The sequence below is a fragment of the Anomalospiza imberbis genome, chromosome 3 (genome assembly GCF_031753505.1).
Source record: "Anomalospiza imberbis isolate Cuckoo-Finch-1a 21T00152 chromosome 3, ASM3175350v1, whole genome shotgun sequence".
Classification (NCBI taxonomy): domain Eukaryota; kingdom Metazoa; phylum Chordata; class Aves; order Passeriformes; family Viduidae; genus Anomalospiza; species Anomalospiza imberbis.
In genome coordinates this window covers 772,680-909,565 of record NC_089683.1, presented here as the reverse complement: position 1 = coordinate 909,565, position 136,886 = coordinate 772,680, and the positions used below count along the sequence as shown (strand labels likewise).

At 56.3% G+C, this 136,886-nt stretch overlaps 5 protein-coding genes and 1 long non-coding RNA gene across 6 annotated transcripts in view; 2 read left to right on the top strand and 4 right to left on the bottom strand.

Moving 5' to 3' along the window:
• The window catches only part of HADHB (hydroxyacyl-CoA dehydrogenase trifunctional multienzyme complex subunit beta), a 16,890-nt gene extending 3,499 nt beyond the window's left edge, over positions 1–13,391 (bottom strand). The window contains exons 1-9 of the mRNA XM_068183107.1: positions 13,147–13,391; positions 12,751–12,792; positions 11,114–11,210; positions 10,049–10,093; positions 9,016–9,115; positions 7,735–7,822; positions 5,799–5,986; positions 3,304–3,484; positions 1,383–1,504 (exon numbers count right to left, since the gene is read on the bottom strand). Coding sequence (XP_068039208.1) covers positions 1,383–1,504; positions 3,304–3,484; positions 5,799–5,986; positions 7,735–7,822; positions 9,016–9,115; positions 10,049–10,093; positions 11,114–11,210; positions 12,751–12,792; positions 13,147–13,213 — 930 coding nt within the window. The 5' untranslated portion in view covers positions 13,214–13,391. The remainder of the gene's footprint in view (positions 1–1,382; positions 1,505–3,303; positions 3,485–5,798; positions 5,987–7,734; positions 7,823–9,015; positions 9,116–10,048; positions 10,094–11,113; positions 11,211–12,750; positions 12,793–13,146) is intronic.
• Positions 13,392–15,827: 2,436 nt separating this feature from the next.
• HADHA (hydroxyacyl-CoA dehydrogenase trifunctional multienzyme complex subunit alpha) lies at positions 15,828–43,237 on the top strand. The gene is made up of 20 exons (XM_068183106.1): positions 15,828–15,957; positions 21,094–21,135; positions 21,221–21,291; positions 22,358–22,491; positions 23,618–23,756; positions 24,682–24,801; positions 24,881–24,983; positions 29,052–29,174; positions 29,791–29,909; positions 30,732–30,788; positions 33,430–33,539; positions 33,795–33,929; positions 34,465–34,636; positions 36,608–36,694; positions 38,203–38,343; positions 39,395–39,463; positions 39,683–39,878; positions 40,245–40,359; positions 41,598–41,743; positions 42,716–43,237. The coding sequence occupies exons 1-20, from the start codon at positions 15,870–15,872 to the stop codon at positions 42,859–42,861; spliced, it is 2,313 nt and encodes a 770-aa protein (XP_068039207.1). The 5' UTR covers positions 15,828–15,869; the 3' UTR covers positions 42,862–43,237.
• Positions 43,238–43,861: 624 nt separating this feature from the next.
• GAREM2 (GRB2 associated regulator of MAPK1 subtype 2) lies at positions 43,862–52,685 on the bottom strand. Its single transcript, XM_068183129.1, is given in 7 exon segments — positions 43,862–44,970; positions 45,074–45,237; positions 45,774–46,862; positions 47,794–47,924; positions 49,613–49,715; positions 49,717–49,750; positions 52,477–52,685. Coding segments are annotated over 7 exon segments (2,490 nt in total). The 5' UTR covers positions 52,593–52,685; the 3' UTR covers positions 43,862–44,117.
• Positions 52,686–59,316: 6,631 nt separating this feature from the next.
• RAB10 (RAB10, member RAS oncogene family) lies at positions 59,317–107,119 on the bottom strand. The gene is made up of 6 exons (XM_068183127.1): positions 106,719–107,119; positions 78,223–78,283; positions 67,712–67,850; positions 63,536–63,625; positions 62,283–62,384; positions 59,317–59,745 (listed from the first exon to the last, which is right to left on the bottom strand). The coding sequence occupies exons 1-6, from the start codon at positions 106,843–106,845 to the stop codon at positions 59,662–59,664; spliced, it is 603 nt and encodes a 200-aa protein (XP_068039228.1). The 5' UTR covers positions 106,846–107,119; the 3' UTR covers positions 59,317–59,661.
• On the bottom strand, positions 59,939–60,972 carry LOC137470103 (uncharacterized). The gene is made up of 2 exons (XR_010996875.1): positions 60,218–60,972; positions 59,939–60,177 (listed from the first exon to the last, which is right to left on the bottom strand). It is a non-coding gene; the product is annotated as an uncharacterized lncRNA (long non-coding RNA).
• A 17,935-nt stretch (positions 107,120–125,054) lies between the features above and the next one.
• The window catches only part of KIF3C (kinesin family member 3C), a 22,226-nt gene continuing 10,394 nt past the window's right edge, over positions 125,055–136,886 (top strand). The window contains exon 1 of the mRNA XM_068183102.1: positions 125,055–126,584. Within this exon, the coding sequence (XP_068039203.1) occupies positions 125,172–126,584 (1,413 nt within the window). The 5' untranslated portion in view covers positions 125,055–125,171. The remainder of the gene's footprint in view (positions 126,585–136,886) is intronic.

Below are 136,886 nucleotides of genomic sequence, written 5' to 3'. Positions count from 1 at the left end.
GCCTGGGACAAGCTGGTCATCCCAAACGCTCAGCTGTCCTCCCAGTCCCATCCCAAAACTCAGGATAATTCTGGGATGACACAAGCCCCAGGCTCACCACATGACAGAAATGTGGGATATTATTAAACCCACTTTTTGTGGGTCTGGCACATCAAATCATGGAATGGTTTGGGTTGGAAGGGACCTTAAATCACATCCAGTTCTGCCCCCTGCCATGGGCAGGGACACCTCCTACTACCCCAGGTTGCTCCAAGTGCTCAGAGTTTTTAACTTTTATGTATTCTTCATGTATTTGTAGCTTTGTAGACAGTTAAATGCTTAGGTATAACCTCCAGTACTTTTCCAGCAGTGAACAAACTCTTACTGATGCATTCCTAAAATATTGTTTAGTCTTGCCCATTACTCCTCCAAGGACTTTTTACTTTGCACCATGCAATCACAGACATGCTAAAGGTAGGGTAGGAGATGGGGAGGAGAGCTCCCATGGGGCAGGAGGGAATTACTTAACCAACCGCTCCTCTAATTGGACAATATTGGCTGGATATTGTAATTGCCCCACCTTGTACTAAATGGTACAAATCTAATTCAGGATGTGGATTTTTGCCACATTCTGCACCTGAAGGCTTTCAAGGAAAGGTTTGCTTTTATATTCTCATTCTAACGTTGCCTGGAAAAGTTTCTGTTCTATTTCCAGGCATCACAAGCCCCAGTGTCCAGCCTGGCCTTGGGCACTGCCAGGGATCCAGGGGCAGCCCCAGCTGCTCTGGGCACCCTGTGCCAGGGCCTGCCCACTCTGCCAGGGAACAATTCCTAATTCCCAGTATCCCATCCAGCCCTGCCCTCTGGCACTGGGAGCCATTCCCTGGCTCCTGTCCCTCCAGAGCTGTGGCTGCCCCTGGATCCCTGGCAGTGTCCAAGGCCAGGTTGGATGGGGCTTGGAGCACCCTGGGACAGTGGAAGGTGTCCCTGCCTATGGCAGGGGGTGGCACTGGATGGGCTTTAAGGTCCTTTCCAACCCAAACCATTCCGTGATTCTGTGAAGTTCAGACTAAACCTACTGACTTCAGCCGTAGAACGTGACCAATGCCATCCTGGGACAGAATCCCTACAAGGGCTTTTCAAGGATTCACCCTCATGAAGCAGCTACAGAGAAGCAAACAGGTCAGACGTCCCAGAACTTGAGGGGTTTTGTTACGGATTTTGAAATGAAACTACCCCATGCCCAAATCCACCAGACTACAACAAGGTTCCAAGTTACACCTGGAAAATCTGGGAAAAGTCAGTATTAAACGGCTCGTTCCCAGATGACACCAGCTAAGGCAGGCAGAGGGTCAGGTGCACAGTCCTCCCCTCTGGCTGGCAGTGCTGGGAACAGGAATTACCAGGAAGGAGGAGTTGGCTGCTGTGACTGTTCCATAGGGCTTGACAAACGCTGGCTTCAGTTTTCCCATCTGCTCCAGGGAGGACGGGCGGATCCCGTTGTCTTTGGTAACTGTGTCTTTGCCTGGCCAAGGAAAAAAACGTACATTTCAACTACAAAAATCAGAAATGCGCGAGGATTTCATCATCAGGACTCCAGCAGGGGAAAAAAATCAGAAAATTGTGGGGTTTAGGACAAGTGTGAGGAGGGAGAGAAGGAAAATCTGTTTGTGGCATCAGGATACTTAACATGGTAAAAAATAGCACTTAAAAATTGAAGCTACCTCGTTTTCCCTCAGAAGACAGCAAAAACAAAGCACTGCCATCTGTTTACTGAAGGAAAAAATACCACACGGGAAACCCAGTTGAGAAAAGAATTTAAATTTAGGTTAAAAAGCCTAAATGGAGAACTGGCCTTAAATCAGTTTACATTTACGTGCTGAGTTTGAGCAATAAAGAGCACTGGGAAAACCCAAATATATCCAACTGCTAAAAAAGCCTGTTAAGAAAAAATACCAATTGTACCATGAAGACCACATGGAACCATGGATCTGCAAGGAAAATTCCTCCAGGACACCAATTAGAGCTCCCAAATGAACAGGTGCTGCAGCCAAGTGTGTCCCCTGGCTCCTGGGGGGTGAGGGGGACACCAGCACAGGCCAGGGGAAGGGCAGCTTGAAGGCTCTCCCCAGACTGTTTCACCTCCCAGCACGGAGTGTGAGGCTTGGTGAACTGGAACCTGCCACATTCCAGCTCTTCCCATCCAGCAGCTGAGTTACCAGGCTGGGATTCTGTTGGGCTCGTGTCTGTTGTTGATATTCTGGGGTATAAGGGTGGTTTCTCTTGCCTGGAGGAAGAGCAGAGGGATTCCATGTCCAACCATCCTGATTTTCCCGCATTAGCACAGATGTGGGGTTGGCAAGAAAAGAAATTTATATATGTAAAGATAAGACAGGGGGCAGGGTTAGATGGGGATTTTTTAATGAGTTTTGAATGAGTTAGAAACAGGATCTCTGAGCTTTTTAGAGGATGTGGTTTATTTTTCTTATCTTCTACACAGGCAGGAAGGGTGAGTTCTGCTCACATCTTTACTGCATGGCTCAGAAGGTCACAAGACCCCTAGTTACAAGACTTTTTAAGGAGTTATTGACCAATAAAACACTGCCAACAAGTATATTTATGGTTTTGACCCAATACTTAAATATTTCACCTTAAGGACTCATGCTGCAGTGTAAGCTTTCTTAGCCAATCATGTTATGACACACAAACCTACAGTACTGCATTCTAAACTCCTTGTTTACCTTTCTAACTACTTTATTTTTTCTATATCTTGAACTCTAAAACTCTAAACTTTTCTTTACTTAGCTTAACCTGTCTCTGCTTTAAATTATAAATCCACATTCTTGCTTTTAGCACTTAAGTTCTGAAGCTTTTTCTAAGGTTTCAGATTAAATCCCGTGTTTAATTCTAAGCTTTGGCTTACAGGCCCAAAGTTCTGAGAATCCCTTGCATTTCAGGTTCCAACAGGGTTAGATGGGATTGGGAAGGAGCTCTTCCCTGGGAGGGTGGGGAGGGGCCGGGATGGAATTCCCAGAGCAGCTGGATCCCTGGCAGTGTCCAAGGCCAGGCTGGATGGGGCTTGGAGCACCCTGGGACAGTGGAAGGTGCCAGGGCTGGAACTGGGTGATGTTCAATGTCCCTTCCCACCCAAACCATCCCATGGTTCCGTGTTTACACCTTCACCCATCCCGTTTGCAAACACCTCCCCACGCCAGCAGTTTTCCAGGGACAAAGAGATCCTGACAAAACCCACCCAGACCCCCCAGCACTCCCTGGAGCCGCCCCCAGCAGCGAGGGCAGGCCGTGGCACACGGGCACTGTCACCTGGCACTTTGAAGGGCACCACGTCCTGCAGCAGCCCCTCGTCCTGGGCTTTCTTGGCCAGCGTGTGGGAGCGCAGCGCGTACTCGTCCTGCTCCAGGCGGGAGATGCCGAAGGCGGCGGCCAGGCGGTCGGCAGAGTGCCCCATGGTCTCGCTGGTGGAGAACTCTGCCACAGCTGGGAGCTGCCACCAGGGAGGGAGAGTCAGCACAGGTGGGAAAAGAAACCCTCCTGGGAGCACGCAGAGCTGAGCCCCACGGTGAGAGGGAGGCCCTTCCCTTCGTTATCGGAGCTGCGCAATTAGCACGTGGCAATCAGACTACAACAGACTCAGAAATGTGTCAGAGAAAGCAGCACTTTCCAAGATTTTGGAAAGAAAAACAAGTTCCAGGCTGCTGCTTACTGCAGGGGTTCCAGAACTGTGCTGAGAGCAGCTGCCTGTACATTTAACAGGGAGTCTTAGGTTGGAAATGGGGGTGTGTATTCTATTCCTATCTGTGGGGCAGTTCTCTTCTGTTCATTTTCTTTATCTCCTCCACAACCCATCCTCCCTCCAGGAGATCTCTTCTGTTCATGGGCCACTAATTATTAATTATCTTCTGTTCATGGGCCACTGAGTGTCCCTGCATGGCTGATAAAATTCCATCATCCCACTGGGAGAGGCGCCACCCAGGGGGAGGAGGAGCCAAGCATTCCTACCTGGATACAATCTGAGATTTTGGGAGCACCACAGCAGCCTTTGCCCACTGCATTCCCAGAGGAGCAGCTTTCTTCCCCCCGGCATTCCCAGAGGAGCAGCTTTCTTCCCCCCAGCATTCCCAGAGGAGCAGCTTTCTTCCCCCCAGCATTCCCAGAGGAGCAGCTTTCTTCCCCACTGCATTCCCAGAGGAGCAGCTTTCTTCCCCACGGCATTCCCAGAGGAGCAGCTTTCTTCCCCACGGCATTCCCAGAGGAGCAGCTTTCTTCCCCACTGCATTCCCAGAGGAGCAGCTTTCTTCCCCACGGCATTCCCAGAGGAGCAGCTTTCTTCCCCACTGCATTCCCAGAGGAGCAGCTTTCTTCCCCACTGCATTCCCAGAGGAGCAGCTTTCTGCCCCACTGCATTCCCAGAGGAGCAGCTTTCTTCCCCACTGCATTCCCAGAGGAGCAGCTTTCTTCCCCACGGCATTCCCAGAGGAGCAGCTTTCTTCCCCACTGCATTCCCAGAGGAAGCCCAGGCCCATCCCCACCAGCCCTGGAGCTTCAGAGGAAAACTCCAGCCTTCTCCAGGATCCTGCTCCAGCAGAGCCACAGCTGGCACTGCAGGAGGGCTGAGCCACCATGGGATGGGACTGCTGCCACCCCCCTGACCCACACGCTGCCAGGGCTGCTCTGACCCTGGCAGGGTTGGTTTTGTCTGTTTGTACTACTGCATTTGTATTTTTAATTTTCCCAATAAAGAACTGTTATTCCTGCTCCCTTATCTTTGCCTGAGAGCCCCTTAATTTCAAAAATATAATAATTCGGAGGGAGGGGGTTTGCATTTTCCATTTCAGGGGAGGCTCCTGCCTTCCTTAACAGACACCTGGCTTTTCAACCCAAGACACAGGAAATCCATGAGAAAGGCTGACCCGACCTTTTGGGTTTAGCTCAAACACCACATCCTGGGACCTCAAAACTCCTTGTCAGACACCTCCTCATCCAAAAGTAGAGCCCAGAGGTGATCTTGGCTCAGTTTTAGTTCTTCCAGCAGCACTCAAGAAATCCCTGCACGTATTCAAGTCTGAAATTTTCCTATCTTATGTGGATTTGGGATGTCAGCCCTGCCACACTTAACCTGGGCCTCGCTGCACTCACACTAAAGGGAATGACATGGATGCAGTTTCCTTGTGGAGAGCTCATGGGGGGAAGGAGGGAAGTGCTGCCCCTCTCCATCCTCACTGTGTTGTAATTCACCCCCCAGTGGCCCCCAGGACAGAGCAGTGGCTCACTCTGCTCCTGACATGGCCCCGTGGATGCTCTTCAGGGGAGCTGAACACATCCAGCCCCTGGCAGGATTTGGCCAGGAACAGGAATCATAAGGCATATTTAAGATGCATTAATCAAATCAATATACTGAGGATATTCCTGTCTAATACTAAGGGGGTTACTTCTATTATCTAGTAAAATTCCTCTGACCCTCGAATTCTTCTGACACTTCAGAATAACCTTTATATTTATGGAAAAAAAAGCCCCTTCTAGTTCTGTCATCTGCAACACAGTTTGTCCAGGAGTTGCAGAAGGAGGTTTTGCACTAACCTGGGTTTACTGAAGATGAACATGTGGGAAGAAAAAGCAGAGGCCCAAATGCTGTGAGATGCATTAATCAGTGTTTTAACCCAAAGCAGAGGACAGAGACTGATCGTGATGAACCCCAGGAGCCACCTAACCCATCTTAAATCCTCTCCATCAAGGCCTGTTCACACCCTCTAAACCAGTTCACTAAACATCTAAATGCCTGAAAACCAAAAAAAGAATACCTCGGGAGCAAAGTAGTCAGGGCGAATTTTGGAAATGAGGGAGAGCTTCTGGCCCAGGGTCTTGGCTCTGTTCAGGGTCAGCATGGTCTTCCTCATCTTCCTGCTGTGGCGGATGGGGACGTCGGACATGAGCTCCACGCCGCCGGCCACCACCACGTCACACTGGCCGGCCGCGATCATCCCCACGCCTGCAAGGACAGGACACTGCCAGGGCAGGGCCACTCAGCCCAGCGCTGGAGTTCTGGCTGCTGGGAACTTCACCCTTTCTGTGCTGACAGACTCTGACCTGTTGCTTTGATTTCTATAAGCGTTTACTCTTATAGTTCTTTTGAGAGTTTTAAAGGTCTCACAAAACTTTGTTAGCCTTCTGATAATGTTTGCATATTTCTACTGGAGTTCCCATGCGCTGCTCATGTAAACAATGATTGTTTTGAATTCTTCTTTGTGGGAGGAGGGAATTGATGGACTGTTGGTTTGACCAGTGTGGTTAGAGAGGTGGCAATCCCATCCTCCAATCCACTGTCGCTTTTGGAATTCTATATATTGCGAGGTCAGAAATAAAATTTTTTTCTTTCTTGAACTCACCAGGCTTCTGTGTACTCATTTCGAGTCCAATAGCAACACTGATCCCCAGGAGAGCACTGCATTTGACCTGAGGCCCTGGAGAAGGCTTCCAAAATTGAGTGAGAGCACTGGGATTACGGGTGTGGAATTGGTTAGAAGTGTATGATGTCACAGGGTGGAAAACTGAGAGTTTGGGGTTTTAGAATGCAGTAATAAATATGGAGCAAGATGGAGATTTTAGGGTGGAGGCTGCTCCTTCTTCTTCACCTTCTCCTCCACGGGTTTGGGTGGTATTTTGTAATTGGACAAAAAAGACTTTGAGGGATCAGTTATTGGGTTAAAAGTGAAAATAATTCAGGTGTCATTTCTTAACTGGATAGTTTAGCCTTAAAAGACCCTGTACCAAGAGCCAGTTGGCCATTTTGTGCCTTGGTAGTGAAGAACTGCAGAACTCACTGCTGTGAGACTGTAACACAGGTAAGGAACAATAAACACCTGAGTCTGAATGTGAACTGTCCTCTGGAGTGCCCTCAATCCTGACCTCGACAGGGAAAAAGGGAAGCTGAAAACAGGCACCCCGACAGAGCCCTGGCCACTCCTGCACTCCTCCTGCAGCCCCTGGCCATGGCGGGGTTACACATGAGCTGCTGTCACTTGTCCTTGTCACACAGAGCAGGGAGGGGACAACCCCAGTAGCTTGAGCTGTGTCTCCATTTTTTAGCCCTGGTTAGGCTAAGCCAAAGATAAAAGGAGCAACTTTCTCACCATGGTCAGTCTTTACCTCCCAAATAAACATGGACCCTGGGCAGAGATGCTGCTGCAGGCCTACAGCAGACCCTCAGTTCATGTTGTATTTTGTTGGTTAAAAAAACTTCCACCGAACCACTGAGGCAGGAAAAGACCTCCCAGACCATCAAACCCAGCCTGTGACTGATCTCCACCTTGTCACCAGCCCAGAGCATTGAGCATCATTTCCCCGAATTCCTTGGACACTTCCAGGGATGGGGACTCCACCCTTCCGTGGGCAGCTCCTTCCAGTGCCTGACCACTCTTTCCAGGGAAAAAATCCTCCTGATGTCCATCCTGACCCTAGCACAGCTTGAGGCTGTTCCCTCTCCTCCTGTCCCTGTTCCCTGGGAGCAGAACCCAACCCCCCCTGGCTGTCCCCTCCTGTCAGGGAGTTGTGCAGAGCCACAAGGTCCCCCCTGAGCCTCCCCTCCTCCAGGCTAAATCCCATTTTTCCTTCAATTCCAGCATTTCCTCAGATGTTTTTTTTTTTTTACATTCACAAGCAGTGCAAGTTGAATAAGGGCTGTGAAAGAATTCCCAAGCTCCCTCTCAACCCCACAGCTTGTTGTTGCAGCCCACATACCTGTGGTCATGGCCTGGTTTGAGGAAATGCATGCCATGGTGACGGTGTGGGCCGGAGTTTTGTCAGAGAACCCTGCTCCCAAGGCAGCCTACAACAACAAGAGTGGCTGTTAAACCTACAGCTTCTGCTCCCAGGCCAGAGCTGCCCCTGCCCAGCACACCTTGGCAGGTGGAGCTGAAGACAAAAGACGTGGAGTTTTCATCCAGTTAATTATGGCAGCAGTTCTTCCCCTCCCCAGACTCTGGAGCAGGAGCTGAGGCCGCTGCCAAGGCTCTCGGCCGCACTGAGAACAGTCACCGCCCCTCCACATTTTTAAATAAAGAGACAAACTAATCACACCCCACATTAAAAAAAAAAAAAAAAACCACATCAAAAGAGCCTCCAGCTTCTCCACATCACCTTTGTTTCACCTTACTGGCAACGGCAACACGTGAAAAGGGTGATTTAGACCGCTCAGCACAAGGCTGAGCGGCTCCACAGAGAGCAGCAAGCTGCAGAGCAGTGACTCATCTGAGCAGCCCAGAGACCTTCCCTACTTGGGATGTGGCCAACTCGTTGAAAGTTCAGCAGTTGCTCCCAAGTTAAAATTACCCTGCAGCCCCATCTGACTGGCAGGTGACTGAAGCCAGGCCTTGCATTCACGAGGCTGAGGCTGCACAGGGAGCCCAGGTTACACCATGGATTTATCCAGGTGCAGAGGCTCCAGGCTGGCAAAGATCAGGCTGCCTGGCACATGACTCCAGAGCATCAGCTGCTCTGGGGATAATACAGAAATTGTGCTTTCTGGCTGGTGGAACAAAGGGTAGCAAAGCTGCTCCACTTCAAATCCTGAGGATGCTGTGTCTGAGCAGGCAGCTCAGATAAATAAATAAATACCACAAGAAAGCAAACCCTCACAGCACACTCTGCTCCTCCAAAGATAATGGGAAAGGCAGCACTCAATCCAACTGGTGTTTAGGAGCTGAGGGATCAGCAATCCTCAACAAAACCTTCCCTTGCAGGGAAGAGTCGTGCAGAGGCTTCAAAGCATTGAAATAGGAAAATCTGATAAAAAATTATGCTAAATGAAATCTGTAGCAGATTTCAATAGGAGGCAGAGGATCCCAAAATCATTTTCCTTTCCAGGTACTCATTTAACAGACAATACTACAAAACTACTTCATACTCTCAAAACATGTATAAACAAACAATAAAACTGGGAATTCATTTTTAGCAAGGATTTGTCATTTCCAGAGGAGCTACAGAAATCAGACTCCCAGGGGAATGCTGCACAGAACCCACCTCTCTGGCAACATTACTGGTTTTCACCTCCTGGATAACTGTGCCATAAACAATGTAATCAACAACATCCCTCGGGACACTGGTCCGGGTCAGCAGGCCCCTAAGGAGAGGATCAAAACAAAGGGAATTTGCATCACATAAATAAAAACCTCTCCGACATCCTCTTCCTGACAGCTTGGCTGCAGAACAAGGGTTTCTCAACAACGGAGCCACAGCTTCTGTCCCCCCCTCAGAAGAAATCTCATGTGCATGTGGGCCCGTGGGAAGTGTAGCTGATTATGGGCTGCAAACAATCATGGTGATAATGCCACTATAAATCATTACAGAACTTCATTAAAGCAATTACTTCATAGCCCTTACACCTCTCCTTCCACAAAATGGCTCACAGAACCATCAAATCCCAGAGTGGTTTGGGTGGGATGGGACCTCAAATCCCATCCAGTGCCACCCCCTGCCATGGGCAGGGACACTTCCAGTGTCCCAGGGTGCTCCCAGCCATGGGCAGGGACACTTCCCGTGTCCCAGGGTGCTCCCAGCCCCATCCAGCCTGGCCTTGGACACTTCCAGGGATCCAGGGGCAGCCACCTCCAGGCTTCTCCAAGCCTTCTCTCTTCTCCAGAGCACTTTGTTCTGCCTCTCAACGAAACAAACCCACTGCTAACGACCCTCAGAGCAGGAGGGTTACAGAATTAGCTCAATATCCTTGTTGTCACTTCATTTCCTCTGTGTTGCCCAGGTTGTTTTTCCCACCTTAACAGCAGCTCTGATGTCTGTGTCTGGAAAACTACAGCTGGGAATCAAATTCACTAAAATTTGTCACCACCAGCATCTCTTTGCATCAACACCAACCTACTGTAAACCCCAACAACAACAAAAACCCCACTGCTTAAGCCAACCACTACTGTGGAGTGAGGCCAGGAGAAATAAAGCACCTGAGCTGTGCAGAGCCAAGCCCAGAGCCTTGGCTCTGCAACCCTGAAACCTCAGCAGTTTAACAAGAACTCTGAGCCCTCCCAGTGCTCCATTTACTTACTGCAGTGCTGCTCTGGCTAAGTCATGTGGCATCAGATCGGCATACCTGGAAGGTGAAGAGCAGAGGAAGAAACTCAGAGGTGTGAGAAATCAGTGCAGAATTCTCAGCACAGAAATCAGGACAGAATTCTCCTGGGAGCAGCAAGAATTGGGGATGGACCAGAAATGCTCCACTGAGCCTCTGAGCAAACATTTCAAGGAATCACAGATTGGTTTGGGTTGGAAGAGACACTAAATCTCATCCAGTGCCACCCCTGCCCATGGCAGGGACACCTGCCACTGTCCCAGGAGCTCCCAGCCCCAGTGTCCAGCCTGGCCTTGGGCACTGCCAGGGATCCAGGGCAGCCACAGCTGCTCTGGGAATTCCATCCCAGCCCTTCCCCACCCTGCCAGGGAACAATTCCCAATTCCCAATTCCCATCCAGCCCTGTCCTCTGGCAGTGGGAGCCATTCCCTGGGTCCTGTCCCTCCAGGCCTTGTCCCCAGTCCCTCTGCAGCTCTCCTGGAGCCCCTCCAGGCCCTGCCAGGGGCTCTGAGCTCTCCCTGGATCCTTCTCCTCTCCAGGTGAGCAGCCCCAGCTCTCCCAGCCTGGCTCCAGAGCAGAGGGGCTGCAATCACTGCACCAAACCCACAGAAAAGCAGCAGGGAGCACATAAAGAAATCCCTTCTCCATCCTAACAGTCAGGTGTGCCTTTAGTTCAGCTGTGGATTTGATGGCACAGCAATCCAGGAAGAAGAGCCTACAGCAGATTCTTGGCCCCTGTCCTGCCAGTTCTGTCAAACTTGTTGCTTCATCTGCTATAAATTCTCCAACTGCTTCCTCTAGACATGCTCCATAAATCCTTACCCTTCCCAGGACTCATACACACTCACAACCTTCTTCAAACCACATTCCTGCACTAAATGCAGTGGAATAACAGCAGCAGCCCAACTCAGGGCACCTCCTGAGCCTCTAGGCCCAAGAATAGCTACATTCAAATGAGCAAGTGAGACTTTTCACAGAAAGAGTTGAGTTTTGACCAAATCAGGGGGTGCTTTCTGGGTTTCACTCCTCTCTGATACTCACGTGGTGCCAGACTGCAGAAAGGGAATGCGGACACCCTCCACCACCACCACATTCTTCACCCCAGATTTACCCAAGGTCTTCTTAGTCTTTGGCTGGACTGGGAAGAGAGAAGTGATGGTGACAAGAATATCAGCAATTTTCATATAGACCCTGCAAAGACTTCCAGAAAACAAAGGGCACTGTCCTTCCTTGGTGTGTAAGTGAAAGGCAGGGAAGGTAGGACACCTGAGTTGGAATCTTGGACTCATGGAATGGTTTGGGTAGGAAGGGACCTCGAAGCTCATCCAGTGTCACCCCTGCCATGGACAGGGACACCTTCTGCTATCCCAGGTTGCTCCAAGCTCCATCCAACTGGGCCTGGAACCCTTCCAGGGATGGGGCCTGTGCCTCATCATCCTCACAGCCAAGAGTTTCTTCCTAATGGGAAGAAAGTTCTTCTTAATGGGAAGAAATTCTCTCCCCAGTGGGAGAGGTTCAAGACAAGGTTCAAGATGTCATGACCCAGCACCATTCCACAGGCCAGTGCCAGGACAAAACTCCAGCACTGTCTAGTGATTCCTTCAGGCTCTTCCCAAAGCCCAGGGCATGATGGGGAGCTGCTGTCCAGGCCTGTTCCCAAAATCCCAAAGCATGAGTCACCTAAGCAACCCCCACAGTGAATCCAGAGCACGGATCACCCCCACCACTCACTGCGGACTGTGACTGAAAACTGGGAAGGGCTGCTGGGAGCCAGGGGCAGACGGGGAAGGAAGGGCTGCTGGGAGCCAGGGGCAGACGGGGAAGGAAGGGCTGCTGGGAGCCAGGGGCAGACTGGGAAGGAAGGGCTGCTGGGAGCCAGGGGCAGACTGGGAAGGAAGGGCTGCTGGGAGCCAGGGGCAGACTGGGAAAGGCTGCTGGGAGCCAGGGGCAGACTGGGAAAGGCTGCTGGGAGCCAGGGGCAGACTGGGAAAGGCTGCTGGGAGCCAGAGGCAGACTGGGAAGGGCTGCTGGGAGCCAGGGGCAGACTGGGAAAGGCTGCTGGGAGCCAGGGGCAGACGGGGAACGAAAAGGCTGCTGGGAGCCAGGGGCAGACTGGGAAGGAAGGGCTGCTGGGAGCCAGGGGCAGACTGGGAAAGGCTGCTGGGAGCCAGGGGCAGACGGGGAAAGGCTGCTGGGAGCCAGGGGCAGACGGGGAAGGAAGGGCTGCTGGGAGCCAGGGGCAGACGGGGAGGGAAAGGCTGCTGGGAGCCGGGGGAGACTGGGAGGGAAGGGCTGCTGGGAGCCGGGGGCAGACTGGGAGGGAAAGGCTGCTGGGAGCCGGGGGCAGACTGGGAAGGAAGGGCTGCTGGGAGCCAGGGGCAGACTGGGAAGGGCTGCTGGGAGCCAGGGGCAGACGGGGAAGGGCTGCTGGGAGCCAGGGGCAGACTGGGAAGGGCTGCTGGGAGCCAGGGCACTCAGAGGATGAGAGGACTCTGCTGCAAACACTGGTTTGCCTGAAGTTTTCCTTGCTTGCAGCTTTTCAGGAACACCTGAACCACTCTCTGCATTCTGCACCATTTCTAAGACTTAAGTGGAACAAGACTGTGGGAAAGAGAGGCAGCTTCCAAAACAGACCTGTCTAGCACAGACCCACTGAGATCCTGGTGTTTTCTCCTTACCTGCAGCTTGGAACTGCGAAGAGCAGCTGAGTGATCGAGCAACTGGAAAACAAGAAAGGGGAAAAAATGCCAGAAAAAAATGTCAGAAACAGTTCTAGTCTCTGCAAGGAGGGTTAGAAAAGCAGATAACGTCACTTTAAGACAGCTGACCACCTGTGGGGTGTTGGGTGGTTTACTCTGTCCAGAAACCTGATACACTTTCTGTTAACTCAAGACTCCACCCCATATGATGCAGGAAGGGACAAACAAGGCAACAATGTAATTGGGATAAAAAAATAAACACTGTCAGCCTTTTAAAGGCGAGAACAGGGAGAGATTCAGACCCCAGCACCCATTCCAAACCCAACACTTCAACCAGAGGGTTTATGGCCACCAATAAAAGCTAAAGATACTCACAGGCCCCAGCAGCCCAGGCTGAGGACACGGGGAGGTTCCGCAGGGCAGAGCTCAGCATGGAACTCATTTTGGGATCTAGGGAAAGGCTGGGCTCAGTCCAAGCTGCTCTGTCCAGAACAATCCCAAGGGAAGAGTCCTGCCTGCCTCACACAGAGCCAGCAAGGTGAGGGGCACACACTGCAAGGGCACCAGCAGCACAGGGAATCACCTCCCACCACGCTTGTGCCTGTGAATAAATACTGCCCAGTGAGCTTCTCAATTCCCTCCCAGGAGCTGCTCCTCCACTTCCCACTGGAAAATTGTCCCAGTGCCCAGGCATCCCTGCTGCCAGCAGCACCTCCTGACACCAGCAGTGTCCTTGGCACCCCTGCCCTTCGCGAGCCCCTGGTGCCAGCCTGAGGAGCTCCTGCTGTGCATCCCCGTGGCAAACACAGCAAGTTCACCCCCAAAAACCCCTCGGCAGCTTTCCCAAATCGGGTTTCCCTATAAACAAACCCTCATCTGCAGCTTTTATTGCCCAGGGATGGCCCTCACAGCTCCAGGACTTTGCTCGATCCATGCCAACGTTCATCTCCCTCTGTCACACTTTGTGGGTTCAAATCCCGGCACTTTCTCTCCCAAGCACAAAGTTTTTCCATGGAGGGGCACAGGAACACCCACAGTCCCAAACCCAGCCCTCTGCAGCTCCCCATAACTCAGCACAAGCTGCCAGTCACCACCTTTGACACCTCCCAGCTGCAGCTCCGCACCTGGACCGTGCCCCTTCCCAGCCCCAGGCTCCTCCTGCCAAGAAAGATCCCAAAACCAGACCTTTCCAAGGCATCCTGCTCCTCCTCCACCTCTGCCAACCTCCCTCCCCACACCTGATTGAGGTTTTCCCCTAAATTTCCCCTGCCCAGCTGACAGAAGTTTCTCCCAGGTGTAATCTCCTCCTCCCTCCCACACTGCACAGCCATCTCCTCCCGGTGCACCCCCGTTCCTGCCCCCCTCAAAATGCCCCAAACCCCCTCATTTTCGGCAGCCAGTGCTCCCCTGGCACGCCAAGGGCTCAGCCCTGCCCGCACAAATCACCAGGGCAAAGCTCCTTGCAGAGCCAGGATTTGCCTGGATTCCACAGCCGAGCTGTGCTCCGTGACCCTCACGGATCCCTTCCAACTCAGGATAATCCACAATTCCATGAACAGCCCCTGCTCCCTTCCCGTCACTTTCACCGCGCAGCACTGCCAGCCCCAGCCCGGGGCTCCCACCCCAAACACACCCGTGCTGCTCTCAGCCGCCCCCAATCCCCCTCGTCCACCCAGGGCCGACTCCCGACCCCTCCCGTCCGCCCAGGACCAGCCCCTCGGTCCCCTCATCCATCCGGGACCTGCAGGGAGCGCTGGGACCGACCCCCGGACCCTCCTCACCCTTTCCCAGCCACCCTACCCCCATCCATGCGGAACGACCCCCCCGACTTGCCTCACTGCTCCCCGTCCATCCACAACGAACCCACTCACTGCCCTCACTTCCATCCAGAACGAACCCCCTTGAGTCCCCTCACTTCCATCTGGAACGAACCCCCTGACTCCCCTCACTTCCATCTGGAACGAACACCCCGACTCCCCTCACTCCCAATCCGGAACGAACCCCCTTGAGTCCCCTCACTTCCATCTGGAACGAACCCCCTGACTCCCCTCACTCCCACCCAGAACGAACCCCCTGACTCCCCTCACTCCCATCTGGAACGAACCCCCTGACTCCCCTCACTCCCATCCGGAACGAACCCCCTGACTCCCCTCACTCCCATCCGGAACGAACCCCCTGACTCCCCTCACTCCCATCTGGAACGAACCCCCTGACTCCCCTCACTCCCATCCAGAACGAACCCCCTGACTCCCCTCACTTCCATCTGGAACGAACCCCCTGACTCCCCTCACTCCCATCTGGAACGAATCCCCCGACTCCCCTCACTCCCATGCAGAACGAACCCCCTGACTCCCCTCACTCCCATCCAGAACGAACCCCCCGACTCCCCTGACTCCCCTCACTCCCACCCAGAACGAACCCCCTCACTCCCCTGACTCCCCTCACTCCTATCTAGAGCGAACACCCCGACTCCCCTCACTCCCATCCGGAACGAACCCCCTCACTCCCCTCACGTCCCCCCGTCCATCTGGCACCGCCCCCCGGCCTCCCTTCATCCTTCCCCCGCCCACTGAGGACCGACCCCCGACCCTCTGCTCCAGCCCGGACCGAGCCGCACACCCCTAACCCCCACCCCTTTCCCCAGGACCGACTCCCGACTCCTCTCACCCTTCCCGCACTCCCGTCCGTCCAGGACGGAGCCCTCGACCGCCCCGTCCCTTTCCGTCCCCTCCCGTCCCCGTCCGCTCCCGCCGCTCACCTCGGCCCTCACCCCGCTCTGCCGCCGCCGCGCCGCCACTCAGCAAGGGCCCCGCGCCCCCCCCACCACCCTCCGGGCTGCCCGCGCCCGCCTGACCCACACCGCTCCCTCCGCCGCCGCTCCGCGGCGCCTCCCCGGCCTCTCCCGCAATCCGCTCCGGCTCGGCGCGGGTTGAAAACACCCGGGACACCGCGGAGGGCGGAGGAGAAGGAGGCAGCGGTGTGCTGGCGGCGGTGAAGCGCGCGGGCAGCGCGGCGGTCGGGCGCGGGCGCGGCGGCGCGGGGCGGGGCGGGCGCGGCCAGGCCCCCGGCGGCCTCTCCCTCATTCGACCTCGGCGAAGATGGCGGCGGCGGTGCGAGCCATCGGCAGCCTCGGCCGCCTCCCGGCCGCCGCCAGGGCCGGCCCCACGCGGCACACCCCGCCCCGCGGTGAGCGAGGGGACGGCGGGGAGCGGGAGCGGCGGGAGTGCGGTGTCCCCCCGCGTGAGGGGAGCCCCGGCGGGGTGGGGGCGCTGGGGGCAGTGAGGGGTAAGGGACGGGAGCTGCTGGAGGGGCGCTGAGGGGACATCGAGGGAAGGGGAGCGCTGACGGGCAGGGGGACAGCGAGGGGGCAGTGAAGGCTCGGGGGGCACTGAGGGAGCGAGGACTGGCGCTGAGGAGTAAGTTTTGGGGGGACGCTGAGGGAGCGAGGGGCAGGGGGGCGCTGAGAGCCGGGGAAGCAGGGCGGTAAGTGGGCGAGGGCTGGGCTGGCGTTGAGGGGATGAGGAACAAAGTGTCCCAGAGGGATTTCTTGGTGCTCGGGCAAGGGTTGTGGGGGGTGTCCGGGGGTCCCAGAGAGGATTTCCTGGTGCTGGGGCAGGGGCTGGGGGCGTCCCGAAGGGTTCTTCAGGTGGTGCGACCGTGAGGGCTGTGAGGAGTTCCCAGGGAAGGGTCTGCGAGGACCGGCACTGGGACAGCTGTGGGGTGGCAGGTGTCCCCACGTGTGCCCCATGTGAGGGGTTCGTCCCCGTGCTCTGGGAGTCACCCAAGGGGATCCCTGGCAGGTCCCCAACATCCCCCCCGAGGCCTGTCCCCCCGTTGTCCTGTGGTCTCCGGGGGTTGTGTGCCCCCGTGGGGGACATCCTGCTGTGCCAGGCCTCGCACAGGGACACGCTGTGGGAACCTCTGAGCAGTTCTGGGGGGGTTCCTGTGACCTGGCTCGGAGGGGGGGGACACACACCCTCCAGTCAGGATGGTCCCTGCACATGAGCTGAGCCACAGGGAGACAGTGTCCTTGTGCCCTGACACATGTGCCTGTCCCCAGTGCCCCGAGTGGCTGCTTGGAAAGGACAGGGCGTCCCCATGTCCTTGGCAGCCTGGGTCCTGTGGCTGCCCTCCAGGCAGGCAGGTGTATCCGTGGGAAGGGGGATCCCTGTAGTGCCTGTGACCCCGTAATCCCACTTGCCTGGGGGGAGGGAGTCTCCAGGTGCTCCATGATCTCTCAGCTGAGAGAGTTGGGGCTGTTCAGCCCGGGGAAGAGAATCCTCTGGCAAAAACTCAGAGCCCCTTGCAGGGCCTGAGGGGGCTCCAGGAGAGCTGCAGAGGGACTGGGGACAAGGCCTGGAGGGACAGGACCCAGGGAATGGCTCCCAGTGCCAGAGGGCAGGGCTGGGTGGGAGATTGGGAATTGGGAATTGTTCCCTGGCAGGGTGGGCAGGCCCTGGCACAGGGTGCCCAGAGCAGCTGGGGCTGCCCCTGCATCCCTGCCCAAGGCCAGGCTGGACAGGGTTTGGAGCCACCTGGGACAGTGGGAGGTGTCCCTACCCATGGCAGGGGTGGCACTGGGTGAGCTTTAATGTTCCTTCCCACCCAAACCATCGTGGGATTCAGTGATTCCGTGATTTTTTGGGGGGCATCTCCCTTTGCCAGCTCGGGCAGGGCTGTGGCTCTCTCCTGCCTCTTCACAGATCTGGCTTGGTGCTTCCTGGCAACCAAGGCAGGGAGTCCCCAGGAGCCCTGGGAAGGCCAAAGGGCCTGGCTGGGAAGCTCTGGAAACCTCATGTTTGAGCACTTTGAAGGGCCTCGGGGTCTGGTGTTGATGTTGACCCAAACTTCAGCTGCGTTTCATTTAAACCCAAACCTGGGCTCAGCAGTGCTGGGTTCAGAGCTGGACTCGGTGCTCTGAGAGCTCTTATCCAACAGTTCCGTGGTTCTGGGATCATGGTGAGCAATTCCATGGTTCTGGGATCACAGCTGTGTTACGTGCAGCCTTGGAGCAGGTTTGTACGTGACAGGGTGCTGCAATCACTGAGGAGGAGTCTTGAGGCAACTCCAGGGAGTTCTCAGGCTGCTGCTGGCTGGAATTCTTGTTCTAACTGGTAAAGCTCTTCACAACAAACAGCCCTGGAGCTGCTGTGAGGACGCTGTCACTGTTCATAATGAACGAATACCCTCGTTCTGCCTCGCAAAGCGTTTGGGAAGTGGATGCAAAGCTCTCGGGGGCAGCCCAAAGGCAGGGAGCAGTCAGGAGCCAGGTGAGCTCCAGGGCTGGCTGTACCTGCTGGGCCACATCCGTGTGCCACCAGGTTCCCAGGGTGGGTTGGGAAGCTCAGTCTGCCAGGAGTTTCCCATCTCACGGGTCACAGCTCCGTGCTCAGCTCGCAGGGACAGCTCAGGTGGCCTGAGCTTCATCCTGTCTGTCCTGCTGGGGCTCGGGGTGCTCCAGGACTGGAGAAAGGCTTTTCCCTGAGCCATGGAGGTGGTTCCCAGTTCAAGCCGTGTGCCACGTCCCGGTGAGTGGAAGGGTGGGAAGTGCTGGGCAGGGAGGCAGCAGAGGTAGGAACAGGGAAAAGAGAAAGTGGGAAGGAGCAGGCTGGGCTGTGGGGTGGGGGTTGTCCATTCTCTGGTGCATCCAAAGTCCTGAGGACACCTGGAGTGTTGGTGTCCTGGTGCTGGACAGTCTTTGAGCCGGAGTGAGACTGGAACTGATTTTCAGGGCATTAACTCTGGAATGAGAGATGGGACACAGTGGAAGTCTGAAGCTGGGCTTCTGCTTCCTGCACCATTTTAGAGGAATTTTCTGGCTCCGGTCTTGGCACGTTCCCATGGCAGTGCTGAAGGGATCAACACCTAAAGCAGATGTGCAGGGACCAGGACAAGGAGCTGCTTTTGCTTCCTCACGAGAGATATTTTCCACAAATATGCTGGACTTTAAATAAACCACTGTCAGGCTACAGAAACCTCACTCCAGTGTCAATCAGCTGGTACATTGCTGACAGCCCCTCTCCCAAAAGAATTTATATTCAAGTGGAGTGCGGTTTGTGCAGTCATGCCCTTGATTTATTTTTTTTTCCTACTTCATCTCTTCTGTTTTCTGAGACTGGAAAGGGAGAGTGGAATTGAAGGCTGAAGGTTTTCATGGGAGGAATCTGTTTGGGAACTGGTATGGAAAAGGAAAGCCATGTAAAGAACAAAAAACCTGGAATCCCAGACTGGTTTGTCTGGGAAGGATCTTAAAGCTCATCTTGTTCCACACCCCGGCCGTGGGCAGGGACACCTTCCACTATCCCAGCTTGCTGCAGGGATTGAATGAATGAATTCAGGGAGACAGTTCAGCCCTTGCTTTCTCTTTAAAGAAGTTGCATGGCTTTTATTGGGTTAAAATACTGCTGTTAAAGGTGCGTGGTGTTCTGCTGGGCAGCATCTCTCACCCGAGGAATTGTTGTCAGCCCACACTTGGTTTGTGGGAATTGAATGTTTGTGCTTGTTTTCAGGAGTACACAACAAAGAGTTTAGGGAAGTTATTGTTGCATGGGGCTATCACACGTGGGTATTAAATATTGCTGAGGAGCTTTGGAGTGGGAACTGGTTCACTCTTTGTTTATAAAATGCTGCTGTGGGCACATGACACACACATGCACCCCAGAGCTGTTTGCTGGGACAGCCTGATACTGAATTTCCATCCCCACGGCATCACACTGCATATCCTGGGCTCAGGAATGGGAGCAAAGGTCAGTCCCTACTGCCAGCACCCCAGACAAGGTGGAAAGGAGGCCAAAGTGCAGCCCTGAGCCCGTGTCACGGGGCTGTGGCTGGGGGAGACACCTGTTGGGGAGGCACAGTTTGCAGTTTATTCTCCTGGTCTTGGGTTGTCCTCCCTGCTTGCTGCTGGGAATGGGAATGTTTCATTCCTGAAGGCTTTATCAGTGCTGAGCAGAGCCCTCCCCTGCCTAATTGGCTGTGTGCTGGCTGGCAGATAGATACATGTGGAGCTAACACTTTTACTGGAATTCAGGCTTAAAGCAGCTTTGGCAGGGATTCAGCCTGGACCTGAGTTGGGGGATCCTCAGGGTCAAGATCAAGGTTGCTTGAATGAAGCTGGGTTTAATTCATGTGCTGAGAGATCGTGGGGCCAAACAGAATTTCTGAGCAGAAAAAGAGTCAGAAACTTGCGGGCAGAACTTGTTCATCTCGTGGTCTCAAGTTTCTGAGGGCTCTGGAAGAAGACATGTTTGTGAGCTTTGTGTGTCATTAGTGGAGCTGGATCCAAGAGCTGGAGAGGGACCCTGGACAAGGGCCTGGAAGGATAGGGCAAGGGAGAACGGCTCCCCACCTGCAGAGCTGCCCCAGCCCTGGGGATTCCATCAGCACAAGGACCTGGAGCTGCTGGAGAGAGCCCAGAGGAGGCACCAGAGCTGCTCCGGGGCTGGAGCCAGGCTGGGAGAGCTGGGGCTGCTCACCTGGAGAGGAGAAGGATCCAGGGAGAGCTCAGAGCCCCTGGCAGGGCCTGGAGGGGCTCCAGGAGAGCTGCAGAGGGACTGGGGACAAGGCCTGCAGGGACAGGAGCCAGGGAATGGCTCCCACTGCCAGAGGGCAGGGCTGGATGGGAGATTGGGAATTGGGAATTGTTCCCTGGGAGGGTGGTGAGGCCCTGGCACAGGGTGCCCAGAGCAGCTGGGGCTGCCCCTGGATCCCTGGCAGTGCCCAGGGCCAGGCTGGATGGGACTGGGAACCACCTGGGACAGTGGAAGTGTCCCTGCCATGGCAGGGGTGGCACTAGATGGGCTTTAGGGTCCCTCCCACCCAAACCAGCCTGTGATTCTGAGTATTTTGTTGATAGATGGAGGCAAGAATAAATATTTTGAGGGCCCGTTGTGGCCCCTGAGATCTGTGTGGTCACACTTGGACTGGCCCAGTTTTTACAGAAATACCTTGGGCAGTTGTGTTTGCTTTGCAGGGAATTCACCTTGAAGCTCCCCAAAGTGCAGGAATTCCCTGGTTTAGCACGTGAAGAGGTTGGAATGAGGATGATAAAGGCCAAACTCCCTGTGCCCCCTGCTCCATCCCTTGTCAGCTGCTTGGGAAGAGGGATTTCATCTTTGGGCGCTGCTGGCACTGCAGTGTGGGGTCTGTGCTGGAAGGTCACTGCTGTGACTGCTGCACTCTGGTGGGGCACGGGTCAGGCCCTGAGAGGAGGGACTGGCTCGTGCCCAGGGTTTCCAAAAGCTGTCCTTGGCAGGCCAGGGGAGCTGGGAGAGACTGAGGCTGCTGAGAATTCCTTTAACACCTGTGACACCTTTTCCTTAGGTTATGCCTGCCGTAACATCTCCACCTCCAGTGCCCTCCAGAGTAAGTGTGAAGCTTTTCTATGAATCCATTTCTTCCTTAAAATCCCTGGAGCAGGAGCTGAGCCCACCCCTGTGTTCGTTTGCAGACAGAACCCACGTCAGCTGTGATATCAAAGGGGATGTCGCTGTCGTGCGCTTCAACACACCAAATTCCAAGGTATTGAAAATTCCCATTTAAGGCTAAGAACTTCCCTAACCTGCAGCCTTACAGAGTTGGGAGCAAAGGAGAAGTAGGAAAAGAAGATTTGGGGGTTTTGATGAGACATCTGGAGATGCCTCTTGGAGTACTTTGTGTGTGCTAAGCTAATTTGTCTCTCTCCCAGGGACAAGGTCTTGTTGAGTTCCAAATCTTAAAGAAAACTTAAAAAAAAAAAATAATTCTTGCTTAGTTCTTGTATTCAAGTCAGTTAAAATGTGTCCATACTTAGTAATTTGGAACCCATAAATGCTTTTGATTCTATTATCATGAATATGATATAAATAGAACCTAATTCTCATTTTTTAGGTCAACACAGCTGCAATTGTTCAGTTATCAGGAGGCAGGAACTCTGTAAATGACATCTAAGGAATACATCTAAAAATGCATTTTGGAGCCTCATAACCAGTAGTGAATTTCAGATGTCATCTCACAGATGGAAATGCTCTTTATGAACAGTGATGGAGCTTGCAATAAAAACCTGGTTTTTAAAGCAAAGCAGCTGAGCTGCTCTGATATTATACAAGATATAAAGATTGAACGGTTATGGCTATGAAAAATCGTGTATTAACTGTAGCAGAGCAGAAGAAGGTTTTTTATATACTTCTTTCCTTTGAGGAGCAGCAGCAGTCTCAGGTTTGAAATATTCTATTTTATGTGAGGATTTGATGGTACCTAAAGAACCCAGGCTGGATTTGTCCTGCTTGTTGCAGCCTTTCAGTAAAGCTGGAGGGATATTGTCAACCTGGTCTGGGGAAGGTGTCCCTGCTCATTGCAGGGGGTTGGATGAGATGACCTTGAAAGGTCCCTTCCATCCCAAACCATTCTGTGATTCTATGATTATATGAAAAAAAAAAAAAAACAGTTTACAAGTTCATAGAATCAACGTTTTAATCTTCCTAATTAAAGAAGACCTGCTGCAGGGTTTTATCCAGGGGTGGGTTTTGTGCTAGGGCAGGGCTGAAGTAACTTGCAGCAGGTGTGGGCTCCAGGTGAGCTCCTGCTGAGGGTGCTGCTCTGCTCCCAGGTGAACACCCTGTCCAAGCAGCTGAGTGCAGAGTTCACCGACGTCATGAACGAGATCTGGGCCAACGAGGCTGTGAAGAGCGCCGTGCTCATCTCCTCCAAGCCAGGCTCTTTCATTGCTGGAGCGGATCTCAAGTAAGCACAGGCAGCTGATGGAGCTGTCCCTGAAAGCCAGCAGTTTGTCCCTGACACCTCCCCGGGGTGAGGCACAGGCTGGCGGTGAAATCCCCATGCTCAGGATTTCAGAGCTGCTGGAATTGAAGCGAGGATCTCGGCAAAGAGGGACGTGGCGAGTCCCTAAACCCCTCCTGGCTGTGACACCGGGTCACTCCTTCCTGCAGCCAAGGAAACCCATCCTGGCTCTGGGGTGGGCATTGTCCTTGGGCCTGGGGGACAACAAAAGTGGATAATTCACATGCAGGACTTGTTTAAGCTGGGTTGGAGTGCCTGGCAGCCTTCCAGCCTGGCCCCTTGTTTGGGGAGGGTTTGGCACTCTGCCCTGTGCTGAGCAGCCTCCCAGGCTCCCTGGGTAACTTTTCCAGGGTGTGGGATGATCCTGTGGGTGCCCACTGGGACGCCATTGGCTCTTACTGCTGATGCTGACAGGACAGAATAATTGCTTAAAGACATTAAAAGCCAGAATGCTCTGAGGAAAGAAAGTAAATTAAAAACAGACCCTCCAAAACCGTGTTACATTTTTAGCTGGCTTTGTCCAGGGACAGAGCCTCACTCCCTGTTCAGGAGGGAAGGAGGTGAGCAGAGCAAAGGCCAGGCTGTGGTTAAGAGGTGTCTCCTGGCCTCAGCACCTCCAGCATCCCTAATTACTCCTGCCTGGCAAAGGCTGCGAGCCTCCAGGAGAATAATTGGCACAGGGAGTCTCTAATTGGCAGTGTGGCATCAGAGCACTGGCCATCCCCTCTTCTAAAGAGTGATTCTGGGCTCTTTCCTCCACCCTTCCTGGCAAGTGCTTTGAGGCTTCCTATGACCCTTCCTCCTCTCCCAAAGGCTTCCAGAGCCCTGGCACAAGGGATCCCATCAGTGCCTCAGGAAAAGCCTGTGTCAGTGTGCAGGGCCTGACCCTGCTGGGTTTAGTTAGTCTCCCTGTGTTGCCTGAGCCAAAACTGAGGCCTAAACAGCTCTTGCCTGAATGTCAGGCACTGGAGATTGTAGGAAAACAGGGACAAACTTGTCAAAACCTCTCATTTTCCTGCTGTTTTGTCAGTGCTTTTCCCATCCTCATCCATTTCTCTCCTCCCCTCAGCATGCTTGAAGCCTGCAAGACTGCTCAGGAAGTGACTCGACTCTCTCAGGATGGACAGAAGATGCTGGAAAAGATTGAGCACTCTCCAAAGCCTGTCGTTGCTGCCATCAGTGGCAGCTGCCTGGGAGGAGGGCTGGAGGTACTGGACAATCCTGGGGCTCACGGCAGGAGTGGGAGCTGGCTATGCTGCTTCTCTGGTTCCCCAGATGATGCCGGCAGGACTGGTACTGTGAGATGAATTTGGGAGCTGATGAGGGCTCACTGCATCATGTAAATGAGTTTGTGGCAAGTTAATGACTTGCTTGTGCTTCAGGGCTCTGCCATGTGAGTTCTGCTGCTGCTGTGGAAAGAGAGCAAATCAAATCTGAACCTGTGTGGGCCAGGCTAATATTTAGATGAGTGTCCAAGGGAAAGCCGGCTGTTTCCAGCAGGCATTGGATCTGCATCAATGCTGCTGGCAGAGTTCAGCCTGGAAATTGCTGCTTTTCCGATGAAGTGAGCCTTGTATCCCAGCAACTTCCATTCTTTGTGGGGCTGCTGTGAGAGGGTTGAGTGTGGGGACCCAGCCAGGCTCCACCCTGCCTGCAGCTCCACTCCAGCGCCTTGGCTGGATCTTCTGCCTTGTAATCTCCAGCCAGGGTTTTGTAAACCACAGGGCTCTGCTAATTCCTGGAGCAGAGTTGTTACTAAAACAGTGTAATCTTGGAAAGGAGTCTCTTCAGTTTGTACTGATTTCTCAAGTTTTTTACACTCAAGTTTTTTGAGTGTGTTGGCTCATCACGGCTGATCCGTAGATGGGACTGTGCTCTTGGTGCAGTGAATTAATTAAGCCCTTGATGGTCCAAAATCAGCTTGGGAGTTTGATGTTCATCTCACACCTGCTTGCTGTCATCTCAGGAGAAGCCATCAGTGAGCACAGAGGGAATTTGGGCAGTTGGATGAAGGAATTGGGGCAGGGTGATGAGGAAAGCTGAGGCAGAGTGTGGGAGAGAGCTGTGTGATGGGTGCCTGGTTCTTCTGTTGTCTTTCACAGGGAAACCTTTCCTTGTCTCTTCCATTTTAAGGTTGCCATTGCCTGTCACTACAGAGTAGCAACAAAGGACAGGAAAACAGTCTTGGGAACACCTGAAGTGTTGCTGGGTCTCCTGCCCGGAGCAGGGGGTACTCAAAGGCTGCCAAAGATGGTGAGTAAGAGGAAAACTTGACCCCATAGCCCCTTCTGCCTGGCAAGCTCCCACTGGAATCCTCTTTCTGCCCTTCTAGGTGGGACTTCCTGCTGCCTTTGACATGATGCTGACTGGCAGGAACATCCGTGCAGACCGAGCCAAGAAGATGGGGCTTGTTGACCAGCTGGTGGAACCACTAGGTCAGACACAGTGTCCCTCAGTTCCTTGATGTGCTGCTGCCTGTCAGGGAACCTGTCCCCTCACCAAAACGCCTGGAGAGGTCTTGTCCTGCTCTGCAGGGGAGCAGGAATCCCTGCTCAGCACAGGGACCTTGAAATGTGAGGCTGCTGCAGAAGCTGAGTGAACAGGAGAGGTCAGCATGGAGGGCAGGCCTGCTGGCTCTCCTCCTTAAGCTAATTATCCAGATAAGAGCCCACGCTGCTCATTTATCATGTCAGAGGACAGATTGCAGCCCCTAATGGAAGGACAATAGATGGCTGATGTCTGTGTTTCTGCAGCCTGCAGATGGTAATCCCTGACAGGAGCTGCAGCAGGCAGCCCCCGTGGCTTCGGCACTCAGAACTGCCGGCTGGCTGTCAGCTGGGTGGAGAAATTCCCTGCAAACCGCAGGATTCCAAGTGCTGAGCAGGCTGCTGAATCACGTCTTGCTCCCAAAGTTCTTTCACTAGGGCAGCTTTCTTGGAAGGTGACTAAATGGAGGAGTTTGAGGACTAAACCCTCCAGAGCCTCCCAAGAGGAGTCATCAGCCCCAGTCAGGAGTTAGAATGGAAGCCACTGCTCCAGCTGGCGCTGCCATGGAGTTGGAGGGTGCTGAGCATGGCTTCCCCAGGCAGAGCACAGCCAGAGCACACTGGTGGTGCTGAAGAAAATAAAATCAATAAAAAGCTGCTGCTGCCCACCCTGAGGAGTGCCAGGGAAGCCCCAGTGACATGCTGTCCCACAGGTCAGTGTTCATCACAGGATGGCCTAGGTTGGAAGGGACCTTAAAGCTCATCCAGTCCTGCCCATGGCAGGAGCAGGGACACCTCCTGCTGTCCCAGGAGCTCCCAGCCCCAGTGTCCAGCCTGGCCTTGGGCACTGCCAGGGATCCAGGGGCAGCCCCAGCTGCTCTGGGCATCCTGTGCCAGGGCCTGCCCACCCTGCCAGGGAACAATTCCCGATTCCCAATCTCCCATCCAGCCCTGCCCTCTGGCACTGGGAGCCATTCCCTGGGTCCTGTCCCTCCAGGCCTTGTCCCCAGTCCCTCTGCAGCTCTCCTGGAGCCCCTCCAGGTGCTGTGGGGCTGTAGTTGGATCACCCCAGAGCTTTCTCTTCTCCAGGCTGAACAATCCCAATTCTCCCAGCCTTTCTTACAGCAGAGCCGCCCCATCCCTCTGGTCACCTTGGTGCCCCCTCTGCACTCTCTCCAGCAGCTCCAGGTCCTTGTGCTGATGGAATCCCCAGGGCTGGGGCAGCTCTGCAGGTGAGGTCTCACCTGAGCACAGGGGTCACAGGGACAGAATCCCCTCTTTCCTGCTGCCCACACTGGGGTGATCAGCCCAGGATACCCAGATATCCTTAGCTTATCTTTAGCTGTATTAATTCCTCTAAAACAGATCCGTGGTTCTCAGGCTGGAGTTAAAATTGCCTGGATAAACTTTCCCACTTGATACTTGCTTAGAAGTGAATTGTTTTTTAAGAGCTAGCAAATGTGGCTGTTTATAGCCACAGTTAGCCCAGTTTGCTGAAAGGAAACGTGAGCTTTCTGAGGAGCTGCTGGGAATCCTGGCTCAGCCCGGAGAAGCACGTAGGAGGAACACAGAAATACAAATTACATGCAAACATTGGATGTGTTCCTTGTTATCCAAACAGCAGCCAGCACCGGGAGGGCTGGGCTCCTGTTCACTCTGTGGCTGGGGAAAGCAGCTCTACCTGGGGTGATGCTTTAAGTGATGACAGAAAGCTTGGAAGGAGACAGACACCATCAATCAGGAGGCAATTCCAGGCCATGCAATCAGTTCTCCTTCAGCAGGGAGCTCTGCAGCACTCCCTGGATCCAATTCTGGCATGTGCCATTTATAAAAGAAAGCAGATGGGAGTGCACAGCTCAGAGCTCCTGGGTTAGGACACAGCAAAACACTGGGAATTAACTGCAGGTAAAGCAAACCCACATATGTGGGGTCAGCCACTCGGTGTGAATGGTTCTCACGGCTCAGACTTTGAAACAAACAGCAATTTTCTTCAGCTGGAGTATCAGAATCCAGCTCTTGTTAATGTATCCAAGCTACTGGGAGTCAGGGATTGACATCTTGTAGCACACTGAGTTATAAAGCTGAAGGTCTCAGCCTGGAATGGTGAAAATAGAATTTGGAAGCTGCTGAAGTCTGAGTTCTGAACTCGCAAATACTCTTGGGTTTCCAGTGAATTCTCTAAAACCCCCTGGGCATTGCTGAAATGTAGATTATGCAGCAGCTCTGAGTCTGCTGCCTGTAAAATCAACTGTGTTTTATTTGGCCTGTTTTTCCTTGGTCTGGCCCTGACATTCTGCCAGGACAGGAGGGAAACTTCCACAGGAGCTTTCCCTGAGGTGTCAGTGTGTTTGTGCTGCTTTATCTCCTTGCTGAGAGGCTCCCTGAGCAGGGGGCAGCTTCTGGGGTCTGCTGGGTGAAAACCCTCAAGCTGTTACACAGAGAGGTGAAGCAAAGGGGCCACAGAGATGCTCCAAGGGCTGGAGCCCCTCTGCCAGGGAGCCAGGCTGGGAGAGCTGGGGCTGCTCACCTGGAGAGGAGAAGGATCCAGGGAGAGCTCAGAGCCCCTGGCAGGGCCTGGAGGGGCTCCAGGAGAGCTGCAGAGGGACTGGGGACAAGGGATGGAGGGACAGGGAATGGCTCCCACTGCCAGAGGGCAGGGCTGGATGGGAATTGGGAATTAGGAATTGTTCCCTGGCAGGGTGGGCAGGCCCTGGCACAGGGTGCCCAGAGCAGCTGTGGCTGCCCCTGGATCCCAAGGCCAGGTTGGACACTGGGGCTGGGGGTACCTGGGACAGTGGAAGGTGTCCCTGCCATGGCAGGGGGAGGATTATATGACCTTTAACATCCCCTTCCCAAACAAACACTTCTGAGTTTCTGGGATTAAAACCTTACATCTGAGGACCTCAGCCTTTTGTGGAGGAGGAGAATAGTGGGAGATGAAAGAGGAGGGAATTTCTGATTTTGGATTGTACCTGTCTCCTCTGTTGGGGTGTCTGTGGGGTGTTTCCTTAGCTCTGAGGGCTCTGGGGTGTGTTTGGAGCATGAAGGTGAATGGCCCTGCCCAGCTGCAGGGTTGTAATCTCCCCAGGTTTGTTCAGTCCAAAGTTGCACATTTAGCTCCGGGGTCTACTTGGTGACCCTGTGCAGATTCACCAGGCACTGCTCTGTCATCAGTGACTCAGGGTTTGCCTCTGGCAGCATCTCACAGCTGCCTGATCAGCCCTGCGCCGTGCCCTCCTGTCCTGATGATACAATTGTCTGGAAATGAGGATTCCTGTGCTTGGAAATTGTGCAACCCACACTCAGAGGCTGCTAAAACTGGTTTTGTGGTGGCTTGCTTCACTGTGGGACAGCTTTAAGTTGGGCCAGGTGTTGCAGTAGCTAAAGCAAGGGAGAGGTTTCCTGCACTGAGTTCAAAGGTTGGGGTTGGGCGGACATTGGTTCCAGTCCAGGGATTTCCAGGGATTCAGCACTCCCAGAATGCTGGCTGTGTGTTCATCAGCTCAGTGTTGGCACAGTCTGGTGCTTCCACAGAGGAGAGGAGAGGAGAGCTGCAGCACGAGGGAGGGGAGGCAGAGCACCTCAGCTCCCTCAGGATTCTGGGTGCCTGCAGTTATGTCCAGTGGAAGGTTTGAGGAATAAGGGGCATAGGTGGCAAAAAGATGGTCAGGAGCTGAAGACACCTGCGGAGAGGTCGTGGAACCTCTGTCCTTGGAGAGGTCCAGAAGGTCCCTGAGCAGCCTGATCCAATTGCAGAGTTGGATGTAACTTGGCCCTGCCCCCACGGGGAGCTGGCATTCCAGCATTTCTGCACAATGCCCTCTGCATAAATCCCTTGGGGCCTTTCTGTGGTCCCTGCTGAGCCTTCCCACTGTTGGTCATAACCCAGAAAAGCCAAACAAGAACGGGGACTGGAGTGGGAGCAGCTCAGAGGCCCATCACATTGTGTCTGCTCCTGGTTTCCCTGCGTCCTCATCCCTCAGGGATAACTTGTGCTGTGTTCTCTGCTCTCCCCAGGGCCAGGAGTGAAGACTCCTGAAGCAAGAACAATCGAGTACCTGGAGGAGGTGGCCATTGGCTTTGCCAGGGGACTGGCCAACAAGACTGTGTCTGCCAAGAGATCCAGAGGGCTCATGCAGAGTAAGTCAGCATGGAGAAATCCCAAGGGACAGCAGTGAGTGTAATCCAGCTTGGCTTCTCCAGGATGTGTTTGTGCTCCTGCTTAATTCCATTTCAAAAGCAAGTTATTTCACATTGGAATCATCTCTTGAGCGATGTGGGGTGGTAGAGAAAACATTGCCCTGCAGATCTGGGCTGTGGCAGAGCTGGACGTGGTGGCTCCTGAGGTTGCTGGAAGGGAGGAAGGCCCTAAGGAGTGAGAGGGAGCAGGTGCCTCCACGGACTGTCCATCTGCAAAGTTTTGGTGGCAAGTTCTGTCCCAAGCTTGTGAACCCAAGTGTGAAGAGGTACACGGGGCTGCTCCATGCTGATCCTCGACAGCACAGCCCAGAAATGGGGGCATCTGTGGGAATTCTGCTTCCCAGGGCTCAGTGTGTTAGGAGGACACTTCAAGGAGACTTGTCCATGGAATAATCCATGGAAAACCCCTGAGCAGCCCCTGCTGCCTGTGCCTGGGTTTCAGGTGCACGTTTCTAGTGCAGATACTCACATTTGTGTTCCCTTACCTCTGCAGTCCACCCTGGCAGGCTGGCTGTGCACAGCTCTGTGCTGACCTCTGTTCTGTCCCACCTTGCAGGGCTAACAGACTATGCCATGGCTCTTCCCTTCGTCAGGCAGCAAGTTTACAAGACAGTGGAGAGCAAAGTTCAAAAGCAAACCAAAGGGCTCTACCCTGCTCCTCTGAAGATCATCGAGGTAACACCCCTGCGAGGGGGGAGGAGCTGCAGGGCAGGTGGATCTGTGGGAGAGTGTGGGACAGGCAGAGGGCAGGTGATCCTTCCTCCGAGTCAGGCCAGCATCCTGATCCTCAGAGAGATCAGTCCTGAGGAGTGCTGGCTGTGGGGTAGAATTCCGAATCACTGCCCAAACTATGACCACCAGTTCATGGGTACTGGTACCAGTGAGGGGTAGAGCAGGAATCCCAACTGAGGGAAGGCTTAGCTGCAATATTTCGTCCATGAGACTTCCAGCTGCGGTTTTCCCAGGTTTCCTCTACAGTCTCTGAAGAGTTCAGGACACCTGTTTGACACCATAAAAATAGAAATTGCTATAATTTTCACGGCATTAACTACATATTAGTACGCATAAAGTATTAAATTTAATACTTCCGGTTTTTATAATTAATACTTTATTGCATAAAGTATTAATTTTATTCGTCCCCTCTGTTACACAGACATCCTGTTACACTCTGTGAATGAATCCTTACTGTAAAATGACTTTTCACTACTGAAGTTGTTGCCCAGACTCCTCTAAAACCCGTGAAGGATTTGGAGAGCAGTGACATTACAGCATCACAGTTCCTAAAACCACAGGGAATGGCTAAAAATGAGCCTGGTGGTTAAATCCTCACCTGTCCTGTGCTAGAAGGACAGGGTGACACAGCTCTGCTAAGAGCAGCAGGGACAGGACTCGGGGAGTCTGAAATGTGCCTTGAATGGTGGGGAGCAGAAAATCCTGTTAAATTGTGTGTTTGCAGCATGACTGAACTGTGGCGTGTCTTTACTGCTTTTGGATTAGGTCGTAAAAACTGGTCTGGATCAGGGGAATGATGCTGGATACCTCATTGAAGCCCAGGTAAGGAGAGGAGATCCTGGCAGGGATCAGGTCCTGCTGTGATGCCTTAAGGAGCTGGAACAGAGGCTAGACAGAGTTAAGAGGAATGAAGCGGGTATTTATTGAAGTGCCTTCAGAGGCCACACCCTGGCAGCACCTGGATGGCTTCAAGATGAAAGCAAAAGAGGGTTTGGCCAGGAGGTCTCACATTTTTATAAGTTTTAGTCCATTTGCATATAGGAGTTAACTGTCCAATTAATAGCTTCAAATGATGAAGTTTCATCCTCCTTGCTTGCTTGCCTGGCCTCCTCTTCCCGCATTGTTTATGCTTTGGGCCTGAAGTTTGAAGAGATTGTCCTTGAGTCTCCAGCTGGAATAGGATTGTTTTGTCTTCACCACCCTGTGAAAAGATCCCAGTGACACTTTATATAAAGCTAAAAGCTGCACACCAAAACAGAACAGAAAAACTTAAACCCCAAGGTATCAGCTGTGGTCAGGGGATCTGGGTTTACCCCACCAAGGGTTCATCACAGCCTGCTGCTTATCCCATCCCACTCCCTGCCATGGGCAGGACACCTTCCCCTACCCCAGGCACCTTCCCCAAGCCCCATCCAACCTGGCTTTGGGCACTTGCAGGCATGGGGAGCCTCAACACAAAGCACTCGCAGCATGGGCCACTGTGGGTGGGTGATGCTGCTCCTCCTGGATGAGCAGAGCTGAGGTTCCACACCCCCCTCTAGGAGCTGGCTGTAGATGTTTCATCTCTCACTCACCTGACCTCGCTGGCACGTGGGCTTCATGTCCTAAACACCATCCAGACCTGCTTGAGCTTTGCTGGCACACGGGAAAATCTGGAACAGAGTTTAATTGAGGGTGTAGGACAGACCGTGGTGGGCAGGTCCAGGGCTGGAGCAGACAACTGTCCACTCCAGAAGCTTGTGTGAGACCCATTTATCCCACACACTCAAAAAGTCTTTGTTTTCCTCAACCATCCTCATCCCTCCATTTCTCTGCCATAATAAACAACCTATCCCTAATTATTTTTTCCTCACCGGTCCTGGTTTTGCCACACTTGTGCTCAAATTTGTTATTTGTGGTGCCACAGAGGCAATTCTGGCTGTGCACAGACTCACAGGTGGGGTTAGCTGGGCACTGCCAGCTCTGCAAGATTAAATCCCCAGCAGCCCCACATTTCCATCTGATTATCTCTGTATTTGGGTCATCCCCAAGGTCATTGCCCCTTAAATGCTGGTGAAGGCCATCCACCTCCCACTTCCCTGATGTGCTTTGTAACTCCTTTTGTTCCCTTCTGGTGCCAAGGCCTGGTCTGAGCTGTAGCTGTCACCTTGGCAGTGCCCTCCTGGCTGTGCCCCATCCCTGCTGGTTGCGCATTCCACCCACGTTTGGTCTGGTGCTGAATAAAAGCCTTGGGATACTCTGTTCCTTACAGCAAAGAATGAATGGGGTTTTTTTTTCCCCAGAACAGCAGCAGGATGGAGATCTTCCCAGAACCCCTGAAGAATAATAAGTGTCAGTGTTGTGGCTTTTTTACTGCCTCCCTCTCTCCCCCAGGACAGGAGTTTGCAGATTCTCTTCTAGGCTTTGTTTTGGGTATTTTAACTGGCAGGGCAGTGCTGAAGGAAGGTGCAGCCTGCTCCAAACCTCATTCCCTGCTTTTCCTTGGCAGACTCGGCTCTGACAACCTTTGTTTTGTGTGTGCTTGTTCTTTGTGTCCCTTAGAACATTTGTGCTGAGTGCTGGGAGGTTATGCAGGCCCGACATTTTGTTGCCTGTGATCCTCTGAAAATAGGATCAGGCTGCTGCTGTCAGAGAGAACTGACCTGTTTGTAAGGATTTTTCACAAAGCCTGAGGACAGGGTGCTTCCCCCTGGATCTGTGGGGACAGTGGCCCCAGTTAATGTGGGATGCATGTGGGGGAGGAAAGGTCTCAGGGAAGCCCAGTCCTGTCACTGAGGAACTGGAATTGTCAAATCCCAGAATGATTTGGGTGGGAAGGGACCTCAGAGCCCATCCAGTTCCACCCCCTGCCATGGGCAGGGACACTTCCACGGTCCCAGGTGGCTCCCAGTCCCATCCAGCCTGGCCTTGGGCACTGCCAGGGATCCAGGGGCAGCCCCAGCTGCTCTGGGCACCCTGTGCCAGGGCCTGCCCGCCCTGCCCGGGAACAATTCCCAATTCCCAATCTCCCATCCAGCCCTGCCCTCTGGCACTGGGAGCCATTCCCTGGGTCCTGTCCCTCCAGGCCTTGTCCCCAGTCCCTCTGCAGCTCTCCTGGAGCCCCTTCAGGCCCTGCAAGGAGCTCTGAGCTCTCCCTGGATCCTTCTCCTCTCCAGGTGAGCAGCCCCAGCTCTCCCAGCCTGGCTCCAGCCCTGGAGCAGCTCTGGTGCCTCCTCTGGGCTCTCTCCAGCAGCTCCAGGTCCTTGTGCTGTTGGGGAGGAGGAGGTGGTGCAGGGTGGGCTGTGCTGAGCCCAGAAGGTGCCTCTCCTCAGAGCTGACCTTGGCCCTTGTCCCTTTTCTATCCAGGTTGCTCACCTGTGCAGTCACGCAGTGCCTGTCTCCCCCCTTGCCATGTTTTTGTCTGCTGGCACTGAGAGAGCTGTTTAATGCCAACCCCTCTGCTTCCCTCTTCCCTTTCTTCCAGAGCTTTGGCCAACTTGCAGTGACCAAGGAATCCAAGGCACTGATGGGGCTCTACCACGGGCAGGTGCACTGCAAGAAGAACAAGTTTGGGACACCTCAGAAAGAGGTCAAGTAAGTGGCAGTGTGGGATGCCTGAAGGAGCAGTCGGAGGACCTCTGAAAGGCTCCTGAGTGGGCTGGAGAGCTGTGATCAGAGCAGAGGTTTCCAGCCTCCAGAGGCTGACCCACTGCAGTTTGGAGGCCTCACTGCTGTGTGGCCTCACTCAAGTGGTGCCTGGCTGGATGACAGAAGCTGTGTGAGTCTGCCAGCAGTGATGGGAGTTCACCATGTCCATGCTGAATGTGTCCCCTTGGTCCTTCCCTGCAGGACTCTGGCTGTGCTGGGAGCAGGGCTCATGGGAGCCGGGATCGCCCAGGTTTCCGTGGATAAGGGCATCAAGACCATTCTGAAGGACACGACACAGAAGGGTCTGGACAGAGGCCAGCAGCAGGTCTACAAGGGGTATGTGAGTTCAGGGGGTTTGCTCTGGTGGCACTGGGCTGGCTGTAGTCACTGCCACTGCTGTTCTGCTGGAGGAGCCACTGGATGTCGCAGAAAAGGTTATTTTAATGTTGTCCCCTGCAGTGTGCTGGGTCTGCTGTGAGATAGGCCCAGCCTTAGCTCCTTAGGTAGGCAGAGACCTAAGAGTCTGCAGTAACTTCTAGAGCTAAGGAAAGAGTGATTCTGGCTGCCTAAAGGCCCATGGCAGGGGAGGCATCCCGGGGTTTTCTTCCTGGGTTTCTTTCCCTCTTCTCCTGGCTCTGCAGTAATAGTACTCGGCTGTGTGTCATCAGGAATGTCAGTGACTGACCTTCAGCTGAGCTGTGGGAGCAGGACTCTCCTGTTGCCACGTGGAAGGAGGGGTCAGAACACAGAGTGACAGTCCTGCAGGGTTGGAGATGGAGATTTGGGGGAAGACAGGAGAGATTCCCGTGGTGCACCTCCAGCAGCCTGCTTAGTCCACTCAGGAGCTGTGACAGAGCTTGTCCCTCCCTAGGCTGAACAGCAAGGTGAAGAAGAGGAGCCTGACATCATTTGAGAGGGACTCCATCCTCAGCAACCTGATGGGCCAGCTGGACTACAAGGGCTTTGAGAAGGCAGACATGGTCATCGAGGCCGTGTTCGAGGACATCAACGTCAAACACAAAGTGCTGAAGGAGGTGGAGGCTGTGAGTATCAGTCCTGAGCGGCCCCTGGCTGGTGGAGGGTCCTGGGCTGTGCTGCTGGGTTTGTCCCCTCCCCTTTGTGCTGCAGTTGGGTTCTGGGTGTACAAATCAGTTACACTAGGACATGGATGAGCATCCAGGGCAGCCGTTCTGTTCACTGGGGACACTCCCTGCTCAATTAAGGAATTGGTAGCTGAATGGGACAAAAAGAAAAAAAAAAGTGCTCAAAAAAAAGCTTCCATTTGTCTGAGGACATTGATGTGACAGTGATGTCCTCTGGTATCTCCACACCTTGCAGTCCTTCACCTGCTGCCCCTCTGTTCTATTCAAGAGCAAACTGGGGGAAAGGGGTGTTCCCATGGCTGCAGAGGCCTGCCAGAAACATGGGAGCTCTGGGGCTGATATTGCAGACCTGGGGAGAGTTCAGGGCAAGTCAGAGCTGGCTGACTTGAACTGCTGCTTTCCAATTAGTTTCTAATGAGCAAACCCAGTTTGCCTCGTTAGCCAGGGTTCCCTGATCTCCCAGGGCTCTGCACAGATCCAACTGCAGATCCTGTGTGCTGACAAAGCCCCTTCCACCCCTCCCAGGTGATCCCTGCTTGTCCCTTGTCCCCCAGGGTGATCCCTGCTCACTGTCTCTTGTCCCTTGTCCCCTCCCAGGTGATCCCTGCTCACTGTCTCTTGTCCCTTGTCCCCTCCCAGGTGATCCCTGCTCACTGTCTCTTGTCCCTTGTCCCCTCCCAGGTGATCCCTGCTCACTGTCTCTTGTCCCTTGTCCCCTCCCAGGTGATCCCTGCTCACTGTCTTGTGTTCCTTGTCCCCCAAGGTGATCCCTGCTCACTGTCTCTTGTCCCTTGTCCCCTCCCAGGTGATCCCTGCTCACTGTCTCATGTCCCTTGTCCCCTCCCAGGTGATCCCTGCTCACTGTCTCTTGTCCCCTCCCAGGTGATCCCTGCTCACTGTCTCTTGTCCCTTGTCCCCTCCCAGGTGATCCCTGCTCACTGTCTCTTGTCTCTTGTCCCCCAAGGTGATCCCTGCTCACTGACTCTTGTCCCTTGTCCCCTCCCAGGTGATCCCTGCTCACTGTCCCTTGTCCCCTCCCAGGTGATCCCTGCTCACTGTCTCTTGTCCTTTGTCCCCTCCCAGGTGATCCCTGCTCACTGTTTCTTGTCCCTTGTCCCCCAAGGTGATCCCTGCTCACTGTCTCATGTCCCTTGTCCCCTCCCAGGTGATCCCTGCTCACTGTCTCTTGTCCCTTGTCCCCTCCCAGGTGATCCCTGCTCACTGTCTCTTGTCCCTTGTCCCCTCCCAGGTGATCCCTGCTCACTGTCTCTTGTCCCTTGTCCCCTCCCAGGTGATCCCTGCTCACTGTCTCTTGTCCCTTGTCCCCTCCCAGGTGATCCCTGCTCACTGTCTCTTGTCCCTTGTCCCCCAAGGTGATCCCTGCTCTCTGTCTCTTGTCCCTTGTCCCCCAAGGTGATCCCTGCTCACTGTCTCTTGTCCCCTCCCAGGTGATCCCTACTCACTGACTCTTGTCCCCCAAGGTGATCCCTGCTCACTGTCTCTTGTCCCTTGTCCCCCAAGGTGATCCCTGCTCACTGTCTCTTGTCCCCTCCCAGGTGATCCCTGCTCACTGTCTCTTGTCCCCTCCCAGGTGATCCCTGCTCACTGTCTCATGTCCCTTGTCCCCTCCCAGGTGATCCCTGCTCACTGTCTCTTGTCCCCTCCCAGGTGATCCCTGCTCACTGTCTCTTGTCCCCTCCCAGGTGATCCCTGCTCACTGTCTCTTGTCCCTTGTCCCCTCCCAGGTGATCCCTGCTCACTGTTTCTTGTCCCTTGTCCCCCAAGGTGATCCCTGCTCACTGTCTCTTGTCCTTTGTCCCCTCCCAGGTGATCCCTGCTCACTGTCTCTTGTCCTTTGTCCCCTCCCAGGTGATCCCTGCTCACTGTCTCTTGTCCTTTGTCCCCTCCCAGGTGATCCCTGCTCACTGTATCTTCGCCAGTAACACCTCTGCCCTCCCCATCAGCCAGATCGCTGCTGTCAGCAAGAGGCCAGAGAAGGTGAGTCCCCAGGGCCACGTGCCCTGCACAGAGCTGTCCATGGCAAGGTGGCTTTGCTTTAGAGACCTTCTGCTCCCTCCTCAGGACATGGCACAGCTCATCCTCTGCTCCCAGTGCAAGCTTTGAGCAAAGAGCTCATGATCTGGGGGCAGGTGGGAAGGAGGAGAAGGTGGATTCACTCGTGATCAGGGGACACGGGGGAAGGAGGAGAAGGTGGATACACCCCAAGGGTGATGTTGGTGGGGCAGGTCAGCACACATCAGAAAGTGTTGGGGGCAGAGAAGCTGTGGAAGGTTGGAGCCAAGGGGGGCTTGGGCTCTGCTCCCAGGGAACAGGGACAGGATGAGAAGAAATGGCCTCAGGCTGGGCCAGGGCAGGTTCAGCTTGGATATCAGGAGGAATTTGTTCCTCCTGAAGAAAAGAAAGAGTAGTCAAGCATTGGAAGGGGCTGCTCAGGTAGGTTTGGAGTCCCCATCCCTGAAGGTGTCCAGGGAATTCCTGGATGTGGCACTCAGTGCTCTGGGCTGGTGACAAGGTGGGGATTGGGCACAGCTGGGACCCGATGATCTTGCAGGGCTTTTCCAGCCTCAGTCCATCTGAGCAGGAGCACGGATTCCTACAGCCCCGAGGCAGCAGGGGACTGCCCTGCCAGGGGTACCTGTGGTGCCTGTGAGTGTGAGGTGACCTGCTGGAGGTTCCTGTCACCCTGCTGAGCCTCTTCCTCATTTGCTGTGGGACCTCTCCTGCATCCAAATTGCCAACTGAGCCTCATTTGTTCATCCTTGCAAATAACATCCTCTTGCTGTTTAAATTGCCTGTGCAATGGCTCTTAGGGGGAAACTCATAGGAAATCAGTTAACTAATTAGCGCATTTTCTTTAATTAGTTTTGCAGCCTGCAACTCAGCAAGGTGCCTCTGACTTACACAGGGCTTGGTGCCAAGCGTGGCTGCCAGGAGGCATGAAGGTGACACGCTGATGGCACGGTCACATTCCCCACAGTGAGGCACACAGCCGGATAATCTGCACTTAAACGCTGTTCCCGGGGGAAGGCTGCACTTCCCTCTGGAATGAGTTCCTGGATAGAAGCCTCCTCATCCTTAAATTCACTTCCTCACCAAAGACATTCACAGGCAGCACGCAGGGGCTCCCTGAGTGCTGCTCCAGTCTGAGCCCAGCAGACACGGCAGCTGGCTGGGGCTGCCCTGCCAGCTCAGGTGCCCCTCCAGGTCACACCATTTCCCTGGGGGTGAGCTCAGGGAATCCCCAGGCAGGTTTGGCTGCCAGACTATAAAGTGGTCCTGGAAAAATTGTACCCTAATCCTTGAAGGCAGGAGCTCCTGGGCATGTGCTGTGTCCTTGGGAAAGCCAAGGAGAGAAGGGAATTGGAGAGCTCTCCTGTCATAGAGGGATACAGAGTGTGCTCAGGGCCTTCCCCCTGCACTCAGCTTGCCCAGCTGGTTCCTCTGGGAGCCAGAATCCATCTGAACCCAGCTCTTCTGTCTGCCAGGTGATTGGGATGCACTACTTCTCCCCTGTTGACAAGATGCAGCTGCTGGAAATCATCACCACAGACAAAACCTCCCAGGACACAGCTGCTTCTGCTGTTGCTGTTGGCCTCAAACAGGGCAAAGTGGTCATCGTGGTGAAGGTGAGGGGACTGGGTAATAAATAAAAGGGTTTGTGCACTGGGGGGAGGGTGAAATATGTCTGTGGACACATTGGCTACTCCTCTGAGAAGTGAAAAGGGAGGTCAGAAAGGGGCAAGTGCCCAGGTGATCCTCACATGTCCCTCAGAGCAGGCATGGAAAGCCACCAGGCACACGTGCAGGCGCAGCACGAGCAGCTGGCACTCGTGCCCCACACAGCTTCCAGGGCATCCCAGACAGAGCAGTCTGCACAGGACTGTCACCACCTCAGCTCCCTGGCAGGCTGCAAGGACAGAGGGTCAGTGAGCAGAAACCCTCCTCTGCCTGGCTTAAATCTTGAAGGAGATGGGCAGGAATGCTTGGAAAAATGGATTTAGATTGGATATTAGGGAGAAATTCTTCCCTGCGAGGATGGGGAGGCCCTGGCACGGGTTGCCCAGAGGATCCATGACTGCCCCATTCCTGGAACTGTCCAAGGCCAGGTTGGACGGGGCTTGGAGCAATCTGGGACAGAGGAAGGTGTCCCTGTCTTTTCCCTGATTCCTGAGGTTGCCAGAACGCTGAGCACGTCTCTCCTGTAGTGCTGGGAAAACTGGTTTGTCAGAAAGTGCTCTGGACATCTCCAAACACCAGTGGGGACACAGTGCTGCTTCCCTGAGCCTCAGCCCCACCTCAGCTGCCTCCCTGAAGGGCAGTGTGCAGCTCATCTGTTGCTTCCCGACTTTGTGGGGAGCAGCAGAGGTGGAACAACTGGTTTCCTTTGTGCTGAGCACCCTTTCCCTCACCAGCCTGTTGGGCTTGGTGAAGCAGCTGCTCTGGACCTGCAGGCACTAGTTCAAATAAAAACACTGGGGTAGGAACTTGCAGGGAGGAAGTTCATGGAAGCCTGCAAACACTGCTGAGCTCTACAGGGGGAAAAAAACCCCAAAGCTATTGTAGCAGTCAGTGCCACAGTGTAGGAGATGGGGTTTGGGGTGTCTGAACTGCAGCCTGCGCTGTGAACCACAGTTCTGGTGCTGCCAAGAACTCACCTGCTGCACTGCTTTTCCCCAGGATGGGCCTGGATTCTACACCACCAGGTGCCTGGGGCCGATGCTGTCTGAGGTGGTCCGAGTTCTCCAGGTGAGCATCCCCCAAAAAGTCATGGAAATTGCTTCTGCTTTGGCCAGGGCTGGGGTGGGGTCAGCCTGGGTGTGGGCAGAGGAGGATGTGGTTCACCAGCCCTGGGTCTTGTGGCTGTCCCCAGCCTGCTTTTGGCTCCTGTTTGCAGTCAGTTAATGGGGCTGGGCTCTCTGCCCCACCTCATCCCGAGATCCCATGGCTTCCCCCCCTGACCTGCAGGAGGGCGTTGACCCGAAGAAAGTGGATGCCATCTCCACGGCCTTCGGCTTCCCGGTGGGAGCGGCCACGCTGATTGACGAGGTTGGCGTGGACGTGGCCACACACGTGGCCGAGGACCTGGGCAAGGCCTTTGGCCCTCGCTTCGGAGGGGGCAGCATCGATCTCTTCAAGCTCATGGTGCAGAAAGGCTTCTTAGGTGAGCTGCTGAGGTGTTCTCAGCTAAAGGGTGTCCCCTCTGCTCCGGGGAAAGACCAGCATCCATCAGGCTGTCCTGCCCCAGGCAGCAGCAGTGGGAGAACAGCCCTGGGAATGGGGCAGGAATCCCTCCCAGAATTAGTGGTGCCGTTGGTCCTTTGGACCTGGAGAAAGGGCCTGGCAGCGTGGCAGCATCTTGCCGAGGTGGAGCTGGGTGCCTTCCCTGTGCCCCTGCTGAGACAGCAGACCTGTGCTCTGAGGTGCAGAGTGCTGGGAGCAGGGACAGCAGGCACAGAACAAGATCCAGGGTGTCAGGAGGAAACGGGACACGTGTCGGGAGCTGACTCATTGGCTTTGATCCCTGCAGGTCGAAAGGCAGGGAAAGGCTTCTACGTGTACCAGGAGGGAGTGAAGAACAGGAGCGTGAATTCCGGCATGGATGAGATCTTGGCAAAGTTCAGGGTGCCAGCAAATCCTGATGTGTGAGTACCTGTGTGTGAGGGAAGGTTGGGGCTGGCTCCTGCCCTGCCCAGCTCCTTGTGCTCTGGGCAGCAGCACGAGCTGCATCAGATGGCACTGAGGGACGTGGTGCTCCAGGGCTGGAGCTCCTCTGCTCTGGAGCCAGGCTGGGAGAGCTGGGGATGTCCAGCCTGGAGAGGAGAAGGATCCAGGGAGAGCTCAGAGCCCCTTGCAGGGTCCAAAGGGGCTCCAGGAGAGCTGCAGAGGGATTTGGAATAGGAGATGGAGGGACAGGACCCAGGGAATGGCTCCCAGTGCCAGAGGGCAGGGCTGGATGGGATACTGGGAATTAGGAATTGTTCCCTGGCAGGGTGGGCAGGCCCTGGCACAGGGTGCCCAGAGCAGCTGTGGCTGCCGCTGGAAGATCCCTGGGTCTTGGAGCAACCTGAGATAGTGGAAGGTGTCCTTGTCCATGGCAGGGAGTGGCACTGGCTGGGCTTTAAGGTCCCTTCCAGCCCAAACCATTCTGTGATTCCATGACATTGCTGAACACAGAGGCTGCTCAACCCCTTACTTTTATTCCAAATCCGTTTGGGCACAATCCTGAGTGCCATGCTCCAGGAAACCCTGCTTGGGCACGGAGGTTGGACTAGAAGAGCCCCAGTGCTCCCTTCCAATCTCAGCCATTCCCTGGTTCTTAGTGCCTGCTTCAGGACACTCACAGAGCTTAGCCCTGATCCTCACGTGGACTGGGACACTCTCAGGGAGGCCATTCCCACCCCTGGGCTGGCTCTGTGTCCCACCTGTGCTGGCCTGAGGTGCTGTCCCTGCCCAGCCCTCACAGCCTCTGTCCTGTCGAAGCAGTGCGACAGGAATAGCGCGCTCTGACTCCATGTTGCAGAAGGCTGAATAAATTCCTTTTATTAAGCTAAATTATATTACATTAATACTATACTAGAACTATGACATACTAAAAAGATACTAAAGAACAACCCGTGGCTGTCTCCAGACAGTCACAACGCAGCTTTGACCCAACTGGGCAATCAATCCAAACAACCATCACCGGTGTCCAATTAACAAATCACCCTTCAGTAAACGATCTCCATAACGCATTCCACATGTGCCAAACAACAGGTGCAGCAAGGAGAGATAAGAATTGCTTTCTTCTCTCACTGCGTCTCACAACTTCCCAGGAACAATCCTGGGAGAGAGAATCATGTCTCTCTCTGTTCAGAGAATGTGAATGCGGTCTGTCCCACAGCTGCTCCGACGAGGACATCCAGATGCGCCTGGTGACGCGGTTTGTCAACGAGGCAGCCATGTGCCTGCAGGAGGGCATCCTCAGCAACCCCGTGGAGGGGGACATCGGGGCTGTGTTCGGCCTGGGCTTCCCACCCTGCCTGGGAGGTGAGTGCTCTGCGCTGGCCTTTGGGCTCCAAAGCTCCCCATGGGCTGAAGCCGTGTGGCAAGGCCAGGATTGAGCTGCAGCCTGAGGAAATGGCCTCAGGCTGCATCAGGGAAGAGTGTAGGTTGGATTTTGGGAATAATTCCAGGCTGTCCAGCCCTGGCACAGCTGTGCAGAGCAGTGGTGGACTCTCCATGCCTGGAGGGATTTAAAAGCCCTGTGCATGTGGCACTTGGGGACATGGGTTAGTGGTAGTCTCAGCACTGCTGGGGAATGTTTGGACTCAATAGTCTCAAAGGGCTTTGCCACCCTAAATAATTCCATGTCTCTGCTGCTGTCTCTGCTGCTGGAGCTCACCAAGGGCTCTTGGACCCGAGGTGGTGCTTCTTTGCTTCCTTGAGCCGTGCTCAGACGGAGGGAACAGCCCCAAGGGACTTCTTACAAACGCCTGGAGGGACAGGACACAGGGAATGGCTTCCCATGGTTGGACAGGATATTGGGAAGGAATTGTTCCCTGGGAGGGTAGGGAGGCCCTGGCAGAGGGGGCCCAGAGCAGCTGTGGCTGCCCCTGGATCCCTGGAAGTGTCCAAGGCCAAGTTGGACAGGGCTTGGAGCACCCTGGGATAGTGGGAGGTGGTGAGACTTGGCAGAGGTGGCACTGGATGGGCTTTGAGGTCCCATCCCACTAAAACCATCCACGATTCCATGATTATCCATGTCCCAGCTTGTCCCCAGCCCTCAGGTGCCTCTGCCCAGCTCAGGTGAGCAGGGTCCCTGATGAGAGACTGGGGGGTCTCTTGTGGAGAAGGATGAATGGGATAAAGCCGTTGCTTCCAGGTGCTGGGACCCTTCCAGGCACCTTGGTGCTTCTTCTTCCCCGTCCCCGCCGTGTCCCCGTCCCCGCCGTGTCCCTGTCACAGTCGTGACCCTGTCCCCACCATGTCCCTGTCACAGCCGTGTCCCTGTCCCCACAGGTCCCTTCAGGTTCGCGGACTCCTACGGCGCCCGGCAGCTCGTGGACAAACTGCGCAAGTACGAGGCCGTGTACGGCAGCCAGTTCACACCGTGCCAGCTCCTGCTGGACCACGCCAACAGCCCCAGCAAGAAATTCCACCAGTGAGGTGGCCTGGTGACACCCCAACGGCTCCTCCAGCCGGGCCCCGGCTCCCCGCAACACCCCATTCTCCATAGGTTAATCTCCAAAGCCCCCAGGGGAGGAAGGGAAGGAAAGAAGGAAGGAAGGAGGGGGGCAGCAGGTTGCCTCATGGCTTGTAGTCATTTCAAGTGCCTTACCAGCCACTGTGTGTTGGGTACACCCGTCCCATGCCAGCCTGGGCCTGGGGGCTCCGTGCTGGGGGAGGGAATTCCTGCTGCCTTTGCCTCCAGAGCCGTGGCCTCCAGAGCTCCCAGTCTGGCCAGTAGCATCCAGCTTGTGGCTGGAGCCGAGGCCTTGCCTTTCCATCATCATCCACCAAAATAAAGCCCCATCTCCTGGGTTTGGACTCCTGCTTCTCCTCCCATCTCCCTGAGGGAACAGCTTGGGTGGGGATTGACTGGTCCAGGCAGTGCCCTGGGGTCCTGCCCATGGCATACTGGGTCCCATGGAGGGGCACGATGGCAGCAGTGCAGGACAAAGCAGCGTCACCTCTGCCATCACTCGGGGGCTGTGAGGAGCCTCCAGCTCTCTCTGCCACGGGGTGATCCTGGCAGATGGACCTGCCTGTAATTGCAGATCGAGCAGCCAAAGGCCAGAAGGGCCCCACCGTGGGGAGAGATCAAGTTAAACTAAAAGGCTTTAAATCTCTGGGCACCTGTCACTGGCCTGGCCCCCCCTCCCTGGCTTCCTTTCCAGCTTCCAGCCATTTTCCTGCTCCCTGGCAGGCCTTGGGCCATGGCTGAACCCTGCTGCTCTTCATGTCACCTCTCCCTGTCTTTCAAAGCTGCCAGACCAAAATTGGGCCAAGACATCATCTGATCTGCCTCTGCCGAGTGCTGGGGGAGGCACGGGGCTGGTAATCCCTCCCCAAGAGATGGGAAGGGTCTGCAAGGGGGGGAGAGACCCCTCAGAGGATCAATCCTCCCCCCTTCCCCTCTCCACGAGCAAGCGCCTTCTCTGGGGGCTCATTACTCTCCCGTACATTTATTATGCTAATCCACAAGGATTAAGTTAAACCAGTCGACGCAAAATCCAGTGTTTTCCAGCCCGCTGGGGCCAAAATTACTGTCCAGTGTTAAAAGGGGAAGGGGAGGAGAGGGCTGGGCAATGGGGGAGGAGAAACTGCAGCATCAGAGGGGGACGGAGCGGGGCCACCCAGAGCCGTGGTCCAGGTGACTTGGGGACCCCCCACCCACGTGCAGGGGGCCCCCGGCGTGGCACTAGATCTTGGGGCGCCAGCCCTTGATGAACTGCATGATCTTCTTCACCTGGAGCTTGGTGAGGCGGAAGTCGTCGGCCAGGATCTCCTCGCTGAGCTGCACGAAGATGCTGCCGTCGATCCTCTCGCGGGCGAAGAAGCTCACGACGTCCTCGGAGAGGCCGATGAAGCGCAGGCACTTGGACACCTCCTCCAGCGACAGCGCCGACAGGTCGGCGGGGGGCAGCCAGGCCGGGCTGTCCCCGCCGGGCCGGGGGGCGGCCGGCGGGGCTGCCCCATCGCCCCGCGCCGCCGGCGGCACCTCGATGACCCCCTGGGCCAGGTACAGGCGGGTGACGCCCTCGGCCCCGCGCAGGACGGCGGGGGACAGCGGGGCCGCCCCCCGGATGACGATGCCGTCCCCGTCCAAGCCCTTGGGGGGCCGAGGGGGAGCCGCCGGCTCCTCGGCGGGGGCGAAGGGCTCCGGCGAGGAGGAGGAGGAGGGGGCGGCCGGGGCCGAAGGCGCTTTGGACCACTCGGTGCTCTCCGGCCACTCTGCGGCGCCGGCGAAGGGGTTGAGCGCCCCGAAGGGGGCAAAGCGCTTTTGGGGGTGCGGGGGCTTGAGGCGGGGGCAGCTGCGGAAGGGCTTCAGGGGGGGCTCGGCCCCCAGCAGCGGCGTGGAGCAGCCGCTGCCCGCCCCGGCGCCCGGCTCGGGGAACGCCCAGGGGTCGGACCAGGAGCTGGGCGCGGGCTGGGCCGGGGGCAGCGGCCGCCCGGGGGGCTCGGCGGCCTTGCAGTCGGCCCAGGTGCAGGGGTAGCAGTACAGCGAGTAGGCGTCGGGCGAGGGCGAGGCGCTGCCGCTCCGCGGGGCCGACCTGCCGGGGCGAGGGCAGTGTCACCATCACCCCGGCGCGGTGTCCCCATCCCCGGGCTCCAGGAGCCCCACCCACCCACCCCGGTGCCCCCGGAGCCACTCACCCGTCGTGGAGCCCCGAGGAGTAGTAGGAGAGGCTGGGGCTGGGCGAAGGCGCTGGCGCCAGCTTCGGGCAGCGCAGGGGGGCCGGGGGGCTGCAGGGCGCCGGGGGGCGGCTGCCCCGGGGCGGCACCGGGGGCGCGTTCAGCAGCCGGCACTCCTCCTTCACCTGGAACGGGGCGGCGCCGTCAGGGCCCCAGGCGGAGCTGGGGATCCCCGCGGCTGGAGGGGGTGATGGGGCCTCGGGGACAGCCGGTCCTGCCCAGCCACGAAGCTCTGGGTGCAAGTGGGGACACGTGGGGCCCGCCTACCCCGTGATGCGAGGAGACCAAAATATTGGGGTACGCCGTGGTGAAAGGGAGCCTGAAATTTTGGGTACCCCGTTGTGTAGGGAAGCCCAGAGGATCGGGATACCCCACGGTTCCGGGCAGCCCAAGAGCTTGAGGTACTGGATGGTGCAGAGAGCCCTGGGGAAGCGCGGGTACCGCGGTACGAGGGTGTCCCTGAGGGTCTGGTGATGGGCAGCCCTGGGGAGCCGAGGTCTGAAGATTTGGGTGACCAAGCAGAGCTGGGCAGGGACCCCAGGGCCAGGGGACAGGGAGGGGGGTCGGGCTGCCCTGCCGTGCGGCTGGCCTTGCCACGGAGTGGCTGACAGGCCCTCGGCGATGCCATTCCCCATCCCTGGGGACAGGAGCGGGCTCTTACCGCCTCCGATTTGGGTGGCACAGGGGGCGGGTTGTCCCCGCGGGGCTCGTCCCCGGGGCGCTGCGGGGAGCCCAGCGGGGTGACAGCCCCGAAGGCCACGAGGTCGGGCCGGCCGCCGCTGCTGCCCAGCTCGCAGCAGCCCTCCGGGCTGGGATTGCTCCACAGCTCCTCGTAGGGAATCTCCAGCGGCTCCTGAGTCCTGAACTCGGGCTCGGCCCAGTCGGGCGTCATGTACTCCCGCTCGGGGTCGGGGAAGTCGGGCAGCGGCGGGCGGCCCCGCGGTCCCTGGCAGCGGGCGGGGGGCTCCCGGGGACCCCCGGAGCCGCAGGCACAGAGCGAGAGGCGCTGCAGGGGCTGGCTGAGCTCCTCGCGGGCGCAGGCGGGCAGGCAGAGCCGCAGGCGCCGCGGGCTCGCACATTCCTCCAGGAAGTCCGGCTTGGCCTCTCGCACGGCCCGCGAGTACTCGTCGGGGTTGAAGCGGTCGTGGCAATACGCGGCGCTGTCCCGCAGCAGCTTCTCCAGCTGCGGGTCTCCGGCCAGCAGCCCCTCGGGCAGCTGGAAGCGGGGCATGTCGGTCAGCAGCAGGAAGTGGAAGGGCACCAGCTCCTCCCGGCGCAGGATGCAGCACAGCACCACCGTCTTGGAGATGATGCTGACCAGCTTGTAGCAGTGGCCCTCGCGGATGGCGTGCAGGTCGTAGGGGTTGCGGGCGGGCCGGCTGGGCACGGCCACGTTGACGGGCAGCCGCACCTTCTCGATGATGCTGCGGATGGTGTGCTCGCCCTCCTGCAGCCGCAGCTCCAGCGGGCTGCGCGTGCTGAAGCGGCCCTTGCACTGGAAGGGCAGGCTCAGGCTCTCGTTGGTGCGGTGGTTCATGCAGATCAGACACGGCATCTTGCCCTTCACCTGCCGCGCCCCCGCCGCCGGCGCCGCCTTGCCCAGCTTGCGCAGGAGGGTGTTGAAACGCGACTTCTCCTTCACCGTCTTGGCGCACAGGATCTCCGCTTGCCCCATCAGCGTCAGCTCGTCCCCCGCGTTCAGTGTGAAGTTGTAAACCTCGCTGTCCTCGCTGAACTCCCCCGACACCACCTGCCCGCGACAGCCCCAACGTGGCACCCGCTGCCCTGCCCTGGGCCCCCGACACCCCAACAGTGCCTCTGATGTCCCACCGCCACCCCCTGATGTCCCACCACCATCCCTGACACCCTACCACGACCCCCCGATGTCCCACCACCATCCCTGACACCCCACCACCACCCCCTGATGTTCCACCACCATCCCTGACACCCCACCACGACCTCCTGATGTTCCACCACCATCCCTGACGCCCCACCACCACCCCCTGATGTTCCACCACCATCCCCTGACATCATCCCACCATTATTCCTGATACTCCACCATCCCTGACACCTCACCACCCCCCTCCTGATGTCCCACCACCGTCACTAACACCCCACCACCACCCCCTGCTATCCCACCACCATCCCCGAAATTCCACCACTACCCCTGATGTCCCACCACCATCCCTGACATCATCCCACCATGATTCCTGATGCTCCACCACCATCCCTGACGTCCCACCAGCATTCCTGAAATTCCGCCACTATCCCTTGACATCGTCCCACCGTAATCCCTGATGTCCCACCATCACCCCCTGGTGTCCCACCACTATCCCTGATGCTCCACCACCACTCCCTGCTGTCCCACTGTCCTCTCCTGATGTCCCAGCACCGTCCCCTTCTTTCCCACGCTCCCCTCTTTATTCCCACCGCCCTGCAGTGCTGTCCTACCAATATCCCAATATCCCACCATGGTGTCCCACCGCCAAACTCTGCTGTCCCACCGTCCTCTCCTCATGTCCCACCAACCCCCAAAGTCCCTGTCGCCTCACCCCCAGTCCCCAGTACTCCCCTCGTGCCCCACCACTGTCCTCGGTGTCCCCTGACATCCCACCACCACTCCCTGCTGTCCCACCAGGGTCCCCCGCTGCCCCAGCCCCGTCCCCTGCTGTCCCCAGGACCTTCACGCTGAAGGTGATGGCCTCCATGACGAAGATGCGGTCTGGGAAGATGCTGGCCACCTCCTCCACGCTGTTGAAGTACTGCACGGGCTCGCGCAGGTCCCGGTCCTGGTCCAGCAGCTTGAACTTCCCTGCGGGGACCCCCGAGCCCGCCGAGGTGAGAGGGGCCCGACTCCTCACAGGGACCTGCTGTCACCCACCCCCCGGGGGCCAGCACAGCCCTGCACGGGGCCAGCCACCCCTGAGGCAGCCGGGGGTCCCCAGCACATCCTTGGGGACACTCCTGTGGGCTTTGCCGGTGTCTAAGTGCTGCAAGGGGACCCCAGAGCGTCCCCCGGCCCCCGAGCAGCCCCTGGGGGGTTTCTGGGTGGGACAAGGCACAGGGTGGCACGGGGTGTCCCAGCAACGCCACCGGCACCCCCCGAGCTGCAGGGACCCCCCAAAAGCGTTCCCGTGAGTGGGAGAACATGCCCAGAGCAGCCCAAATTGCCAGGGGTGCCCGTTACCCCCCAAAATCCCGTCCCAGCCCTGCCAGGGCACAGTGACCCCACGGCTCTGGTGGGAGAGACACCGGGAAGGGAACCGGGCAGGAATGGGGAAAGGCAGGAACGGGAGCGGGGAAAGGCAGGAACGGGAATGGGGAGAGGCAGGAACGGGAGCGGGGAAAGGCAGGAACGGGAGCGGGGAAAGGCAGGAACGGGAATGGGGAGAGGCAGGAACGGAGCGGGGAGAGGCAGGAACGGGAACGGGGCGAGGCAGGAACGGAGCGGGGAAGGGCAGAAACGGGGAAAAGCAGGAATGGGGAAGGGCAGGAACGGGGAAAGGCGGGAATGGGGAAGGGCAGGAATGGGGAAGGGCAGGAACGGGAGCGGGGAGCTGCAGCCCCAGGGAAACCGCCGCCCCCGGCATCGGCCGCCGGGCACGGACCTGAGGGGAATATTAATCCCTCGCCGCGCCCGGCCGGCGGAGCTGGGCCACCAGAGCTCCTCGCTTGGCTCTGGGGGCACCCGAGGCTGGAGCCGGCTCAGCCCCACAGCCCGGGGCAGCGCTGGGCACGGCCCGACGACCCCCGACGCTGTTAACACACTGCCCAGCCCCCGTGCATCCCCCGCGGGACGGTGATTAACCCCTCCCCCGCTCCATTTCCCATTATTTATTTATTAGCAGGACTCATTACCGCCATGGAGCACTTAGAGGGGTCATTAAGGCTCTGGCGGCTGCCGGCAGAGGCAGCTCAGCACCTTCGTCTGCACTGCCGGCCCCAACCCGGCCCCATCCTCATCCCTCATCCAGCGCAGCTCCTCCTCAGCTCAGCCCATCCCATCCTCATCACTCTCCCTGTCCCATCCCTTCCTCATCCCATCCCATCCCAGCTCATCCCTGTCCCTTTTCCCCATCCCATCCTTGTCTCTCTCCCATTCCCAGCTCCATCCCATCCCGTCCCGTCCCATCCCAGCTCATCCCTGTCCCTTTTCCACATCCCATCCTTGTCTCTCTCCCATTCCCAGCTCCATCCCATCCCATCCCATTATCCATCCCATCCCATCCATCTCATCCCATCCCATCCATTCCCATCCCATCCCATCCCATTATCCCATCTCATCCCATCCCATTATCCATCCCATCCCATCCCATCCCCATCCCATCCCATCCCCTGCCAGCTCTGCGGGGGGTGGGGGCAGCCCCCAAACCAGAGCATCTCCTGCCCCGGCTGGACCTTACTGGAGCAGCCCCCGCGGGCAGGGGGAGGGGCCAGCTCCGGCTCTGCTGGCCCAGGGACGCCACTCCCGTTGTCGCCGTTGTCCCCAGCCCCGCCCACCTGGGTACTGGAGCGGGATGTCGATTTTGGGCCCGATGACGTAGTGTCCCTCCTCCAGGCTGTGGGCTGTCACCGTCGTCCACTGCCGGCACGAGTGGACCAGGAAGCACGTCCTGGGCTGTCACCCCCTCCCACGCGCTCACCTGCGAGGGGACAGGGTTGTCACCACCCGCCAGCCCCCCCCATCCCGCCCCGCCCCGCCCCCCGGCGCCGCTGGACGGACGGACGGACGGACGGAGCGAGGGATGAGCAGGTGCCGCTGCCAAGAGCCGCCAGTTGCCCAGGAAACAATTTCTTTGTCCCCCCTGAAAAGCTGCAGCCGCCGCAAACAAGAAGTTTAAACAAGAAGTTTATTGAGTCGGGGCCGGCGCAGGCCCCCCCGGGAGCCTTCCAGAACCGCGGCACCCCGACACCCCCCAGGGCCCCCGGCACCCCCTGCAGCCGGGATGGGCCCTGCTCCGCGGGGGACACGGCCAGGAGGGGGTCCCCTGCACCCCCGGCTCCCCTCACCCCCACAGCCCCTGCTCTGCACACCCCCATGCCCTGATCCCCTCACCCCCCATCCCCTGCTCCCCACAGCCCCCATCCCCTGCACCCCCTGCTCCCCTCACCCCCCATCCCCTGCTCCCCTCACCCCCACAGCCCTGCTCTGCACACCCCCATGCCCTGATCCCCTCACCCCCCATCCCCTGCTCCCCTCACCCCTCATCCCCTGCTCCCCTCACCCCCGATCCCCTGCTCCCCTCACCCCTCATCCCCTGCTCCCCTCACCCCCCATCCCCTATTCCCCTCACCCCCCCATCCCCTGCTCCCCACACGCCCCATCCCCTGCTCCCCTCACCCCCCATCCCCTGCTCCCCTCACCCCTCATCCCCTGCTCCCCACACCCCTCATCCCCTGCTCCCCTCACCCCCCATCCCCTGCTCCCCTCACCCCCGATCCCCTGCTCCCCTCACCCCTCATCCCCTGCTCCCCTCACCCCCCCATCCCCTGCTCCCCACACCGCCGATCCCCTGCTCCCCTCACCCCCGATCCCCTGCTCCCCTCACCCCCCATCCCCTGCTCCCCACACCCCCATCCCCTACTCCCCTCATCCCCCATCCCCTGCTCCCCTCACCCCCCATCCCCTGCTCCCCTCACCCCCCATCCCCTGCTCCCCTCACCCCCGATCCCCTGCTCCCCTCACCCCTCATCCCCTGCTCCCCTCACCCCCCCATCCCCTGCTCCCCACACCGCCGATCCCCTGCTCCCCTCACCCCCGATCCCCTGCTCCCCTCACCCCCCATCCCCTGCTCCCCACACCCCCATCCCCTACTCCCCTCATCCCCCATCCCCTGCTCCCCCTCACCCCCCATCCCCTGCTCCCCTCACCCCCGATCCCCTGTTCCCCTCACCCCCCATCCCCTGCTCCCCTCACCCCTCATCCCCTGCTCCCCACACCCCCCATCCCCTGCTCCCCACACCCCCCATCCCCTGTTCCCCTCACCCCCCATCCCCTGCTCCCCACACCCCCATCCCCTACTCCCCTCATCCCTCATCCCCTGTTCCCCTCACCCCCCATCCCCTGCTCCTCTCACCCCCCATCCCCTGCTCCCCTCACCCCCCATCCCCTGCTCCCCTCACCCCTCATCCCCTGCTCCCCACACCCCCGATCCCCTGTTCCCCACACCCCCATCCCCTGCTCCCCTCACCCCCGATCCCCTCCTCCCCACACCCCCATCCCCTGCTCCCCTCACCCCCATCCCCTGCTCCCCTCACCCCCCATCCCCTGCTCCCCACACCCTCATCCCCTGCTCCCCACACCCCCATCCCCTGCTCCTCTCACCCCTCATCCCCCGCTCCCCACTCAGCCTGGGCGGGGGCGGGGGGTGTCGCAGCCAGGGCCCCCCCCAGCCAGGCCGTGTCCCAGGGAGGGTGGGGAGGGGACACGGTGGCTCCCAGCCCCTGCCAGCCTGGTGCCAGCACCTCCAGTGTCACCCGGGGAGGGTGACAGTGGGGAAAGTGCTGGGCCACGGCTGGGGGGAGTGGGAGCAGCCTGGGCCCCACGACTTCCCCCCCTCGCATCCCCGCAGGGCAGGAGCCCAGGGACCCCCCCTGCCCCAGCCCCCCCACCCGGAGGGATCCGACCAGAGCAGCCCTGGAGCCGGGACAGCAGCTTGGTCTCACCTGGCCCCAGCCTTCCTCCTTCCCTCCCTCCCTCCTCCTCCTCAGCACTCCAGGCTCCTTTCTCCTGGTCCCTCCAGTCCTTCTCCTCCTCACCCCTTCAGCCTCTTCCAGCCTACTCTGCGCCCCTCCAGCCCGCCTCTCTCCCTCCACCTCCTCCTCACTTCTCCAGTCACCGTTCCTTCTCCTCACCTCTCCCTCTTTCCCGTCTTCCTCTTCATCCCTCAACTCTCCATCCCTTCCTCCAAGCTTTCCTCCCTTCCTCCTCCTCACTCTCAAGCCTTCATCACTTCCCCATCCCTCTACCCTCCATTGCTCCCTGCTCCTCATCACTCCAGTCTCCCTCCCTCCTCTTCGTCCCCCCAGACTTAGTCCCTTTTCCTGGTCCCTTCGTCCTTCGTCTCTCCCTCATCACTCCAACCTCCCTCCCTCCTCGTCCTCACTCTCCAGCCTTCCTCCCTCCCTCCCTCCCCATCCCTCCGCCTTCCACCCCTCCCTCCTCCTCATCACTCCATTCTTTCTCCCTCCTCCTCATCACTCCAGCCTCACTCTCTGTCCCTCCATCCTCCCTCCCTCCCCTGGTCCCTCCAGCCTTCCTCCCACCCTCCTCCTCCTCCTCCCCAGCGCTCCAACCTCCCTCCCTCCTCCTCCTTCTCGTCCCTCCAGACTTCATCCCCCGCCCGTGTGCTCCCCCGCCGGGCTCACCCTGCCCGAGGCAGACGAGGGTGGGCAGGCGGCACTGGCTGACGATGGCGTCGAGGGGCAGCGCCGCGGGGCTCCAGCGGAGCCGGGCCAGCCCCGCCGCGAGCTTCTCCATCGCATCGCGGCTCAGGCCGGCCCCGGGCCGGGCTCCATCGCCGCCGCCGCCGGGCCGGGGCCGGGGCGGGGGGCGGGGGGCGGCGGGAGCGGGGCAGGAGGAGCCGCCCCCCGCCCGCCCCCGGCCCCTCCTGCCCGCCCGCCCCGGCAGGCGGAACCCCCCCGGCGGGGGCGGGGGAGGCGGCGGCGGGCGGGGACCCCCGTGCGGGACATCCCCTCGGGACCGGGCATCCCCCCCCAGGGCCGGGCATCCCCCCCAGGGCCGGGCAGCCCCCGGCGGGGCCGCTCCGGGGGTGTCCCGGGGGGGAACGCGCTGCCCGCGGGGTCCGGGGGGCTCAGCCCCGGCTCGCCCCGGGGTCCCGGGGGTTCGGCTCTCTCTGACCGCCGAGGGAACGGGGCGGGGGGCGCCGCGGGGACCCTTCCCCATCCCGTCCCGCTGCTGCAGGCGCGGAGTCGCCGGGAGCTGCCGGGCGGTCCCAAGCGAGGGCTGCGGGGAGCACAAGGGACCAGTGGGGGACCGGGGGGCCCCGATGCCGCCCCACACCCCGATGTCCCGGCCGGGACCCCCCGGCCCGGCGCTGCCGCACGGGCGGGGAGCACAAAAGACACCGGGAGAGGGGGCCAGGGAGATCGCAGTCAGCGGGGACCCTCGGCAGCGACATCACCGTCACCCCGAGCGGGGACTCCGCACCCTGGCGACTCCCGGCCACCCTGAGCGGGGGACACCGGAGCCGGTGGGTCCCCGCACCCTCGGTCACTCACAGCCCGGGGGGCGGGGAAGCCCCGGTCCCGCTCTGAAGCGTCTCGTCCGGGCCCCCCACCCCCGGTCCTTTGCTGGTTGCATCCCCACTCCGCTGGAGACTGGCTGAGGAGGATGAAGGAGTGGAGGAAGCCCCAAGTGCCTGCAGGGCCAGTGGTCGGCCCTGGGGACGTGTCACCCCCCAGTCACTGTCCCCCAGGCCAAGCACAAGGGGAAGCTGCTGGACAGGGCGGAGCAGGGAGTGGATGGAACAGAGGTGGAACAGCGAAAAGGGTGAAGCAGGAGCAGGGAAGGAGCAGGGATGGGGAAGGAACAGGGAAAACGACAGAGCAGGTATAGGGAAGGAGCAGGGAAAGGGAGGGAACGGCTGTAGGAAAGGAGAGGGGACAGGGAAGGGCACGTATGGAACAGAGCCGGGATAAGGATGGAGGCAGGATGGGGATGGAGCCGGGATGAGGATGGAGGCAGGATGGGGATGGAAGCAGGATGGGGATGGAGCTGGGATGAGGATGGAGAAAAGATGGAGATGGAGCCGGGACGGGGATGGAGGCAGGATGGAGATGAAGCCGGGACGGGGATGGAGGCAGGATGGGGATGGAGCCGGGATGAGGATGGAAGCAGGATGGGGATGGAGGCGGGACGGGGATGGAGGCAGGATGGAGATGGAGCCGGGACGGGGATGGAGGCAGGATGGAGATGGAGCCGGGACGGGGATGGAGGCAGGATGGGGTTGGAGCCGGGATGAGGATGGAGCTGGGTTAGGGACAGAAAAGAGGATGCAGCAGCAGCAGCAGGAGGAGGAGGATGGGGAAAGACCCAAGCCGCACTGCCGGGGGTGACACGGGCAAGCGGGACACTGGGAGCTGCTGGATGGCGTCCGTGTGGGGAAGGTCCCTGCCACGTCCTCCCTCCCTGAGGCTCCCTGGGAATTCCCTCCCAAAATCCCCCAGCCATGGATGGCTCCCACACCGTGAGCCCCCGGGGGGACGGGGAGGATTTGGGATCACTGAGCTGCTCCCCACGGCCTCGCCCCCTGCCAGGGACTGCCGGGGACCGTGGCCATGACACACTCCCGGCTTTATTCCCTCCAGCGGCACAAAACCAGCCTCTCCCGGATACCGGCGCCATGGGAACGGGGACACCGCGGCGTGGGGACACTGTGGCAGCAGGGACACCACGGTAGTGGGGACACTGTGGCAGCAGGGACACCGCGGCGTGGGGACACTGTGGGAACAGGGACACCGTGGCAGTGGGGACACTGTGGGAACAGGGACACCACGGTAGTGGGGACACTGTGACAGAAGGGACACCGCGGCGTGGGGACACTGTGAGAACAGGGACACTGTGGGAACAGGGACACCGTGGCAGTGGGGACACTGTGGCAGCAGGGACACCGCAGCGTGGGGACACTGTGACAGCAGGGACACTGTGGGAACAGGGACACCACGGCAGTGGGGACACTGTGACAGCAGGGACACCGTGGCAGTGGGGACACTGTGGGAATAGGGACACTGTGGGAACAAGGACACCGTGGCAGTGGGGACACTGTGGGAACAGGGACACTGTGGCAGCAGGGACACCGTGGCAGTGGGGACACTGTGAGAACAGGGACACCACGGTAGTGGGGACACTGTGGGAACAGGGACACCACGGTAGTGGGGACACTGTGGGAACAGGGACACTGTGGGAACAAGGACACCGTGGCAGTGGGGACACTGTGGGAACAGGGACACTGTGGCAGCAGGGACACCGTGGCAGTGGGGACACTGTGGGAACAGGGACACAGTGGCAGCAGGGACACCGTGGGAGTGGGGACACTGTGACAGCAGGGACACCACGGCGTGGGGACACTGTGGGAACAGGGACACCGCAGCGTGGGGACACTGTGACAGCAGGGACACTGTAGGAACAGGGACACCACGGCAGTGGGGACACTGTGGGAACAGGGACACTGCGGCGTGGGGACACTGTGACAGCAGGGACACCGTGGCAGTGGGGACACTGTGGGAACAGGAACACTGTGGGAACAAGGACACCGTGGCAGTGGGGACACTGTGGGAACAGGGACACTGTGGCAGCAGGGACCGCGGCGTGGGGACACTGTGAGAACAGGGACACAGTGGCAGTGGGGACACTGTGGGAACAGGGACACCGTGGCAGTGGGGACACTGTAGGAACAGGGACACCACGGCAGTGGGGACACTGTGGGAACAGGGACACCGTGGCAGCAGGGACACTGTGGCAGCAGGGACACCGCGGCAGTGGGGACACTGTGGGAACAGGGACACAGTGGCAGTGGGGACACAGTGGCAGCAGGGACACCGCGGCGTGGGGACACTGTGAGAACAGGGACACCACGGTAGTGGGGACACCGTGGGAACAGGGACACTGTGGGAACAAGGACACCGTGGCAGTGGGGACACTGTAGCAGCAGGGACACCGTGGCAGTGGGGACACTGTAGGAACAGGGACACTGTGGGAACAGGGACACCATGGCAGCAGGGACACTGTGGCAGCAGGGACACCTCAGCATGGGGACACAGTGGCAGCAGGGACACCGTGGCAGCAGGGACACTGTGGCAGCAATGGCTCCTCTGCTGCCCCCGCCATGGTCCCTCCCTGGGCTTTGCTGGAGGGGACATCCCCGGCCCCCAGAGGCCGGGAACACCCAGCTCCGGGCGCTGGACAGCTGGCAGAGGGGACAGGGTGGGGAAGGGCAGTGGCACAGCAGGGAGGGGCTCTTGGAGAGCTCGAACAGCCACCCCCGATTCCCACCCGAGGCAGGGGGTGCAGAACGTGGGCTGGAACAGCTGCTTCCCAAAAAACGCCCACAGGCCCTCTCCAAGCAGGGGCCCCAGAGGAGACCTCACACCCCCAAGCTGGTGTTCCCCCCCCAAGGGGGCTCCACGTCGGGATGGGGCAGCCTCGGACCTTCCGCTGCCCTTCCCACCATCCTGCCCTCGGGAAACGCCACGGGCAGCTCTGGAAAAGGCAGCAGGAACAGCTCCACCCCCAGCCAAACCAGTCCTGAAAGTCCGGGGGGACTCATCCCACCTCCTCCAGGGGCAGCCAGGGCTGGGCTCACTCCCACCGGAGCCAGAGGGAATTCAAGGGGCCCAGGAAGTCACCGCTGCAAGTTTATAAAAGCTTTTATTTGCTCTTGGTACGACCAAGAATGGGACAGTGATCTTTTATACAATTTGATACAGTAAGTGGTACAAAAGAATGTGTTTTAAATAAAAAGCCAGAGTGGAGTAGCAAAAATATTAAAAGATTAAGTAAAAAATTGTCGGCATGGGAATTAATCCAAGACCTTGATGCTGTTTTTTTTTTTTCCACCATCCAAGTCCGAGGGCACGAAGCGCCGCGGCGACCCCGGCGTGTGACGAGGCCGAGGGACAGAGCCAAGCTCAGGTTTGGTTTAGCAGGGCCAATTTCATAGTTTTAACAATTTTTGGTGACAAAAGGGCAGCGCTGAGCTCCCTCCGCGGGCGGGGCCGGGGACACGGAGGGGCTGCTGACACCTCCCGCTGCCCTTCTCTACTCCACAGGGCTGGGCTGGGGTTCCACGCAGAGGTTTCACAAGCAGTTAGTTCGGAACTAGCAGGGAGCTGAGATACCAGCAGACATCAAGTTACCGCAAACTCCTCCGACATGATCATTATTATTAATATTATTATTATTTTTAGGGGGTTTTTATCTGTTTCAGCATCGGCACCGACTCGTGCTGCTCCCTCCTCCCGGCCCCGCGCCGCCTGAGCCCGCGGGTGCAGCTCGAGCTTGGACAGGAACAGAAATAGACCCGATAGAAACAGCTCAGTTTTATTGACGGGGAGGGACGAGGGGGCGGCGGCGGCAGCGAGCGGCACCAGCGAGCGGCCTGGGCTCCACCTGTGCCTGCACCGGGCACAGCGTCTACAAAGGGGGCCCACGCAGGGAGCCGAGCCCCTGCGAGCAAATAAAAAGTCACGTTTAAAACAAGGATTATACAAAAAAAACCCCTTGATGTAGATTTCGCCTTTTTTTTTTTTTTTTTCCCTTTTCGATCACGTTAGAAAGTGCAGATTTAGCCGAAAGTGGCCGGACTCTGTACAACGCTGAGCCCGACCTCACCAGCCACTCGCCTGGGAAGGGTTAACACACACAGGGACAAAATGCCGAATACAGAGGGACAGGGAGACACCTCGGTGAGTCCCCACCCGGGAAGGAGCCGCTCCGGAGCAGGAGTTCCATGTTAAAACACCGTCATTTCATTAAAATTCACTCAGCGTTAGCGACTGCGGCGAGGGCGGAACGGAGCCCGGTGCCAACGCCGCGGCCGCAGCGAGGCACAGGCTGGGCCCGGGAGCGGAGCGGGGCCCGGGGCGGCCGCGGTGTGTCCTCCCCGCCGGGACCGGGCTCGGGGCCGGGATTCACCGCCGGGGATCCGCAGCCAGGCATCCACGCGGGGCAGCGGCCGCGCAGACGCTCCCGCGGGGCGAGCGCTCGGCAGCGGCGGAGGCGGTGGCGGTGGCGGGCCCCTCCTGCGGCAGGACAGGGCCAGCACGGCCGGGTGACAGCGGCAGGAGCGGCAGGACAGGGCCAGCACGGCCGGGTGACAGCGGCAGGACAGGGCCAGCACGGCCGGGTGACAGCGGCAGGACAGGGCCAGCACGGCCGGGTGACAGCGGCAGGAGCGGCAGGACAGGGCCAGCACGGCCGGGTGACAGCGGCAGGAGCGGCAGGACAGGGCCAGCACGGCCGGGTGACAGCGCAGGAGCGGCAGGACAGGGCCAGCACGGCCGGGGTGACAGCGGCAGGACAGGGCCAGCACGGCCGGGTGACAGCGGCAGGACAGGGCCAGCACGGCCGGGTGACAGCGGCAGGAGCGGCAGGACAGGGCCAGCACGGCCGGGTGACAGCGGCAGGACAGGGCCAGCACGGTCAGCGGCAGGAGCGGCAGGGAGCGCTGGAACGGCCGCTCCATCCCGGGGGGAACGGCCCGGCCGGGATCCGGGGCACGGCTGGCCCAGCACGGCCGGCGCGGCTGCGGACACCGGAAAGCGGAAAGTTTCCAGGGAGGTAATAAATTAAACTGCCCGCTGGCTGGTTTGTTTCCTTTCCTTTCCTTCTCTTTCCATCCAGTTCCGCTCAGGCTCGGCCCGGCCCCGCAGCGCTCGGAGCAGCCGGCGGGGACAGAAGCACGGAGCTCGTGTTAATGAACTGCTGTCAGTTTGGGAATCCAGGTTATATTCATACACAGAAAGTAGACAACCACATCACCCTCCATAGAAACTAGTGCATGCAAGTAACTCTTCCATATGGGGGGAAAGGCCGGGGCTACGCGGGAGGAGGGGACCACTAGTGACGGACAGGCCTAGGGGGGTTAGTAGGAATCTCAACATTTTTACCTCGGAAGCTAAAATCAGTGCTTTGTATTAAATTTTTGGCAAACACACTGCGTTGCCATCCTTTCCATTAACACATCACACCATGGAGAAATGCAAATCAAAGCAGCATGCAGGCAAAAAAAAAAAACAAAAACCAAACCAATAAAACAAAAAAAAAAAAAAAAACAAGGAGAGAAAGGAAAGAGCGGCAAAGTGAGGGAAAAAATGGCTGCAGGAAGAGTTGGGAACGGCGGGATTGGCAAGAGGAGACACAGCAGGTTACATGGAGTTTGCTTTTGTTTTGCACCACCCTTTGTCCTCGATGCATGACACCAACGTTACAGAAAGCAACCACTACAGAGGTCAGGACTCAATGGCACGGGGGGATGGGATGTCTCCTGCACATGCTTCCACCAGAAAAGAGAAAACAAAGTGAAAATAAAAGTTCCTTTTTCCACATAAGGCACAGGACAAAGAAACCCCACTGACGGACTCAAGGCGAAAATGAGTTTTTCCTGGCTCTTGCCTGATGCATCTAGAGAATATGGTGACTCAAGCACATGATCCATGACAGAAAATTCCACTGTTGTACAAAATCAATTGTTAATTCTAACCTTTATTCTTATACAATTTGCAGAAGAGAGTTGAGTATGATCGCTCTGGGGTTTAATGGCAGGAGGGACGGGACTATAATACAACCCAAACGTAGTGGTGAGTTGAGCAGGGACATGGAAATGAAGTCACGGAGATGAATTTCCTATACATGTGTTGAGAAAACTGGAGTAGGCAAAGCTGTCCTAGCCGGAAAACCAAGGGGAGGCAGGAGCTCGTTAAGATGAGGAACAAAAACATTGGTTTCAGGTTAAAAAACGGGCAGAGTGGTTTGTTTTGCAGCGAGAAAAAAGGGGCGGTGGATGGCGATTGGTGAGAGAGGAGAAGGTTCAGCAGCACTTGCTCTTCCAGCCCGTCACCCCACCGCCACTGCTGATATCTACATTTTCACTGTTGGGCTCTTTTACAGGGGTCTGCAAGGAAACAAGTGAACACAGTTAGATGGCTCTGGAGATCCCCAGGAAAACACCCAGAGCTGGGGACCGACATCACCCGAGGGAACTGGGATCCACTGTGCACAAAGAGCTCCTCAGAAATGCAGGGAGTCCTCCCCCCACTGCAGCACAAACGTGCAAATCCAGTTTAAGGGTGTTTTTTTTGTTGTTGTTGTTGTTTGGTTTGTTTTAAATAAACAAGAGGAAAGCTGGGGAAAAAGCCCAGTGCTTCAACTGGGACCACCCCAAAGTCAACTGGAACTATTTTAGGTCCTGCACGCAGAGCCAGCGCTGGGTTTGGCGGAGTAAGGAAATCCCAGCCTACAAACACCACAAGCTGAACTTGGATGATGCGAACTAATGACCTCCAAAACCCACAGTTTTCATGGATACTGGGCTCGTTCCCAGCCTCTGCTCCCTGCTCCTGGGACAGCAGCTCCCGGGGAAGGACACACAGGCTCCTCCTTGTCACAGGATGGAACTTGGTGACTCCAAAGCCAAAACCCCGCTCCAGTGGGTTTGATCCAACTTCCAGCTGGTTGGAAAGGAACCTAAACCCTCACCACACTTCACTCTCCACATTCCCTTTTTAAACTCTCTTTGTCACAGCCTTGCAAAAGAACCCCTGGGAGAGTGACAGAGGCCAAAAATGAAGATTTAAGGCTCAAAGGTTGGTATGGTTTGTAGCCTGAGCTCCTGTTCACCAAAGGCCAGGGGTTTTCACCCCGTTTATCACACAAAGCTTGTCATAAACTGAATAAGAAACGACTGAGGCAGTGACAACTGGGTGACATTATCCACAGCATTCCCACGGGACAGGGAGGAAGGCAGGGCTGAGATAGGCTCAGGACGGGGTTCATTTGTGTAGGAACAGGAACAGGAGTGCCAGGGCTGGCCAACCCATGTGTCTGGAGCCCCACAGAGTTCCCATAACCTGCTCCTAGACTGGAATGTTCCAGCACAGGGGTTTCTCTGTACACTGAGCCCTTGGCCATGGGAGTACATCCCACAGAAACAGCCCCAGAGCCACACAGGGATCCAGCCCAGCTCAGTCCTGGAAAACCTCAGTGGCACCTGCAGGAAGCTGATGGATTTTGTACTCCGGACAGAGTCACGGCCACAGGTACAGCAGCACAGCAGCTCCGGGCACACAGGGATCTGCTACAGGCCATGGAGACAACCCTGGGTGGCAGCAGGGCCAGGGCAGTGCCCGTCCCCCTCCTGCCAGGAGAGACCTGGAGGGGCTGGAGCGTGTCCAGGGAAGGGAATGGAGCCCCAGGAGGGGCTGAGGGAGCTGGGAAGGGAATGGAGCCCCAGGAGGGGCTGAGGGAGCTGGGAAGGGAATGGAGCCCCAGGAGGGGCTGAGGGAGCTGGGAAGGGAATGGAGCCCCAGGAGGGGCTGGGGGAGCTGGGAAGGGAATGGAGCCCCAGGAGGGGCTGGGGGAGCTGGGAAGGGAATGGAGCCCCAGGAGGGGCTGAGGGAGCTGGGAAGGGAATGGAGCCCCAGGAGGGGCTGGGGGAGCTGGGAAGGGAATGGAGCCCCAGGAGGGGCTGGGGGAGCTGGGAAGGGAATGGAGCCCCAGGAGGGGCTGAGGGAGCTGGGAAGGGAATGGAGCCCCAGGAGGGGCTGGGGGAGCTGGGAAGGGAATGGAGCCCCAGGAGGGGCTGGGGGAGCTGGGAAGGGGCTCAGCCTGGAGAAAAGGAGGCTCAGGGGGACCTTGTGGCTCTGCACAACTCCTGACAGGAGGGGACAGCCTGGGGGGGTCGGGCTCTGCTGCCAGGGATCAGGGACAGGACAAGGGGAAATGGCCTCAGGCTGGGCCAGGAGGGTTTAGATTGGATATAGGGAACAATTTCTTGCTGGAAAGGTTGTCCAGCTCTGGCACAGCTGCCATCCCTGGAGGGATTTGAAAGCCCTGTGGATGTGGCATTCGGGGACATGGATCAGTGGTGGGGGATGATTCAAGCTGGTGCTCTCAGAGAGCTTTTCCAGCCTCACTGATTCCATGGTTCCATGGTACACTGCATCTCTCAGGAAGGGGAGCCAACCACCAGATGATCTGGGGCAACAGAACCCCCAAGGAAATGCCATTCCTGGGAGCTGATTCCTGGGAGCACAGCTGGGAGTGGCTGAGCTCCCAGCCTCCACACCTGAACTCTTCCCAACAGCCCCTGACGAGCTGGCAGTGCACTGACAGAGACAGTGGCAGGAAAGGACAATTCTCCCCACGCCAATGGAAACGCTTTAACTCCAGCACAGGAACAACAACCGCGAGTGTAAGGGCCAAACTAACAGGAATTTCAGCTCCTTGGCTCTGATGGATGTCACTCCATGTTAGGCAGGCCCCCTACAACAACGAAACATCAAACATGCTTCAGAAGTTCAGCCCTGCTCCTTCAGGGACTCCTTTGCCTCAGCACAGCAAAGTCAAACTGCAACAACGCAGGTGAACATCACAACAGTGAGAGCTGGAATTTCAGGATATTTGTTCCAAAGGAATGCTCTGAGCACCTACCTTTCGAAGAATGTCTTCTGCTAATGTGAGGAATGCCTTCTCAATGTTTATATTTGCTTTTGCACTAGTTTCAAAAAACCTAATACCGTGCTCCCTGGCAATCTGCAGAAACAGAGAGAGGGAGGTTAGAGATGCTGGGGACATTCCAGCACCACTTTGGGATCAGCAGCATTTATAAAGCAGGGAATACTGGACTGGACATGAGCCCAGGGGTGCCCAGGTGGGCAAGAGGCCACTGGCCCCGGGGCTGTGCCAGCTCTGGGGTGGCAGCAGGGCCAGGGCAGTGCCCGTCCCCTGGGCTGGCACTGCTGGGGCACCTCCAGTGCTGGGGGCAGCTCTGGGCCCCTCCTGCCAGGAGAGACCTGGAGGGGCTGGAGCGTGTCCAGGGAAGGGAACGGAGCCCCAGGAGGGGCTGAGGGAGCTGGGAAGGGAATGGAGCCCCAGGAGGGGCTGGGGGAGCTGGGAAGGGAATGGAGCCCCAGGAGGGGCTGGGGGAGCTGGGAAGGGGCTCAGCCTGGAGAAAAGGAGGCTCAGGGGGACCTTGTGGCTCTGCACAACTCCTGACAGGAGGGGACAGCCAGGGGGGGTCGGGCTCTGCTGCCAGGGAACAGGGACAGGACAAGGGGAAATGGCCTCAGGCTGGGCAGGGCAGGCTCAGGGTGGACAGCAGCAGGAATTTCTCCCTGGAAAGGGTGCTCAGGCCTTGGCAGGGGCTGCCCAGGGAGGTTTGCAGTGCCCATCCCTGGAGGTGTCCAGGGCAGGGATGTGGCACTGAGTGCCCTGGGCTGGGGACAAGGTGGGGATTGGGCACAGGTTGGACTCAATGTCTGGGAGCTCTTTCCCAGCCTCAGGGATTCTGGGATTCTGTGACTCCCTTCCAACGGGCACCAGCAGCACCAGCCAGGTGAGGTGGCTCAGAAGATTCAGAATGTCACAATTCAGAACAATTAAAATCTACTAAATAATCCCGAGTCTGTGTCTGGGCCTAAGAGGACAGACACCGCACACTGTGACACGATGAGGAACTTCAGGGATGGTCTGGAAATTCTGAGTTATCAAAGGAAGCAGAAACTGCAGTCGAACTCATCCCGTTCATGGCAGTTTCTGAGAAAACATTCCCAGGGTTCACATCCATCAGCTCCTGCATTCATTCCCTGACACATCCCACTGGGGCATCCCAACCCCCTGGAGCAGGCAGAAATCTTGGCAGTGATTTGCTGACTTGGATAAAGAAGTTTTTGTTTGATACTCACCTGTTCACCTTTTGCTTTAGGGACAACTCTTTTATCTTCCATGTCACACTTGTTTCCTAACAGCATCCTCTCCACATCCTCGTTGGCGTGCTGGAAGGACACAGGGACCGGGTTACAGGGTCACACATGTCCCCCTGCACACCCAAAATAGCTGCTTCACTTTGGTGTGGCCAGGCCACCATCTGCACCTGCAGTTTGGGGACATTTACAGCCGCCCACCATGGAGCTTCATGCACTGCAGTGGCAGAGGAACAAGCTGTTAATTAACCCCAGCCTCCTAATGACTTCCTAGCACTGGTTAATGGTTTTCTCCTCCCCACTTTGCCACTGCACAAGGTGAGGGATGAGCCGGGGAGAAAGAGGGGCCAAGGAGGAGAACAGGGGGCAGGACCCAAAGAGAGAAATGAGGGAGGAAAGGGAAGCAGAAAGCAGAGAGTGGGGCAGGCTCTCCAAAGGGAGCAGGGAGGGGAGGGGTCGGTGTTTCCTGCACGGCGCGGGGCAGGAGGATGCAGTGTCAGCCTGGCAGGGATGAGGAATCCCAGATCCAGCCCATTCCCTGCAGCACAGGCCTCTCTGGAGGGGGAATATGGATCATTTCTCATCAGTCCTGGTGAGCTGGGGAGGTCCTGTCTCACTGGAGGTTGGCCAGTGTGATGCCAGGCTCCAGGAAGTACTGAAGGAGGATCCAGGAATTCCAGGAGCTGGGGAAGGTCCTGGAGCAGATCACCTGGGCTGTGATCACACAGCACGTGCAGGACAAGCAGGAGAGCAGGCCCAGCCAGTCTGGCTTTGTGACAGGTCCTGCTTGACCAACCTGATCTCCTTCTGTGACTGTGACCTTAATGGGTGAGGGAAAGGCTGTGGCAACTGAGCCCAGGCTGTGGCAACTGCCTGTGCTTTGCTGAAGCCTTTGGCACCTTTCCCCATGGCATTCTCCTGGAGAAACTGGCCGGTGCTGGCTTGGATAGGTGCACCCTGCTGGATAAAGCTGGCCATGGAGGCACATCCAGCTGGGAACCAGGGGGCTCAGGCCTGGCTCAGTCCTGCTCAACACCTTCATGGACGGGCTGGGCACGGGGATGGAGGGCACCACCCTGGCTCAGCTCAGGGACAGCCCCAGGGGGGTGGGATGTGGATCTGCTGGGGGCAGGGAGCTCTGCAGAGGGACCAGGACAGCCTGGATCCACGGGCTGAGGGACAGCCAGGCCAAGAGCTGGGTCCTGCACTGGGGTCACACCAACCCCATGGAACACCCCAGAGGGGCTGGGAAGCTGCTGGGCAGGAAAGGACCTGGGAAAAATTCATTCCCCACAGGCTGCCCAGGCAGTGGTGGAGTTCCCATCCCTGGAGGGATTTAAAAGCTGTGTGGATGTCCCCAAGATGTGGCACTTGGGGACATAGGGCAGTGGTGGCCTTGGCAGTGGAGGGCATGGTTGGACTCCATGAGCTCCAAAGGATTTTCCAACCTCACTGCCTCTGTGATTTTTGCAAAGACACTCCACTCCTGAGCTTCTCCTGTAACAAAAACAGCTCCCCAAGGTGTCAAACGTCCCTTTGACAGCCACAGCCCCTGAGTAGCCTCCACAATGCACCTGAAATCAAATGTGGGCTACATGGAAAACACGAGGGCACCAAAAGCCCTGACGGTACCAATGACATCCATCACTCACCTGGGACACCTCTGAGTTTTTTAACAAAGCAACTGCAGAATCCAAAGGCCTCAGCTTCAAGTTTACCCTTTGCTGAGCCTCTTCCTGTGCTGCCTTCCTGTTCCCACCACACAGGGCACTTCACAAACACCATCGTGTCCCACTTCTCATGCTGGGAAATTCAAATCCCACATCCCATTTTTGCTGTGCTGCTTTCTCCAGCTTCAGGGCTCCACTGAGCAGTGTCTGACAGCCCTCACCTGTGCTCAGTTCTACAGGGCCATCTCTGTGCTTTCTAGGAAAATCCAAACATTTGTTCCACTTGGGAGCAGCATAACAAAACCAGGAACTGCCAGTTGTGCTGCTCTCTTGCCATCTCAGAACTCCTGGAGGATGAATTTGTGGGGATGCAGGCACTTAATGCTTCCACATCACTTTTCTTCTGCTTCACTTGACCTTGCCTGAAATTTTGCAGCCTCCCTGTCCTGGCTGTCCTCTGCCAAGGGTAATGATCAGCTACCAGGAGCCAGGCTACCTGCACCAGCCATGAGAAACCTCCAAATATTTCATGACACGATTACGAGGGAGTGGAGATGGTGATGTTGAATCACCTTGGAGGATTTCCAGGCTCACACTCAGTGCCTTAGGCTGGAAATGGGGGTGTGTGTTCTATCCCCATCTGTCAGAGGTGGGGCAGTTATCTTCTGTTAATAAGGCAGTTTTCTTTATCTCATCCACAACCCATCCTCCCTCCAGGAGATCTCTTCTGTTCATGGGCCATTAATTATTAATTATCTTCTGTTCATGGGCCAATGAGTGTCCCTGCATGGCTGAGAAAATTCCATCATCCCACTGGGAGAAGCTCTGCCCAGGGGAGGAGGAGCCAAACATTCCTACCTGGATACAATCTGACCTTGGGAGCACCACAGCAGCCTTTGCCCACTGCATTCCCAGAGGAGCAGCTTTCTTCCCCCCAGCATTCCCAGAGGAGCAGCTTTCTTCCCCACGGCATTCCCAGAGGAGCAGCTTTCTTCCCCACTGCATTCCCAGAGGAGCAGCTTTCTTCCCCACTGCATTCCCAGAGGAGCAGCTTTCCTCCCCACTGCATTCCCAGAGGAGCAGCTTTCTTCCCCACTGCATTCCCAGAGGAGCAGTTTTCTTCCCCCCGGCATTCCCAGAGGAGCAGTTTTCTTCTCCACTGCATTCCCAGAGGAGCAGCTTTCTTCCCCACGGCATTCCCAGAGGAGCAGCTTTCTTCCCCACGGCATTCCCAGAGGAGCAGCTTTCTTCCCCACCGCATTCCCAGAGGAAGCCCAGGCCCATCCCCACCAGCCCTGGAGCTTCAGAGGAAAACTCCAGCCTTCTCCAGGATCCTGCTCCAGCAGAGCCACAGCTGGCACTGCAGGAGGGCTGAGCCACCATGGGATGGGACTGCTGCCACCCCCCTGACCCACAGGCTGCCAGGGCTGCTCTGACCCTGGCAGGGTTGGTTTTGTCTGTTTGTACTATTGCATTTGTATTTTTAATTTTCCTAATAAAGAACTGTTAGTCTCATTCCCATATCTTTGCCTGAGAGCCCCTTAATTTCAAAATTATAATAATTCGGAGGGAGGGGGTTTGCATTTTCCATTTCAGGGGAGGCTCCTGCCTTCCTTAGCAGACACCTGGCTTTTCAACCCAAGAGACTCAGGAACAGCTACTGTGAGTAGTGACACACAGTGTAGCTCCTCTGCAGCTCCTGGCTCTGCTGCCCCTCTGCCCTCACTGTGGGGTGTGAGCTGCTCCCAGAGCTGCCCTTCTCAGGTCCCAGAGTGCTCCTCACCCTCCTCCAGCACAGGCACACAGTTTGCTCATGCTCACAGTGGGTATTTCTGGACACCACAGGCTCCTGGTAATGTCCAGCAGGGAATTTCATCCATTCTATGCTGGCAGACTCTGACCCCAGGAGAGCACTGCATGTGTCCTAAGCCCCTGGAGAAGCTTCCAGAACTGACTGAGAGCTCTGGGATTACGGGTGTGGAGTTGGTTAGGAGTGTGTGATGCCACAAGGTGGAAAATTTAAGAGTTTGGGGTTTTAGAATGCAGTAATAAATATGGAGCAAGATGGAGGTTTTAGGGTGGAGGCTGCTCCTTCTTCTTCACCTTCTCCTCCACGGGTTTGGGTGGTATTTTGTAATTGGACAGAAAAGCCCACATTGCAGACTTTGAGGGATCAGTTATTGGGTTAAAAGTGAAAATAATTCAGGTGTCATTTCTTAACTGGATAGTTTAGCCTTAAAAGACCCTGTACCAAGAGCCAGTTGGCCATTTTGTGCCTTGGTAGTGAAGAACTGCAGAACTCACTGCTGTGAGACTGTAACACAGGTAAGGAACAATAAACACCTGAGTCTGAATGTGAACTGTCCTCTGGAGTGCCCTCAATCCTGACCTCGACAGGGAAAAAGGGAAGCTGAAAACCCCTGGCAGAGCTGAGCTCCGGGGACCCTTTGGGCCACCACAGGTGCTCGGGCTGGGACGTGGCACTCACCTCGTCGATGTTCCTGAGCCACTTGCTGATGTTCTCGAAGCTCTTGGCGTTGGTGATGTCGTACACCAGCATGATGCCCATGGCCCCTCGGTAGTAGGAGGTGGTGATGGTGTGGAAGCGCTCCTGCCCCGCCGTGTCCCTGGGGAGACACCACAGTCCTGTCATGGAGATGGACTTACCCGCTGGGTTTTATGGAGAATCCTTTTGGTCTTTAAATTTTTTTTTAATTTGAATTTTTTTTAATTAAAAAAAAAAAAAAGTAATTTTTTTATTTACATAGTTTAAATATAGTATTTAAAATTTTTATTTACTTTGTTTTATATATAGTTTAAATATAGTTATAATATAACTGTATATATTATATTATATTATATTATATTATATTATATTATATTATATTATATTATATTATTACTATAATATAATTAATATATAATATAATATAATAAATAAAAATATAACATAACATAACATAACATAACATAACATAACATAACATAACATATAATATATAATATAATATAATATAATAAATATAATATAATATAATATAATATAATATAATATAATATAATATAATATAATATATATAATATAATACTAATATAGTTATTCTATAACTACATAACTATATAATATAGTTATATCATTTTAATATGGTTATAATACATAGTTTTAATATACTTTGAAAATTTCTGCATAGCTTAAAACAGAATTTTAAAAATTTTTATTTACACAGTTCATATTTACGGGAATATAAGAAGGTATTGTGTTTGAATTTAATTGGTTCGTAATTTACTGAACCTGATTTTATTTATTTATTTTATTTCGTTTATTGGTTGGTAGTAGCGTACACGTTTATTAAACTTTTTTAGGTAGTTTACATTTTTTGTTCTTTGGGATGTGAGTGCTTTCTATGGATAGATTTTTTTTTGTAGGTGTTAGTTGTTTTTTTTATATGAATAGATTGTTATGTAAATTTATTTTTATTTTAATGTTTTTTTTTTAAACAGGAACTTTTTAGGTTAGTTGTTAAGTTTAGTTGAAATTGTAAGGCTTGATTTTATAAGGTGTTTTTTTAATAATATATTTATAATAATAATACATAATATATTGTAATATATAATAATACAGGGACCCCTCCATGCCAGCGGCCACAGAGACAAGAACTCAACATTGTCTGAAGCTCAGACCCAACACTGAGAGGAATTTTGTTCTCAGATCAGCCTTACAAAGCTTTAACTCGATCCTGCCAATGCCCATTCCTGCCATTTCTGCCCAAAGTCTGTGCGCCATCACTCAGGCTGGTAAATGGTGGTGTCTGTGAGCAATATGCTGGGAAGGGGTCTCAAAACATCAGGGACAGCCTGGATTGTCCCATCTCCTCCTGGGATCTCTGCTGGGAGGGATGAGATGAGCTTCAACAAAGCTGCCGGGCAGGGAGGCGGCAATCAGCTGCGTATTGAGAATTAACTGAGGATTCATTTGAAAGAATGAACTGCACATTCTGCCCTGTGCTTCAGAGGCCACGGACCCCAGAGACTGTAGGTTTACAGACAGTTTTCAGTGACACTGCTCATGGAAGCACATGGAGCTGATGGAGGCCATGGAAATGCTCCAGGGCTGGACTCCCCCTGCTCTGGAGCCAGGCTGGGAGAGCTGGGGCTGCTCACCTGGAGAGGAGAAGGATCCAGGGAGAGCTCAGAGCCCCTGGCAGGGCCTGGAGGAGCTCCAGGAAAGCTGCAGAGGGACTGGGGACAAGGGATGGAGGGACAGGAGCCAGGGAATGGCTCCCACTGCCAGAGGGCAGGGCTGGATGGGATATTGGGAATTAGGAATTGTTCCCTGGCAGGGTGGGCAGGCCCTGGCACAGGGTGCCCAGAGCAGCTGTGGCTGCCCCTGGATCCCTGGCAGTGCCCAGGGCCAGGCTGGACACTGGGGCTGGGAGCAGCCTGGGACAGTGGCAGGTGTCCCTGCCATGGCAGAGGTGGAACAGGATGAACTTTAAGGTCTCTTCCCACCCAAACCATTCTGTGATTCAGTGATTCCATGACCAGGTAGACTCCAAGGTGTCTCCAAAATTAAACTGGTCTAAACCAAGGTTGCACACTCCATAACCCCTCCAGAAAGGCCCAGTGTCTCCCTGACCCACAGCCCCTGGCTCACAACCCAGCACACTCAGCCACTGAGGTCCATCTGCTCCTGGAGCTGGTGACACCAGGCCAAGGAGCAGAGGGGGAGGCAGGCAGGTCCCAAACCCAGCAGCCTCTGCCAGGGATGCCCTGACAGCCCTGGATCCCTGCCTGTGGCCTCGGGAGGTCACTGACTCCACTCCAGCTCCACAAACCACCCAGGGATCCCACAGTGTGCCTGCAATGTCTGACGTGCTGCTGGAACCTTCCCCAGCCTGCACTGACTGGCCAAAGGGCTCAGGTAGAGCCCCAGCTCCCACTGCCTCTGGACTCTTCCCAATTGCCCACGTCCCAGAAACACCCAGGACACTCCAGCTGGAGCCTGACCAGCCCCACACTGGGACATCTCCAGGCACTCCAGTTTCCTCATCCCACTCCCTGGCCTCATGAGGAGCAGACTGCTCTGCCATCCCACACCGAACTCCAGGACCTGGCATTTGGCTGCACTGAATTTCACAGGACTTTTTCCAGTGACGTTTCTCCAGCTGGCTGAGAGCAGCTGGAATTATTAGTTTAAATCCACTCCTTGACTGGATTTTAACTTTACAGCTTCACCTTTTCTGGCTTATCTTCCACACAAGACCCAGAGACTCTCTCCTTGTCCCAGCTGTTAACTCTCTCCTGGCAGGGTGGGCAGGCCCTGGCACAGGGTGTCCACCCTGGATCCCTGGCAGTGCCCAAGGCCAGGCTGGACACTGGGGCTGGGAGCAGCCTGGGACAGTGGAAGGTGTCCCTGCCCACGGCAGGGGTTGGGATAGGATGGGCTTTACGGTTCCTTCCCACCCAAACCATTCTAAGATTCTATGAAGTAATTTGGGGGCGTTTAATCCTTTAATGCATGGTTTTCCTAGCATATCCCAGAGAGAGGGATCCTTTCCTTCACTCAGGACAAACTCCTGCAAAATATCTCCACAGATCTCCACTCACACCCTCATTATTTTCTCTCTCCCCAAGTTCTGTACCCACTTGCCAGCACCTTCCCCCAGGTCGCTCCCTCCCCCTGGCTCCTACAAGCAGGACAGCGCTGGAGAAGCCTGATCAACCCCAGCAGACTTTTGGGACCTGTGATTCCTCCCTGCTGCCACGGCCAGCAGCTGTCACAGGACCAATTCTGAGTGGTTTCACACAACTTGGCGTTGGCAGCACGGAGCTGCTACTCACTGCTTGTCACATCCTACAGCTGACTCGCCTGGTTAACTCCTCCACTGCTTTTTCTGGCAACTGCAGCTCAGCTAATGGAAGAGAAGAAAGCTGGGGAGGGAAGAAGCAAAGAACCCGGAGTGTTTCCCTCTGTTTTTTTTTTTGTTTTTTTTTTTTTTTTAAATAAATACTACAGCTGCCCTTTCCCCTGGTTAATGGATTCTCCATTCATTATTCAGAGATATCTCCTAATGGCTGGAGATTGGAGCTGGCTGAGGCAAACAGGAAATGAGTTATGGCTCTCTGGGTGCCCACGAGGGCTGGATCCTCCCTGGGCAAACGGCAGGAGACAGTGGGAGCACGCAGGGGCTGTTTGCTGCCCTGGCTCCCCAGCCCTTTGTTCAAACCTCTGGGATGTGGCAGCAGGCTCCAAAGCTCTGGGTGTAGGCACAAACTGGCTCGCCCTCCCAGCTCACATGAATGTGGGCAAGGATTATTGAAACAGCCAAGGAGAATGAACCACGGCAGGAAAGGGAGGGAGTTTGGATGTTCAGCTTTGTGAAGACAAAAGAGGCTGTCCTGTGGGACTGGGGAAAGGAGATGCTCAAGGAAAGTGAAAAGTCTGTTTGAATTATTCTCATGCCAACCTTAAAATATGCATAAGCTGTATCATATTAGAGGTTTAACCTAGAGAGAAAGGAATTTCTGGGACAGCTTTCCAGCTGACCTGGCAGAGACTATAGAAACCTTAAAATGTATTATGATTTATTGATGAAAGATTTACACGGCTGCAGCAAGAAGAGATTAGATCTGATGATTTGTGAGCATCCTGCCAGTCCACGTGGCTCAAAATGAAGGTCTTCAACATATTAAACCAAGCAATTCCCAGCAAAATAATCCCAGGAATTTTATTACTGTCCCACTGCTGTTACATCTGCAGAAGTGTGCAGCCCAGTGTTGCACTGGAGAGACTGGGGAACACCAGGAGCTGCAGTGACTGGGCTGAGGACTTCCCAAAGGGAAAAGTGTCCCTGGCTCAGCACTCCCGGCTGCATAAACCTGGGCATGGAGGCGCATCCAGCTGGGAAGGGGCACCAGGGGGCTCAGGGCTGGCTCAGTCCTGCTCAACACCTTCATGGATGGGCTGGGAGGGCATTCAGGGGACCCTCAGCCAGCCCCTGGATGGGAGGATGTGCTGGAGGGCAGGAAGCTCTGCAGAGGGATCTGGGCAGGCTGGATCCATGGAAAGGGTGCTCAGGCCTTGGCAGGGGCTGCCCAGGGAGTTTGGAGTGCCCATCCCTGGATGTGTTTAGAAAAAGCCTGGATGTGGCACTCAAGAGCTCTGGGCTGGGGACGAGGTGGGGATTGGGCACAGCCTGGACTCCATGGCCATGAAGGGATTTTCCCACCTCAGTGATCCTGGGGTTCTGTGCTCTGTCAGGTACTTCATGACTGGCAAATTTCAGCTTTTCTGAATAATACTCAGCCAGGAAAACATTCCCAGAATTCACAGAATCCCCAGGTTGGAAGAGACCTCCAGGACCATCGAGTCCAACCCAGCCCAAACACCTCAGCTAAATCCTGGCACCCAGTGCCACACCCAGGCTTTGTTAAACACACCCAGGGGTGGTGACTCCACCACCTCCCCGGGCAGCCACTCCAGAACTTTACCACCTTTCTGTAAAGAACTTTTCCCTGATATCCAGCCTCAATTTCCCTTGGTGCAGCCTAAGGCTGTGTCCTCTGGCTCTGTCAGTTCATGGAGAAGGAGCCCAACCCCACCTGAGCACAGCCACCTTTCAGGAGCTGTGGAGAGTGATGAGGTCACCCCTGAGTCTCCTCTTCTCCAGGCTGAGCACCCCCAGCTTCCATAACGAGATCCAATCACGAGAAATCCATAATGAGAGAATTATCCAATAGTTTTATGGGATTGCTGTGCCAGAGGAACATCTTCCACCTTGAGTCTCAAAAGCCCTCAGCAAACAGAACTAACTTCTAGACATTCTCGGGGTAATTGCAGAAATGAATGAGGCTGATGGCACCTGGGGAGTGGAGGTGTGTGCAGCTCTGGTCACCAGCACGCTCCCTGAACACCAGAGCTGCACATCACAGGGAATTCCCACACCTGGGATGACTCAGGATGGCCACACCACACTGCTGCCACCTGCACAGCCATTCCAGGACAGGGGATTCTTTTTGACACGAGCTCATTGCTGAATTAACCAAGATCCTGAGGACACTTCTCTGGCCATGTAAACGTGTTGCCTGCAGAGATGCACTGAGAGAAAAATGTTATTTTATAGTCCTCCACACAGCCAGGAGCTGCACACTAAAGACATAAAGCTGTTCCTAAAATTTGGAATCAGTCAGGAAAACTGTAGGAAAACAGGCTGACACACAAATGTGATTAAAGATAGCAGAGTTGGAGGAGCAGCTAAGTAGGAAAAAAAGAAAAAAATGAGATTTTTAGCTGCCAGTTACATTCCTTTGAGCCTGTGCTTTGCCTGGATGACAAACCCAGCTCTGCTTTTTGTGCCTCCTGACAAGCACCTCAGAGCTGTACCTGGGCAGCCCAGAGGTTTTCCAGCTTCCATTTCCCACTGGTTAAGGAGTTCTGGAACCAGGGATCCCCTCTGTGGATTTGAGAGTCCAAACCTGACTGTGCTCTTGTGAAATCCCTAGAGAACCTGTCCATGGACACCTGCAGCTACCCCCACATCCCATGAGGAGTTTCCCAGCAAAACTTCATTTCCTGGCGTTTTCCACGTCCATTTTCCAGCCTCAGGCCAGAACTGATGTTCTGGTGTTGGAAAAAGGCAGCAAGTTCTATCAGACCCTCCCTGCCAGGATAGCCAGGATTTTCAAGATGTGCTCTGCCATCATGAAGAACCCTCATTTTCCCAGTTGTTCTTCCTAAGAAAGTCCCTTTCTCCCCAGGCAGTGCTGACCAAACCTGTGTTCTGTGGGACTGCCACACTCGCTTCCTGCCCACACCATCAGGAAAATCCCATTTCATTTCTCAATGGCTCCATTATGTTAATGAGTTCTGGGAACTCGAGGATGCCAAAGCCTTTTGGTTTCCACTTCAAAGCAACTCTACCTGAGCTCCTGAATGTGTGACAGAGATATCACACTCCATTTTTAGCTCCACTACCCTGTCCCTTTGAAGTCCTTCAGCAAAGCCAGCATCATCTTTTCTTGGATCTCTCACTCTGGTCCTCCATTCCTTCTCTGCACCATGACAGTGTTAATATTCTTCCAGCCATTCAGCACTGCAAATCCCTGAAGCTCCCAGCCTTTGTGTTTCCACTCCCAAATGTGCGTGAATTCCTTTCTCCCAGCTCCTGGAGAAGGCCCATCACTAGTGACTGGCCCAGCAGCAATTCTCCCAAAGAGGAGCTGGACAATGACCCAGCCAAGGAGATCCTCAGTTCCTGGATTGATTCCACCCAGAGTCTGACACGCAGTGGTGATCTGGTGGATCTGCCCTGGACAGGCTCATTTCTTTGGAAGGGCAGTCCAGGGCTGTGTCCCAGCCTGCTCCTTGCAGTTCTCCTGGTGGATCTGCCCTGGACAGGCTCATTTCTTTGGAAGGGCAGTCCAGGGCTGTGTCCCAGCCTGCTCCTTGCAGTTCTCCTAGTGGATCTGCCCTGGATAGGCTCATTTCTTTGGAAGGGCAGTCCAGGGCTGTGTCCCAGCCTGCTCCTTGCAGTTCTCCTGGTGGATCTGCCCTGGATAGGCTCATTTCTTTGGAAGGGCAGTCCAGGGCTGTGTCCCAGCCTGCTCCTTGCAGTTCTCCTGGTGGATCTGCCCTGGATAGGCTCATTTCTTTGGAAGGGCAGTCCAGGGCTGTGTCTCACCCTGCTCCTTGCAGTTCTCCTGGTGGATCTGCCCTGGATAGGCTCATTTCCTTGGAAGGGCAGTCCAGGGCTGTGTCCCAGCCTGCTCCTTGCAGTTCTCCTGGTGGATCTGCCCTGGACAGGCTCATTTCTTTGGAAGGGCAGTCCAGGGCTGTGTCCCAGCCTGCTCCTTGCAGTTCTCCTGGTGGATCTGCCCTGGACAGGCTCATTTCTTTGGAAGGGCAGTCCAGGGCTGTGTCCCACCCTGCTCCTTGCAGTTCTCCTGGTGGATCTGCCCTGGACAGGCTCATTTCTTTGGAAGGGCAGTCCAGGGCTGTGTCCCAGCCTGCTCCTTGCAGTTCTCCTGGTGGATCTGCCCTGGACAGGCTCATTTCTTTGGAAGGGAAATCCAGGGCTGTGTCCCAGCCTGCTCCTTGCAGTTCTCCTGGTGGATCTGCCCTGGACAGGCTCATTTCTTTGGAAGGGCAGTCCAGGGCTGTGTCCCAGCCTGCTCCTTGCAGTTCTCCTGGTGGATCTGCCCTGGATAGGCTCATTTCTTTGGAAGGGAAGTCCAGGGCTGTGTCCCAGCCTGCTCCTTGCAGTTCTCCTGGTGGATCTGCCCTGGACAGGCTCATTTCTTTGGAAGGGCAGTCCAGGGCTGTGTCCCAGCCTGCTCCTTGCAGTTCTCCTGGTGGATCTGCCCTGGATAGGCTCATTTCTTTGGAAGGGCAGTCCAGGGCTGTGTCCCAGCCTGCTCCTTGCAGTTCTCCTGGTGGATCTGCCCTGGACAGGCTCATTTCTTTGGAAGGGCAGTCCAGGGCTGTGTCCCAGCCTGCTCCTTGCAGTTCTCCTGGTGGATCTGCCCTGGACAGGCTCATTTCTTTGGAAGGGAAATCCAGGGCTGTGTCCCAGCCTGCTCCTTGCAGTTCTCCTGGTGGATCTGCCCTGGACAGGCTCATTTCTTTGGAAGGGCAGTCCAGGGCTGTGTCCCAGCCTGCTCCTTGCAGTTCTCCTGGTGGATCTGCCCTGGATAGGCTCATTTCTTTGGAAGGGAAGTCCAGGGCTGTGTCCCAGCCTGCTCCTTGCAGTTCTCCTGGTGGATCTGCCCTGGATAGGCTCATTTCTTTGGAAGGGCAGTCCAGGGCCGTTTCCCAGCCTGCTCCTTGCAGTTCTCCTGGTGGATCTGCCCTGGACAGGCTCATTTCTTTGGAAGGGCAGTCCAGGGCTGTGTCCCAGCCTGCTCCTTGCAGTTCTCCTGGTGGATCTGCCCTGGACAGGCTCATTTCTTTGGAAGGGCAGTCCAGGGCTGTGTCCCAGCCTGCTCCTTGCAGTTCTCCTGGTGGATCTGCTCTGGATAGGCTCATTTCTTTGGAAGGGCAGTCCAGGGCTGTGTCCCAGCCTGCTCCTTGCAGGCACATTTCCATCGGGAGCAGCAGAACTCTGATCCAGCATCCCAGCTACTGAGTATTGAGTTGCTTCTCCCCCCAGGCAGGCTTTAATTCAGCCTGACCTTTGTGTTCTTGCTTTAGTCCTAAATATAATTTCAGAGGTCAGGGCATGGCTGTGAGGCTGTCAGAGGGCCCTTCTCCACACCCAGGAAGAGGTAAGGAGCTGTCCTGCTGTGTGGAGTGGTGTGGTGCCACACCTGAAGGACAGGGCCATCCAGAGGGACTTGGATGAGCTCCAGAAGTGGCCCATGGGAGTCTCCTGAGGTTTAATAAGAGCAACTGCAGATCCAGAGCATGCTCATGTTTACACAGGAAATGTTCCCCTAAATCCATCCCCTGCTCACTCAGCTGCTGCCTTGCATTGCTCTGGGAATGCTGCACAGCTCCTGCAAGTGTGGAGTGAGTTCAAAGGCAGGAAGCAGTGAGGAAATAGAGATGCACTGCACAAAACACCTCCACAAGACACTGAGCCCCTGCTGGGCAAACTCCTGCTACAGGAGAAGTGGGAAACACAACACTGAGATTTTATTTATTTTAATTTTTTTTTTCTGTAGGAGTTTCATTTTCTGCTTTCCAGGTTTCATTTCAAATGTGCAATCTGAACCCAGCACAAAGAAGCAGCAGATTCAGGCCACAACTTCCCAATTTTGTGCCATTTAAAAGTTGCCACGGTATAAATCTCAGCTCACCCAACTCCACTTCCCTAAGGCACTAAACCCCACAATCTGTACAGCTTCATTACATCCTGCTCTTTTAACCTGCATTAAATACCCTCATTTTTTCCTGTATTTTCTAGTTTTACATTTCATCATGATTTTCTTTTTAAGTTTAATCATAGAGCCATGGAATGGTTTGGGTTGGGAGGGACCTTAAAACCCACCCAGTGCCACCCCTGCCATGGCAGGGACACCTTCCACTGTCCCAGGAGCTCCCAGCCCCAGTGTCCAGCCTGGCTTTGGGCACTGCCAGGGATCCAGGGGCAGCCACAGCTGCTCTGGGCACCCTGTGCCAGGGCCTGCCCACCCTGCCAGGGAGGAATTCCCAATTCCCAATCTCCCACCCAAACCTACTCTCTGTCAGTTCTCACACTTCCTCAGGGTGCTGCTGACAGGAGGGCTCCAGACGGATACCCAGGAAGGATAATCACTCATGATTATTCTGGAATTATTATCCTGGGATGGCTGGAAAGATCAGTGCTCCCCCAAACTGGAACCCACCCAGCTGCATCTACAGACACCACTGTTATACAGCTGTGGGGTTGTTGAGTGGGACAAAAAGGACAAATCCCAGCTCAGAGCCTTTCAGTGGAGCTGGAGAATGCAGATGTGAGTGAGCAGGGAGCCCAGCCAGCCCCACGGGCCAGGAAAAGCCACTGGCTCTCCTGACCTGACCTGGTGAAAAGCCTCTGGTTCAAAGCACAGAAGCTCAAAGGAAGGAGGTGAGGCTTTGCCTCTTGTCAGACATGCCCACAGAGCAGCCGTGTTCCAGCCAGCTGAGAAGCTCTCCACAGCTGAGCATGGAAAATTCCAGCCCTAGTGCAGCCCTGGATCGCATTTTCTTGCTGACACAAAGCAAGGCTACGACTCAATTTATAGTCACAGACTGGAGGCAACTCCTAATTAAAAAATTCCAGTTTAAAACCACTTCCCACTAAATCCCAGCCTGTGAGGATGCTCTCCCCCCCAACAGGAGGTTTGCCAGCAGCCTGTCCCAGGGAGCAGCCAGGCCCAGTGGTTACAACCACTGCCACTGCTCCAGAAACACACATGGAGTGGAGTTACCACTGTGGAAACACAGAACACAGCTGCAAACCTGCGGCCCTGAAGGGAATCCAGCAAGAGCAAACCCTCCCCAGGAACACCCGCTGCTGAAGGAAGCTGTGTGTAACTCACCAGATCTGTAGCTTGATCTTCTTTCCTTGCAATTCAACAGTTTTAATCTTGAAGTCTATCCCTAAAATAAACAAACACATAAATAAGTAATTAGTGTTTATTTATTAAAAAAAAAATCAATTCCACATGAACTCTGAATAGCTGAGACAGAACAGCAGATTTTTTTTCTTCTTTCACTGAACTGCCAGGCAAACCAGGGATGTCCAGGGACACTGAAATGGGAAAGGAGCTGGGACACCTGCACAGCCAGGGCCCCAGGGCTCTGCACTGAACACCCTGAGCAGGAAGGAGCCACAGGGATCATCCAGTCTGCTGGAATCCAAAATGCAGGGAACTCCCAGAACTTTGGGTCTGTAAGCCAAAGAATTAAACACAGGATTTGATCTGAGACCTTGGAAAAGGCTTCCAAACTTAAGTGCAGAAAGCGAGAATGTGGATTTGTAATTTAAAGCAGAGACAGTGTCTCAGAAAGCTTAGAGTTTTACAGTTTAAGATATAAAATAATAAAGTAGTTAGAAAGGTAAACAAGAAGTTTAGAATGCAGTACTGGAAGTTTGTGTGTCATAACATGATTGGCTAAGAAAGCTTACGCTGTAACTTAAGTCCATAAGATGAAATATTTAAGGATTGGGTCAAAAATAGAAGTATCCTTATTAGCAGTGTTTCATTAGTCAGTAACTCCTGAAAAAGTCTTGTAACTAAGGGTCTTGAGACCTTCTGAACCATGCTGTAACAATGGAAGCCAAACTCACCCTTCCTGTCTATGTAAAAAATAAGAACAATAAATAACATGATCCAAAATCTCAGAAGTCCCGTCTCTAACTTACTCTAAACTCCTTCAAAAATCCCCATCCAGTCCAACTCCTGGCGCGGCCAGGACACCCCAACAATCCCCCTGTGCCCGAGCGCACTGCCAAAGGCTCCTGGAGCTCTGGCAGCCTCATTCCACATCCCCGAGCTTCCACAGGGATCAGAGTGGTTCAAGCCACTCGAAGCTTTAACCAGCAAGAAAAGGAGAATTACCAGAGCTCAGTCTCCTTGTCCAGACCCATCCCTGCCTCAGCCTTGAGTATGGCACAGCCAAAGCCAGGCCTTGGCAGAAGCGTCACCAAGACTATGAGAGCTCAGCCAAGCACACACATGAAAAAGCTTTTTATTTCCAATACCAATACAGCAAGTCCCCAGCTGCCACATCCACAGAGCTGTTAAACCCCTCCAGGGATGGGCACTCCAAACCTCCCTGGGCAGTCCCTGCCAAGGCCTGAGCACCCTTTCCAGGGAGAAATTCCTGCTGCTGTCCACCCTGAGCCTGCCCTGCCCAGCCTGAGGCCATTTCCCCTTGTCCTGTCCCTGTTCCCTGGCAGCAGAGCCCGACCCCCCCTGGCTGTCCCCTCCTGTCAGGAGTTGTGCAGAGCCACAAGGTCCCCCTGAGCCTCCTTTTCTCCAGGCTGAGCCCCTTCCCAGCTCCCTCAGCCCCTGCTGGGGCTCCATTCCCTTCCCAGTTCCCCCAGCCCCTCCTGGGGCTCCATTCCCTTCCCAGCTCCCCCAGCCCCTCCTGGGGCTCCATTCCCTTCCCAGCTCCCTCAGCCCCTCCTGGGGCTCCATTCCCTTCCCAGCTCCCCCAGCCCCTCCTGGGGCTCCATTCCCTTCCCAGCTCCCTCAGCCCCTCCTGGGGCTCCATTCCCTTCCCAGCTCCCCCAGCCCCTCCTGGGGCTCCATTCCCTTCCCAGCTCCCCCAGCCCCTCCTGGGGCTCCATTCCCTTCCCAGCTCCCCCAGCCCCTCCTGGGGCTCCATTCCCTTCCCAGCTCCCCCAGCCCCTCCTGGGGCTCCATTCCCTTCCCAGCTCCCTCAGCCCCTCCTGGGGCTCCGTTCCCTTCCCTGGACACGCTCCAGCCCCTCCAGGTCTCTCCTGGCAGGAGGGGCCCAGAGCTGCCCCAGGATCCAACCTTCTCTTCCCAAAGCTCCTACAAGAATTACAGCAGAGCTCCACCAGAGCAGCAGGACCACTCCAAACCATCCCCTCAAACTGCTCTGACACTAATTAGATGCCACCATCCTGGCTTTCAGTCCCAGTCAGAGAACACCACTGATCATTCCTCCTGCTTTCCAAAATGCTGTTTATATTTAGACTTTTTAAAAGGCAGCAGCTGCAATCCCAAACTTCCCTCCCAAATCCACAAGATCACTTTACACCAAGCAGGATTAAACAGAATTTATGAAATGCACTATTACATAAAGAAGTTTGCATGGGAGCTGTGCCTTGAAGTTCTTTAGCCAACACCCAGCACACAGAACTTCCTGGGCTCAGAGCTGGACACGACCCAGCCCAGAAACTCCCAGTTCAGGGCTGGGCACTGGAAGGACATCCCTGGAGGTGTCCCAGGAAGGCCTGGATGTGGCACTCGGTGCTCTGGGCTGGGGACAAGGTGGGAACTGGGCACAGCTGGGATTTGGTGATCCTGGAGGGCTTTTCTGACCTGAAGAATTCTGGGATTCTGGGATTTAAAGGCCTGCAGTGCCTTGAGGCCAAGGCTGGGCATTAATCCCAGGATGGCAGCCTGGGATCTCCCACCCATCTCAGGTCAGTGCTCCTTTGTTCTCCAGTGAGCCCAGCACTGCTGCATCCCTCACATTAGGTTACATTTATGAGTCAGTGTAGGAACTATCACACAAACGTGACTGGAAATATAAACCTGCTCAGTGATTGCCTGCCAAGATACAAAACTGCCCCACATCCACCCAGCCCTGTATTTTTTTCAGCATTCTGGGGAGCCGCTTGCTGCCACATCGTGTCCCCAGCAACACAACCAAACAAATGAACACCGAACATGTAAATTAAATATTTTACATGGTGACAGTTACTTCTGGGCTGTGCCCACATGCAGCAGAATGTTTGAGAGCCACGTTTTATGTGTTAAGATAAAGTAAATTATTAACCCAGCCAAAGAAATTAACTCTTCTCTGCACTGAGAGGGATTTAGCAAACTCCAGTACTTGGGGATAAAATAAATCTCTAATCCCATGTTATACTCAGCTCCCATTCCAATATAATACCAGTTCAGCCTTCAGAACAGAAAGGTTGTTATAAATAACAATATATTTCCCTGGAAACACTTCCAGAGGAGTTCCAACAGACTGGCAAAAGGAAGCTCCTGCATGGCTGCAGTGCCTGTCCAGTCAGGCTGTTGACAATAAACAGCAGAAACACAAAGGCTTCCCAGAAAACAGATATGGGGAGGTTTCCAGGAAAATTCACTTCAGGAAAGGGCTGAAGAGGGTTACAAACCTGACTGGCTGAAGAACAGACATCTCGTCATCACAGGGGGATAATGAAAGAGCTCATGAATTAAAGATGAGCATGAAATTACTCCCTCATTAAGTGTAAGATATTTATCACCTTCAGCAGGACAAGCTGGAATTCAGGGGAAAACCTGGAAGAACACAGCCAGGCTTACAAAAACCTCATAAACTCCAGATGCTCCAATTAAGATATGGAAATGTTTGCTACCCTTCAGCACAGCTCACAACAGGCAGATCCTCACAGGTCCCGGCTCAATTCTGCATTTCCTTCCCATTCCCAGTCCTCCCCCTGTTGCTTAGAGCAGCCTGGGGGTGTTGGTGGGTGAGGCTGGACATGAGAGCCCCAAATTTCCAATGCCCTGGGCTGATCCCCCAGTGTGGGCAGCAGGGGAGAGGGCATTCAGCCCCTGTGCCCAGGTGAGAGCCCACCTGCAGAGCTGCCCCTGAAATCCTGGGGATTCCAACAGCACAAGGGCCTGGAGCTGCTGGAGAGAGCCCAGAGGAGGCACCAGAGCTGCTCCAGGGCTGGAGCCAGGCTGGGAGAGCTGGGGCTGCTCACCTGGAGAGGAGAAGGATCCAGGCAGAGCTCAGAGCCCCTGGCAGGGCCTGGAGGGGCTCCAGGAGAGCTGCAGAGGGACTGGGGACAAGGCCTGGAGGGACAGGAGCCAGGGAATGGCTCCCAGTGCCAGAGGGCAGGGATGGATGGGAGATTGGGAACTGGGAATTGTTCCCTGGCAGGGTGGGGAAGGGCTGGGCTGGAATTCCCAGAGCAGCTGTGGCTGCCCTGGATCCCTGGCAGTGCCCAAGGCCAGGTTGGACACTGGGATTGGAGCTCCTGGGACAGTGGCAGGTGTCCCTGCCATGGCAGGGGTGGCACTGGCTGGGCTCTGAGGTCTCTTCCCACCCAAACCAGTCTGTGATTCTGGAATTCCATGTTTCTGGGTTCCTGGCCTGGGGTACCAAGGCTTTAGGGAGCAGCAGCAGCTGATCCCATGGTCAGTGCAAACACTGCCCTCACACAAACACCGAGTCTGCTCTGCCAGCCATGGCAACCACAGCCCAGGAGCAGCTCCAGGGGCTGCCAGCACACACTGGGCACTGAAGTCAGGCCCCTCCATCCCACAACCACAGGGAATGCTGCCCACAACCCCACCTGTACCTGTGCAGGTTCAAACCTTGAATGTCCTGGCAGATACACAACTACTGGCTCAGGGATTTGTGTTTCCAGCTCTCGCAGATATAAGATGTTAACAAAGAGCCAGGAGCTGCATCAGCAGAACAGCCTTAAGTCCATAATCATTTCCATCACTTTACACCTTCCCAAATCCCTGCCAAGATCCCCCTTTCTGCCACTAAATCGCAAAGTGAGTGTTCTGGACAAGTGACAGACCCACGGCCACGGTTCGAGAGGGAGGGAGAAAACGTTATTTTCCAGTCCATTGCAGAGCTACAAATGATGAGCTGGCCTTTTCACACAGCCCGAATTTTGTTTGCATTCCTTCCAAACAAAGCCCCCATTGAGCACCGGGAGGACGCTGGGCGGGAGGAAGCAGAATGTAGGGCAGGAGGAGGGCACGGCTGGGAGCTGGGGCTTGACAGGCATCCCGCAGGCACAACCCACCCCGCAGGGACATCCCACCCCGCAGGGACATCCCATTCCATCCTGCAGGGACATCCCACCCCGCAGGGACACCCCATTCCACCCCGCAGGGACATCCCACCCCGCAGGGACACCCCATCCCACCCCGCAGGGACATCCCACCCCGCAGAGACATCCCACCGTGCCCCATTCCGTCCTGCAGGGACATCCCACCCTGCAGGGACATCCCACCACGCAGGGACATCCCACCCCGCAGGGACATCACATTCCACCCCGCAGGCACATCCCACCCTGCAGGGAGATCCCATTCCATCCTGCAGGGACATCCAATTCCACCCCGCAGGGACATCCCACCCCGCAGGGACATCCCATTCCACCCCGCAGGGACATCCCACCCCGCAGGGACATCCCATTCCATCCTGCAGGGACATCCCATTCCATCCTGCAGGGACACCCCATTCCATCCTGCAGGGACATCCCACCCTGCAGGGACACCCCATTCCATCCTGCAGGGACATCCCACCCTGCAGGGACACCCCATTCCATCCTGCAGGGACATCCCACCCCGCAGGGACACCCCATTCCATCCTGCAGGGACATCCCACCCCGCAGGGACACCCCATTCCACCCCGCAGGGACATCCCACCCCGCAGGGACATCACATTCCATCCCGCAGGGACATCCCACCCTGCAGGGAGATCCCATTCCATCCTGCAGGGACATCCCACCCCGCAGGGACGTCCCACCATGCGGGGACATCCATCCCACATCCCATCCCATCCCATCCCATCCCATCCCATCCCATCCCATCCCATCCCATCCCATCCCATCCCACAGGCCCACTCTATAGCACCCAGCTCGGCACATCCCACCCCACCCAGGCCAAGAGCAGTGCAGAACCATCGGCATTTTGTCTGTAATTCCTTAATAATTGCTGTGCACACACTGCAGCAGCACCACGTGCACTCAGCTCGGGGAAGAAAAGCAAACGTGCACGAATTCATCCTCAGTTTCATCAGGAAATGGAGCTGGGAAGGGAATGGAGCCCCAGGAGGGGCTGAGGGAGCTGGGAAGGGAATGGAGCCCCAGGAGGGGCTGGGGGAGCTGGGAAGGGAATGGAGCCCCAGGAGGGGCTGGGGGAGCTGGGAAGGGAATGGAGCCCCAGGAGGGGCTGGGGGAGCTGGGAAGGGAATGGAGCCCCAGGAGGGGCTGGGGGAGCTGGGAAGGGAATGGAGCCCCAGGAGGGGCTGGGGGAGCTGGGAAGGGAATGGAGCCCCAGGAGGGGCTGGGGGAGCTGGGAAGGGAATGGAGCCCCAGGAGGGGCTGAGGGAGCTGGGAAGGGAATGGAGCCCCAGGAGGGGCTGGGGGAGCTGGGAAGGGAACGGAGCCCCAGGAGGGGCTGGGGGAGCTGGGAAGGGAATGGAGCCCCAGGAGAGGCTGGGGGAGCTGGGAAGGGAATGGAGCCCCAGGAGGGGCTGGGGGAGCTGGGAAGGGAATGGAGCCCCAGGAGGGGCTGGGGGAGCTGGGAAGGGGCTCAGCCTGGAGAAAAGGAGGCTCAGGGGGGACCTTGTGGCTCTGCACAACTCCTGACAGGAGGGGACAGCCAGGGGGGGTCGGGCTCTGCTGCCAGGGAACAGGGACAGAACAAGGGGAAATGGCCTCAGGCAGGGCAGGCTCAGGGTGGATGTTGGGAACAATTCCCACCTGGAAAGGGCTGTCCATCCCTGGCACATCCCTGCCAGGGCAGGGGTGGACTCCCCATCCCTGGAGGGACTTAAAAGCCCTGTGGATGTGGCACTTTGGGGACACGGGGCAGTGCTGGGGATGGTCTGAGAGCCCTTTTCCAGCCTCACTGACTCTAAAATTTAAATCTTGTGTGTTCCAGCTGCCCAGCTTTGTGCCACAGGCTCTGACGAGAGCCAGGATTTTTAAGTGTGACTCAAAGAACAGCTCTCAATAGCTGAGCTGCCCTGGCAGAACTCGGGGCACACGGCCATCTCCTGAGGAGCAGCAGGAGGTGTCTGGATGGCCGTGCCCAGCTGTGCTCCTCCCAGTGCTGGGCCACTCTGAGGAAGGTGAAGTCCTCAGCCAGAGACACAGCAGCTTCTCCAAGAGCCTCAGCTGGCTATAAAATCATGGAATGGTTCGGGTTGGAACTTTAAAGCCCATCCGGTGCCACCCCCTGCCACGGGCAGGGACAACTTCCACTGTGCCAGGGTGCTCCAAGCCCCAGTGTCCAACCTGGCCTTGGACACTTTCAGGGACGAGGATGGAGATCACTGTTGGATTATCTAGTCTGCAAATTTGTCAGCTACAAATGAAGTCACTGTGCCACCAAAACAGAGATCAGTTTTTGCTTGGGTTTTATGTTTTAGTAAGGTGAGGAGACAAGGCTTTTCCCGCCAGCTGAGTATGTTTGTGTAATCCATGTGTTCTTCCACAGGTATCCACAGAGCTGGAATCCAGCAGTGCCAGTGTCCCAGGCCTGGGGTTTGCTATTGCCCCTCCAAATTAAATTCTCCTGACTGAGCTTGTGCTTCCAAAACCTCTCACACCAAGTGAAATCGTTGTCCCAGCAAAGTCCCAGTGCTGGGGACAACCCCTGGAAAAACCGAGACCTCGTTCTGTGCTGAAGAGTGAAGGAGGGAGAAAACAGTTCCTAGAAAACCTCTGGAAAGTAGTGTTGGCACTAAAGATGTAGGTTTGGGATGGTGTTCATCCACGCTGTGCAGCTCTGAATCCCTTGCAGGAGAAATGTTTTGAAAGACTTAAGTAGTAGCCGAGGTCATTAAGAGCTTAATTAAAAGCAGAACCCTCAGCTCTTGCCTGATGCTCTTGTGCTGGGCTTTCCTTGGAAAGAGAAAGTGGATTTACTGCTGAAGCTTTCTTACGAAATAATTAATAATTATCTTAGCTGATAACCCAGGTTAGGGGCTGCCTGCTCTGAGTAAATGACACTCTGAAGCATTAAAGATTCTTTGCAAGAGCTGCATTGTCTTCACAGAGTTCAGAGTTCTGCACTTGACATATTTGCAAAGTTTGTTACTGGGAGGGCTTGGAGGACATCAGGAGGAATTTCTCCCTGGAAAGGCTGGTCAGCCTTGGAAGGGGCCGGAGTGCCCATCCCTGCAGGTGTCCAGGGCAGGCCTGGACGTGGCACTCAGTGCCCTGGGCTGGTGACAAGGTGGGGACTGGGCACAGCTGGGACTCCATGGTGTTGGGGCTTTTCCAAACCCAGGGATTCTGGAACTCTACACTCAGGTTAATTCATCTCTCTCTAGACTCGGGGACCTCAGCATGAAATTGCTGAGTTTGGGGAGACCACACAAAGCTTTCCAGCCCCCAGTTAATCTGGCAATTTTAAAAGCTCCCAGGCTTAATTATTTCTGCTGTTGTCAGTTCTCTTTAATTAAAAAAAAAAAATTAAATAAAGGCATTTTGGGGCTGTTTCCTGGGCCCTGTGTAAGCTCTAAGCACACCTGGAGCATCCCAGCTCCACACTGACTCCAGGCATGGCACAGCCTGTGCTCCTGGGATTGCTGTGAGTCCCGAGGTCTCGTTCCTTCACACTTTGTGAATGGGAGAGTTGTTAATTCAGTGAATACAGCAGCAATTTCCTTCTGCCTGCCCAGACACTTCCTTCACTCAACGCAAGAATCCCCAAAAAGTGAGGCAGTAAGGACAAGGTTTACACCTTCCTGTGGCTATTAAAGCACTTCTTGAGTTGGACAGGTGCAGGGAGGTGTTCCAGGCCAGGCTGGACAGGCCTTGAAGCAATCTGGGACAGTGGAAGGTGTCCCTGCATGGCATGGAGTTGAGCTTTAAGGTCTGTTCCAACCCAAACCAATCCCTGATCCATTCTATGACTACTCTGCTCAGCTTCAATTCCTGCAGCCCCTCCCAGCTCCTTGGGGTGTCTCCTTTGCCTCATCCATGGGAGATAAGAAAGGAGCAGGCCTCCATCAACCAGTGCCACTTGTAAGAATCACAGCTCTTGTCAGCAAAGAGAATCTGAAGCTATTCCCAGCCTCATCCTTTGGCAAAGCCTTGAAGGAAAGGCTGAGTTTCATCAAGGAGCCAAACTCAGCTGATGTAGGAGGGAGTGGGAAGCTTTAGGCTGGCTGGGACAAGCCTTGGCACTCATGGCAACTGCTCCTGCAATCAGGCTTTGCCGCCTCTGGCAGCCAGCAGAGCACCCAGCTGCAGAGGGGAGGAACTGCCAGAACAGGGAGACGGAGCGCCCACTGTCCTCCCCCAGCCCCAACAACTTCTCTAACGGGAGCATCTCTGACCATCAGAGCTTTGGGAGCTCTTCTTTCTCAGGAGAAAGCTTCCATAAAACAGCATGAGAGGTCACTAGGCAGTCCCAAAACTCACTCCCCGACAATGAAATCATCAGAGAGACGGTGATGAGGAAACCTGAAAGCCTGGGATCACTTGGCTTCTTTTAAACAGTACCAGGAACTTCCAGATTAAGGAACTGACACTTCAGGCCGTGGCTACCCTTCCTAACAAAACATTTATTCATCAGGAGTGAGGGACTGCACTGCATTTGAACTCTTCCTTGTGTTCAGCCCTGATCACGTGTAGCATGGTCAGGTACATGGGAAGGACAGTGGGAAGAGGGAAAGGCAGCCTGATGAGCAACAAAAAGCCAGGGATGGAACCAAAACAAGAAGCCTGTGGATGCTCTGGGTCTGACAAGATGCAAACACACGGTGCTCCTGGTTTGAACCCAGCAGGCAGCATGAATTCTGCTCATGCCTTTGCAGGAGGATGCCCCAGCTCCACAGCCCTGCACACACCCTGCTCTGGGAGCTCAAACACACCTAATCCCCTGAGTAAACAGCAGAGTAACTCAGTAAATCCAGCAGCTGCTCCTCCTCCTCCAGGGGAGAGCCCCTGCACAGGCAGCTCACCTGCTGCTGCGTGTACACAGAGTCCCAGCACACACATCCCCTGCTTCCCACACATCCCTGGGAGAGCAGCCATTCCCGCACGGATCCTTCCTGCACTTACATGTGGCCAGGAATTCTTCAAGGAAATACAAAAAATAGCATTCACTGAATCCCAGAATGGTTTGGGTGGAAGGGACATTAAAGCTCATCTTGTCCCACTGTGTGCCATGGGCAGGGGACACCTTCCACTGTCCCAGGTGGAAAAGTTTGTGTTCTATTTCCAGGCATCAAAAGCCCTGTCCAAGCCGGCCTTGGACACTGCCAGGGTTCCAGAGGAAACCTGTGCTAGGGCCTTCCCAAGGGGAATACTGGGATTCCTTCCAATATCCCTGTCCTTTGCCCACGGGAAGCCACTCCCTGTGTCCTGGCACTATCTGCCAGTATAACCCAGCCAGGCACGGAGAGCAGGGGACCCAAGAGGAGTCTCCAACCCCAGAACACCTGGATCAGAGAAGCCAAGTGCTGCTGCTGGCCTGAGACAAGCCCACACAAAGAGCTGCAAGGCAGGTTATAAATAATGCAGGGCCCCACCACACACAGGCAGCAGAGCTCAGGATCTGCAGGGCCACGCTGCACATTCCCAGCCCTCCTTACCACAGGCTACTCCCACACTACTCAGGCCCAGGATAAAAGCTCTCTGAAGGACTCCAGCTCGTGGTGCAAACTGACAGGGGAGTTCCCTCACAGCCTCCCAAGCTGCAGTGACTCAGGACTCCGAGGGCAGGACGGGGAGTTCCTGCCGGACTTGTTCAGACACAGAGCCCAGTGCCTGGAGGGGGAGCAGGGCTCGGCACAGGGAGCAAAGGGGCCCCAGGAACTGAAGAGAGGCAGGCAGGACTCCCAGAGACCCCGGGCTCCCACAGCTGTGGGGAGAGGCAGGAGCAGCCTTGGGAACAACCCAGAGAGCATCAGTCATCACAGTGCCACTGGAATGGCCTCCTGGCTCTCTTTGCTCTCCTCTTCTGCACCTTCAGTTCCGTCATTTCTGACATCCCTCCACCAGGAGGGTAACAGAGAACTCAAAGTATGAGTAAACCATGGATCTATGTGTTAGCAAAGCAGAAATGCAGTGAATTTTCAGTGAATTCATGTGTTTCACCTTCTCTGCAGGAAGTTTTTGCCAGCGCAGAGTGTGAAAACCAGAGCTGCAGCAGGAACTCACTCGTCCTGCTCTGCAAGGTTTCAAGTCATGACAGCTCAGCACTGACAGAGCACCTGAAGCTGCATCTGAATAAAGTCAGCACATACCTCACATGAAGTAAAGTAACACACACCTTAGCTGAAACCTTGGGAAATGTGCACTGAGCTCATTTACAGGACAGAATCATGGAATTAGAAAAGACCTCTAAGACCACCAAGGCCAACCATTCCAGTGGTTTAATAAAGCTCCACAGGGTAGGAGAAACTCCTCCCTGAAGGTGCAGGTCCTGTCTGGGAGCCTGGTTTGGATCAAGCTGGGCTTGGCAGGACCATGGGAGCAGAGTCAAGTGATTTAATTGTTTTAATCCCACCAGCCACAACTGATGACATGATCAGTGTTAGTAGTTTTTTTCCCATACATCCAGTCCCTGGTGCCAACCCTCCCATCCTCAGCCCATCACCCAAAGGCCTCTCCTTCCCCTAAAGCTCTGTCATCACCCACTGACCAAACCAGCCCTTGCACTCTGCTTTTCCCCCTGAACTATCACCTGGGCAAACGCTCCCTGCTTTATCCCAAGGTCGGCAGCCTCCATCCATCCACACCACGGCAGCAACAGCTACACAAAAGTGCTTTTCTGGGTAACATTCACAGCAGCAGCAGAGAAACTCCCATGGGAATAGCTGAACCCAGCTGCTGGGGATCCACAGGACCTGCAGTATCCTGGAAATTGCTATTTTGTAGAGCAGGTATCAAGAACAGGAATTATGACTAGATCTCACTCTGAAAAGGTAAGTTAAAGGCTCTTATCCAGTGACATTTGCTAGCATGAGTGTGTGTATCTTAAAAAAAAAAACCAAACTTATTTAATTCCAGCATCTATTTTTAGGAATGCAGTAGATTCCCAAAATCCAAATGAAGCACTTCAGCTTTTCACACAAAATTTGTTAAATTCGAGATGCTTAAACCCAAGTGTATTTCCTTTCCAAGAGGCTGCTCAAGCTCTACCAGCCCCTCTTAGTGACCCCCTGGCTCTGCCCTGAACCCCCATTTCCCAGTACTTTATAAAGCTGCCCCTCCAGGCCGAGTTTCCCCAATCCACACCAATCCAGAGGAATTCCAAAGCTGGTGATGTAAGGCAGGACACAGGACACGGGACAGGGGCAGCAGCACCAGCAGCACCGCAGCCAGATCGTCTCCTCCCAATTAATCTATTCTTAACGAAGCAGATGACAGTCCTGTGAGACAGCAGCTCCTCGGGGTGACCTACATTCCCCTCCTGGATGCATCTGTGTGCCTCAGTCGCTGTCACACATCCCTAGCAGGGTACAGGGAGATCTGATTTATGCAAACCAGCCCTGAGCAGCCCATCAGGGACTCGTGAATATTCATTTTGGTGACAAATCCTGTACTCTGGCTTCCGTCCCCCAAATCCCAGGCTTAATCCCCCCCAGACAACAGGAGGCCGTGGTCATCCAGCCTGACCTGGTGGCTGGGAATGGCCACTTGCTGGGAATTCATCCACATCTCCACTGCTGGAAGAATTTGGGGATCTTCCCAAAGCCATCTCATATTGCCCTTAGAGCACCAGGCAGTTCAGAGATGAACAGCACTCCCAACTGCAGGACTCGCAACTCCAGGAGTGAAGGAGACCTTCCGAACTGGAAATTCCTTTCTGAGTGCTCCTGTTGCCATCAAAGCAGCAAAGGAGCTGTGAGCAGGTGAGATCTCTGCCACTGGCCCTTTCAGAGGGCCAGCAAATGTAGGGCACCAAAACTGACTCACTGCAAGTCTCAACTGAAACCTTCTCCGTGACTGTTTCTGAGATTTGTATTAAAAATCACAAAGTAACACCTGAGGTAAGTCACTGCAAAAGGCAGTACTGCTTCCAAGAATTCTTGAAGAGTGCTTGGCAGCTATGTTAAAAAAAAATTAAAAATACAAAGTGACCAAGGAGACAGAGGTGATGGGAGCTGTGTGCTCCCCACACAGCACCTCCATGGCACAGAGGATCTTCCACTCCTCATCACCTAAATTAAAATATTAATCACTTCCAGGAACAATCCTTGACACCTAATTTGTTCCACCTTATTCCCTCCAACTGGGAGAAGTCCATTACCTTGATACTACACATTGGATACTTGCAGATGTAAATCCTTCTATCAGCTGAACATGACTTTTTTCTTCTTAAAAACACAGATCCTATCCACACATTTAGGTCTGGGAAGCCACAGGGCTGTAAGGAAGCAGAGCATCAATACATCAGGGATTCCCCAGAGCTGCTGCTCCTCAAGCAGCACTGCTCATGTTGGATTACAACGAGAAGTGCTGTCCAAACCCACAGCTGGGGTTAAAATCCAAATAATCAGGAGGTGGGAAAGGCCCTGGTACCACACAGCACACAGGGCCCATCCCAGGGACCTGCCTGGGAGGGATTTCCAAATGCCTCTTCCTCATTTGTGATGACACACAGGGCCTTCCCAAGAGCTCCACATCAACCTCAAGTTCCAGGTCCCTCACTCCATCTGCTGCAGGTATTTAAATACTGACCTGGACACTAAGTGCCAGTCATGAATTTTGTACTAATCTTTGCAAATCAATTTCAACTTTTCTGTAAGGTGAAGGTGACAGCTCCTCCAAGGGAGGATCTAATGTGTGTGAGCTTAAAACCATTAGTGAGAGGTGGCTGCCTGGAGACTGGAGAGAAAGGGGACTCAAGGGACTGAAGTTAAATCCCCAAGAGCTCAAACCAATCTGTTTCAACCTTGAGAGGCACCACATCTTCCCCAGCTTCACAGGAAGGGACAATGGCACACACAGCCACACCTGAGAGACTCGGTTACCACAGACTCCTTTGGGTTGGAAAAGCATTCCAGGATCATCGAGTCCAGCTGTGCCCAATGGCCACCTTGTCACCAGCCCAGGGCAATGAGTGCAACATCCAGGCCTTCCTCGGACACCTCCAGACTCCAAACCCCCCTGGGCAGCCCCTGCCAATACTAACCTGGGGGACTGACAAACACAGCCTCGGTGATTCCAGCTGGGGTGGAGGCTGAGGCAGCACCAAGGGACAACGTGGTTCTCCCACTCTGGCAAAGACACCAGGGCACCTGGGCGAGCTCCAGCTGCGCCAGGAACGCTCCAGGGAATGCTGAGCAGTGCCCACAGCCATGTCCCACAGCAGCCACCTGATGGCCAGGGCAGTCCCCTGGGCAGGAGCAGCCTCGGCCAGCGGGCCAAGGCTTTGTGGCACAGTTTGATGTGGTGGTTTGATTCCTGAGCCAGCACTCTCCGTATCAGCGCGTGGGCAAAGTTCGGCAGATAACGGGGGAGAGGAGCATTCGCCACAAAACGGAGCACTTGCCACGAAATGGAGCATTTGCCATGAAATGGAGTATTTCCCATAAATCGGACATTTCCATAAAATGGACATTTCCATAAAATGGAGCATTTCCCAAGCGCTGCGACCTGGACATGAAGGGACAGCCACTTCCAAGAGCTCAGAATCCAACATGTTTAACTTCATTGTGCACTCAGATGTGCTCAAGGCACAGCTGCCACGGGTTTTGGGAGCAGTGAGTGTGCCTGGCATCCCAGCCCTGCAGATGAACACTGGATCCCAGACAACAAGAGAGCTTCAGAGAGAATTCCAGAACTGCTGGGGCTGGAAGGGACCTCTGGGGATCCTCCAGTCCAACAGGGTCACTGGAGCAGGTGGGTTTGAAACAGCTCCAGAGAGGGAGACTCCACCACAGCCTGCCTGGGCAGCTGTTCCAGGGCTCTGTCACTCTCCATGGACAGAAGTTCTTCCCCGTGTGGAGGAGGAACTCCTTGTGCTCCAGTTCATGGCCACTGCACCTTGTCCTGTCACTGGCACCACTGAGCAGAGTCTGGCACCATCCTGTGGCACCCCCCTTGGAAATATCTGTGTGCACAACCACTGAGGGGCAGTGACTGCTCAGACAGGGACTGAGGCCATTTCTGAAGCCAGGATACGGAACCTCCTCATCCTCTCCTCCCCAGCTGCCCTCAGCTCACAAACATCAGTGCAACTTTTGTCCAGGGAGGTCTGACTTAGCCACGCTCCCCCCAGGGAAGGAGTTTCAGAAGTCACATGAAAGCACTGTTCAAATCTCTGTGTAAAAACAATCTCTGCGCAGAAAGAAGGCTCCAGGTTCCTGCTGACACCACCTACACTGTCACTAAGGTCCCCGAGACCACAGCTTCAACACAAGCAGTTATTTCTTCCAGAAAAAAGAAATTTGATCATTTTGTTATTCCAGCAGCTAAACCTTACACAAGGCTCCCACAAACAAAACAAAAGAAAATGAACAAAGGAACTATTTTAGTGATGTTTTATGCATACCAAGAGACAAGAGAGACAATAAGGTTTTTATTCATAAGGTACTAAAGGGCAAAAAAAGGAAATTAAGCTCTAGCAAGAAAAAGAACTTCCTTCAGAGCTGTTCCCATGCAGCAGTAGCGTCTGCTCAGTGTCAGTTAATTCCAGGTTTGAGGGCTGATTTAATTCCCTGCCATTACATCTTTCATTTTCCAATATACTCAATTAACTCTGGTCCGGGCCTTCACCAGACCCTGTATTTAGGGAGGGCATCACATGAAGCAGCTGCATCTCCTCATGAATCCCACTGTCAGGAGCCCATCAGGTCCCACACCCAAAATCGCAGCAGGGAAAAGTCTGGACTCCAGACAGCCCAGTCTGCAATTGGAATTCTACTCTAAACCACCAAGGACATGAATTAAATATGTTCAAGTTCAATTACAGCCAATTAAATCAGTTTTCATGCATGTCTCACCCTACTTAAGCTATATTTGTTGGCTAGGAAATAAATACAGTACATGAATCTGCTTTCACAAAGACTGCTATTTATGAAACACAAAATTTGTCACTACTTGCTGCAATGGTAATTTTGCCCTCAAATTACATAAAAATAAAATTCAAGTTAACACTTATCCTGGCGAATTTATACTCAGCAGATGGACAAGACAGATAATACAGAAATGAAGGGAAGTGAATTCATTCAGAAAGGCATCAGCTTTACCAAAGAAGAGGTGCTGTGTTGGGGAGGTCATCAAAGGATTCAGCCACTCAATTCACTGCCATGGAATCACTGAATCCCACGACAGTTTGGGGTGGGAAGGATCTTCCAGCTCAACTTGATCCATGGGCAGGGACACTTTCCCCTGGACCAGGTTGCTCCAAAAGGCCTCATGTGACAATTTACTGCTGGAAAACCTGTTTGTGTTCTTACAAACACAAAACAATCCCCTTATTTCTGAGTGTCCCAAGCCAAGCTGCCCAGAGCAGAGAGCTCTGTCACTGCTGGCGCCGAGCACGCGCTGCCATCAGTGAGGCACCAGCACTGCCACCCCACATGTGACCTCGCATCACTCCTGCTTACCAAGGGCTGGGGACAGGCTGGGAGCCAGCCCTTGCTGGGTGACATTTCCAACAGGGAATGGCTGATTAGGGACACACCTGTTCCCTCCCCAGGCTCCAGTGCTCCTGCACGATGTTCCAACACTCAGAAACAGCTGCCACATCACTGGGGGTGCTCCCAGTTACTGAACAGCAGCTCACACATCAGAAAAAGCTTTCATTTATTAACTCCTCAGCATCAATAAAAAGCGTGGCAGCAGGTTCTGATCTCTGGTTTACACCAGGTTCTACAAGTCTGTAAGGCAATTCCTACACATCAGGGTAATGGCACAGTGTGACCATGAGAGATCCTTCGGCTCCCAGCTCTTGGAGGAGGTCAAGCAGTGGAACACCAGATTTCCAGTTTCCACCCAGGCTTTAAGTTCTTCAGCAAGTGCGAAGATGAGTGGCAGAGCTCTCCAGCTCATCAGCAAGGAAAAACCTTGAAATAAAGGCCCATTCTTATGGTATTGCCCCAAAGCAGCATTTATCAGGAAGTTTTATCACCCTTTTTAGCTGTTATTGATACTGCAACAGTCTAATTGAACTCACAGAAAAAGCCTGAGAAACAGGAATAATGTGCCTTTGAAAATGTGGAAACAACTGGAAGAATGTCACACGACACACCTGGAATCAACATTTCTTGCTACCCAGAACACTGCCATCTCCTGAGGCAGCACTGGAGGCTGTGAGACCTGTTTGGATTTTTCAGTTTGCTGTATTCTGTAAGAAGGTGCACAGAACTCCAGAATGGTTTGGGTTGGAAGGGACATTGCAGCTCACCCAGTGCCACCCCTGCCATGGCAGGGACACCTGCCACTGTCCCAGGCTGCTCCCAGTGTCCAACCTGGCCTGGGACACTGCCAGGGATCCAGGGGCAGCCCCAGCTGCTCTGGGAATTCCATCCCAGCCCTTCCCCACCCTGCCAGGGAACAATTCCCAATTCCCAATATCCCACCCATCCCTGTCCTCTGGCACTGGGAGCCATTCCCTGGCTCCTGTCCCTCCAGGCCTTGTCCCCAGTCCCTCTGCAGCTCTCCTGGAGCCCCTCCAGGCCCTGGGTTCTGGGTGTCCCCACTGGTGCTGTCTGAGCCTGGTGCTGAGGACAAAAGCAGGTTGACTCTGATCCTAACAGGGAAAACTTGATCTGGGTGCTGGGGAAAAGTTGTGCTGCAGGTGGTGTGTGACTGGAACAGAAAAGCAGAGAGGTGCTGGCACTGCTGTCCTTGGGGCAGTGAGAGACCCCAGACAGCCCAAATTACCCCAGCCCTGCTGTGAGGTGACAACCACAGAGTCTGTGCTCCACAGGCTGCCTCAGTCTTGCTGCTGGTCCTGGGTGCCAGGACAGGACCTGAGGTGGGGATCCCATTTCCCAGCGTGCAGAGCTGCTCTGGATCCCATCAAAAGCCCTGCAGTCAGGGGAGATTCCTGCTGGATGAGGTCTCCTTATGATCCTCAGAGCAGCTGACAGTGGCCACTGGCTTTGAAAGAGCTTCTAACCCTGTGAGAAGCAGAATGAGCAGGCAACAGAGGTGGTATGAGAAGTCCTGCTCTGAGCAAGTGCAGGTGTTGTCACCCAGCAGCTGCCAGAGGTGACACAAGGACTGTCAGTGCTGTGGTCTGGCACCCTGGGGCTTGTGGGGCTGCTGCTCCAGCTGCTGGCAGAGCTCTGCTGCAACCTCAGCTCTTTTCCTGTAAATCTTGGTGTTGTTCTCTGACACAGTCCGTGGCTGGCCTGGAGCTTGGAACAACCTGGGATAGTGGAAGGGAGTGGAGTAAGATGAACTTAAATGTTCCTTCCAACCCAATCCATTCTGTCAATCCATGGCCCAAACCCAGGCAGCTCCATCTCCTGTTCTCTGGCTGGGTCAAGGTCTCAAGCACACTGGGACACATCCCTGAGGCTGGGGACACATCCCTGAGGCTGGGGACACATCCCTGAGGCTGGGGACACATCCCTGAGGCACATGGCCACCTCAGCTGAGCAGACACTGCCAGCCTAATGCTGTTGCAGGTGGAGTTTCTGAACCCCTCTGAAGGAACACACAGCATTTCTGCTCACTGAAACAGGAATGAGGCACAGCAGACTTCCAGAGCTCACATTCCTGGTCCATGCTGTCCTGGACAGGCCAACAAGAAGCACAAATCCCAAAGAAGTAGACAGGATTTACCTTTGCTTTTGCCAGAGATTTGTGTAGCTAAAATAACTAAGTAACTCGGCTGTTTACTGGGAAGATCAAAAAGTTCCCTGGAGATGAAAGCCCTTCCCAGCACACCCAAGGAATCTGGAGTGTTGGAGGGACTCCTTTAACCAGTAATTAGACAGCTGTGCTGAGGCTCCACATCTGAGCTCCCTCTCAAGTGACAGAGGCACACGCACGTCCTGCCACGTGCACAGGGATGGAGGTGACAGCTCGGCTTCTCAGGAGCTCCTTCTGCCACTTGGAGAAGGGAGAGGGGAGGGTGGATGAGCCACAGCCTGCAGCAAGCCTTGGAAGGTGTGAAACCAATGCTGCTACCTGAGGAACTGGAAGCTTCTAGGTACTGCTACCAGCATTCCAACGACCTAAGCTCAGGCATTTATTACAGACCTGCAGCAATGAAAGTGCAAAGAACTGGCCTCAGGGAGGTCACCTGCCAGGGGGATTTGGTGGTGAGGAAGAACAGGTACCGTGGCCTGGTTGGAAGGGCAGGAGATGACACCTGGCACATAAATATGTCAGACACCTATAGGTGAGCTCCTACGTCCAGGTGCCCAAAGCCAGTAAGTGAGCACCTGAAGGGAAATGTGAAATCACCTTTGCTGTAGAAGATTACAATGCTGGTGAGACCCACTTAAGACACAACCATCTCGTGGGCAGCACAACTTATTTGGGACCAGGCACAACCCATTCAGGCAATGTTGTCAGGAAACAGAGGCAAGAGTTTGCTCTCATAAGGTGCAGATGAGCCGTGACAAAGCCCAGCTTTCCTGAACCTTCCACAAATCCAGTGGCCGGTACCGTATCCTGACCCAACCCAGGTCAGCCACACCTGGACACGCTGAGATGACACCTGAACCTACCAGAGCACCACCCACCTTTGGAACCACGGCTTTTAAGGGTTCTGAAGCTCAGATCTCGGGCCAGGACAGCCTCCCCAAGCACGTTGCTGATCCCAGCCCCTCCAGCACCAAAGGAACTCCCAGTACACACAGCAGCAGCAGCATGCCACACCACAGCCATGGTTTTGGGAAGAGACCATTTCCAGCATTGCTCCTAGTCCAACAACAGCTTCCGTGGATCCAAACATGAAAGCACATCAGTTTGAGAAGCATCCTTGAGGAAAAGGCTGTACAGGTATGGATCTAACTGCAGAAATTCCATACCTATTGGCTCTCAAGCAAGGGGGTGTCTCTCTGGGAGCATTAAGTCAGATTTTGGAAATGCGAGACACAAACCAGTGCTTCTCCAGGTTACGGAGAACAGTCACAATCCCAGTGGGAGAGAAAGCCTGGAGTTGTTTTAGCTACAGAACAGAACCAAAACATGCAGAGACTTTAGTTAAACCCACACAAGACTTGTAGTCAAACCCACACAGAGAGGAAAACCCACACAGCTGAGCTGCACTGAAACACCAGGCGTTCAAGACAACTTGCAAGAGCAGCTCTGGTCTCTTCTCTGTTCTCCAGGGCCAAACAGGGAATTCCCTCAGCACCAGGAATTTGACAAGCTGGTTTTTCAAAAAGCATTTCTCAAGTACCTTACCCCCTTGTAAAGAGTTACACAAACCAAGGCTGAAATCCTTCTCTACTTTTTGCTCTGTGACTTTTTGATGGCACAACAGGCTGCCACTCCGGGAGAATCTGAGCAACCTGCTCTGCTCCCGTGTCCTGCCTGGGCATTTCTCAAGCCCAGGTGGGATGAATTTTCCTGGCAGAGCAGCCCTCTCCCAGCCACCATCCTTCCTGAGGTTTTCCAGCTCACTAACAAGCAGGGACACGCTGGCTTTCCGTGCTCCAGGGAGGAGGAGCAGGGAGTAAGATGTGGGTGCCCGGGGTGGGGAGAGCCCACGCCCTGCTCCAGGGCTGCAGGGACAGGGAGCGGGGCCTGCCAAGGCAAAACCCCTCACAGGCAGCACTGCTGGACTACAGGCAGCAACATCTGCCTAAAACCCTTCAAGGTAGGCTTGATTCTTTCTATCCCCTGAGGAGGTTTTCATCAATAGGCTCTCAATCGATATCCTAATTAAATATCACTATTGACTTGAAGAGTGGAAAAGATCAAGTGTTTTCTCAGGATAAAGAGAATTGTTGAATCACAGGATGGTTTGGGTGGGAAGGAACCTTAAAGCTCATCCCATTTCACATCTTGCTATGTGCAGGAACACCTTTCACTATCCCAGGGTGCTGCCAAGTCCAACCTGGCCTTGGACAGCTCCAGGGATGCAGGGGCAGCCACAGCTTCTCTGGGCAACCTGTGCCAGGGCCTGCCCACCCTCACAGGGAAGAAAATCTTCTGCAAGAGCATAACAGCTTTTCTTTTGAAGGACATAAACCAAGGAGTCAAGAGGAAATCACTTCTCTGCACCTCCCAGTTGTGTTTATCACTCAACAAGGCACTAAAAACTAATCACTGGCTACTTAAAACAAAGGCTGTGTTCCTGCTTAGGCATTCAAGAACAAGTTTCCAGCAACACCAAAAGACAATTTGTTTGGCCTCTGAAAATTCACAAGCAGTCCACAGATCATACAGCCTGTCACAAGAAGCCTGTGCTCCAAATCTGAACACACATTACCCTAGAAAACATCAGTGACTTCCTAACTCTCCATCTCTGTCACTGCTGAAGTGTCAGCTCAGTCCAGCGCTCAGAACAGCGCTGGCTTAACTGGAGCAGCCAGCCTGGGCACTCTCCTTCCCCTGAGCCTGCAGGGCTCCTGATCGTGCTCAGCACATTTGGGGAGCAGCTGCCCCTGAGTTTCAGCTGCACATCACCAGGGTGTCACTGCAAGGACAGAGGAGCAGCAGGGCTGCCAGCACAGGGCTGAGCCCGAGGAAGCAGCTCCGCAGCGTTCGCGTCCTTCCCTGACCGGCTTTGCCCGAGGCACCGACAGCAACAGCACCGGGAGAGGAGCCAGCCCAGTTTGGGGTTTGGTTCATACTGGGGCAGGGAGGAGGGAAGGCCAGGCACTGGAACTGCTGCCAAGAGGTTGGTTCAGGTGGAACTGCAACTAGAAGGTGAATTTTCATGGGGAACCTCTCAAGCCCAGGGCAGTGCCCGTCCACTGGGCAGGCACTGCTGGGGCACCTCCAGTGCTGGGTGCAGCTCTGGGCCCCTCCTGCCAGGAGAGACCTGGAGGGGCTGGAGCGTGTCCAGGGAAGGGAACGGATCTGGGCAAGGAATGGAGCCCCAGGAGGGGCTGAGGGAGCTGGGAAGGGAATGGAGCCCCAGGAGGGGCTGGGGGAGCTGGGAAGGGAATGGAGCCCCAGGAGGGGCTGAGGGAGCTGGGAAGGGAATGGAGCCCCAGGAGGGGCTGGGGGAGCTGGGAAGGGAATGGAGCCCCAGGAGGGGCTGGGGGAGCTGGGAAGGGGCTCAGCCTGGAGAAAAGGAGGCTCAGGGGGACCTTGTGGCTCTGCACAACTCCTGACAGGAGGGGACAGCCGGGGGGGTCGGGCTCTGCTGCCAGGGAACAGGGACAGGACAAGGGGAAATGGCCTCAGGCTGGGCAGGGCAGGCTCAGGGTGGACAGCAGCAGGAATTTCTCCCTGGAAAGGGTGCTCAGGCCTTGGCAGGGGCTGCCCAGGGAGGTTTGGGGTGCCCATCCCTGGAGGTGTCCAGGGCAGGGATGTGGCACTGAGTGCCCTGGGCTGGGGACAAGGTGGGGACTGGGCACAGCTGGGACTGGATGGGCTGGGAGGGATTTTCCAGCCTCAGTGATCCTGGGGTTCTGAGCACAAGCACCACCTCCTCTGCTGTTTCCACGTCCCCTGCTGCCCTATCACTCCACCAGCACAGATTTGGAGGGTAACGCAAGGAGCCCCATCAGGGAACGGATCCAGCTCAGCTGAAAAAACAGCCACGTTACACAAAGAAGTTTCCAGCCAGCTCAGTTCCTCAGCTCTTCACCACAGCCATCCCCAGTTTCTCATCAGCTCTGTGAGGCGTGTGCAAAACTGCTGCTCATTATTCACTGCCCTACATGAGAAAAAAATCCCCAAACACTCACAAAAGCCCCAAAAAAAACCCACTAAACAAAAGCAAAACCAAGCCACCCTTCTGGTACAGTATCACACAAGTCCAGCTCGCTCTGTAATCCTTCCCCTGGGTGTCCCAGCAGACAGAGGAGGGAGGGGACAAACCCTCTCCAGGCCAAACAATGCTTGTCCAACCTCCGGCAGCCCAGAGCCCAGGGGATTCCTGAGCTCCAGTCTGCATCCAGCAGCCACCGATGGATCCACTTCCATTTCCTACTTTCATTCTGAACCCACCCATCTTTCCCCCCCCCCAAAATTCCCCTGGCAGCCAGTTCTGCAGCACAGCCACCTCCAAGTGGAAATGACTTTGGCCTCTCCTGCTGCCTGATGGGTTCAGGTCACGGAAATGACTGAGCAGGAGTTGGGATCAAGGGGCTTTGCTGGGCCAGGGTTTATTGGGATTTCTCCTTGTCTAAGTCACTTGCTCCATGCCAGGAGTCAGAAGCAGACTGAGCCTGGGCACAACATGAACACAACTCACAGCTGCTGCTGCTCCGGTAGACTGTAGGTAGGACACAAAAAAGGGATATAATTATGGAATTATGGAATGGTTTGGCTTGGAAGGGACCTTGAAGCTGATCCCATTTCACCCCCTAACACGGGCAGAGATCTTCCACTAGACCACATTGCTCCAAGCACTGTCCAGCCTGGCCTGAACACTGCCAGGGGTGGGACAGTGGTGGGACACAACTTCTGGGAACAGGCAAGCCAGTACTTCCAACTGGTGAAGTTGGAAATCCCTTTTTGATTTGAATCCTGAAACTACTGGTTTTTCAAACTGCACTGCAACCCCTGCACAGCAACAGCATCTTGACCACTCACACCATCATTGGTTTCCCCAAATGTGACAAGTTTTTCCCCATTCTCTACCTGGGGATACCTCCTTCCTTCTGACATTAATATATCACAATCCCGAGTGAACAAATCCTCCCAGGATGCACAAACAAACTTGGATTTATTACTTGAGGACTCTTGAGGACTTATTTTTAAAAACTTCAGTGCTTCAATGTGTCAATATGAAGCAATTTCAAAGCAAGTGGTTCCAACTCCAACCCACTTCTAATAAAGGCAAAAGAAATAATAATAAAAAAAAATCATCCAAGTAGTTTTCCTATACTTTCACATTTAAAAATAATAGTTTTGCACACTCCTAGCACAGCTTTGGTTGTGCTCAAAATAAAACAAACCTCAAAAGTTTTTATCTCTGGATTTGGAGACTTGCAGCCAGGCGAGTAAAGCTCAGGAACACAAAATACAGCTGCACCTCCAGGAGGGATAAAGATCCAGGGAAGTTTTACCTTCATCAGGAGCACTGGAGGGAAATCTCCCAATACTCACACACCCTTTGTTCTCCTGAGCTGTAACTAGAGATTTCATGGGAAAGCATTTTTTTGTGACTCATCTCCATTTGCATTGGACTTAGTCAGACAACAGTGATTACATGCTGAGGCTCAGTTCTGGCATTCAAATCCTTCAGCAGCCACCCTGGCCAGAAGAGCCTCCCTCCCTGCCTGCTCTCAGGTGCCAAAGGCTGGGCCCTGAGGAGCTCCACGAAGTGTGCACAGCTCCTATGGATCCTCTATCCACAGCTCACTTCAAACCATCAACAACCTGACACACTAAATGCCAATAAAGAGATTAAAAAATAAGATCTCAGGGATATGCTGCCTGCAAGTTACTTATCCTAACATTTTAAACATTCAAAATAAAGACAATCTGCCAGTAGCAGGAGTGGCAGCAGGGAGAGCACTAAAATGAGGAGGAGCACCAAGGAGCACCACCAGTGCCAGAGGGGCAGCTGCACCCACTCACTGACCCAGCCAGGAGCACCCCTCGAGCACAGCTGAGAAGTCACCACGGTTCTCAAAACCAAATACCATAAAAATGATGCTTGCGCCAGAAAATCACTGAAGAACAGTTAAAATTTAAAACAGTTTGTGATGGACTAAGCCTTCCAAGATGTATTCCTTTTGTACCTGCAAACAGCAGGGCAGGGCTGGAGGCCCAGGCCCTGCCCTCCCCAGGGAGGTTACCATGACTCTGGGATTTCTTGCAGAAATGCCATCTGGAATATTTATAGTGCCCGAGACGGGGCAATGAAATCACTCACGCTGGCACCTCAGCACATCCAGAAGCTTAACTGCTGCTTTAGCAGGAAATATTAGATTGAAGCGACTCAAAGTCAAAGTGAGAGGATGTGGAATTACAGGGACAGTAAGGTATCTCCCAGCAGCCATCAGGGAGCAGGACCGGCCAATGTGCAAAGATGAAATGTGAAGTGAACAGAAGTTACTAATGTGAAGCAGAAATGCTCTGCTAGTGTGTCTTCCCTCACATATGCAAACAGGCCTTTGGTTTTAGAGAATTAAAACCTGTTCCCCATGCATCCTCCCTAGACACAGGCCAGTTTCAATATTCCCTGAGATCCTTCTTTTCCTTGCAAACTAAAGACTGAGCCTTCCAGTGCTTGAAGGGAACCTACAGAAGAGCTCAGAGGGACTTTGGACAAGGGATGGAGGGACTGGACCCAGGGAATGGCTCCCACTGCCAGAGGGCAGGGATGGGTGGGATATTGGGAATTAGGAATTGTTCCCTGGCAGGGTGGGCAGGCCCTGGCAGCTGTGGCTGCCCCTGGATCCCTGGCAGTGCCCAGGGCCAGCTTGGACACTGGGGCTGGGAGCAGCCTGGGACAGTGGCAGGTGTCCCTGTCCATAGCAGGGGTGGCACTGGGTGGGCTCTGAGGTCTCTTCCCACCCAAACCATTCCAGGATTCCATGAACCAGTCCCTGCCTACAGCCCCCACCAAACACTCCAGTACATTTTACGTGTGTCCCAGGCTGTTGGCTGAGCTCTGAGCAAAGCCAGGGCAGGGATCAGAGCTGCTGGGGTTATTCAAACACAGGAGAGCCTCAGCCAAGGATCCAGTCACCTCCCGTCACCCACTGTGTACACAGGGCTTTGGAAACCACATTTCCTTGTTGCTACAGGTCAAAGACTCCATCGGAGGCTTTCCCCGAAACTCTGCTTTTCCAGCTGCAAAACCAAGCAGAGCTGCAGGGCTGCTGTTCTGGGATTTCCCACAGCAGGGACCTCCATGGAACACCCCTTTCCAGGCTCCTGGATTGCCACTGCTGCTGCAGGGCCAGCCTGGGTGAGTGCGAGAGCTGCTGTCACCAGGGGGAATTTGAAATCCCATTTTCAGCCAGATTGCTGCATCGCTTGGGAATGATGCAGAGAGAACTGAGCGGCCCTGGGTAACTCAGGTGTTTGGATTCCTCCCTCAGGGATGGGCTGTTTCTTCCAAGGAGCTAATGGAGAGTCTCCCTTTCAACTGACATTGTCTGCACAGGACACTTCCCTCCATGTTTTCACATCAGCTTACGGGAGGATTATGGAAACAACACATTTAAGGCATCTTTGGGCAGTTAAATACCACACAGAAAACCAATTTGTACCCCAACACCTGCCAAATTCCACTGTGAAGACACAAACCTGACATAACCAAAGGATGTACACAGCTACCATCACCAGACATGCCATTCAGAACTCAGGGAATGAAACACCTCTGCCTTCCAGTTTAGGCACTCCAGAAACAAACTGGTCCGACTGGTGGGAAACACTTCCAAAATCTGCACGTGCACACTTCCTACTCAACTTGGTGATACTCCTCTTGAAGGCCCCAAAACTGCACAGTTAGACCAGCAACTAACACTAATTACTAAATTACTAATTATTAAAAGCACGAGTTGTTGGAGCAGGAGCCACTGTGAGCCCGCTGACTTTTTAACTATGACGTTGACTATTTTTAACTTTGAGAATTGAAATAAACCTTCCCAACGAACTCCAAAGGCAAGGAATGTCATGTGATCCCAGCAAGGATCTGCCAAGCAGTGCCAAAATACACCCTGGCCACAGCAGCAAACCCATCTGGCTTCCCAGAGCTAGGGTATGCCATGGGAAGGGACAACATTAACTGTAACACAGTGCCCCAAAAATTCAGCAAAATGCCAAGTTGAGGCCCTGGGAGACTTTGGGCAATAACTTTCTTGACACTTAGTTGCCACAAAGGTGTTTTTTTTTCACTTTAAATTTCCCAAGCCTTGCTTAAGAGAGTATTTTTACGTGTTATAGTCTGAGGTGCAATTTTTGGGTGATGTTTCAACACAGATGAGGAAGTGCACAGGGGTGAACTTACACCCAGCACTAAGATCTACACTGACACTCCATGCTCCCTCAGCTGCATGACCAGTGATTTAAGGGATTTACAGCAAACACCAAAGTCAGATCCGGTTCAAACCCCTCAAAATAATTTTCTTTTTTATCCATACGTGGGTATCTGCGTGTGCTACACCAGTGGGTGCTGCAAGAAAGCTGAGACAGGAATTAACCTTAATTTCCAGAGCCGGTCACCAAGAAGGTGAGAAGCTGCTGACCTGAACTCTTCATCTGCAAAACAAGACGTTCAGGAGAAGGCAAACGAAGCCCTGGGATACCCCTGGGACGGAAGGATATTGGGTACCAGGCCTGTCCCATGGCACAGATGGCACGGGAAAGGCAAAGACACATCCCTCTTTCGTGATGTCACAGCAGCTCTACCTCGGCCAGGAGGTGCTCTGCGAGGAAGGGCTGGAATCAGCTTTACCGACGGGTGGGAAGGACAGCTTTGTTGGGCGAGAAAACAGACCCCACCCAGGAGCGCGACGGTTTCTGAGGCACATCGATAGCGGTGCAAGCACGGGCATGGGCATCCCAGCGCCCTGCCGCCCGCAGCCACAGGGATTCACGCTGATGGAAGGGGCCAGGTGGGCTCTGGCGGCTGGCACAGGGCGTGGGGGACGAGCTGCCAGCGCAGCCCCCGCGGCGGGGGGGACAGCGAGGGTCGCTCAGGGTCACCCAGCGCGGAGAGAGGATCCAAACCCACCCTGCCCTGCAGCGGGGGCGAGGCGGCGTCGGGCGGCACCGGGGGACAGCACGGGGACGGGGTGGGGACACAGGAACGGGGCTAGGGGGGGTGACACAGGAAGGTCCTGGAGGGACACAGGGTGTGCCTGGAAGGGGGGAGGATACAGGAGTGGGGCAAGGGGGTGACACAGGGGGTCCCTAGGGGTGACACACACACACACACGGCGCTGGGGGTCCCTGGGTGGGGAGGGGGGGGATCACAGGGGATCCCTGGGGGGTGACACAATAACGGGGCTGGGGGTCACGGGGGATTCCTGGTGGGTGACACAGGGGGTCCCCATGGGGCTGGGCATAATTCAGGGGATCCCTGGGGGGTGACACAATAACGGGGCTGGGGGTCACAGGGGATTCCTGGTGGGTGACACAGGGGGTCCCCATGGGGCTGGGCATAATTCAGGGGATCCCTGGGGGGTGACACAATAACGGGGCTGGGGGTCACAGGGGATTCCTGGTGGGTGACACAGGGGGTCCCCAGGGGGCTGGGCATAATTCAGGGGATCCCTGGGGGGTGACACAATAACGGGGCTGGGGGTCCCTGGGTGGGGAGGGAGGGGGGGTCACAGGGGATTCCTGGTGGGTGACACAGGGGGTCCCCAGGGGGCTGGGCATAATTCAGGGGATCCCTGGGGGGTGACACAATAACGGGGCTGGGGGTCACAGGGGATTCCTGGTGGGTGACACAGGGGGTCCCCATGGGGCCGGACAGAATACAGGGGATCCCTGGGGGGTGACACAATAACGGGGCTGGGGTGAACGCTGGGGGGGGGTCCCCGGGGGTGACACAGGGACGGAGGTGGGAGGTACGGCGGTGGGAACCGGGGGGTCCGCAGCCCCCCCACCCCTCCCGGGCGGAAAGGCACTGACCAATGGTGGAGATGAAGGTGGTGTTGAAGGCATCGTCGGAGAAGCGGAAGAGGACGCAGGTCTTGCCGACCCCCGAGTCCCCGATGAGCAGCAGCTTGAAGAGCAGGTCGTAGGTTTTCTTCGCCATGGGGGAGGGCGCGGCGGCCGCCGCCGCCCCTCCTCGCCGCCTCCTTCACCGGGCCCGGCCGCTCCCGAGGGCGGCGGCGGCGGCGACGGCGGAGGACGAGGAGGAGGAAGAGGACGAGAGCGAGGAGGAGGAGGAGGAGGAAGAGGAGAAGGAGGGGGCCCACAAAATGGCTTCCTGTGGCGGGGCGGCCTCGCGCGCTCCCCGCGGCTCCTCACGGGGAGGCGGCGGCGCCCGCCCTCATAACCCCGCGGCCCGGCTCGGCCCGGCTCTGCTCGGCCCGGCTCGGCTCGGCCCGGCTCGGTGGGCCCCGGTTCCTCCCGGCTCTTTCCCGGCTCTTTTCCGCCCCCCCCCCGGGGCTCGCGGCGGCTCCTCAGAGGCGCTGCCGAGGCTGCGCGCGCGCCGCCTCCCCCCCGCCTCGCGCACCGCGCAGGCCCGGCGGCGGCGGCGGGGGCGCGCGCGCCGCTGTGACGTCACCGGGGCGGAGGGGAGGGCGGCGCGGCGGGGCGGGTGACGTCACCGCCGCGGCCCCGGCGTTCGTTTGTTGCGTGCGGGTTTTGTGTTTTTTTCAAATTTTTTTTAATTTTTTTTTGGGGTTTTTTTTGGTTTTTTTTTTTGTTTTCCTCCGGTCCGCGGCCCGCGGCCGAGCGGAGAATGGACGGGGCTCCCGGAGCGAGGGCCTGGTGGCGTTTAACGGGACCGGGTGCTGCTGGAGCACCAAGCGCCGGAGGCGGGGTTCGGGTCCAGGCTGGGGATGAGCTTTGGGGTGTTGGCGGGCGGGAGTCTGGACGTGGCCTGGCCCCGAAGCCCCTCGTAGGTTGGGGTTGATCCCCCAGTGCGCGCAGCTTAGGAGGGTATTTTTACGTGTTAACGGTCTGAGGTGCGATCTCCGGGTGGCGTTTCAACGCAGATGAGGAAGCGCACAGGGGTGAAGTTATACCCAGCACTGAGAGCTGAGCAGGAGCAGCGGGGGTTCTGCTGCTCGGCCCCCGTGCCCGGGTGTGAGCCCACCTGCAGAGCTGCCCCTGAAATCCTGGGGATTCCAACAGCACAAGGGCCTGGAGCTGCTGGAGAGAGCCCAGAGGAGCTGCTCCAGGGCTGGAGCCAGGCTGGGAGAGCTGGGGCTGCTCACCTGGAGAGGAGAAGGATCCAGGGAGAGCTCAGAGCCCCTGGCAGGGCCTGGAGGGGCTCCAGGAGAGCTGCAGAGGGACTGGGGACAAGGGATGGAGGGACAGGAGCCGGGGAACGGCTCCCAGTGCCGGAGGGCAGGGCTGGGTGGGTTTTTGGAAGCAGTTCCCGGCCCCCGCCCCGCTCAGGTGCGCTCCCGCCCCGCGGCTCCGCAGAACCCCCGCCTGGTGACGTCACCGCCGGCCGCGCCCTTGCGCCGGCGAAAGCCCCGCCCCCCCCGCCGCGCTCTCCGCGCTCCCATTGGCTGCGCTCGCCTCCTCCCCCAGGGGTTGGAGTGACGTCACGGCGGGGAGGCCGAGCGCGGCCGCGGGCGGGGCAGGAGGCGCCCCCTGGCGGCGCAGGCGTGAGGGGGCAGAGCGCCCTGAGGGGAGAGCGGCGGCGGCGGCGTCGCGGGCAGGTTTGGCTGGGAGGGGACGGCAAAGCCATCTCCTTGCACCCCTGCCGCGGCAGGGACACCTGCCACTGTCCCGGGAGCTCCAATCCCCCGTGTCCAGCCTGGCCTTGGGCACTGCCAGGGATCCAGGGGCAGCCACAGCTGCTCTGGGAATTCCAGCCCAGCCCTTCCCCGCCCTGCCAGGGAACAATTCCTAATTCCCAATCTCCCATCCATCCCTGCCCTCTGGCACTGGGAGCCATTCCCTGGCTCCTGTCCCTCCAGGCCTTGTCCCCAGTCCCTCTGCAGCTCTCCTGGAGCCCCTCCAGGCCCTGCCAGGGGCTCTGAGCTCTCCCTGGATCCTTCTCCTCTCCAGGTGAGCAGCCCCAGCTCTCCCAGCCTGGCTCCAGCCCTGGAGCAGCTCTGGTGCCTCCTCTGGGCTCTCTCCAGCAGCTCCAGGCCCTTGTGCTGTTGGAATCCCCAGGATTTCAGGGGCAGCTCTGCAGGTGGGCTCTCACCTGGGCACAAGGGCTGAATGCCCCCTCCCCTGCTGCCCACACTGGGGGATCAGCCCAGGAATGGGGGCTTCCATGTGCCAGCACACACAGCCAGGACATGTCCAGCCTCTCATCCAGCAGCGTTCCCAGCATCAGCTGGAAGAGATGCCTCAGGTGCTGACCCAGCACGAGGAGCCCAAGGACCTCCTGCACCTGGTGTGTCTTGCAATGGAGCCCACGGCAACCTGGACATGGGGAATTCCTTCACAGCTCCTGCTCTTCCCACACAGGGCAGCAAACTTTCTTGCAAGAGCCAGGCTGTGGAACCAGCACTGAAGGCACTGGAAATGCTGGAGATAACCCATCACAGGTTTTCCACAGACCAACGCTTCTCTCACATTGAATCCTGAGCTGTCCCATGGTATGACCCAGCCCACCGCCAACTGCAATTTGCTGCCATAATTAAGTATCCTGCTCCCATTAATTTCCCACTGTTTGCAGGATGACTTAACTCATGTGAGGGCAGAGGGGCTGGAAGGCTGGAAAAGTCCCTGGGGATGCTGTGCCAGTGGCTGGACACGAGCCCAGGTGTGCCCAGGTGGGCAAGAGGCCACTGGCCCCTGGGCTGTGCCAGCTCTGGGGTGGCAGCAGGGCCAGGGCAGTGCCCGTGCCCTGGGCTGGCACTGCTGGGGCACCTCCAGTGCTGGGGGCAGCTCTGGGCCCCTCCTGCCAGGAGAGACCTGGAGGGGCTGGAGCGTGTCCAGGGAAGGGAACGGAGCCCCAGGAGGGGCTGGGGGAGCTGGGAAGGGAACGGAGCCCCAGGAGGGGCTGAGGGAGCTGGGAAGGGAATGGAGCCCCAGGAGGGGCTGGGGGAGCTGGGAAGGGAATGGAGCCCCAGGAGGGGCTGGGGGAGCTGGGAAGGGAATGGAGCCCCAGGAGGGGCTGGGGGAGCTGGGAAGGGAATGGAGCCCCAGGAGGGGCTGAGGGAGCTGGGAAGGGAACGGAGCCCCAGGAGGGGCTGGGGGAGCTGGGAAGGGAATGGAGCCCCAGGAGGGGCTGAGGGAGCTGGGAAGGGAATGGAGCCCCAGGAGGGGCTGGGGGAGCTGGGAAGGGAATGGAGCCCCAGGAGGGGCTGGGGAAGCTGGGAAGGGGCTCAGCCTGGAGAAAAGGAGGCTCAGGGGGACCTTGTGGCTCTGCACAACTCCTGACAGGAGGGGACAGCCAGGGGGGGTCGGGCTCTGCTGCCAGGGAACAGGGACAGGACAAGGGGAAATGGCCTCAGGCTGGGCAGGGCAGGCTCAGGGTGGACAGCAGCAGGAATTTCTCCCTGGAAAGGGTGCTCAGGCCTTGGCAGGGGCTGCCCAGGGAGGTTTGGAGTGCCCATCCCTGGAGGTGTCCAGGACAGGGATGTGGCACTGAGTGCCCTGGGCTGGGGACAAGGTGGGGATTTGGCCTCGATGGGCTGGGAGGGATTTCCCAGCCTCAGCGATTCTGTGAAAAGGTTTCCTACGGCTCGTGTCCCTCCCAGGCCCAGCTCTGACACAGGGCTGGGTGTGTTCAGTGCTTTGGTTTCTCACCCTGCCGGGTGTGCAGGCAGCTGTCCCTGCTGGCAGCGGGGCCCTGGCCCCTATCCCTGTCCCCTGAGCCCCGGCAGCGGCTCCGCCGCGGCGCTGACACCGCACACACGGGGTTATTTTTAGCTCTTTGCTCGAGCAGTGTAAGGGCGCTGCACAAACACTTCCTCTGTGACTGAGCAGAGAGAAGGGGAAAGCTCCAGTGCTCAGGGGAGCTCCACTGCCAGTGAGGCCGGCTGGGAGCCGCGCTCCAGGGGGCTCCAGGCACTCCTGGGAGGTTTGTCAGCTCTGGATGTTCACAGCCCTGTTTGCAAGAAGCTTTTGTCCTAGACAGCTTGCTCACGGACTTCAACGCTTCAAGGAAGGTGATCTTTGGGATCCTGGAGGGGAAGTGGTGCCACACAGAATCTCAGAATCTCTGAGGCTGGAAAAGCCCTCCCAGACCTTCCAGTGCAAGCTGTGTCTGATCCCCACCTTGTCCCCAGCCCAGGGCACTGAATGCCACATCCAGGCCTTCCCTGCACACCTTCAGGGATGGGCACTCCAAACCTCCCTGGGCATCCCCTGCCAAGGCCTGAGCACCCTTTCCAGGAAGAATTTTCTCCTGAGAATCTCACATATCCCTCTACAAGCAAGAGAAAATGTTTTCTGTATGTGGTGTAAGGCTGGCCCTTGTGTCAAATTGTTAAATGTTATCCCATGAGGGAAGCAATTCCTCCGGAGATGCCTGACCAAGGGCAAAGACACCTTTGGTCTTGGTGGCTCACTCAGGAGACCATTGCTGCAGGACTGGGAGGTCTGGAGATGTCCAGGCAGAGGTGGAACAGCTCCCACAGCTCTCCCCTCCATGTTCTTCTGTCCTTCCCATGTTCTTCTGTCCTGATCCCCAGAGAGCACTGATCTGTGACGAGGAGAAATAACCAAATTAGGACTAATGGGGTGTAAAGGGAGAGCCAGCAGGGCCTGGCAGCCTCTTCCCGGGCTGTGCAGGGACAGCTGAGCAGCAGGAATTGCAACACCACTGCTGGAGAGCTGTGGATCACCGGCCAGTTGTGCAACAGGAGCCGAGCAGTGACACACTGGGCTTGCTGCTTACTCACTCACAGCCTCGCAGAGCAGGGCCTTTGTCATCCCAGAGCCACTGGGAACAAGCTGCTCTGTGTTCTCCAGCTCCTCCCCCAGCCAAGGCAGGGCTGGGGGCTCTGCTGTTGGGCATGGGCGCAGGCCAGGCCATCTGAGGAGCTTCTGGGACCACCATTTCATGAAGGATGAGCTCCCACGGGGCACAGACCCTCCCAGCCCCTCGGCACCTCCAGCTCCCCCTGCTTCAGGAGTGTCTGGAACCCAGACTTGTGTAAGGACAAGAGCCCCAAAGGAGCTGTTAAACAGCCCCAGACGCGCAGGGCATAGTCTGAGGAGGAACAGAAAAGGTTGAATTTGCTCCACCTGCTGCCATACAACGTTGTCCTCTCAGCAGGGGTGTCCAAAGCATGTTCTAGGCTCCAAGCACCCCAGACACCCCAGACACCAGAGCAGGAGCTCTGAACTCCAGGCACCCCTCTGGCTTTTTTTTTTTTTTTTTTTCTGATGTCATCATCAGAGCAGGAGAACTCAAATAAATACACAGAATCACAGAATCCTTCAGGCTGGAACAGGATCATTGAGGCCAGCTTGTGCCCATTCCCCACCTTGTCCCCAGCCCAGGGCACTCAGTGCCACGTCCAGGCCTGCCCTGGACATCTTCAAACCTCCCTGGGCAGCCCCTGCCAAGGCCTGAGCACCCTTTCCATGGGGAAATTCCTGCTGCTGTCCACCCTGAGCCTGCCCTGCCCAGCCTGAGGCCATTTCCCCTTGTCCTGTCCCTGTTCCCTGGGAGCAGAGCCCGACCCCCCCTGGCTGTCCCCTCCTGTCAGGAGTTGTGCAGAGCCACAAGGTCCCCCCTGAGCCTCCTTTTCTCCAGGCTGAGCCCCTTCCCAGCCGTGGTGAATTCTTTGAGATGCCCCAGGGAAGCCCAGGGTAAGAAATAACCTTGGTCAGAACGCTGAATTCCTCAGCAGAGAAAATGACAGTGCAGCAAGAAGGGCCCCCCCACACAGATTTTCTCTTTTGCAAATACGGTGCTGGGTCTCACCAGGCCTCCAGCCACCCTCCTGCCTCCAGCTGACCCACACAGCCACACCGAGTGGCTCCTGCCAAGGCTGTTTGGGCACTGGCAGGACAGGCTGGTGTTTGGAGCAGCTCCCAGCCAGCAGGGCCAGGCTCTCACCACCTTGGATTTCTCCTCCTTCCCTCTCGCCTCTCCCAGGCAGGTGGACAGACAGAGAGCACGTGAGAGGAACAAGAAAGGCAGCTCCATGTTCCTGAAACAGGGACTTCCCCTTGGTTTCTGTTCCAGCCAGCCCGCTGCGAGGAGAAGGACTCAGCACTTCCAGGTGACAGGGAGGACACAAAGGGCACACGGAGCCCAGTGCCTTTGGCAGCAGCTCTGTGGGCCAGGCACATCTCTGATTTCTGCACACTCACCTCAGCTTGGCCAGCACGGGGCACTCAGCTGGGCTCTGTTGAGTGCATCACCCAGGAGCTCCCTGCCAGTGGATCATCTGGGCTCCTGGATCAGCCAGGAGCTCCCTGCCAGTGGATCATCTGGGCTCCTGGATCACCCAGGAGCTCCCTGCCAGTGGATCATCTGGGCTCCTGGATCACCCAGGAGCTCCCTGCCAGTGGATCGTCTGGGCTCCTGGATCACCCAGGAGCTCCCTGCCAGTGGATCGTCTGGGCTCCTGGATCACCCAGGAGCTCCCTGCCAGTGGATCATCTGGGCTCCTGGATCACCCAGGAGCTCCCTGTCAGTGGATCATCTGGGCTCCTGGATCACCCAGGAGCTCCCTGCCAGTGGATCATCTGGGCTCCTGGATCACCCAGGAGCTCCCTGCCAGTGGATCATCTGGGCTCCTGGATCACCCAGGAGCTCCCTGCCAGTGGATCATCTGGGCTCCTGGATCACCCAGGAGCTCCCTGCCAGTGGATCATCTGGGCTCCTGGATCACCCAGGAGCTCCCTGCCAGTGGATCATCTGGGCTCCTGGATCACCCAGGAGCTCCCTGCCAGTGGATCATCTGGGCTCCTGGATCACCCAGGAGCTCCCTGTCAGTGGATCATCTGGGCTCCTGGATCACCCAGGAGCTCCCTGCCAGTGGATCATCTGGGCTCCTGGATCACCCAGGAGCTCCCTGCCAGTGGATCATCTGGGCTCCTGGATCACCCAGGAGCTCCCTGCCAGTGGATCATCTGGGCTCCTGGATCACCCAGGAGCTCCCTGCCAGTGGATCATCTGGGCTCCTGGATCACCCAGGAGCTCCCTGCCAGTGGATCGTCTGGGCTCCTGGATCACCCAGGAGCTCCCTGCCAGTGGATCGTCTGGGCTCCTGGATCACCCAGGAGCTCCCTGCCAGTGGATCATCTGGGCTCCTGGATCACCCAGGAGCTCCCTGCCAGTGGATCATCTGGGCTCCTGGATCACCCAGGAGCTCCCTGCCAGTGGATCGTCTGGGCTCCTGGATCACCCAGGAGCTCCCTGCCAGTGGATCGTCTGGGCTCCTGGATCACCCAGGAGCTCCCTGCCAGTGGATCATCTGGGCTCCTGGATCACCCAGGAGCTCCCTGTCAGTGGATCATCTGGGCTCCTGGATCACCCAGGAGCTCCCTGCCAGTGGATCATCTGGGCTCCTGGATCACCCAGGAGCTCCCTGCCAGTGGATCATCTGGGCTCCTGGATCACCCAGGAGCTCCCTGCCAGTGGATCATCTGGGCTCCTGGATCACCCAGGAGCTCCCTGCCAGTGGATCATCTGGGCTCCTGGATCACCCAGGAGCTCCCTGCCAGTGGATCGTCTGGGCTCCTGGATCATCCAGGAGCTCCCTGCCAGTGGATCATCTGGGCTCCTGGATCACCCAGGAGCTCCCTGCCAGTGGATCATCTGGGCTCCTGGATCACCCAGGAGCTCCCTGCCAGTGGATCATCTGGGCTCCTGGATCACCCAGGAGCTCCCTGCCAGTGGATCATCTGGGCTCCTGGATCACCCAGGAGCTCCCTGTCAGTGGATCATCTGGGCTCCTGGATCACCCAGGAGCTCCCTGCCAGTGGATCATCTGGGCTCCTGGATCACCCAGGAGCTCCCTGCCAGTGGATCATCTGGGCTCCTGGATCACCCAGGAGCTCCCTGCCAGTGGATCATCTGGGCTCCTGGATCACCCAGGAGCTCCCTGCCAGTGGATCATCTGGGCTCCTGGATCACCCAGGAGCTCCCTGCCAGTGGATCATCTGGGCTCCTGGATCACCCAGGAGCTCCCTGCCAGTGGATCATCTGGGCTCCTGGATCACCCAGGAGCTCCCTGTCAGTGGATCATCTGGGCTCCTGGATCACCCAGGAGCTCCCTGCCAGTGGATCATCTGGGCTCCTGGATCACCCAGGAGCTCCCTGCCAGTGGATCATCTGGGCTCCTGGATCACCCAGGAGCTCCCTGCCCAGGGCACCTCCGCCGTGCACCTGCAGGAGCTCCTTCCCAGCTGCAATGCCTGAGGACCTTGGTCTTCCCATGCCTCTGCCCCTCCAGGACAGACTTCCCCCTCCAGAGCTTCATCCCTGGAGTCTGCAGCCAAAAATCCCTGCCCTGTGGCCGTGGCATCACTTGCCTGTGCTGGGTCCTGGTTCCCCCAGTGGGGGAAGAAGCCCAGCATTGTTGTCAGTGCTTTGCAGAGCCAGTCACAGCCTTGCTTCCTGCAGTGGGAACCAGGGAGTGAAGCAGGGATGGAACAGGGGACTGAGGAGTGGTGATGGAATGAGGCTTTGACCTCCAGCAAGGGCAGCTCCGCTCCCCTCCGTACCCAGAGACACACCACCCATCTGGAGTCACGGGACCACGGAATCACTGGTGTTGGAAAAGGCCCATCAAATTCAACAATTCTCACCACTAACCCCGTCCCCATGTGCCACATCCACACGCACCCAGCACGGAGGCAGCGCCACTTTCAGTTCCTTATCCTTTCTGGGGCAGCTTGAGGTAGAGAGTGAGAAGCTCCCTGGCAGCTCGTTACTGACTAATCAATAGTTACCTACGAAGGAAGATGAAGTGTTAGTCCCTGTTCTGTGGAGAGTAGGGCCTGCCCCACACACACTGGGATTGACTGTGCTTGCCAGGAGGTTTGGAGGGATCTCGGGAGCGTGGGAATGCCCTGGTGCATCAGCTGAGTGCTGCGCAGCCAGAGCTCTGCCTTTTTCAATTACATCCTGCCAGCAGATTACTAAATCCTTTAATCTCGGCGCAGCGAAGCTGAGCTGCTGCCTTACGGACGTTGCTCACTCCACATCTGCTGGAAAGAAACCACGTCCAAGATAAAAGCCTGGAGCCTCCCACACAACTGCCAGCCGTCCCTTTTCCCTCTCTCAGCTCCCATGTGAGATGATGGCAGAGGTGGGAAGAGGGCACAGCCCGGATCTGTGGGGCCTTGGCAAGCAGACACGGAGTTCCCCGGGTCACACAGGAGCCAGGACACGGCTCGGGAGCCACAGACCGGGGGCACCGGGCATGTGTGGGCTCCCAGCCTGCAGGGCCTGAAGCCAGGCAGGGCTGCAGCTCCTTCCAGCCCCCGGAGTGACGTGGGACAAGATGCTGCTAAGCCATCCAGCCTGCATCCCAGCGGGATTCATCCGCTGGGGCCGCATCTTCTCCTGGGGGCAGCCTGAGGGCCTGCAGGAGAGGCAGCACTTTGCAGCAGCTTGCATTCCTGCGTCCCCGTCGGTAAGGAGACACAGCTCATCCCTCCTGCGGCTGTTTACGCATCCGGGGGTCATGTGGAATGCCGTGCCTGCGCACGGGGAGGTGTTGGAGCTCTGCGCCCCGAGCTGGCTCCCGTTCCACTGCTGCCGTCTAATTATAGAGGAGTCAGCTGCCGGCAAACTGATCCATCCTAAATCCAGGCTTAGTGTGAGCTGTGCTGGCCCCTCCAGCTCCCCCACTTTGGATATGGGGTGAATCTTGCACTGGAGTGATTCTCCTCCTGCCTTCCCGTGTGGCTGTGGGAGCTCCCCTTTCCCAGCCCTCCTGTGCTGTGCCTGGGCAGCCCCCGCTCAGTTCACAGTCTGAAAAACCACAAAACCTCTGATCTCAGCCCAAAAGGAGCCTGAGGCCCTGCTGCTCCCCAGGCTCCTCGGCAGCAATCTGGCACATGGATTTGGGGATGGCAGGAGGGAAGCCAGGAGCATGGGGAGGATGAGGAGTGCCACAAGCAGCTGAGCTGAACTGCAGAACTGCCACAGAGGAGGGAAATGGGAAATAAACCCACTGGATCTCTGGGAATGCTGGCAAGCTGGTTTTGAGGGAAAGCAGCCAAATGCCTGCTGGACCCTCAGCATCCCTTCCCCCATGTAGAAGCCGAGAGAGTGGGAAGGTGAAGGGTCATTGGTGTGGGAAAACAGGAGGATCCACCCTCTGAGCTGCAGCCCAAGCTGGGAACATCCCACTGGACATGCCCTTTTCCCACCAGGGAGGACAGGCTTTTCTCCAGGGCTGCTCCAGCCAACACCACTACCAGTTGGCCAAACACCAAGAAAAAGCCTAAGGAATGTCAACCCAACACTGCCAACATGGAGACTGATTTCCCTGTTCCCAACTTGTGTGCTTCCATCTGCCCCCACAGCATCCACAGAGGGAAGAGGTCCTCCCTGGGGACAGGGGTGACTCCTGTGACCCTGCCAAGAGAGGCAGCACTCTGACCAGAGGATGTTCGTGAGCCCCAGCACAAATTCCTGGTGACAGCGAAGGTGAGAAGGTTTTGGCAGCCATGTAGTGCTCCTGTTACGACCTTGGTTTAGACAAAGTGCTCCAGGGCAGTGAGCTGGGAATGGCAGCAGGAGCTGGGAATGAGGGATTGCGCCTGGACCTGGGTGGAGGCTGCAGTGAGAGCAGCTTTGAGACACCCTCAGAGGGGCTTTGGGAGGGGGGAGCTGGTCCCCCCCAAGGAGAACAGGGCTGTCGGTGCCTCAGGGGGAGCTGCTGCACCGGGGCACGTGGGGCAGGTCCTGGCGTGACCCTGGCAGCCCTTCCCCTTTATCAGTGTCCCCTTTCTTAGCCTTTCCCACGGAGTGACGCAGGGATGGCGGTGCTGAAGGAGATGGGAGAGGGTCCCCTGGGTGGGACAGCATTACCCCAGCACTGGGCATCCCTTCCCTCCACATCTGGGCATTCCTTCCCTCTCCCATCTGCCTGGGTCTGGCAGCCAGGGAATGCCAAGAGGCTGGAGCAGACCATGGGAAGGAGGTCCCAAGGTCTCATGCCACCCTCGCTGCCAGCCAAGGGTGTCGAGTGTCCCAGTGACTACAGGGTACAGGGGGCCACAGCCCCCCCAGATCCCCCCAGTCATCCACAAGAGCTGGGAATTGGGGTGGCCACAGTACCCAGGGATGGCTGCAGTGTCCCAGAGGTGACTGTACTGGCCAGGGATACCCTTGGTGGCCCAGGTCTGGCACTAGTGTCTCAAAAGTGGCTACGGTGTCCCGATGTTGGCTGTGGTGTCCCAGGCATGGCTGCAGTACCCAAAGCCAACCAGATTTCCAGAGGCTGGATGCTCTCAGGGCTATCTGGGTTGTCCTGGCAGCAGCCACAATGCCCAAGGGACGGCTGGGATGTCCCAGGGTGGCTGTAGGATGTGGGAACCCCTGATGGGGAGGAACAGGAAAACCAAGGTCTGAGGAACCAGGATCTCCCAGCCCTGCTGTAGCACTCTGGGACAGACTGCAGGCCTCGAATGTCATCCCACCCAGTGTGGCACCCAGACTGTGTCCCCTGCCCCAGCCAGCTCAGTGTCAGCCCTGGCTCAGGACCCAGCAACCCACCTCTGCAGGTGCTCAGTTCTCCTGTGCCATCCCGTGCCAACCGCTGCACTGGGATGTCACCAGCTGTGCCACCAGGACCCTCCATAGACACCATGTCCCCATACACAGCAGGTCCCCATAGGCACCTCATCACCCCATAGGCACCTCATCACCCCACAGACACCTCATCACCCTATACACACCTCATCACCCCATAGACACCATCACCCCATACACACCTCATCACCCCATACACACCTCATCACCCCATAGACACCATGTCCCCATAGGCACCTCATCACCCCATAGGCACCTCATCACCCCACAGACACCTCATCACCCCATACACACCATGTCCCCATAGACACCTCATCACCCCATAGACACCATCACCCCATACACACCTCATCACCCCATACACACCATCACCCCATACACACCTCATCACCCCATACACACCATGTCCCCATAGACACCTCATCACCCCATAGACACCTCATCACCCCATACACACCTCATCACCCCACATACAACTCATCACCCCATACACACCATCACCCCATACACACCTCATCACCCCATACACACCATCACCCCATAGACACCTCATCACCCCATACACACCTCATCACCCCATACACACCATCACCCCATAGACACCATCACCCCATACACACCTCATCACCCCATACACACCATCACCCCATACACACCTCATCACCCCATACACACCATGTCCCCATAGACACCTCATCACCCCATAGACACCTCATCACCCCATACACACCTCATCACCCCACATACACCTCATCACCCCATACACACCTCATCACCCCATAGACACCATCAACCCATACACACCTCATCACCCCATACACACCTCATCACCCCACACACACCTCATCACCCCATACACACCTCATCACCCCATAGACACCATCAACCCATACACACCTCATCACCCCATACACACCTCATCACCCCACACACACCTCATCACCCCACAGACACCTCATCACCCCATACACACCATGTCCCCATACACAGCAGGTCCCCATAGGCACCTCATCACCCCATAGGCACCTCATCACCCCACAGACACCTCATCACCCCATACACACCTCATCACCCCATAGACACCATCACCCCATACACACCTCATCAACCCATAGACACCTCATCACCCCATAGACACCTCATCACCCCACAGACACCTCATCACCCCATAGACACCATGTCCCCATAGACACCTCATCACCCCACACACACCTCATCACCCCACACACCATCACCCCATAGACACCTCATCACCCCATAGACACCTCATCACCCCACACACACCTCATCACCCCATACACACCTCATCACCCCATACACACCTCATCACCCCACACACACCTCATCACCCCATAGACACCATCAACCCATACACACCTCATCACCCCATACACACCTCATCACCCCATAGACACCATCACCCCACACACACCTCATCACCCCATACACACCTCATCACCCCATAGACACCATCACCCCATACACACCTCATCACCCCATACACACCTCATCACCCCATAGACACCATCACCCCATAGACACCATCACCCCATAGACACCTCATCACCCCATAGACACCTCATCACCCCATACACACCATCACCCCCTACACACCATCACCCCATACACACCTCATCACCCCACACACCATCACCCCATAGACACCTCATCACCCCACACACACCTCATCACCCCACAGACACCTCATCACCCCATACACACCATCACCCCATACACACCTCATCACCCCATACACACCATCACCCCATACACACCTCATCACCCCATAGGCACCTCATCACCCCATACACACCTCATCACCCCATACACACCATCACCCCACACACACCTCATCACCCCATACACACCTCATCACCCCATACACACCATCACCCCATACACACCTCATCACCCCATACACACCTCATCACCCCACACACACCTCATCACCCCATAGACACCATCAACCCATACACACCTCATCACCCCATACACACCTCATCACCCCATACACACCTCATCACCCCATACACACCATCACCCCACACACACCTCATCACCCCATACACACCATCACCCCATACACACCTCATCACCCCATACACACCTCATCACCCCATAGACACCATCACCCCATAGACACCATCACCCCATAGACACCTCATCACCCCATAGACACCTCATCACCCCATACACACCATCACCCCCTACACACCATCACCCCATACACACCTCATCACCCCACACACCATCACCCCATAGACACCTCATCACCCCACACACACCTCATCACCCCACAGACACCTCATCACCCCATACACACCATCACCCCATACACACCTCATCACCCCATACACACCATCACCCCATACACACCTCATCACCCCATAGGCACCTCATCACCCCATACACACCATCACCCCACACACACCTCATCACCCCACAGACACCTCATCACCCCATACACACCATCACCCCATAGACACCTCATCACCCCACAGACACCTCATCACCCCATACACACCATCACCCCATACACACCTCATCACCCCATACACACCTCATCACCCCATACACGCCTCATCACCCCATACACACCTCATCACCCCATAGACACCATCACCCCATACACACCATCACCCCATAGACACCTCATCACCCCATAGACACCATCACCCCATACACACCATCACCCCATACACACCTCATCACCCCATACACACCTCATCACCCCATAGACACCATCACCCCATACACACCATCACCCCATAGACACCTCATCACCCCACAGACACCTCATCACCCCATACACACCATCACCCCATACACACCTCATCACCCCATACACACCTCATCACCCCATACACACCTCATCACCCCATACACACCATCACCCCATACACACCTCATCACCCCATAGACACCTCATCACCCCATACACACCTCATCACCCCACACACCCCTCATCACCCCATACACACCTCATCACCCCACACACACCATGTCCCCATACACACCTCATCACCCCATAGACACCATCACCCCATACACACCATCACCCCATAGACACCTCATCACCCCATAGACACCATCACCCCATACACACCATCACCCCACAGACACCTCATCACCCCATACACACCTCATCACCCCACACACACCATGTCCCCATACACACCTCATCACCCCATAGACACCTCATCACCCCATACACACCTCATCACCCCACACACCCCTCATCACCCCATACACACCTCATCACCCCACACACACCATGTCCCCATACACACCATGTCCCCATAGACACATGCACACACCATATCCCTCCCATACACAGAGGGGGCTCAGGGCTCTGCTCAGCCTCTGTGGGGTGATTGCCCCACAGTGTCCTGCCCAGGCATCCCCGGGCTGGCCAAGGATGGCCACAACGAGGGTTCACTGTCCCCGCAGCCCCACCGCCCCAGGAACAGTGCTGAGGGTCAGCCCCGAGGCCGGAGGCCAGTGGCCACCACTAGCACCCTCTGATCCTGTGCTGACACCTGTGGGCAAGGCACTGTCCTCATGTGTCACCCTGCCCTACCTGGCACCCTGCCCCACCTGGCACTGTGTCCCTGTGTGTCATTCTGACCACACATGTCACCTCACCCTCCCTAGGTCACCGTGTCCCTACAGGTTACCCCACCTGACATGTCACGCTGTCCTTACCCATCACACTGTCCCTGCTCCTGAAATGTCCCCGCTGTCTCTTTGCCACGTCTCATGTCCTGCCTATACATCCTCCTGTTCCTGTGTGTCACCCACCTGCCTGTCCCCACAGCCTGGTCCTGCGGGGGATCTGGGGCTGGACCACCACAGCCAGGGGCTGCCAGGGGAGCAGGGCTATGGTGTCCCTGAGCTCGTCCCTGGAGACACGGGGACAGTGCCACAGGCAGAGCCACGCAGCAGCCGGATCCCTGGGCCCAGGGCCTTGGTGGGGAGCCAGGGTGTGGGGGCCACAGTGGGGACAGCACCAACAGGTCTGTGCTGTGCCATGGGGGCTGTCCCCACCCGATGGCTGTGCCCCTGACAGGGCCCAACTGCAGCGCCCTGGCGATGGAGCCTTCCCTGGGAAAGGGCGGGCGAGGAAAGGTGGCCCCAGCAGTGCCCCCTCCACAGCCCCTGCTGTCCCATTCTCTACCTCATCCATCTTCCCATCACTCCCTTCATCCCTCCCCATAACACCCTCCGTCCCCTCCATTGTCCCTCCATCCCTCCACCCCTCAACTCCATCCCTCATTGCCCCCTCCATCCCTCCTCCATCCTCCTCTATTGCCCCCTCCATTTGTCACCCTTCCCGTCACCTCCGTCCGTCCATCCCCCTGCATCATCCCTGTCACCCTCCCTCCACCCCCTCCATCCCCCCTTCCATCACTGCTGCATCCCCACTCCCACCCTTCCTCTCCTGAAACTTCCATCCCCCTCCATCCCCCTTCACCCTCCCCATCATCTTCTCCATCCTCCTCTTGCCCCCTCCATTGTTGCTCCATCCCAATTCCATCTCCCCTCCATCCCTGCTGAATCTCCCTCCCACTTTCCTCCCTCGCACCCTCCTTTGTCCCGTGGTCCCCCTCCATGGCTGGGGTTGTGCCTTTGGGGAGGGGACTGTCCCTGCCTGGAAGCTACTCCCGGAGCTGGAGGACTCGGATAGCACCAGGCAGGCCTGTGTATGGCAGCAAGTACCCTAATTAATTGATTATGGGATAATCTCTGGTTCCGGGGAAGGAACGGGTGGCTGCTCAGACTCGATTAACCACAAGAATGTTTAATCTCCCCCCCACAGCCCCGTAAGGTGCCAGGATTATTCCCACTGGGATGCACCAGCCATGCCTGGCTGCAGGGGGACACAGAGCCTGGGACAGCCCAGGGACCCCCAAACTCCACAGGGTGACCATGCCCTGTGCTGGCTGCCAGGTCTGAGAAAAGAGCTCTGTCCCTGTCAGAGCGCTGGGACTGGGCATCCCCTGCTTCTCCTGCCTCTGTCCTGCATCCTGTATCCCCCATCCCTGATCCCTCATCATGGAATCTGCACCCTGCTTCCCACATCCCAGTCCCCCATCCTGTATCCCCCATCCCTGATCCCCCATCATGGACCCTGCACCCTGCTTCCCACATCCCAGTCCCCCATCCTGTATCCCCCATCCCTGATCCCCCATCATGGACCCTGCACCCTGCTTCCCTCATCCCAGTCCCCCATCCTGTATCCCCCATCCCTGATCCTCCATCATGGACCCTGCACCCTGCTTCCCACATCCCAGTCCCCCATCCTGTATCCCCCATCCCTGATCCCCCATCATGGACCCTGCACCCTGCTTCCCACATCCCAGTCCCGCATCCTGTATCCCCCATCCCTGATCCTCCATCATGGACCCTGCACCCTGCTTCCCACATCCCAGTCCTGCATCCTGTATCCCCCATCCCTGATCCCTCATCATGGACCCTGCACCCTGCTTCCCACATCCCAGTCCTGCATCCTGTATCCCCCATCCCTGATCCCTCATCATGGAATCTGCACCCTGCTTCCCACATCCCAGTCCTGCATCCTGTATCCCCCATCCCTGATCCCCCATCATGGACCCTGCACCCTGCTTCCCACATCCCAGTCCCCCATCCTGTATCCCACATCCCTGATCCCTCATCATGGAATCTGCACCCTGCTTCCCTCATCCCAGTCCTGCATCCTGTATCCCACATCCCTGATCCCTCATCATGGACCCTGCACCCTGCTTCCCACATCCCAGTCCTACATCCTGTATCCCACATCCTGCACTCCCCAAAAATACTCTCCATGCACACAAATCCTGCATCCTGCATTCTGCAACCCACATCCCAGACCTGCATCCTTCATCCTCAATCCTTCATCCTGCATTCCAATGCAGCATCCCAGCCCAGAATCTCAGTCCTGCATTCCAGTGCTGCATCCCAGCACTGGACCCCAGTACTGCATCCTTCATCCCACATCCCGGTCCTGCATTCCAGTCCAGCATCCCAGTCCTACATTCCAATCCTTTGTCCTACATCCCAATCCTGTATCCTTCATCCCATATCCCAGTCCTGCATCCTGCATGCCATTCCTGCATTTGTGATCCCATATCTCAATCCCGCATTCCGTATCCTGTATCCTAATCTTGCATCCCAGCCCTGCCCGCCAGACCCGTATCCTTCATCCTCCATCCTAATCCCGCATTCCAACGCCGCATCCTTCATCCCACAATCCCCATCCCACATGCCGGTTCTGCATTCCAACGCAGCATCCCACTCCCGCATCCTTCATTCCACGCCCCAGCCCTGCCCCCGAGCCCCGCATCCCGCATCCCGAGCCCGGGCGCGGCACAAAGGCCGCACTACAGCTCCCGGCGTGCCCGGGGAGGCGAGGGGGGCCCGGCGGCGCTCCCGCCCGCGGGTGCGGGTGCGCGGCTGCGGGAGCGCGCTCGGGGGCGCGGGCGGGAGCGCGCACCAATCGCGGCGCGGCCGCGCCCCGCCCCGGCCCGCCCCGGCCGCCCCATCCCCGCACCGGGCGGGGCGCAGCGGCCGCGCTGCCATGAGCGAGCGCCCGGCGGGGCCGCCCCGCCGCGCCCCGGCCGCCCGCGCCCCCCGCCCCGGCCCCGCCCGCTCCGCCCCGGCCCCGGCCCCGGCCCCGGCCCCGGCCCCGGCCCCGGCCCCGGGGATGCCGCGGGGGCGGCGCGGCTGAGCCCCCCAGCCCCGCTGCGCCGCCGGCCCCGCCCGCCGCCGCCATGGCCGGTAAGCCCCGCAGCGGCTGCGAGGCGCTCCGGGTGGTGGCCCGGTGCCGGCCCATGAGCCGGCGGGAGGAGGCGGCGGGATACGAGCGCGTCCTGGAGCTGGACGTGAAGCTGGGCCAGGTGAGCATCCGCAACCCCCGCGCCGCCCCCGGGGAGCTGCCCAAGACCTTCACCTTCGACGCCGTGTACGACGCCAGCTCCAAGCAGGCCGACCTCTACGATGAGACGGTGCGGCCGCTCATCGACTCGGTGCTGCAGGGCTTCAACGGCACCGTCTTCGCCTATGGCCAGACCGGCACCGGCAAGACCTACACCATGCAGGGCGCCTGGGCGGAGCCCGAGAAGCGCGGCATCATCCCCAGCGCCTTCGAGCACATCTTCACCCACATCTCCCGCTCGCAGAACCAGCAGTACCTGGTGAGGGCCTCGTACCTGGAGATCTACCAGGAGGAGATCAGGGACCTCCTCGCCAAGGACCAGAGCAAGAAGCTGGAGCTGAAGGAGAACCCCGAGACCGGGGTGTACATCAAGGACCTCTCCTCCTTCGTGACCAAGAACGTCAAGGAGATCGAGCACGTGATGAACCTGGGCAGCCAGACGCGCTCCGTGGGCAGCACCAACATGAACGAGCACAGCTCGCGCTCCCACGCCATCTTCCTGATCACCATCGAGTGCAGCGAGACGGGGCCGGACGGCGAGGAGCACATCCGCGTGGGCAAGCTCAACCTCGTGGACCTGGCCGGCAGCGAGCGCCAGAACAAAATGGGGGCCCACGGAGAGCGCCCCAAGGAAGCCTCCAAGATCAACCTCTCCCTCTCGGCCCTGGGCAACGTCATCTCGGCGCTGGTGGACGGCCGGAGCACGCACATCCCCTACCGGGACTCCAAGCTCACCCGACTGCTGCAGGACTCCCTCGGGGGCAACGCCAAGACAATCATGGTGGCCACCTTGGGCCCGGCCTCCCACAGCTACGACGAGAGCCTCTCCACCCTCAGGTTCGCCAACAGGGCCAAGAACATCAAGAACAAGCCCCGGGTGAACGAGGACCCCAAGGACACCTTGCTGCGGGAGTTTCAGGAGGAGATCGTCCGGCTGAAGGCCCAGCTGGAGAAACGCGGGATGCTGGGCAAGAAGAGGAGGAGGAGCAGCCGGAGGAAGAAAGCAATGGATGGAGAGGGCGCCGTGGACAATGAAGGGGAGGACGAGAATGAGGATGGCCTGGAGAAGACCATGGAGAATTACTTGAAGGAGCAGAAGGAGAGGCTGGAAGAGGAGAAAGCCGCTATCCAGGATGACCACAGCCTGGTGAGTGAGGAGAAGCAGAAGCTGCTCCAGGAGAAGGAGAAGATGATAGAGGACCTGCGGAAGGAGCAGGAGGCCACGGAGCTGCTGGCCATCAAGTACAAGGTTCGTGTTGCCACGCATGGTGACAAATGGGGCTGGGGTGGCTGCTGCGCCCCCGGCCCCTGGTGTGGAGTGGGAATGGATCCCGAGCAGGGAGCCTGGGGGAGGTGCCCACCGCGGTGCCCAGCAAGGGGGCCACCCAAGCGAGGTGTCCAGGCAGGGTCCCCAAGGGCAGCCCCAGGCTCCGGCATGGGGCTGGGCTGGGGTGGCCCTCAGACCTGCGTGGGGACCTGTGTGGGAGCTGCAGGGGGTGGGAGGGAGAGGGTCGCTGGTGGCATGAGCTGTGCTCAGCTCTTGTCCCCTTCGGCACAACAAAGCAGCTTGTGTGGGAAGGGGGAGTGATGAGAGTGATGCTGCAGATTCGTCCCCGGTGGCCTCGGGAGTGAGCCCAGGGCTGGGGCTGGGGACACGCTGCACCTGCCCCCACCTGCCCCCAGTTCTGTCCAGCCCCTGGCTCCCAGGGGGCTCTCTGGGGGCAGGGCCTGGCAACTCTGCAGGGACCCCCATCCTCCTCCCCACCCCAAATCCTTCCTGGCACCCCAAGCCAGAGCAGGGTGGATGGGGGCACCACCGCTGGCTCAGGGATGCTCAGGGATTTGGTGAGAGGGGCCATGGCAGCCCCAGCTGTGCCGGGGGGTCTGGGGCTGCACCTCCCCCTGCCCCAGCCCTGCTGCTGACCCCACTGAGCTGTGGGGTCGTTCCCCCTGCCCATGGTGGCCGTGGGGCCGGGACCACAGTGCCAGCAGTGGGGAGGGAGCCCGAGCACCCTGACCCTCGGCATCACACTCAGCATGGCCCCTCTGGCACAGCCCCTCTGGCCCGGATGCGGGGACTGGGCTGGAGCCTAGGCAGGGAGGGATCCCTCTGCGGGGAGGACATGCCCGGGGTGCCTGGGCTGGGCAGGGGTCCGGACCCTCTTCCATGGCCAGGGTCGTGTTTGTTGCAGCCCCAGGGACACGTGGCCGTGCCCAGGGATGTGTGATCGTGCCCAGGGATGCGTGGCCGTGCCTGGATGCCTGCACAGAGACCGTGGGATCCCACTGGGACGTGCCACTGGGGCAGAGCCGTGGGCTGCTGGCTGGCACAGCGGGTGTCCCGTGACGGGTGTCCCGTGACAAGTGTCCTGGCAGGGCAGGATGCCTGGCACGGGGTCTCTGCAGCCATCCCCCCGTCGCTGTGGGGTGCAGGCTGTGGGGTGCAGGCTGGGCTGGCAGCTGTCCTGTCTCCCTGTCTGGCTCAGCCGGGCTGGCTCAGGGCCGCTGTGTGTCCCAGAACTGCTGAGTAACAAGGCAGGGCCGGAGGCGAGATGACACCATGTCCCTTTTGGTGGCCTTCGGCGCTGCTCCGCACACAGGGGCCCTCTGGCTGTGGGGGTACAGAACAGTGACAGCAGAGAGGTGTCACCTCAGCCAGCACAAATGCCCCCTGTGCCAGAGGGGCACAGCCTGCTGTGACGCTCACCCCAGTGGGCACTGCCCGTGGGACGCTGCGGGGACACCGGGTGGCCTCACGGTGCTCATGGGCACCTTTGCCACACAGTGGGGCTGGGCAAGGAGCCACTGGCTCCGTAGTGACCATGGCAAAGGCACCCGAGGTGACAGGGGGACACGAGGTGCCCCCCACACCCACGGGTGACACGCTGCACCCCATCTTGGTGTCACGCTCGTGGGTGTGGGCTCTGCCTCTGCCACCCAGCTGGGACGTGTGGGACACTGAGCTCAGAGAGGTGGGGTCAGCCTGCCCCAGCAGATGTGCTCCTGGGCGCCCAGATGTGCTCCTGGGTGCCCTGGGTGCCCAGATGTGCTCCTGGGTGCCCAGATGTGCTTCTGGGTGCCCAGATGTGCTCCTGGGTGCCCTGGGTGCCCAGATGTGCTCCTGGGTGCCCAGATGTGCTTCTGGGTGCCCAGATGTGCTCCTGGGTGCCCTGGGTGCCCAGATGGGCTCCTGGGTGCCCAGATGTGTGCCCAGGCAGAGGGGCTGTGCCGCAGGGGAGTTGGCTACGGGGTGTGGGTGCTTCCAAGGCCGTGCCAGGGGCTGAGGCCGAGGTCAGCGGGAGGGAAAGCGCTGGGAAGTTCTTTGGGTGCCGGAAATGAATTTCTGGGAGAGGCTTAGTGCTAAAGGAGATTGGGAGTCCCTTCCTTAGAGGGAATAAATGCCCTGGCGGGGAGGCAACAGTGGCACCGAGAAACCTCTTACTCTGGCAGGGATGCTGTCTGCAGGGGGGAGCTCTGTGGGAGGGGATGGCAGCGGGACCGTCGTCCCAGCACGCTCCTGGTCCCCTCCCTGCTCCCCAGCGGGCGCCCCAGGGGACACTGAGCATCAAGGGGAGCAATTGGGACCAAGAACTGGGTCCCAATTGGTTTGGAGGAGATGGGGTGAAGGGCCCCCGGCACCCCAGTGCCCCCAGCCCTGGCAGGGGACGGCACAGGATCGGGTGGGGGGCTGCCCTTGGGGGCGTCAGCCCCCAGCGGAACACCCAGCCTGGGACACGCATCGGAAGGGAGGAAGGAGGGATCCCCAGGGTCAGGGGAGCTGCCTGGGGCACCCCTGGGGGGCTGTGTGGCCCCAGAACTGAATGGCTGTGAGGGTCTCGCTGGCTGGAAAAGGTAGGAAGGCACAGCTGTGGGGTGTCCCCTGGGTGCTGGGGGCTGCTGGCACAGCTGTAGGGGTGTCCCCTGGCTTCCCCCACAACCCACAGTGCACCCCCTGCAGCTGGAAGGGGAAAAATTTGGGGGAAAACCATGGAAACAGAGCCTTGCCCCAGGCAGCCGTCGGTGGGGACGGGGGCCAGCGGTTTGCCAGAGCCCCCCACTCTGTGCACAGCACCCCCATGGAGACCCCTGCCCCAGGGACATGTGACAGCAGCACCGTGACCAGCGCGTGTGCCCCCCCAGTGCTGGCACCACCCTTGGGGTGGCCTGGTGGCCCCCCTGCCCCTCAGGGCCGTGGCCGTGGCAGTGAGGGGGGGCCGGGCCCTGTGAGGAGCAGGGCCCTGGATCTGGGGGGCCAGAGGGACCTCGAGGGCAGGTGCTCAGTGAGAGAGGGTGGCCACGTGCTGGTGGCAGAGGGGACATTCAGAGAGGGTGGCCGAGCTGTCTCTGCGGCTGGGAGATTGATTTTCGTGTGTGCTGTCCTGGGGACATCTGGGTGTGTCCCTGCTGACACCCTGAGGTGCAGCTGTGGGGGACACAGGGTGTCCCCCTGCTCGTCCCCCACCGACACCCTGGCACGGGAGCAGGGCCGCAGGGCAGGAGTGCGCGCGCACGGTGTGCTTACACATGGTGTGCACACACACGGTGTGCTTACACACACATACACACACAGAGTGCACTTATACACACAGGGTGTGCACACACACGGTGTGCTTACACATGGTGTGCACACACACGGTGTGCTTACACACACATACACACACAGAGTGCACTTATACACACAGGGTGTGCACACACACGGTGTGCTTACACATGGTGTGCTTACACACGGTGTGCTTACATAGCGTGTGCGTACACACGGTGTGCTTACACATGGTGTGCTTACACACAGTGTGCTTACACACACATACACACACAGAGTACACTTATACACAAAGGGTGTGCACACACACGGTGTGCTTACACACGGTGTGCTTACACATGGTGTGCTTACACACAGTGTGCTTACACACACATACACACACAGAGTACACTTATACACAAAGGGTGTGCTTACACACAGTGTGCTTACACACGGTGTGCTTACACACGGTGTGCTTACACATGGTGTGCTTACACACAGTGTGCTTACACACACATACACACACAGAGTGCACTTATACACACAGGGTGTGCTTACACACAGTGTGCTTACACACGGTGTGCTTACACACGGTGTGCTTACACACACATACACACACAGAGTGCACTTATACACACAGGGTGCACTTATACACACAGGGTGTGCACACACACACGGTGTGCATACACACGGTGTGCATACACCTGGTGTGCTTACACACAGAGTGCAGTTATACACAAAGGGTGTGCACACACACGTTGTGCTTACACACAGTGTGCTTACATACAGTGTGCTTACACACACATACACACACAGAGTACACTTATACACACAGGGTGTGCACACACACGGTGTGCTTACACACGGTGTGCTTACACATGGTGTGCTTACACACAGTGTGCTTACACACACATACACACACAGAGTGCACTTATACACACAGGGTGTGCACACACACGGTGTGCGTACACATGGTGTGCTTACACACACACACACAGAGTGCACTTCTACACACAGGGTGTGCTTACACACGGTGTGCTTACACATACACACACAAAGTGCACTTATACACACAGTTTGCACATACACACACACTGTGTGCACATACACACACACTGTGCACACACACACACAGTGTACACATACACACAGTGTACACACACACAGTGTACACACACACACACACAGTGTACACACACACACAGTGTACACACACACACACAGTGTGCACAGACACAGTGTACACACACACACAGTGTACACACACACACAGTGTGCACATACACACACACAGTGTGCACATACACACACAGTGTACACACACACACACACAGTGTGCACATACACACACAGTTTGCACATACACACACAGTGTGCACATACACACACAGTGTATACACACACACACACAGTGTGCACATACACACACAGTTTGCACATACACACACACAGTGTGCACATACACACACAGTGTACACACACACAGTGTGCACATACACACACAGTGTACACACACACACACAGTGTGCACATACACACACAGTTTGCACATACACACACACAGTGTGCACATACACACACAGTGTACACACACACAGTGTGCACATACACAGTGTACACACACACACACAGTGTACACACACACACACAGTGTGCACATACACACACACAGTGTACACACAGTGTGCACATACACACACAGTGTACACACACACACACAGTGTACACATACACACACATAGTGTACACATACACACACACAGTGTGCACATACACACACAGTGTACACACACACACACAGTGTGCACACACACACACAGTGTGCACACACACACAGTGTACACACACACACAGTGTGCACATACACACACAGTGTGCACACACACACAGTGTGCACATACACACACAGTGTGCACACACACACAGTGTACACACACACACAGTGTGCACATACACACACAGTGTGCACACACACACAGTGTACACATACACACACAGTGTACACATACACACTCAGTGTACACACACACTCAGTGTACACATACACACAGTGTACACACACATACAGTGTGCACATACACACTCAGTGTACACATACACACAGTGTACACATACACACAGTGTACACATACATACACAGTGTACACATACACACACACAGTGTACACACACACACAGTGTGCACACACACAGTGCACACACACACACAGTGTACACATACACACACATAGTGTACACATACACATACACAGTGTACACACACACACAGTGTACACATACACACACACAGTGTGCACATACACACTCTGTACACACACACACACACAGTGTACACACACACACAGTGTACACATACACACACAGTGTGCACATACACACACAGTGTGCACATACACACACACAGTGTGCACATACACACAGTGTACACACACATACACACAGTGCACACACACACACAGTGTACACATACACACACTGTACACACACACACAGTGTGCACATACACAGTGTACACATACACACTCAGTGTACACACACACACACACAGTGTACACACACACACAGTGTGCACATACACAGTGTACACATACACACTCAGTGTACACACACACACACACAGTGTACACACACACACAGTGTGCACATACACACACAGTGTACACACACACACACACAGTGTACACACACACACACAGTGTGCACATACACACACAGTGTACACATACACACAGTGTACACACACATACAGTGTGCACACACACACACAGTGTACACACACACACAGTGTGCACATACACACACAGTGTGCACACACACACAGTGTACACACACACACAGTGTGCACACACACACAGTGTACACATACACACAGTGTACACACACACACAGTGTGCACACACACATACAGTATACACATACACACAGTGTACACATACACACAGTGTACACATACACACTCAGTGTACACACACACACACACACAGTGTGCACAGACACAGTGTACACACACACACAGTGTACACATACACACAGTGTACACATACACAGTGTACACATACACACTCAGTGTACACACACACACACACAGTGTACACACACACACAGTGTGCACACACACACAGTGTGCACACACACAGTGTACACATACACACTCAGTGTACACATACACACAGTGTACACATACACACAGTGTACACATACATACACAGTGTACACATACACACACACAGTGTACACACACACACAGTGTACACACACACACACAGTGTGCACACACACACAGTGTACACATACACACACATAGTGTACACATACACATACACAGTGTACACACACACACAGTGTACACATACACACACACAGTGTGCACATACACACTCTGTACACACACACACACACAGTGTACACACACACACAGTGTACACATACACACACAGTGTGCACACACACAGTGTACACATACACACTCAGTGTACACATACACACAGTGTACACATACACACAGTGTACACATACATACACAGTGTACACATACACACACACAGTGTACACACACACACAGTGTGCACACACACAGTGCACACACACACACAGTGTACACATACACACACATAGTGTACACATACACACACAGTGTACACATACACACAGTGTACACACACACACAGTGTGCACATACACACAGTGTGCACACACACAGTGTACACACACACACAGTGTACACATACACACACACAGTGTGCACATACACACTCTGTACACACACACACACAGTGTACACACACACACAGTGTACACATACACACAGTGTGCACACACACACAGTGTACACACACACAGTGTACACACACACACAGTGTACACATACACACACACAGTGTGCACATACACACTCTGTACACACACACACACACAGTGTACACATACACACACAGTGTGCACATACACACACACAGTGTGCACATACACACAGTGTACACACACATACACACAGTGCACACACACACACAGTGTACACATACACACTCAGTGTACACACACACACACACACAGTGTACACACACACACACACAGTGTGCACATACACACACAGTTTGCACACACACACAAAGTGTACACATACACACACACTGTGCACATACACACACAGTTTGCACATATACACACAGTGTACACACACACACATACACACACATGGTGTGCACACACACATGCACTGCACACGCAGACACACAGAGTGTGGACACCACACACAGTGTGCACACACCCACGGTGTGCACACACACACACACACACACACACGGTGTGCACAGACGCCTGGTGCTCCCACACCTACCTGAACGTGTTCAGCCTGGCACAGGATGTGCTCCCTGTGTGTGTGTTTGTGCATTTCTGTGTGCACATCCTGTGTGTGTGTGTTTGTGTGTGTTTATTTGTGTGTTTGTGTATATTTCTGTGTGTGTTTGTGCATTTCTGTGTGCATATCCCATGTGTGTGTATTTCTGTGTGTGTTTATTTGTGTGTTTGTGTATTTCTGTGTGTGTGTTTATTTGTGTGTTTGTGTGTATTTCTGTGTGTGTTTATTTGTGTGTGTGTGCATTTCTGTGTGTGTTTATTTGTGTGTTTGTGCATTTCTGTGTGTGTTTATTTGTGTGTTTGTGTATTTCTGTGTGTGTTTGTGCATTGCTCTGTGCTCAGCCCCTGTGTGTGTGTATTTCTGTGTGTGTTTATTTGTGTGTTTGTGCATTTCTGTGTGTGTTTATGCATTGCTCTGTGCTCAGCCCCTGTGTGTGTGTATTTCTGTGTGTGTTTATTTGTGTGTTTGTGTATTTCTGTGTGTGTATTTGTGTGTTTGTGTGTATTTCTGTGTGTGTTTATTTGTGTGTTTGTGCATTTCTCTGTGTGTGTATTTGTGTGTCTGTGCATTTCTGTGTGCACATCCCATGTGTGTGTGTGTTTGTGTGTGTTTATTTGTGTGTTTGTGCATTTCTGTGTGCACATCCCGTGTGTGTGTGTGTGTGTGTATTTCTGTGTGTGTTTATTTGTGTGTTTGTGTGTATTTCTGTGTGTGTTTGTGCATTGCTCTGTGCTCAGCCCCTGTGTGTGTGTATTTCTGTGTGTTTTTATTTGTGTGTTTGTGCATTCCTCTGTGCTCAGCCCCTGTGTGTGTGTATTTCTGTGTGTGTTTATTTGTGTGTTTGTGCATTTCTGTGTGTGTTTGTGCATTGCTCTGTGCTCAGCCCCTGTGTATGTGTATTTCTGTGTGTGTTTATTTGTGTGTTTGTGCATTTCTGTGTGTGTTTGTGCATTGCTCTGTGCTCAGCCCTTGTGTGTGTGTATTTCTGTGTGTGTTTATTTGTGTGTTTGTGTATTTCTGTGTGTGTATTTGTGTGTTTGTGTATTTCTGTGTGTGTTTGTGCATTGCTCTGTGCTCAGCCCCTGTGTGTGTGTATCTCTGTGTGTTTATTTGTGTGTTTGTGTATTTCTGTGTGTGTTTGTGCATTGCTCTGTGCTCAGCCCCTGTGTGTCTGTATTTCTGTGTTTTTATTTGTGTGTTTGTGCATTTCTGTGTGTGTTTGTGCATTGCTCTGTGCTCAGCCCCTGTGTGTGTGTATTTCTGTGTGTGTATTTGTGTGTTTGTGTATTTCTGTGTGTGTTTATTTGTGTGTGTGTGTATTTCTGTGTGTGTTTATTTGTGCGTTTGTGTATTTCTGTGTGTGTTTGTGCATTGCTCTGTGCTCAGCCCCTGTGTGTGTGTATTTCTGTGTGTGTGTATTTGTGTGTGTGTGTATTTCTGTGTGTTTTTATTTGTGTGTTTGTGCATTTCTCTGTGTGTTTGTGCATTGCTCTGTGCTCAGCCCCTGTGTGTGTGTATTTCTGTGTGTGTTTATTTGTGCGTTTGTGCATTTCTGTGTGCACAGCCCCCTTTCTGTGTGCCGGCGGGCCGCAGCTGCCGCACATCCCTGCTCATCCCTGGAATCCCATCCCTGCTCATCCCTGGAATCCCAGCTGTGCGGAAGGAAGCGCGCTCGGAGCAGATCGGGCTCGGAGCCAGCGGCCCCGTGCAGGGGACACATCACCTGCCCCCCGAGCCCGTGCTGCTGTGCCCGGGCTGCTGAGCCACCCCGGGCTGCTGGGTGTCCATGGAGCCATGGAACTGTGGGGAACGCCCTTCAGGGATCGCCCAGCCCGACCGTGCCAGCAGTGCCCAGGCCACCAGAGCCCCCTGTCCCCAAGTGCCACAGCCACAGGGCTTTGGAACCCCTCCAGGGATGGGGAGTGCACCCCTGCCTGGGCAGGACAGCCCTCTCCAGCTGGGAATTGTTCCCAACATCCAATCTAATCGTGCACAGCCTCCTCCCCGTCAGCAGGGCTCCGAGCAGAGGGGCACTGAACGCTCCCACCTCCCTGAGAGCAGGGCTGGGGACAGGGATCAGGGATCAGGGACCAGGGATCAGGGATCAGGGATCAGGGCTGGGGACAGGGATCAGGGCTGGGGACAGGGATCAGGGACCAGGGATGGGGACAGGGATCAGGGACCAGGGCTGGGGACAGGGATCAGGGCTGGGGACAGGGATCAGGGATCAGGGCTGGGGACAGGGATCAGGGATCAGGGATGGGGACAGGGATCAGGGATCAGGGATTAGGGATGGGGACAGGGATCAGGGATCAGGGATCAGGGATGGGGACAGAGATCAGGGCTGGGGACAGGGATCAGGGATCAGGGATGGGGACAGGGATCAGGGATCAGGGATGGGGAAAGGGATCAGGGACCAGGGCTGGGGACAGGGATCAGTTGTGGGGACAGGGATCAGGTGTGGGGACAGGGATCAGGGATGGGGACAGGGATCAGGGACCAGGGCTGGGGACAGGGATCAGGGACCAGGGCTGGGGACAGGGATCAGGGATCAGGGATGGGGAAAGGGATCAGGGATCAGGGATCAGGGATGGGGAAAGGGATCAGGGCTGGGGACAGGGATCAGGGATCAGGGATGGGGACAGGGATCAGGGATCAGGGATCAGGGCTGGGGA

Coding starts and splice junctions, on each gene's coding strand:
- HADHA (XM_068183106.1), top strand. CDS start 15,870: ATGGCGGCGGCGGTGCGAGCCATCGGCAGCCTCGGCCGCCTCCCGGCC. Junction 22,492..23,617: donor ATTGCTGGAGCGGATCTCAA/GTAAGCACAGGC, acceptor TCCTCCCCTCAG/CATGCTTGAAGCCTGCAAGA. Junction 33,930..34,464: donor CAGCAGCAGGTCTACAAGGG/GTATGTGAGTTC, acceptor GTCCCTCCCTAG/GCTGAACAGCAAGGTGAAGA.
- RAB10 (XM_068183127.1), bottom strand. CDS start 106,845: ATGGCGAAGAAAACCTACGACCTGCTCTTCAAGCTGCTGCTCATCGGG. Junction 67,851..78,222: donor AAGATCAAGCTACAGATCTG/GTGAGTTACACA, acceptor GTGTCTCCCCAG/GGACACGGCGGGGCAGGAGC. Junction 62,385..63,535: donor CTAAAGCAAAAGGTGAACAG/GTGAGTATCAAA, acceptor CTGTTTCTGCAG/ATTGCCAGGGAGCACGGTAT.